Consider the following 140,477-nt stretch of genomic DNA (forward strand, 5'->3'; position numbering starts at 1 on the left):
AAACAGAATTATTAGAGGTCTTCTCATCCAGCAGCAGCAGTGGCAGCGACAGCTTTAGCAGCCATAGCAGCAGGGCTTGGTGGCAGACGCAGAGCAGGGAAGAAGCACTGCCATTTCTCACAAAGAGGGAGAAAGGGAGGGGGAGGGAGGGAGGGGGGTAGAGAGAGAGAGAGAGAGAGAGAGAGAGGGAGAGAGAATGTTGATCTCCTGCCAAATGTTTGGTGGCAGGCTGTTGCTAGGAAATCTGGGTTCTTTTGCAAATGATTGCACAAAGACCAATAACAAAGGCGCGAGGTGTGTGTGTGTGTGTGTGTGTGTGTGTGTGTGTGTGTGTGTGTGTGTGTGTGTGTGTGTGTGTGTGTGTGTGTGTGTGTGTGTGTGTGTGTGTGTGTGTGTGTGTGTGTGTGAACTGGAGAGGGTATATGGATGGCTTTTTGTATACGGGGGGTGGTGGTGGTGGGGGGGGGGGTTAACAGTGCTATAGTGTTGTTCACAATTATTGTTTTCCTATTTTGTATGACCATTATTATTAGTGTTTGTATAAATTATTATTATCATTCTTGTTTGGTTCTGTCTTTGCCAAAAAAGTGTGAACAACAAAGATTGAAGACGACATTTTAAAGGGCCACATACTCTAATTGGAGGAGGCGACTCACTGTGTGTGTGTGTGTGTGTGTGTGTGTGTGTGTGTGTGTGTGTGTGTGTGTGTGTGTGTGTGTGTGTGTGTGTGTGTGTGTGTGTGTGTGTGTGTGTGTGTGTGTGTGTGTGTGTGTGTGTGTGTGCTGGCCCACTTAGCCTCTCATCCCCCCCACCTTCTCTAGGCTCCTTTGGTCCACATGCCTCCCCCCCCACCCTCACTGCCTCGGTGGACATTTATTTTCCCTCTTTCCCTCTCCTGCTCTTGCGCTCTCTCTCTATTCTCCCCTCCCTCCTTCCCTCCCTCCTTCCTCTCTTGTCCTCCACTCTCTCTCCCTCTCTCTCGCGCTCTCTACCACAGGACTACACAAAAACTCACAAGTACACACACACACACACACACACACACACACACACACACACACAGTCACACACAGTCACAGTCAGTCCCACTAACAAACACACTACACACAAACACACACATATACACACACACGCACATTCTGCCGCATACCACTGGCTTGTTTTTCTTGCCACCGAGGGCTGGGCCTGTAATTTGATCTGTGCTGCCTGACGCGTTCTCTGCGATGCCACTACGAATTAACCCGTGGGGCTGCAGGCGCTCCTTAGCCCGGGCTAATAAAAACGGCCCCATCCTCTTAACTTACGCCGTTTACATGGCGGCGGGGGGGGCGGCCTTGTTCCTCCTCTCTCCCTCCTCATCCCTCATGGTTCGTACGTGAGGGGACCAATGCGGGCTAATAGAAAAGAGGGCGAAGGGGTTGAGACAAGACGGGACAATTGACTGTGAAAAGGGCTGTTAATGACTGGGCGCAGATGGTCAGGAGTAACCCCTGCGCTGAGCGAGGCGCTGCCCGCCCCCTCTGGCAGATCAGTGGGACGCGCGCACACAGAGCGCGCTCTCTCTCTCTCTCTCTCTCTCTCTCTCTCTCTCTCTCTCTCTCTCTCTCTCTCTCTCTCTCTCTCTCTCTCTCTCTCTCTCTCTCTCTGATAAGGGATTAGCAGCGCCACTGTTCCCGCCGCCAGATCACAACAGCCGTGTCGGCGGCAGCGCACTCTACATTTCTGCACGTATCCTTCGCCACGCCCCAGAGAAAACACACGAGGCCCACCATCTTTCTTTCTTTTTTTTTTGTCCTATTTTCTGGGCTTTTTTTTCCCCAACGGCACAGTGTCTTGAAGTAGCGATGCCACACGCTGTTAGCTCAGCCACATTGCAGATAGTGTTAATTGGCCGCTGTAGTCGCAGGCCTCACTGCAGGAAGAGAGCTCTGAGTTCAGCCTCAGTCACTGTAGCATAATGTGCAAGGAAGGAGAGGGCGAGACGGAGGGAGGGAGGGAGGGAGGGGGAGACAGGGGGGAGAGGGAGAGAGGGGGAGATGACGAGGGAGGGAGAGGGGGAGCAGGAGGGATGTAGAGGGGGGGACAGAGGGAGAGAGAGAGAGAGCAGGCACACACCAAAAAAAATCACAAAACTGGCACGGCAAGCAGCCCGTCAGCCTGCAACAGCCCAGACACACACACACACACACACACACACACACACACACACACACACACACACACACACACACACACACACACACACACACACACACACACACACACACAATTGCTCCACCCTGCCAGCCCCTGCAATTTGCAGCCAAAAAAGCAAAGGGAGAGGTTTTCCTCTCTCAGAACCAACTGACACCTCATCAGCCAACCAAAGGGCTGATTAGCAGAGAGGTGACTGCGGTTCTGTCTCTCTCTTTCTCTCCCTCTCCCTCTCCGTCCCTCTATCGTCCTCCCTCTCGCTCTCTCTCTGTATGTGTACCCCCTACTCCACCACCACCACCCTGGCTGAAAGCACCATGCTGTCCTCGTCCTGACCTTGAGTTCTTTTTTTTTTTTTTTTTTTTACCTTTCATCTCATTTTCTCTGCTCCTCTTCCTCTGGTCTCCTCTTAAGTAGCTACACTCTCCCGCACCCTTTTCCTCTTCCCTCTCTCTTCCTGTATCCTTTACTCTCCTTCCCCTCTGTTCTGTCCTTTCCCCTGCTCTCTCTCTCTCTCTCTCTCTCTCTCTCTCTCTCTCTCTCTCTCTCGTCCTCTGTACTGCGCCACTCTGCGCTGCCCTGTCCTTCCACACAGCCAGGAAGGGTTCACGAGGAAAATGCAGGCAGGGGAGGAAAGGAAGGGGGAGGCGGGGTTTTGGTGGGGCTGGGGGGGGGGGGGGGGGGGGGGGTTGTGGGGTTGAAGGGCGGGGTGTGGGTGCGGGGGTGGGGGGGAAGAGTGGTGGGGGAGAGAGGGTAATGGAACTGGCAGGCTCCCTCCTTTGTCTGCAGGCGATCAGTTACAGTCTTGGTTGCCGATGAAATTTAATCCCTGCCGCATTTACATGCCAAGTTTGACTTCTGGCGAGCCTTATTAAATAGATTTGTAAATCATTTCATCTTGATTAGAATCGGTCCTCCAGGGATGGCCGATGCCTTCCCCCCCCCCCCCCCCCCCCCCCCACGTGTGTGCGTGCTACGTGTACCGAATGCGGCTCCCCGTCGGAGCGACACAAGCCAGAAGGAGGTGGCGTTGCGTCACGTCCGCGTCCCGTGTGTGTGATCTCCGCGGACGCGATGGCGTGCTAACCCCCCAGCGCAGAGGACGGCGTCGCCTCCCTTTTCATCGGGCTAGCAACCCCCGCGTCACCGCGAAACAGCGCCCTAATCAGATACGTCTCGTGACTGCCAACACGCGCATCTCCATGAATACGAATTCCTGATTGTTCAATTACAAGCCGACTGCATCGCGTTTATCGGCTTGCCTTTTCTCTTTTTTCTTTTTTTATTATTTTATTTTATTTTTTTGTTTCCGACGTCCCCGGGCCAACGCGCCAATTACGAGATTTCAATCTCGGCGCAATCAAGTGGCGAGGGCGGGCGCGCGCCGTGTTTGCCGTCTCCGTGTAATTCTCTCCGATGTTAAACATGCATCTGGGAGGGCTCCTCGCGGCGGAGGGGCCGCTCGCCGCACTGCACCTGCCTAATTGAGTGGTAATGAGCTGTCAGGAGTGGGGTGGGGCTTGTGATTGGCTCTCTGCATGGGGTTGCCTGGTGCCAATGGGATGTATGGGAGCTGGGCCGCCCAGCTGGAGAACCATCCCCGCCAGCCTTGCCCCCCTCCCCACACACACACACACACACACACGCACATACAACCACCCCCCCCCCCCTGACAGAGGCCCGACTGGGGGGAGGGGAGGGGAGGGAGGGAGGGAGGGGAGGGTGTCTTGCAAATTAGGATAAAGACGCCAAATCTGATGAGCGGGTTTGATTCACTTTGTGTATTTTGGTGAGGTTGCATGGCGTCATGCCTTCCCCCCGCCTGCCCCGTTCCCACCCTGACAGTTTTTTAACGGCGTTCTGCTCCAGCCTACTTTTACATTTATTTGAATCGTTAACGATGATATAAACTTGCTACGCCATGTGCAAAGAAAAGGAGGGGTCTGACTTTCCTTTTGGGGTAGCGGAGGGTTTTATAGAGTGCACTGTTGGCTTGGCCTCCTTTGTTGTGGTGGAAGGCATTGTGTCGGCGCAGCCACCCCTTTTGATTTGAATGGAACTCATTTGAAGGTGATTTTGATTTGCATTGTTTATTTGAATTTTTTTTGGGGAGAATGCACTGCGATACTTAAACTTGGCAGGTCTTTAAGCTTTGTAATTTGAACTAGAAATAATTGCTTTAATCCATTTCATCTTGAGCAATTGCCTTTTTTTTTTAAAGCAGGTTTGTTGGACTCTGGCAGTGGTCCAGCCTCCAGGCCATTCTCCTCCACCAGCGTGCCTTGACTTTCTCCTTGTACACCCACGTTACCTTGTTCAAATGTGCTTTTCTTGTTCCTCTTTCATTCAGTAGGGAAAACGCCATGTCCTCTCCCCTGTATCACTGTGTGCACCTGATCTGCTGTAAACCATTTTTTTCATCTCAATTTTGTCACAAGAGCGGATGAAATAGTTTAGGGGTTTGTTATTTCTTCTTTCTTTTACCTTGCACCTCCCGTCTGCGATTAACGCAGTGGGGTGCTCGGGCGAACAGAAGATTTTACATTTTTTGCGAACGCCAAAGTTTGGATGCACAGCGGTTAAAAAATGAAAACGTGCACGTGTCGCGTCACTTAATTGAATAGTCGGGGGTAATTATTTGTCAGGTAATGTTGAACAGGAAAAAATAAATAGCCACTCTGGGGCCCGTGAAATGTGGCTAATGGCCATGTGTTGATACTCTCACCGGGGAGATGGAAGAACCTGCTCCGCCAGGTACATAACTGATTAAGATTCACATTCTGAAACCACAGGCGCTCCAGGCGAGCGTGTCTCCTAGGGGACGAGATATTGAGCAGAGTTAAGTGTCAGACTTTGTTATGTCATCACACTGGCGTGAAGCACGGAATATAAAAAAAAAAAAAAGAGAGAAAAGACGCCAACGGAATACTCTGCTTACCGCAAACCCCTCTACCCAACTCCCCGGTCAGCTTGACAGTCCTCGAAGCCGGTCGACAAACAGCTCACCGCAGATGTGTGCGCGCGCGTGTGTGTGTGTGTGTGTGTGCGTGCACGTGTGTCTCTGTTCGGCAGATGCCGGGAGTTCACTGGGAATTGTTTCCCCCTGCGTGGTTTCATATTTTCCCCTTTTATGTAGCTGTAATTTGTTTACAGACCGTAATAAGCCAATGCATATCTTCTTCCCTGGCAGTTTGGCAGTTGTCCATTTTCTCAACTTCTATTGTATTTTCCTGTTTCTTCCCCTTTTGTTTATTTTGGGGGGGGGGGTTTTACGCAAAAAAAGGAACCCTAATGAATCACGGGGATGATGCGATGTAATGGTTTGACAGTTTAATTGTACTGGAGAATGGTTTACAAACAAATGTTGGGAAAGTTTATAGTTGCCCTGGTTTTTAGTCATGCAGATGTTACACTCACGCACAACAAGGTACTCCATTTTCTCCGACATGGGTGCTTGCCACTCGGTTATATAGCCTACGAGCGCAGTGACCTTATCTATTGTTTCTCGAGTGAATATCGTATGCAGCTTCGGAGGATTAATAGAGACGTGCGGTGGTGCTTCTGCGGCTCTGGACCATTTGGATCCTCTGGCAAGTGTCAGGATTTCGGCAGCACATTAAACCTCTTAACCCGTTGTTTTTTTTTCTTTTCTCTTGTCTCTTTCTGTTTCCATACTCTTTCGTTGCCGCTGTTCCTCCTTGACTGCAACGTTAAAAGAAAACATGGGCACTTCTTCTCACGTGTGGTCATTTTCTGGGCAGCTCCGTAGCCAGTTGCCAGTAGTAGGGCTGGTGCCCGGAGCCCTGAGGGACGAGGTTGAAAGGCAGCCAGGGCAGCTGTACATCCAGTCCAACCCAGCAAAGGCCTCCGCTTTACACTGAAACGGGCCCTGGCAGAGGACACCGCCGCGGTGATGAGCATGTCCGTCTTTATTGGCCGGCTTAAATGTCATGCACCGTGAGCCCAGTCATCTCATGCTCTGGCCGGCCAATGGGGGCTCTCCTCGCAATTACCGATCGGGGGCCAGCGTGTTCCAAGGAACCGAGGAGCGCTCGCCAAATTGCCAAATGATTGTCGGCGGTAAATAAAAAGCAGACATCTCCTTTTTGATGTTCTGTATGTGCGTGCCTCACTTCCAAAACGCTGTGGCGCAATCACATTTGAAAGCAGTTTGCGCTCCCAACATAACAAGGGGGACCAATCAAAACAATAACTGTGGTTCCTTTTGACAAAGCCCTTGGCTCACAATTGTCAGAAGATGTAAGCTGACTCATCCACACAAGAAGGGCATGTATCCCTGGGAGCGAGGGGGCAAGGAGGCGATGATGACTCTTCCCCCTTCCATGTTTCCACGCCCCTCTCCGTCCCTGCTCCAACAGATGATTTACATGACTAGTCGCTAGTTAAGTCCCATTATTATTATAATGTAATAAAACAGAATTCTAATGAATAATTTTCACTCCCTGCACTCTGTCTGGATTTAATTCTGCTCAGGTCTTCTGCAGACTCGGCCCTGTGGAAATAAGAATGCATTGATTATTTTCCATCTAGTAAATATCCCACCGACTGAGGAATAACATGCCTTCCGCCCTAATTGGTTTGTTTATCTTGAGCAACAGACTCTGGGTTTGTTTGGACTCTGGCTGGCATCCACTCACAGGCACATCCATACACACACACACACACACACACACACACACACACACACACACACACACACACACACACACACACACACACACACACACACACACACACACACACACACACACACACACACACACACACACTCCCGTACGCACACACAAACGCACACAGAGGCACGCACACACACACCGCTGCATGATTACTTACCTTGGGAGGCTGCTCCTGGAGCAAGGTTGATGTTCTCTGCACAGACATCAGCCTGTCATTCTCCGCGCTTAGGTGACAGCCTTTGCCAAGACAGATTTGTTACAGGAAAAATAAATTCAGGCCTAAAAAGGGATTGATTTAAGGACGAGGCTGCTGGGTGGTTGGGGTGGGAGGGGGGGGGGGGTTGGTGTGGGGGGTTGCATTGATGGAAGAGGAGTGGAAGGAGGGGGGGGGGGGGCTCCTAGAAACATTTCGACACTCTGTAGGGCTGGGGTTGGATCCAAACAAGCTGCCAACAGTGGCTTTATGTATAATTGATAAAGTGTATGTTCTTGGTGTCAGCCCTAAAGAGAGAGCTAGGACTATATCAGGAAGCTATTTTTTCCTCCTCTGAGGCGAGCATCATTTATATTTTCTCCACCCCCGTTCCCTGCCTTATCTCTCCAGCCCAGGGAGCCCCGTGGAAAATTATCGCTTTTTCTCCTCTTTTTGAAGGCACCGTAGAGCAAGTGGATCTTAAAAAAAAAAATAAAGAGAAAGAAAGCACATCCTGTCCTTGTGCCTATTAGTGTTGCAGGTACGGGGGGCAGATAGCCATCTGTAAAGTTGACTGTACATCCTGAGCTATCGGGATTAGCCATCTCACTCTTGACACCTCTACGCATTAATATTAGCTATGGGGGAGACTGTATCCTGCTGAAAGCAGCATAAAAGGATTAATGCAACGCTTATCCTTTTGGAAATAATGCCCCTTCATCGAGCCGAACTGACACCGCGGCGGCTAATGATGACATTGAATGGAGCCGGGATAAGTAAGGAGGCGTCCTCCCTGTGTCATGCCGCTGGATCGGTGGCCATTTGCATTCCGCCGGCTCAAAGCGTATTGATTTTGCTGAGGGCGCCCGGTTTGTTTTTTTTCTCTCCCGTCTCACCGTCGCTCCTGAGCGAGAGAATAAGTGCTTCCCAATCATCAATGTCCTGTAGGTAATGACAATCCCTTGCCCCGCGCGCCCAATAACGTGCTCCATCATTCTTTGTCACACTGTATGCCTCCACTTCACCTCAGAGCACTTTGTGCCGACGCAATTACACTGCATATAACGCAATATTGGCAGCCCGGTCTGCAAACCCAGCCCGGCAACAAGGAGACTCGACGGCAGCAAATCTCTCCGCTCAATCAGATATGATATTATTATATAATGTTGTTCTTATATATGATGTTATATTTATATATATAACCGCTATAATGACAGCACAAGGTGTTCTGCACTCGTAAATGGATCTGAGAACAGCCCAGAGTCTGGCCGGTGCATGGCGTTTTATCTCGCTCTCTTGCTGAAGCCTAATTATAGTAAAGAGCATTTTTCTTTTTCTTTCTTACCAACTCTTGTACTTAAGCAGAAATCTGTTTCCGGGCTCTAAAGTGCTCAGAGGAGTGTTTGATTTATGTACCCCCCCCCCCCCCCCCCACACACACACACTCCCTCCCTCCCTCCTCCGTCTCCCTTCTTTCTCTCCCTAACGTTCCCCACCCACACACTTGACTCTTCATGACTTCGACTGGGGTGGGGGTTTGGGGAGGGGGGGGGGGGGGGGGGTTGTCTGGCAAGTAAACAGGATATGTCACCGCATGGGGTCCGTGGGACTGACCACGCACAGAGAATTTAAAGCAAGCACTTTAAATCCTCCCCCCCCTCCCCCCCCCCCCCGATAAAAAGAAAGCAAATAAATAAATAAATTAGAAGACAGATGATTTTGCTTCACCGAGGGGAGGGTCTCCTTGAACCCACCCGAGTGATTTGATTATGTAGGGGTTAAGGGGAGCTAAACAACTATAATAATAAATCTGTCACACTTTTAATAAGATGTGCCAGTCTGTATTGGAAATGATGGCCCTTTGGGAAGTGGCCCCCGGGCTTGCCTGACAACGCTGGCACTGTGCGCTCTGCTAAATTACAGTTCGGGCCCCCAGGTAGTTTTTATTTAGTCCGAGATGACAAAACACCATCAATGTCATCTGATTCTCTCTGTATGTTTGTGTCTGTGTCGCTCTCTCTCGCTCGCTCTCTGTGTCCCTGTCTCTCTTTCAAGGACTTGTGTCAATATGTTCCATGTCCCCTCTCTCTGGCTTTAATGAGTATTTAATGTGCTTCTATTCCTGTCTGTCTCCGTGTTTTTTTTAACCAGCCAGAACTCACCCCCATCCCTCCCCCCTGCCCCACAATAATTAGAAAGCAAATCTTAATTTCTGATTTGCATTACCGGCTGCAGTTGCACAACACTAGGCGGAAGTGCACAGGGTTTTAGGTGTTATGTCGGCCTTCAGTGTGTGTGTGTGTGTGTGTGTGTGTGTGTGTGTGTTTGTGTTTGTGTGTGTGTGACTGGACATGTACTGGGACACAGGAGATGGAGCGATTAGATTAGATGCTGCAAAGCCCGGCTGTTTGTGCGTAGAATGTGATTTAGTCGTAGGGGGTGGAGCCGACCCACTGGAGAGGGGGGGGGGCTGTGTGATGGGTGAGGGGACAGACTGGCAGTGACGTCGGGGGCGGTAATGGCTCCCAATGAGGAGGAATGACCCCTCTCTCAGGCAACACCTCCCCGAAGGCTAACACCGAGCCCTCCTTGTCCAAACCCCACTGCCCAACGGATCCTTCTTCTTCCCCGCGCCCCGGGTTTCCTCCACAGAGCTATTTATAGTCCCGGCGCCGCAAACAAAGCGTTATTCGGGGGTAAAACGTTCCGCTTCACTCCGATCACGCGGTTTCTATTTTCATTAGAATCAAACGCCGCCTCAGCCTATTAAGATGTCTGTGGGGGTGTCGGTGATCAGGAGGGGGGGGGGGGGGGGGGGGTTCGCTCGCTGTCGGGGCGTTCGGGGCAGGCAGGCGTTGATCCCGGCGCCGGCGGGGAGATGCAGGGGTGATCACCGGGATCTGACACGCGGGGTCACCGGGGGATCTGAGCCGCCTGTGCAAAAAAAAAAAGAAAAGAGAAAAAAGACCCTGTTTGTTTTGACACCGCCGAATATTTGCCTCTGTTGCCCCCTTGTCCTGCCCTCCCCTCCTCCAAAACCCCCCACCCCCCAGCGTCCCTGTTGTCACGCCGCGAAGCTTCGGGGCCGATGAACACTGCTGGCAGGCAGGCTCATGAAAAATGCAGTTACTCCCCTCAACACCCCCCCCCCCCCCCCCCCCCCCAACCCGCCCTTCTCCTCCTCCTTCTGTACAACAGTCAACGGCGTGCCTCTGATACCCATGTCCTATCATATCCATGTCATGTCAGCCCGTATATTAATTATGTAGCAAGCAGCGGCGGCGATGGGGGAGGAGGGGGAGGAGGAGGGGGAGGAGGGGGAGGAGGGGGGGGAGGAGGGGGAGGAGGGGGGGGCCGTCGTGCGACGACCACTTAAAGTCCCGCGGATCACCACAGTGGCACTGCATAAACAAGACTCAACTAGGGACGCCCAGTACGCTTTACCGCTCAGCCCCGTGAGTAAATAAACTCCCTGTAGCCCGCGCTTTACGGCAGGCACACAAACAGAGCCAGTGATTTCTCTCTCGCTCTCGCTCTCACTCTCGCTCTCTGCCTCGCTCTCTCTCTCGGCCTCGCTCTCTCTCTCGGCCTCGCTCTCTCTCTCTCCCCGAGGCCACGTCTTTATTCTTGGCTCCCGTGTCGAGGCTCACTCCATCCAACCGACGTGGTCACTTTTTCCGGTTCAGCTGAGGTGTTCGACCCCGGGGTCACCCGGGCGCGGGGTTTTTAGTTTCTCTTTCGGTTGGCTGCGTTCACACTCGCTCTCGCTCCTCGCCATTCCTGGTCCGAAAAAAAAAATTAAAAAAAAACGCCAGCCCAATAGGAACCCTCAGTGGGGAAGGTGTCCCAAATAAAACACACAAACATAAAACCACGGTGATGCATTTCCTCACGTGCTTTGCCAGCTTACGCCCATTGGTCATATCAGTAGCGGCACTCTGCCCACAATGGCATAGTCATTTCCAGGCCTTTTCTTCTCTGTTCTCCCACCGCGGTAATCAGGACTCGTACGTAATCTCGTCACTTCATGAATGTACGTGAGGAGGGATGGAATCTTTCGATGGATCCTCTTGAAGTACAGCTGTTTCCCCTCCTGTCCTCCTCTCCTTCCCCTCCACCAACAAATGGTCTCTCAGGATTAGACACCACTACAAACACTCCAGTGGCATTAATCTTCTTTTAAGGGCCGCATTCAAAGATGTTTTTTTTCGACACAATGCAACCAAGAAAAGAATAAAAGGGAAGAGGAAAACCCTTTCGGAGCGATGAGCTTATGCCAAAACGGATATGCCTCATCAGAATACTAATATGATGTGATGGTGCGCGTCATGCTGGCTGATGGCAACCCCTTTGCCTCAGCCAACCAATGAGTCAAGGAGCGGCGTGCTCGATGACGCTGGGAGGGCGGGCTCCTACCGGGGCTGTGATTGCCGCGGTTTGGCAGAGATCGCCGAAAAGTTTGAAAAAGTGATGATCCGTTGAGCGCAGCCCAGGGGACAATTTATTTTTTATTTTTAAGATGTATTATGAAGCCGTCAAGTCTTGTTTTGCACAGGCCTCCTTTTGTGAGGCAGCCTCGTGGCAGACAATGCCCTCCGCCACCGCGTCCACAATGCGCCGGATGCCATTGTTCGGGCTCATCCGACGAGACGCCCGTTGAGCGAGCGGCGGCGGAGCTCAGATAAATCGCGTGTTTACTGGTGCGTCGCTGTCGCCGACTCGGGGTTCCATTTGGGGGCGTCATTACGTTCACGTTTTGGTAAACGACATGGTGGTCGATTGGGATTGACGTCATCATGATGGTAACCGGGCATGGTTCTGCCATATTGTGGTGATGAGGTTGGGGGTTGCGGTATGCGAACGCCATGCTGTTTGACGTTGTCACAAGTGCGGTAGCAGATTTCTTTATCGCCATTCCCAAACCGCTATGTGTACAGCTACCCCATTGAGCTGACTTTTGATTGATACACCTTGCAGATAAAGGACCTCGAAGCATCCCGGGTGATTGTGTGTTTGAGTGAGTGTGTGTGTGTGTGTTTGAGCGTGTGTGTGTGTGTAGGAGAAGAAGAACATGGGTTGTCACATGCCGCCCAGACACATCTCACACATGTTGAGCTTGTCGGCGCACATCTTTGAAGATGCAAATGTGTCAACCACATGTAACCAACCGTCCATAGAGAGGCTGAGAGGCCCCCCCCGATCCTAAATGGCTGCCAGGCATCTTACACAGCCCAGAGAGTTCCTGTCTTTACATGGATGGATCGAGGTTGGATGTTGACGACCTTAGGTGCATTCATTCATCTCTGACTTAAGGGAAATCAATGCACAATACAACTAATACATCAACACCTAATTCGGTCAGTTAAGTATTATTGAAAGTAGTTAATGAATAGTGAATGAATACTAATTGAAATCAATATAATCTTGGCTTGCCACGTTGTAACCGCAGATAAAAAAGTTGTAAATAATCACGAATAATTTGATTACTTCCCCCCACCCTCATCTGTGATCGCAGTAGTACTCCACCCTTCCAGCCCGTTGAAATGTACTCCCCATCCCCTAGTCTGGCGGCACGTGGCCAGTCGTGTCTCCCCCAGCTTCTCATTTCAATATCTGAAGCGAAAGGTCAGAATCGTATATTCAGCGGGGCGGCGGAGAGAGTGACTTTACATGGTACCCGTTCAGCCTGGCACGGCCCTACATGTCCCGAGCCCCCAGACCATCAAAACTAAGAGCTAATGAATCATCTGGGGGCGGCCGCTGTGAAACATTTATGGGCGGCCCCCTTTGCATTGGGACCAATTTGAGCGACCCCCCCCCCCCCCCCGTTGGCCTCTTGCACACCGAGCCAGGGAAGCCCCTCCTTTGCATTGTCATATCAATATTCTGCTGTTGATGTCCAGCTGAGACTGAGTCCGGCTGCTCTTTCTCAACACGGGCTCATTTGCATTCACAGCGTGGCTCGGAGTTGAAGCCTTAGCATGCCTGCCTCTCCCCCCCCCCGTCCCCCCGTCCCCCCTGCTCCCCATCTCCCCCGTCTCCCCCTGTCCCCGTCCCCCCCACCCTTGTTCTAGACACTACTGTTGCTTCCACCTCCACCCCCGGCCTTCTCCCTCTCCCTCTCTCCAACCCTCTCTCCCCCTCTCTTTTTTTCCTACAGGGAAAGGTTTCTTTATTCGTGGCATGCCGGAGAAGAGCCCTCTGAGGATTACATTGGCTAAGCCCTTATCACTTCAGGAAATTCACTGCCTGCTTAAAAAAGTGGTAGGAGCAGAAAATCAAGGGGAAGTGCTATTCTTTTTTAAGTTTCTCCTTATTCCCATGGAAAGTTATTACGTGTTTGAAGAAAAGTCCTTATTTTTGGCACTCAAGTTTTTTTTTTTTTTTACTTTACCCGTAACCGTATTTCATATTTCAACCCCCAAGCATTTTTTTTTTTTCTATTTTGTGCAGTGGAAAATGTGAAGGCAGGTGCGCAAGAAGAAAAAAGAGGGAGCAAGGGGGTAGAGGGAGAGAGAAAGTGAGGGAGTGAGAAAGAGAGAGAGAGAGTGAGAGAGAGTGAGGAAGAGAGAGAGTGAGTGAGTGAGAGAGAGAGTGAGTGAGAGAGAGGGAAAGAGGAAGAGAGTGAGGAAGAGAGAGAGTGAGAAAGAGAGAGAGTGAGTGAGAGAGAGGAAGAGAGTGAGGAAGAGAGGAAGAGAGAGTGAGGAAGAGAGAGAAGGAGAGAGAGAGGGAGAGAGAATGAGGAAGAGAGAGAGGGAGAGAGAATGAGTGAGAGTGTTACTTGCAGCCCAGGCAGGGCTGTTCTTACTAGGAAGCGCTGTTAAACATCCAGGGGAAATGTTTGTTATTCTAATGGGAAACCACCATGGCAACCGCTAGTGAAGTCCCAAAGCTTTGTGCAGGGTATAGGCACGCAATCCCCCCCCCCCACCCCGACCCCCACCTTCCCATTTCTTCATTGGCAATGAGTGAATAGAATAAATTCTTTGCCTTTGCAACACCTGAGATTCTCCACAAGTTTGAAGGCGGGTATTGTCTTTGAAATGGGTGCGATTTGTGGCCGGGGTGTTTCATGGGGTTGGGTGTTTTTGAGGCGGTGTGTGATGGGGGTGTGTGTACTGTGGCTGCGAGCCGGAGTCGAGAGCAACAGCAGCAGCAGCAGTGGGGCGGTTGGCCGGGACTTCATGCTTTTTCGCTTCACGACACGGGAAAACAAAGAGGTGTATACACTGCTCAAGTGCCTTATAAAAGGAAAACAAGCTCCCTCTGCAGTTGGGCGACTTTTGCAATTATTCCTTCTTGTCTTCACGGCGGATGCCTGGCATTTCTCAGACGGGCCTTAATGAATTAAGTTATTTTCATTTCTGACACCTTTCGCAAGGATTATAACTCGGTGGAGTGCTTTTAAGAGAGTGTGCGGAGGGGAGTTTGGGCGGGCCGGCTGGGAGGGTAAACCTGTCGAGTTATTGGAACCTTTAAAAGGTTCCAATAACTCGTAAGCCCTTCTCAGTTCGTACACCTTCTTTCTCTCCCTCTGCAGATTTCCTTAAGTGGCTTATGTGAATTGCAATTTCCCAGTTGATGCCGGGGGAATTGACAGAATACACAGGTTGTGACTGTGTATGAACTCCTGCATCATGTGGCGCGGCGGACCACGGCGGCGGCGAGGGTTTCACACACACGTACACACACACACACACACACACACACACACACACACACACACACACACACACACACACACACACACACACACACACACACACACACACACAAGCACACACGAATGCACGCGGTGCGGAGAGATTGTGCACCCCCTGTGCTATGGGAGTATAGGCTGACCTGAAGCTAAGCCGTCAGCCGGAACAGCCCTCCATCAACTCCAGCTCACAACACTGCCCTCTTATCTGCTGGCATTTCTGGCCGATACACACACACACACAGCCAGGGAGTGATCCAGTTTTGCGACATGACATATCTGGTATTGTGGCGTGCTCGATCGGATCACCACCTCTTGTGAAATATAATGCTTTCAACTCCCGCCTTCCTTTTATTTTTTTCCCCTCCTCTTCTCCTTTTTTAAACAACTGGAGCAGGGAGACAGAGAGCAGTCTGTTTGCTCGTCTTGGCCAGAGGCCAGAGGCTCTTTCTGATATAATCCCCCACCATCGATCAGACTTTGTTTACCCTTACATGGTTTCACTCCCCTCCAGCAATTAGCAGACAACCTTCAACCTCCTGCCTCTCAGACCGGCTTTCTTGCGTTTATTTTTCCCTTAAGTGGTCATTTTTCATATTGAGCATAAGCCCTGAGTAAGTGTGGGCGTACATTAAGTAACAGTGTCTCCTCTCCTGGGCCGTGACACATTGTGTGCGCGTGGTTGAGCGTTCGCTCCAGTTCAGACCTTTCCTTTTCGTGTATTGATTTCATTAAGTCTTTGATGAGCTCTGCCACGGTCAGAAACCATCGGCACACACCCCCCACACACAGTAACCTCTCGTTCTGAGAGGATGCCTGCATTAGGGAGACCTCCATAACGTCAGCGCCCGGCCGTCATTAACCCTCCTGTTTCCTGGTGTTAAGGAACCATCCAACAGGGCAGATTAGCATGGCTCTTCCACTGAGGCGTTAGTAATGAATAACGGTAGCGGGACGAGACTGCTCTTGGCTCGAACACGGCACCGTTCAGTTGCACTAGTTATTGTTGTGTAATCACAAACGTAGAAACCAATCGCATACTGCAACCCTGAGAACCAGACAGATTTCCGTTCCTCTTTGCATCCATCCCGTGCAGATCTCTGAAGCTTAACCCTAACCCCGCCTCACCCTTAGGGGAGAACCTCCCAAAGCATAGCTCAGGGGAGAGAAACTGAATTGCGTACTGGTCCAGAGGCAATTCCTCAGTATCTTACAGTGACCTGTGTTTGACTTGTAGTTTTACCCTATCGAACCACTTACATGGCATTTCACTTGTATTTCAGATTAAACCTTTAATTCGTTTGATCCAGTGCTAGGTTTCGGTGGGCTGAGGTGGTGCTCTAGCCCATGCTGAATCAGTATTGAGTATTGGGGAAGGATTGCCGAAGCTCACTCAACAGCAAACTGCAATTTAAGTTTTAATAGATTCCAGTGCCTCCATTTTAGGAATAATAAACAAAACCAAAAACAGCTACCCGCCGGTGTTTTCCTGCTGTTGTTTTTGTGGCCCATGCTCTGCCTCTATGTTTACATCATCTCGTCAGTCTCAAAGCCCTCTCCTCCTCAGGCCTGAACAAAGGCAAACTGAATGGAGTTGACTTGAAGTGTCACCAGAGCTCCGAGTGGGAGAAAACACAGGGCGACGACCAAGCAGATGAACCGTAAAGTTTCCTAGCCTTGACAGCTACTGCTTTCCCCACCAGTCTCCATCTTCCCCGTCTCGCTTTATGCTTTGTCTTTTTTGGGTTCTCCATGGTTTTTGTAATGATTGCTTTTTCTTTGTAGATATATTATTTACTGTTTTACTATTAGGCCTTTTAGCAAATAATTTTTTGGTGCATTTCATTACACATTACTTTTTGTGTTTAAAAAGCAACATTTCCCTGCAAACAGTGACATCTTGTCATATTTTGAGGGGAATTCATTATACGTATAAGAGTACACTCCATTTCCCCCTTGGATCATTTTGTTAATATTCCTTGGACATAAAGTGGTGCACCAATTCCTTTAGTGGAACATAACTTGTTGTATACACTAAGAAAAGGCCATAAATGCAGGGAGATATTTTGTCAATACTAGAATAGAATCAGTTCGGAGCCGGAGCCAACAATATATCTGACAGCTTAGTCCCTTAAGTTTAATCATCACCAGTTATTTTCCTCAAAGCTCAAATTGCCCTCAATTGTCACTATACAAATTATGGATGCTGAAATCGAGCAAGCTCTTATTCAGCAAATCATGATACTGTGGGAAAAGCCGTGTAATATACTGTGCTCATTTTAAATTCTAATTTGGCGATTAGGCAGAGGGCTGTTGATAGCAGTTAGTGTTTTCATCCGAGGGCTGCCTTATTACAATTGCAATTAGATGATATTTTAAATAGCTATGAATAATTGAACTGTTCACTTTTTGCCACATGCTCTCCCCGCGTGTCTTGTTCACACACACACACACACTCCCACACACACCCACCGCAGTTAATATTTGCCCGAATTTAAGCAGCCCAAATGCCTTCAACGTGAAACAACAGGCAGCGAGCTCCTGCGTTGAACTTGACAGCTTTCAGCCAGCGCCGTTGAAAGGAGGCCCTCTTGCTTCTCATGCTGCTCAGACGTTAAATGGCAGACAGACAGGGTTTGGAGGTTAACGTTGGGGTTCTCACCCTCCTTTAACCCCCTACCCCATACCCCTCCAACTTCCAACTCTTGCCAGTACCTCTGACATGGCAAAGGGGGGAGAAATATGTATCAAATTAACTCTGAGCCACAGGGCCGACGGCCGCCCTGCCCTTGTCTTTTCCAGCAATCAGGGCTTTGTTATTTCAGCCTTCCAACCAAAACCGAACGTGATTCAACGGCTTCGGCAATTACCTGCAATTTTCCGACCCGGTGCGCTGGCCCTTGCCGAGAGTGTTGGCGCACAGTGAAATATTGTCTTGCCGAGCTTAAGTGCACTAATTCATTTACATCTGCGGAGTTGAGCATTACGGAAAAAGAACTTTCACTTCTGTGCGACGCCGTCGAGGAATGTCCGCCGAGATTTGCTTTTCTGTCTGCGCGCTAACCTCCGTGATTACCAAGCAGTTGAAGCTAGAACATCCTCCCCCGTATAGAGTGTGGACAGCACATTACAGAGCCCCCGCTTAATACATCTGACCCATATATTATTTCCTACTCAAGGCAGCCGAAGAGTGGAGAAAAAATAGGTCTGGAGCCTCGACATCTGTTTTCGTATTGGTCTGCAGACTCTATATTTCATTTTTCCATCAGCCCTTACCAGCTCCTCTTCCATTGTCCATTAACTCCATAGATGTGTTTGTGTGTGTGTGTGCGTGTTTGTGTGTGTGTGTGTGTGTGTGTGTGTGCGTCCGTGCGTGCGTGTATGTTCCTGTGCTTGCATTTGTGTGTGTGTGCGCGTTCGTGCGTGCGTGTGTGTGCACATGTGTGTGTTAGAGGGATGTTTCCCCTTCAGAGGTACTGAAGGAGACAGAACTGCTAGCGCCAAAATGCTAATTAAGTACAGTGAAGAAGACAAGGACACTTGAGAGCGTATGCATTAGCAAGTTTAACTCCCTGCAAACCAAACAGTTTGTTCTTTCCCTGGCTGCCCGAGACGGTGGAAAAACAACAGTTTCTAAGAAAAAACATAAATCAACAAGCTCCAAAGCCGGAATCTATGCGTACGTATGCGTGTGCATGTGTGTTTGTCCACACGGTGTTCTACATTTTTTTCCCGCACACTTTTTCCCGAAGAAACAAGCATTTCCACTTCATTGGAATGTTTATTCTCTCACTCTCTCTCCCCCGACGTAGTGGTGCTAACATATGGTATGTGTAAGGGGAGTCGCTTTGTGCCATGCCCTAAATCATTCTGTGGATTAGTATTGGCATTTAAATGCTCTCGGTGCTGAATCTAGTCTGTTTTAGATCTCAAGTTTATTCCTTGGCATTTGCGCTGCCTCTCGGCCTGGCCTCTTACCCCTGGCCAGCACATTGCTTGAAACTCTGTAGCTTAGCAGCAGAGCAAAGCCAGCCTTTTGAAGGGACCCCCGAAGCTCACCTCTCACATCGTCTCACATCAGCGTCTGCCATAGGAATCCATCAAACGTCTGTGAATGTTGTGGTGACAGAGCAACCCCGTGACCTCTCGTTAGGGCTGGAGCGTTTTCCGGTGGGTTATACGCGAGTCGTTTGTTTGCCATTAAATGGACGCACTTGTGGCGGCAGAGGTTAATGTAATTATGTTCTCCGATGCCCGTGCGGTCCGGTGCTCTGACACGCACTCCCCTGAAGTGCTTCCGAGGTTGGCTCCCGTGTTTTGGTTTTATATACACTCATTAGGGCGACCTTGGCCAGGTATTTTTACTGCCCTGACCCTTCGGTTGCTGTCTCCATATCTCATACGAAGCAGAAAAAGGGCATAATGGAAACGTGTGCCCGAATTATTGTTGCCAATTGGGTCATATTTAAACCAGATAGCATTTAAAGAAATAAATTCTGGAATGGTTAGTCAGTAGTGTCTCTAACCAGTTGTTAAATCCACTGTTTGTGGCACATTTATGTGGCTCGTGGGAGCTTAGCCAAGTTGATAATCCCCCTCTGCCCCTCTTCATCTACTACATGGCCTTTACAAGTTGGCCCCGGTCCAAACCCTTCACAACGAATGGTTGAATCCCTTACATATCTGATGTATTCGGAGAGAACATGATACATTCATTTTAGGGAAGACAGAGCAGATGTGGTCGGTGCGGTTGAATCTGCTTGCAGTCGGATCAAACAATCTAGTGCTGCTTGAGATGCTGAATCAGTTATCCTTCCAGGAAAAAACGGTTTAATTTTTTTTTACAGATGACCTAATTGGCATTTTTCCTAATTCGGAAACCGTCTAGCTCCTCCAATTAAAACAGAACCTGGGCTTTTAAAACACGCTCAGGCCTTCAACATCCAATTTTGTTGAAATTAGATGCTTAGTTGAACGCGAAAGCAATCTTATCAGCCTCGCATCGCTGTCAAATAAACACTCAGGAGCACCTGCAATCTTTTACCCTCATCCAAGGAGCTGGAGAGCTGGCAGCACTCGGCTCTGTGCCCCCCCACTGCGCGGTGAGATTCTGTTTTCATGTGTGTATTGTGGTAAAACAGCAGGCCCCTTTCCGCGGCATACGGGGGGGGGGGGGGGGGGGGGGGGGGGTAAGGCATATATCTGGGGAGCACAGAGGCAGGGCATGCCAGAGGTGTCTGGAGGGGGATAGAGGGGTACTCGACTGATGATGCTCCAAACATTGGCCATCGATCCGACCGGCACCAGGCGCTTGTTCTTCCAAAGATAGGTGAAGGTGAACAGTATGTAGCATCAGGGCACCGCCGCTGATCCGCGTGACGTCTCCGTCTGTGTAATGAACCCGCCTGCACTGGAGAGCAGTGGAGGGGGGGGAGGGATGGCTGGCTGGCAGGACGGAGGGACTGACGGAAGGACGGATGTCGGTGGGGGGGCCGTCTATGGTAATGACGAGGGGGGCCCATGTCAGGGGCAGCCTTTGAACAGCTTTGATAAGCAGCGCTGTTGGTGAGCTGCTGGGCTTCCCAGACGACAAGGAAATTAGCAGCGCAACATGGCGCTCCCTTAAAGGAGCCGCGATGGCCTGACTTTTGATGGAGAGGGGGGGGGGGCACAACCACCAAACGAGGCAGCTATATTTGAAGGTCGCTTTTAAGAGGTAATTGTGCGTATTCTTTACATGGCACGCTCTGAGTAATGGCGAGTGTCAAACAAGTACATCATCAAACAGTATTGTAAACACTCTCCCCCAGTAGGATTTAAAATTGACGGACGGAATTAAGAGAGGTTTTTTTTTTTCTCCCTTCTTCCGTTTTCTGTGGCCACCTCTGGTGCCACAAATGAAAACGTCCTTCCCAAAATAGATCATTTTTTACCCTTCAGATGTTCTTTTATTTTAAGCTCAGTGACACTGTGTCATCCATCACAGCCAGCTTTCAGAGGGTGAAGAGCCTCGAAGAGGGAGGGAGAGAGAGAGGGGGAGAGAGTGAGAGAGGGAGGGAGGTGGAGGGACTGAGAGAGAGAGGAAAAACCCACAGATACAATGCAGAGAAAGTGTGACAGCGTTCTGCTAGTGCTGCAAAGTAAGACCTCCCTGGTTAAATTACCACAAATCTCATCTTGTGCTTCCATTTAGGCATTTTTCTTTGTGTGAGCGGAGTGGAAGTCATTCCTCTTCTAGGGTAAACACTGAAAATGAAAGTGTTGCCTTCCAAGTCCTCCCACAAATTGCCGCTTCGGAGTGCCAAACTTCGCTTTGCGGCATTGTTTGCCAGGAAATTGCATTTCTCATCGCTTTAGTAAATGTTTTGGCTGGATGGAAAGTGTGCGAAAACTGATCAGCGCTTTGATCACCCTGACCTGGAAACGTGATCGTCTACCCACTTCACAAGGGTCCCTGACACCTGGGGAAACCGGAGCTGTCTTTCTCGATATACGATCCTCACTACAGTGCTAAAGACTTGACTTCTCCTGTTTCTCTGTCCACAACGAAAGAGCAGCCCTAATGATGGGAATCGGAATGGCTAAAACTTCTGGCTTATGCTGCTTTCTTCTTTATTTATTTTACCCAATCTCTTTAGAAGTTGTTTGGAGACAATGTTTTTGCTCTCTTCTGTGAAGGAAATGCCTTGAGCGGTTTCATTGTTTAAAGTGGAGAAAAAGCTTTTTGGATTGTTTGTTTGCCTTTAAAAGCGTATATGTTTACAGGACAACTCAGTCTTGATTAAATTCCTCTTTACGATTCCATTCATACATGACTTTATTTGATTCTAATGATAATATGTATTGCGTCAAGCACACATTTCGCTCTCAATCACATCAGCTAATGATCAAAGGGTGTTGTGTCACGTGACCAAAGTGCACAGTCAGAAGTAACTTTCGGCCCATGAAACTCCTCCCACTCCTTACATAAGAATGATGTAGTGGCATGTCACGTATCGAACGAGCGAAAGCTTGCCACTTTGGAAGATCAAATAGACTAGATCTCATTCCAGATAAAACATCTCGCTACCAGAATCAGCCACTTAAACCTAACCATTTTTAACCTTGGACCTAATCTTGTCCATCTCAAGCATAATGTCAACCATATCCCTCAACTATGCTATCTATTTTTGTTTTAGGTGGGAGGTGTTTGGACTTGTCTGCAAGTACAGACCCACCACCAGACACTTTTGAGGGGGCCGTGCAGAAAACTATTCCTTTCAATTATCCACAAAAATATTTATTTTCTTCAGTAACCAAAATAAAAGTGAGGGCTGCTTAAAATATTTCTTTAATAGCTCCCAAATATAATTATTATCAATGAGGGATGTTAACTGCCACATGATGCATCTGGTAGGTTGTTGGAAATCTTAAAACGTCTTAAATCTTAAAATCAGCAAAAACATGATCATTGTATCCTGTGAAAATCCACATTAAAAAAGATTAAAGTGATATATCTCCTTCAATAACAAGATTATTAATTGAAGTAATTATTCAGTAGAATATGAAAGAGTTCCAGGCAGCCTGGTGGGAAGACAAAGGCATCGGTGGTGTACTCGGAGGTGTATAACACAGCGAGTGACTCGAGAGGCTGTGGCGTGGCTTCTTAAAGTTCACAAACCCTCTGGATATTTGATCAAGCCACGGGCCTTTGATCATTGGTAACACTGAGGTAACCATGACCGCTTTCGACTCCGGGGGAAAAAAAAAGGGACCGTTTGTGTCCGAAAACAATCTCCCCACCTCTGACACATTGGCACCCTGAGAAAGAAAAATGTCAAGGTCAATAATGGGCCATTAGCTCAGGAGTGAGCTGCCTTTGTGTTCCCAGGCCCGCTCAGAACACCTCCTGTCGACAACACACGATACCGTGGCATGGCTGCCGCGGGTACCGACCCGTTCACTCTTCACTTTTTTAGAAGAAGAATAGGAAAAACAAAACACATGCCTACTTTGTTCGGAAAAAACGAGAACTACTACTAAGCTACTCAGAGATTGAAAGACCTCATGGATGTGTGACAAAGTATTCACCCAGCCTCTGTTTTGTTAAACCGTGTGGATTTGATTGACTATGTAGTTAGCCGCTATTCACCGGCATTGCACCTTGTTCATTTTACATGAGGGCCTGCCTCTCCGTTGCAACGCATGTCATAAGTGTTTGAATTAGTGAACTACACTCTGGGCCATATCATCAGCATTCTTTTTCTTGCCACCCCCACCGCCGTTTTCCCTCCATGCTATCTTAACACAGTAGTTTTATAAAGAAAAAAAAAAAAAAAAAGGTAGAAAAGGTAGAAAAGATCTGTATCAAAGCACAAGTGTTTTTCTTTTTTTGTGTGCTGGGCTGGTTTTTCGCTGGAGAGTCTCGCTTCGGGTTTCGGTACGAAACACAAAGGTGTTTTCTTACCTGATTTGTATTCATTCACACAATGAGTGGACCTGCATCTCTTGTTTCCAAGTAAGGAGAGTCCAGACCAGACTTTTGTTCCACCCATCATTGGATACGTGCATGTTGCTTCCTCCAGTACAGGCCTTGGACCACAGCCACCAGCTTTGTCCTGGATGGATATTTTTTTTCTCCCCCTCTCCTGTCCTTCTCCTCTGCCTTTGTTGCAATGTGTACAGGTTCCACCAAACATTCGTTTTATGGAGATAAACGTTTCAACTAAGTACCGCCATTCTCTCTGTCCCCCCCTCTTCATTCTGTGATGTAAGATAGTCTGTCGGTCTTAATTGACCTTGCCCGACACACAAAAAAGACACAAATTAGTGGTTTTAAATGTTCTATTGGTTCAGTGGTTGTACTGTCAGGGCCTTCACTATAGTGGGAGAACGCAGGATTATGCCTTCATTAATTTGGAGGCTGCCAACCAAAAAACATTAAATCAATTAGGTGTGATAATTATCTCGTTCTTGTTTGTTGTTTCAGGGTTTCTTCCTGACGGTGTCCCCGGAGTCGATCCTCAAGGTGGCCAAGCATGCGTCTGATAACAACAAGGTGTTCTGCATGAACCTCTCTGCGCCGTTCATCAGCCAGTTCTTCAAGGAGGACCTGATGAAGATCATGCCCTACGTCGACGTCCTGTTTGGCAACGAAACGGTGAGTGGCGGAGACGGCCTCCTTCATGTGTGTGTGCTGGACAAACAGGCAAGCGGTACAAATCTGTACCAATGCAAAACAGGAACCCTACATGGATTTGAAGATTGCTTTTCGGTTTGCATTTGTCTCCGTGAGTGCTTGTTTCAACGTTAGAAAGTGATCTGTATGTTTGGTTTGGAGAGTATGTGGGTTTTTAAAAGGGTACAAGTGCCCTGATACCATACATCAAAAACTGAACTTAAATGGCGATTTCCCGTCCCCCCTCCCCCCCGTTTCTGAACCCCTTTATGGTCGCTGGCTATTTAAAATTGCACTTAGCCACAGCCCAATAAAGAGAGGGAGAAGAATTAGCCTAGTAATCACTCATTTTAATCGTGTCACCATTTCATGGCAGTTAATGCATTGATTTCTTCCCCCTGGGCCATAAGGAAGGGAGTAGTACGATAGAGGTCAGGCAGTAGTCGTATACAGCGGCGGTGCTGGGAAGTCTCCTCCAACGGGCCAGCTGTGCCGGGGCTGGGGCGCATCGCCTACACAGACTGCACCTTCTGGGAGCGGGGGGGGGGGGGGGGGGTGGTGCTGGTGCTGGTGGGTAGGGAGGTAGGAGGTGCACAGGAAAGTTTTTTTTTTTTTTCTTTCACTTGCCTCGCCTCCCTGCTGCTAAAGCTACGAAACAGAGCCCTTTTTCTTTTCGTTAGAGATGGGGTCCGCAGAGCAGGACACGACTGGAAGGAACCGCTCAGCATTTGTGGATTTATTACTGCTGCTGACTTCAGCTTTTCCCTCTTCTCTCCCCCCCAATCCACCCACCCCCCCCCCACAAATCCCCCCCCTACCCTGCATCCCTCTACCTGCCCCCACAAGCTCCACAATACCTCCCTTTTGCATATGCACCCCTCTCTTCGTCTCCCTAATTGCCGTTAGGAACACTCGGGTCTCCCAGAGCACAGAGTATATTTTGCAAACGTTATGTATTTTCGGGTGGGTGGTACTGTTTGTGGTTCGCATAAGTTGTTTGCTCACACCTCCAGTCATTACAGTTTAATGACTTTGGATAATTACTTACGCATGTTATTTATTTTTTAAAAGAGATTATTGTTTTTTTTTTTATTGTCTTTTTTATTATCATGAGAAGAATGTCAATGGCGAGTCCGAGAACCGTATCAAGACCGCCCCGCACAGTCTGGCGCTAGGGGTTGATGCCCGCCTCCCGTCCGGGGTGTTCCGACTCCCTTCGGCTTACCGTCAAAGTGAACAGGAGTGTCTGCCTCAAAAACGGCGGGGCCCCGGGCCCCCCTGTTGTGCGCGAGGCAGACCGCGTTGGCAGTCACGCAGTGGCACATGGTGAGTGACAGGCAACAGGCCTACACCACCACCTCCACCACATGGCACACTACCCGGTTCCCTCCCACCCACCCGTATCCTCTCTCTCTCGCCCCAATGCCCTCAGCACCACTAGCCCACCGCCCCCCCCCACCCCACCCTAACCCCCCTCCACTCCCCTCCCTCACAGCCCCCTCCCCCGTTCCTGGATCACCCTGAGCCCCTCATGCCTTCATAACAAGTCAGTGACAGTGGGGATTACACAGACTGACTCCCCGCAGTCGCGGCACGACACGCTGCAAGGGAAGGCTAATGTGGCTGCCTTGTCCATGTCTCTCTCTCTGCTGCTTAACCACAGCCACACAACGCATGAAGTCACCGTTTTGTGTGGGTGTGTGTTTGTGTGTTTGTTCCCTAAGCCTGCGCTCGACACAGAAACGCACCAGGCGAGCGGAGGAATAACACAACGGCGGTTTTTTCGAGACCGTAAACAAACAAAAGAAGGGTTTGATCTGGCGGGGATCGAATGTGTTTTGGGTAGGGTTGTTTTTTTTGGGCCGAAGCGGATCTGGTTTCGATGAAATAATTTGCGCAAACTTATTTCATTAGCTGGAGACTTCAAAACAATGTTCCCCACACCTTTGACTGCTGCTCGGCGGCAGCAGACATGTATTTATTTTCATTGTCTCTCCTCCGAAAACTGAAAGGACCAACTGTGTGTTGCAGTCAGGCCGCCCTGGGTCATTTCGCTGTAACATGATCTCGCTGGTACGTGTTTGAAACCTGGCATCCGCCTGCCTGCCTGCCAGGCCCTGGCCTATCGGCGGGCTCCTAGCTTATATAACAGTCTATCGTCCGTCCCGTAATTACTGCCTTTTTGGGATGTCGTGTGGTGTCTGCTCTCCCCTGCGAGGGTGGGGGAGGGAGCCAGGAGGCTAGCTCCACAATGTTCGACGCTGCCACAGTCTCTGAGATCAGGGACTAACGTTGGGGGAAATGGTATCGGTTCTGTTTTTTCTCCCCCTTCCGACAGTGCTTGGGTTAATTGGCAAACATGTCGCAAGATAACCCGGGTACCGACCAGGCCTAATTGAGTCCTTCTGCTCTGTCCGGCTCCTGACTACCCGACTACCTGACACTAAACCCAGGGCATTACATTTCCCTCTATTAAATGACTACCGCTAATTAGGCCTGAATGAGGGAATCATTATCGCTGGGAAAACCGCATGCCAGTGGATCCACTGTTGAAATTAGCCACAATTTGCCTTTGCTGTTGGAGCGGCGAGCGATAAACCACAGACACACAATGGGAGGAAAGCATCGGACCATTACCGCGGGCCTCCTAATGGGGAATTTGAAGACGTATCATGGACAAATTGAACGATTAATTGGGACCAAATTAATCACTCTGACTGATGTTCCATAAGCCGGAATTCGTGGCGGTCTCCAATTTACATCAGGTTAAGTATCGAGTAATTTGATTTTATTTGGGCCGCAGTAATAAGAGTGAACTGCCCCCCCCAAAACGATGTATACCTTCTTAAATGAGCCGCTGCCACAGATGAAGAGCTTCAAATGTTTAGCCCTACAGGAAATAACCTCCTCTAAGCGCTCCATTCCATTGACAATGTTTACACCAGCCCCATACAGGAACATGGCAATAACTTAGATTTCTGCCCAATCCATCCGACGATTCGACCCTGAAAGCTACTACCTATGTGGCTGCAAAGGCCCTCTCTTCCCAAACAGCACTCAGCCATTATAATTGAATGCTCAATAGGTGAGCTGTCTAATAAATGGGAAGATAACATAGAGGCGTGTTTGATTATACCTTGCTACGCAAAGAGAGAAGGCCATCATCCGGTTTATTTTCCTGTGTTCAAGCTGTTTTTAAAGAGCGTCTAGCTCTCCGGCTCTCCAGGCAACGGGAGCCAAATAACATGGATTTCCTGCCCCTCGGTGCTGTGTGAATGCTCTGTACCTGATGTTTTGTGTGTGGTGATCTTGCTTATTTTCCCATCCATCCCCAAGCACAGTTCCATGATCTAAGAGCGCTCGGATACAAGCAGTCGTACAGAAGGTTATTGTCATGAAAAGCCCCACAGGCATTTTGGCTCCCGGCCCTGTTTTTCTCCATCTGCATGCAGTCTGTGAGGTGTTGGGGGGGAAATGGGGGGAGGGCGGCTTTAATGATTTTTCCAGGACAGGCTGAAACTGTGTGCGTCTGTGTCTGTGTCTGTGTGTATGTTAGTATGTGTGGGCATGTGCAAAAAAAAAAATCCATGTGTATGTCTGTGTGTGTGTCTGTGTAGGTTGAGATACATGGGCAGAGTGACATCACCCCTTTGAATCTCCGCCCGATTCGTCATCCCCCCGCTTTGTTTGCGTGATGGACCGCCAGCGAACGCTTATCTCGGTGCGGCGCCCGCGGCTGTTTATCGCCGCGGTGACGCGTCCCGAAGCCCGTGCGGGTGCGTGCTCCGAGCTGTCAGTATGTGTGGGTGATGGCAAGTTCACCAAAGCCCCCCCAAGGGGCCCTGGGGTATTTCTTGCCAAAGGAAAATGAAAGACTTTTGCTCTTGACGGTGGTTCCAGTCGTAGCAGCTCGGGGTGAATAATATCCCGTCCTACCCTCCTTAAAACAAAGATGTGAGAGGCAGATTAGCATCTTACTGGAAGAGCTATCTCCTCTCTCCCCGACCTCACCCCCATCACCCCCTCGCTCTCCCCCCTCTCCTCTCTTCCTGTCGGTGCTTTCTGTGGAGGACGGGAAGGCATATGAGACATTAACCCTCCTTGTGTTTATTCAAGGGGCCCGCACAGGCCGATCGGGGGTGTTGCAAGTGGCCGAACGTCGCCGGTCGTCGCGTGCAGAGCGCCTGACGGATCGCCCCGTGGTCTCTCTTAGCGCCGTACTCCTGATGTTTTGATCAAACCTCCGATGAGTCACACGCACGCCCGGTAGCGCCGGAGTAGGTTGACCTTCACGGCGTGACGTGCGGTCCCACGCTTCATCTGAGTCACAGTGCATTAACGGAGGTGAGGTGTTTCGAAGGCGAGCGCCTGCTTTACTTTTTTGATAACAGGAAGTGGCATGTGTCAAAATCCGGCCAGCTATAATAAAACCGTCAACGTCTTTGTTCGGGCATCTACAGTCGAGACGGGGAGGGGGGGGTGAGGACCAATTATGGTGTAGTAGAGGAAGTCTTATTCATCCAGCATTCTGCAGTGTGATTTTTTTTTTCTTTCTCTCCCCGTTCTTTTGTTTCGGGAGCCAAGGTACTCTGGAGAGCCAGCGTGGCTCCCCCATAGAGACCCTCTAACCACTGTAATCGGACCGAGCCAGAACCCGCCTTGCCCGGTCCCACGAGCAAACCGCCGAATACTTTATAAAACGCTGGGTCAATAAGGGGAGTGGGGTCCGCGGAAGGTAAGTGAGGGTTGTTGGGGGGGCTGGGAGCAGGGGGACGGGGGGGACTTCACATTTGCCGTGAAATGTGACCTCAACGCGAATCCTTTAACAAGGAGATGGACCGATATGGCCGGTAGGCGGGGGGGGGGGGGGGGGGGGGTGGCCTAGTCCTCTGAAGAGGGAGTAATTATGGGAGATGGCGGAGATATTGCACCGGGAGCAGATCGATACCGGCCTGACACCGAAGGACCGGTGTATCCCTGTCTCAGTGGGGAGCGAGCAAGAGATACAAAGGCTTGATGCCAGAGCGTCTGGCCAACGCTGGAGGCCAGCGGAGCTGCAACCAGTGGGGCTGCGATGGCTCCGTGGCAGCCAAAGGCGCTTTTTCCTCCTGATCCACCACACCTTGGATCTCCACTGTGTTCACACACACACATACACACACAGGCACAAAAACACACACACACACACACACACACACACACACACACACACACACACACACACACACACACACACACACACACACCGAATCCTCTTGTCAACCCCCAAGTAGATAAGAGGCGGTTATTGTCTTAGGATCGCCCGGCACAGAGTGTCTCGTAGACGCTCCTTTCATCGTCGCGCTCGGGGAAGACCAGCCACCAACACTCGGCAGGTGATCCCCGTGGTCTCCCCAAACGTGTCAACTCTCCCTCGCTCTCGGCGCTACCCTTACGAGCCCCTGGTACGCTCACATTCGTACGCTGCGTCTCCCCCCGAAACACAAAGACCCCTTGAGCTTACTCGGAGGAACCTCACTTAACTGCTGCCTGCCGAACGCGCCCATTTGCACCCAACAAATTGGATGTTTTTGTGGCGGGGCTAAATTACGGTGGGCTTTATTTGGATTGCATCATGCCAAATATTTCCTTTCGAGAAAGATCCTGCGGTTATTTTTCCCCTCTCTCTCCGCCGAGCACCTACCACATGCCAGTGGTATGCGGACACATGGAAAAACGCCGCTGCCGGCTCCGCGCCATGTTTGCTACTTTTCTCTTCTGGCTAGCGACTGTCTAGTGTCACATCAACAAATAACATGTTGGACATCCTCTTCATTTTTCTCTGCGCATGTATTTACTCCTTCAAAGCATTCCCCGAACTCCTCACGCACAAATGGTTTGAATTAACTCAAGCTATTTCATCTCTCTTTCTCGCTCTCTCTCTCGCTCTCGTTCTCTTTCCCTCTCTATCCCTCTCTCCATCTCGCTCTATCCCTCTCCCTCTCTCTCTCTCTCTCTCTCTCTCTCTCTCTCCTGTTCTCTCTCTCTAGCTCTCTCTCTCTCCTGCTCTCCCTCTCTCTATCCCTCTCTCTCACTCTTTTCTCTCCCTCTCTGGGCTTTTTTCATTGTCTGAGGCATGCAAATCCCAGCCTGGCAGATCTTTGTTTCTCATTAAGAGATACGCCGAGCAGCCCGAATGCTCAAATGGTTATTTTACACAGGGGGGGGGGGGAACACAGTCGCTGTTCCTGTCAATTCAGCACAGAAACATATTTGTTCTCCGCGTTGTTTGTTTACAGAGACTGTAATACACTACCTATCAGGCAATTTATATCGGCAATAAATAAAAAGACAGACCCATTGAAAATCTGCTTCATTGGCATCAGTCCTCCCTGACAAGTGCTTTACCGGGCAACCTTGTTTTCCATCAGCAAGAGAAATTACTATAACCAGATCATTTTAGGCCTCGAAAATGACTTAACGTGGGCATCGTCCTCTGGAGTAAAATGCTCAACACCTTTTTTTTTAGCGATGGAAAAAAAACGTGCCCACAAGCCATTGGGAAAACCAGAACAATGCAGCGTGCGTTATTACACTGTGTGCAAGACCAAAGCTTTTGTTTGCCTGTCAATAGTCCGCTAATTAGTGTTGTTTGGCGGCGGTGGAGGAATACATCCACTGTTTGTTTATCTCCCTCCCCCTCTCCCCCCAAGTCCCCCGTCATCCCTCCTGTCGGGAGGCAGGCGGTGTCTGGCACTCTGACGCGCCCTGACCCCCTGTGTGAAAGCCCCCTCGGCCAAGGTGCGTGATCGAAGCCCCCCTAGCGCTGATAAGACCACCAACACTGATAACCCACCCTCACCGGCCCAATGCAACCTCCGCGCACAGTGCTGCTGCTGCCTCTATGGCCTCAATTAAGTCCCACAAGAGAACACACACACACACACACACACACACAGACACACAGACACACAGACAGACAGACAGACAGACAGACAGACAGACACCCCCCCACACACACACACACACACACAGACAGACACCCCCCCCCCCACACACACACACACACACAGACAGACACCCCCCCCCCACTCACACACACACACAGACACACCCACACACACACACGCACACACACACACACACACACACACACACACACACACCGAACAGACACACTCCCACACACACTCTAAACACAGACAACCACCCACCTGTTTCCTGCCACCTATTCACCCCCCCCTCCCCCCTCTTTCGTCGTGTCCCGTCCCCCCCCCAGACCTCCCCTGGAGATGGCTATCAGCGGCCATATTTATGTGTCCCACATGTTTCCGATAGTTTAACCCCTGGACCCCAGCGAGGGGCTTTAGTGCGTGGCCCCGGGGGGCTCTGTAAAGAGACCTCTGTTCCGCGCTGGTACGCAGACAGGCCAGACGGATGGAGGCGGAGAGCCCTCGCCGGAGCCCTCGGAGGGTACGGGGTCGGACAGAGCAGCCCGTTGATTTAGCCTCGCTCTGAAGGAAGCTGAAGGTCATCCCTGTGATGGTTGGCTAACATTTAGGCGCATCACAATGTTTGTGTTGCGCTGTGATTGGACAAGGCTCGATTTGTTCTGCAATAAACAGAATCATTTGTTTGGCTTGGGTTTTTTGTTACCGTCTGCGGTAAATAAATGCACTTATTATCGTCAATTTGCAGATCGTTTTAATGGTGTGCGTGTGCTCTATTTTTCAACGTGGAGTATATTATGCATAGATTCTAAGTCGGTTATTGGCTTGAATTGCTTCTACTTTAGGAAATTGCGTTGTCACTTAGTTATTCCCTTAAGGAGCAATTGCCATAGATAAATGAAATTGCACTCTAACAATGGAGTGTATAATGAACATGGTTTCAGGATATAGTGAAATTGGTTAGCCTATGAATAGTGTCAAGAACACGCTTAAAGGTGTTTCCAATAATCCCATCGTAGTATGTATTTGCGTAAGAAACATCTCAATGGCAGGGTTTTTATCTTTGGAAATGCATAGCGTACGTTATCGATGGAAATAATGGATTTTCCGTCGATAACAAGCAAGAGCATTATTTTAGCTAATGCATCAGGGAGAGGAATCCCTAGTCGAAGAGTCAGGCCCAAGCCGGTTAACAATCGCGCATATCACTTATTTTCCTTCAAAGACTTGGAAAGCACATTCGATTTTAAATGGGCTGAGATAAGACACCTGGACTCAATGGCTCAGTACAAACACGACCAAGGCGGCGTCATCTGATTGTAGAGCGAAATTTCCCAAAAGTGGGAATTCTGCAGCACACAAGCCTCTCTGCTTCGCATGATTTTCCTGCATCTCATTTCTTGTGGGCAGAGTTTTCATAGAAACGTTGTCCCCTTAAACACGAGGGCGGAGATTCTGGCCGGTCGGACCCGCATAGTGTCTCGGTACAGTTGACTCACATCACCTTATCTGCCCTCTGTCATCATATTAATTGTCTCCTGCTGTACTTATCAACACACACACGTCTGATATGGCAACTTCCTGTTTCGACGGCAGCGTTCTCAGAGCGATGACATTTTGATGTCCCGGAAAAAAGGGCCATGATCTGTCCTCTTGGAAGGCAAGGAGAGACACTCAAAGGACAACAACAGCCTTTCCTCCCCCCCCCACCAGACATCACATGCCTTGATCACCCTCCCACCCTCCACCACCTACTCCAAAGCACAGCCACCCAGTAATGTATGCTGCAGCGATCTGGGTGGAGGTGATTGAGCTGAATGCCAGATGTTGTTTTTACTAGGCATTTATGAAGTCTGTCTGTCGCGCCTCAGTGATAACTAGCAGCGAGTGAGGGAAAACAGTGAATGTGTTATATGTTACAGGCTTTCATCTGTAAAAAATGAATCATTGGCAAGTGGCTGAGCTATCGGGACAGGGGTTAAAGACCACATTACATTCTCCTCGGTGGTAAGGGCCTTGAGTGATTTGTCGTGGTGTGTAGCTGTGATAATTACCCCGGACCGATTCTTTAAAGACACATTTTGTAACCTTCTGGTGTTGTTTCACAGTTACCACGCAACCATGGGGATCGCACTGGTTGGTGGAGTTTGAAAATGCCTTCAAAACAAATCGTTATCCGGGGGAAATAATGTACAGAATCCTTAAAATAGGATGGAAATATGGTCTTAACGTACATAATGTGTCACGGTCCCGTTCCCCTCTGCTCTGTCACTCACACACACACACACACACACACACACACACACACACACACACACACACACACACACACACACACACACACACACACACACACACACACACACACACACACACACACACACACACACACACACACACACACAATGTCAAAAACAATTGAATTTCTGCCTGAGCTTCAGCTTGGCCTAACCACGGTCAAGCAAACGCCTATTTTCTCTTCGGCCTCGGGGGGAGTTATGGTTTGGAGCTTATCAACTTTTATTAACCTTAGCACCGGGGCCTGCACTTTGATTTAGATTCCTCAGGAAACCCAGGGAAAGGGGATGTTTTTCTCCTCTCACTTTTTCGCCAGCTGACATGCGCTGCACAACTGCTTACAAAAAAGAGACATAAATCAGAATAAGTCATCTAAGAGACATCTAAAAGAAGAGTCAATACACACGGATAATATTAATACCATTAAAAGGAGAAAAGTACACACAGAAAGTATACACAACGTCTCGTCCGACCCAAAGTTTGTTGTCTCTCCCCAAATATTGATTTTACGGCGTGATGTTTTGGCAAAATGTGTCTTCCCGATCCCTAGTTTTATTTTTAACTTCCGAAGTAAACTGCCAGCAACCCCCCCCCCCCCCCCCACCCACGCTCCCCACTCCCCACACACACAACTGGCTTTTGGATTATTAGCTTAAGCCTTCTAAAAATATCCCTTTGACAGTATGAGCTCCTCAGCAGCAGTCACATCTCAGACGTCCTGATGGCTTCATATTAGCTCCCGGGCGGAGGAAGCAGGGGCTCACCGCGTCGGTAAAGCTTGTTCCCTGACACCACCTTGTTCGGCCACTAAGGAGAGCCGACTAGTCCAAAAATCCCCTAGCAACTCCATTCAGAGCCTTTTCTACACGGGTCATAGGGACGCCGCCGCCGCCGCCGCCGCCGCCGTCGCGTATATGTTGGCCAAGCAAGGCGGTGGATCGGGGTGCTTCTTCTATTTTTTTTCCCCCGGTTTGTTTACAGCAGGAGCGGATTTTTCCCATATGTAACTGGAAGCCCTTGTCATTGAACCGACAGCTGAAGAAGCACATGGGCTGTCCGTTAAGAGGCGCTTGCATCATGCCATCACAGCACATCCAATATATTCCATACCGCATAAAATCTGTAGTCTAGTGCCGCTCGCGCATTAAACACAGTCTATTTAACGACTGATTCTCCCCAGCCCCGGCGCATTAGCTTTTAACTAATCTTTAGAGCAAGCAAACATTTGTTATTATTATTATAGGCATTCATGAAAATCTCGTAGATGCTAATAAATTCCTGAAATGGATTACATAGTTCACAGGTGGCTCACAAAATGGCTTCAATTATCTTTCCTTACACCCACTCGCTCTTGAAAGTTATTTTTTTGTTGCACACAAATGCTCGCTAACTAGAGGGAGAGAGAGAGAAACTGAGAACGAGAGAGAGAGGAGGAGAGCGAGAGATGGACAGAGCTGTGTGCCATCCAATCGACCATGTTCCTCCCTCCTTCATTGATGTCGTTCCCAAGGATGTTCCATTTTTCATGAAGTTCCTCATGCTCCCTTTGTGACGCCCTTTATTGAGGGAAAGCCGGTGTAAATAAACCAACGCAAACCCATTCCAGACACTCAAGAAGATCTCAGAAGCAGCTCACCTTCATCCATACAAAGCTTGAATACTACACTTAATCGACTAGCCTCCCCTTTTGTGTTGGCGTGTGCTGTGTTTGTGTGCGTGTGGCCATGTGATCTTATGCGCGCGTGTGTGTGTGTGTGTCTGTGTGTGTGGGTGTCACGGGGGAAGATGAATTGACATATCGCCGGTGCTGTAATGTTGATCCAAGGCAGGGCGGCGCGGGGGGCGCGTCTCGCGGGACCAGTAACCTTATTGTTCCATGTCATCTCCTCCTCTCCTCCTGCTGGAGGACCCACGCCGTCAACCTCTCCCCAAGGTCTCAGCACCAGGCCAACACCAGGGCAGCCCCCCTCCTCTCCCCCCTCCCCTCCCCTCCCCTCCCCATATAATTGGATCATTTAGCATCGAGGCATCGACCGATTACGCCGATCCCGGGGTCAAAAGCAAATTTATTGCGTCGGAGTTGTCCGTCATGGCTTGTGTGTGCGTTTTGTGGGGATGGACACACACACACGCACAGGGGGCTGCCTCTGAGAGTGATTGAGATAGAGTGGGGTTAAATGATCCCCCTCGTCGTCGTGGTGTCCAGTGCTGGATTTCACTGTTGGGGGATTCCCTCCCCCCCTCCCCCCTCGTATGTACACACATTAGTATTGTGTTTTTGGGGGGGTTTCGGTGTCGGGTTCACGCCCGTGGGCGGGGGACGTGGTGTGTGTTATCTTCTGCCGCCGCCGTTGTAAAAGGAGACAGTGGGGCGGTGGAGGGAGCGGGCCGGCCCACGTCACCTACGACATCAGGGGGCGGGGCCTGGGGCACTCCGCATGAGCACCCGCCACGTGGGGGGGAAGATGGCGAAAATGACATGTCTTCTCCTTTTTGTGTGTGTGTGCGTGTGTTTTTGTTAGTGTGCGTGTGTGTGTGTTGTTGTTGTTGTTGTTGTTGTTAGTGTGTGTGTGTGTGTGTTTGTGTTCTGTAACAACCTACTCTATATGCGTCCCCTTAATGAACTGCTCATTTGTGATGTTGTTTTTTTTCTTCCCTTTATCGCAGGAAGCGGCCACCTTCGCAAAGGAGCAAGGCTTCAAGGTGAGTTGACCCCACGATCGCCCGCTAAACAGCGCCGGGAAAAAAAACTGCCCGTTTTATTTTTTCCCCCCTTTTTTTATTTTTTTTTCTGCTGATAATGAAGTTCTTTTTGGACAGTGATTGATGTGCTATTATACTCTCCAGGCCTTGCAGCAGTTGCTATGGAAACCTGGCAGTCGTCATGGTTTCTTTGTTCAGCCAGCACTCTGTTATGACGCACTCTGCTAGGTCTGCACCCAACATCGCCTACAGATGTTATTTATTGAATTTTGAAAAGCCTCTTGGGAAGCTGAGAAGTTGGGCATGGTTTCAAGCCTTCCCCTGCAGGCTCGGTGATCGTCAGGTTGCCTGGTTAAAAAAGCACGCTCATTAGCTCCATTGCTCTCGGAAGATGATGTGTGTTCTCTTTCATTGCTACAAGCACCGTGGCAAAGTGTACAACGCCGGCAGTCTTATGATAACCAAATTACGGCCACCTGTGGTGTGAGATCATGTCACTTGGAAATGACGGGGAGCTTGTTAGTCCATGGAAAATAACCCCCATTCCCTATTTGTTTTCACATTTAGCTTCCCTCTTCCGCGGTGAATAAAGTGCCTCATTTGGTTATTTTATTTCTGTATTATTTGATATTTTCCCCCTGAAATGAAGCCATTGCTGCTTTTTTAAATATGTAATCAAAACCACAAAGAGACCAAAAAAATGCCTTCTGTGCAATTCCTGTGGCGGAGGGCTTAGGTATTTTAAGTGTCGTCTCCGTTTCAAAGGCAGAGCTGCCTTGAATATGGCTGTGCTCGGTGTGAATAATTGTCATCCAGAATCACTAACGGTGTGATCAACGTGACTAGAATAGAAAAGCGATCCTGATGGCAGTGACGGGTTTAAGCGAGGAGAGGAGATGAAGGCAGGCAGAGGAGCGGGGGAGTAGACGGGAGGCAGGGGGGGGGGGCAGGGGGGGGGGGGGCAGGGGGAGGGGAGGCGGGGGGGAGGAGGAGCTCCCATCTCAAAAAATAAATAGAAAGGGCAAGGCACAGACTCTTCCAGTATTAACAATTCTCTGTCATTTTTCTATGTCAACTTGATTTGCCGGAACACTCACACACATGAAAAATGGCAGGGGATGAATATGATTTGTGTGGTGTATGTATGTTATTTCCGGACTCCCAGGGTTTAATTATTATGGCTGGTCCTGGGTGTTGGTCTTGACGACCGCGTTGCCGTGGCCAGGCACTAACGAGATTGAAATAATGCCAATATGTATATAAGCTGCTGTGCAAGTGTGAGAAGCGCTTCAAACAGGAGCCTAATCAGACCAATATGTTAGGCATAAAGTGTTCACACGGTGTCCTTCATGCTGTGTCTATACCATGCTTCTCGTTCACTCAATCTCTTTCCCCTTATAATATGCCTTGATGCATGGTAGTCTGTTTTGGCTCATTTGTTAATTGAGGTGAATAATGATGTTCACCTATAAAACAAATGGTACCATTTATAATTATTTGGTGTAATCGATTTACAAAGCCATTATTAATGCTTTTTAAACACCAACTTACATGAGAGTACTAATATCTAATATAATAAGCATAATTTCAATTGCATCATTTCAGTCAAGCGAGTATTTCAAATTGGAGTTGGATCGTAGCCAAATTACTTTTAGGACAAAGGAATTAACCCTTGTTTAATTGATTGCCAATAATTGCTTTATATGCATACCTAATGTAGTACTAACACAACACATTTCCCTTCAGTGATTAAGCATGCATGTAAGATATGATGGATAACATCTGAGATGCATGCATCTGCATATGTACAAACGCGCGTGGGCAATCAACAGGGAATAAGGACCATTCCAATATGTACATTAACATGCACCACGTGGTCATGTACCCGCCTCCACGTGTACGCAGCCACAAATAAAACCGCTCACAACCGAGCGTATGTTTGCATTCGAGCGGTGTTTAACCCACTTAAATCATAATCACCCATTCTATGTACTCGTCCGTAAGATGTGTTCTAAGGCAGCCATTAGCCATGCGAGGGAACAAGAGAGAACCACAATGAATGTGTAATGAAGTTGGTACTCTGTGAGTTGTAAACATACAGACAGACGGACATCAAACGGCACCAGGCCCGACACTTGGAAAGGGACCGGGTCACAGTGAGCCATGCAAAGTGCCTGCCTAGTTGAAATGTTCACCCCCCTCCCTGGTTGAAATCTGAGCCCAACAACGCCATGGTTGTGGTGTTTGGAACATAGCGCCTCGCTCGACGGGTCCTGTTTGAATGCCATCAGCGTTTTAAACCCCCCCCTTCCTAAAGGGAACACATAGAAACCTGCCATTGCTCTGGTATACATTTGTACTTTTCACCCCGAGCTGGTGGAAACACGCCTTAACCTGATTTGTGTTTGTTTTAGCACGTCAAGCATTAGCTTCAGATTAATGAGCAAACACAGCACCGGGCCAAAGTGATTGCCGTCAGCCTGTAATGATCGGCGTTCAGTATAATTGTAGTTGTGTCGTAGAATGGCACAGTTGTAAACCGAGGTACCCCCTGTGCGATTAACAGATTTAGAATTGTACATATTATTACACAATCAATTGCATATATTAATCTCTGTGTATAAACTGTGCTCTAATGTTATGGTTTCTCTCCTTGGTGAATGATGCTGATGACTGTGAGACACAGTATGCTATAGTGCTTGGACATCACAACGTCACATCACAATGACCTCTATTCTAATCATAGGTACATTGGAATTTTAGTTATTATGTTGGTAGGGATGTTATTTCTCAGTCATTGTTCGTAATTCATGGTGAAATTATTTGTCATTATGGGGTGACGTTACTCATGCGAGACATTGCAAAACAAAGTTACGACATCGTTAAACTAGGTTATGGTATAGTAACGTTGATTTAGGACTTTCTTGTGAGACAACTCTCTTGAGTCCTCTGAATATGGCAAAAGAGTATCACTGGCGAAATATCCCATGATGCATTCTGATGTACAAGCCCTTTATGCGACAGTACATGATAACTTAATCACAGCTACAACCAACCCAGCTCTCTATATGTTTTATAGCCACAAAAAAGAAATAATTGATGGACTCCTATTCTTTAGAACAATCAGTGGATCCACATGCACACTTAGTAGCACCGACCGGCCAAAGAAATATCTGCAGAGCAGCAGTAATTGAATCTTTCCTGGCAGTGCTTCACAGACAGGCTGCACCATAGACGATCAATTTCTCTTTGGTCTCCAAAGAGTAATAGAATTTAACACCCTTATGAATCCTTCAGAGTTGATGGTTTGCTGATGCATATCTGATCAACTGCAGCACAATCATGTCTTGCTTGTTGTCAGCAGTAAATCAAACCGGCTCACCGGCTCGCTTCATTTGTGAGGTTTGAACTTCCATTTTTTTTTCTGATATTGTTTAGGCTTAGGAAGCCATCAGGTACGTTTCCTGCTATACATACATTCCTATCGTGTGTGTGTGTGTGTGTGTGTGTGTGTGTGTGTGTGTGTGTGTGTGTGTGTGTGTGTGTGTGTGTGTGTGTGTGTGTGTGTGTGTGTGTGTGTGTGTGTGTGCTCGTGCGGCGTGACATACTTAACAGGGGCGATGCTTAACCCCACCTCACATCCCTCCCAACACAACCTTTTAGCTCCTAAACCTAAACACATTGGCCTTTTTCCTTTATGTCCCCCGACATAAAACCAACGGGTGCCAGCGCGCCCCGGGTGTCCCGTGTGGTTTCGCGTCCGGGCGACTGGCGGCGGCGGTGGCGGCGGCGGCGGCGGTGGCGGTGCTTGTGGTTACGTTCAGTCACAGTGACAAATTGCCTCTTTCTTTTCTTTTTTTTCTCTGTTCTTTCTTTCCCCGCCGCCATCGCCTGCTCGCAGCCTCTGTATTAACCTCGCCATTAGCACTTACTTAGAGTGTTACACCCTTTTCTCCCCCCCCATGCCCAAGGTCCCGTCGGACCTCTTAGGGCTGATTAAAGGACGTTTGGGAAGCATTTAGAGGTGTTAAACCTCATCGGCTTGAGTGAGACGGTGGGGGCCCGGGAGCTAGGGCGGCGCGTGAGCCTATCTCTCTGATTACTGCCACCGCCGCAGCATTCGCTCGGCCCCGAAGGTTCTCCGGTGTCAGCCCCCCCCCCCCCCCGCCCGCCCCCCCCCGGTGCCAGGAAGCGCCGTCGTGCCCCGGGGCTTCCGAGAGTCTGGCGGTGGCGCCGGGGTTGCGTCAGGAAATGTAAAGGTCCGGGGCGAAACAGGGGCGGATGGAAGACGCTCCACCTGCTCATAGTACATCGTGATGATGAGTTAATAATAAAGCAGCACTGACAGGTGTGGGAGGTGTTTTTTTTTTGTTTTTTTTCTTCACTCATCCCGCTTCATGATCAAAGGCACACACTACTGAGTGTTCTCTCCAGGCGAGGATCCATTCTGTGCAGATGCTGAGGGGAGATGGCCTGTTTCAGGCGGGGGCGGGAGGGAGGGATACACACACCATACACACACACACACACACACACACACACCGGAACACGTTAGCCGACCACGTTGTGGTATCTTCACAGATTTACATCACACTCGAGAAAAAAAAAAAAGGACATTCCTGAAGCTCTCTTTTAAATATCCGACAGATGAGGCCAACTATCCTTGATCACGACTATTGATCTCCTCGATGAATGAATAGTTTTAAGCGGTATCTATCTTTCGTCATAGATTACCCGTGTCAATACAGGAGGGACAAATTTGCTCATGATGTTTAATAGACTCCCCAGACTCACCCCGGTCTATGTGGGGTGTAACGTCTCTCCCAACGTGGGGGGTAACACTCTCACCGCGTCCTCATGTGCTTACAGACGGAGGACATCGCCCAGATCGCCAGGGACTGCCAGAACCTGCCCAAGCAGAATGAGAAGAGGCGGCGGGTGGTGGTCTTCACCCAGGGGAAGGACGACACCGTGGCCACTGTCGGTAAGCACTAAACCCTTCCCTCCTTCCTCGCCCCGGCATATACGGGCTCGGTGGGATAATACAGAACTTAAGGTCCTCACACATGCAAATCAACTCCAGCCACCACCACAACCCCCTCAACCGCCATCCCACGTCTAACATCTTTATCTATCTCATAAAACCCCCGTCGTACCATCACAGGCCGTTGTCAGAGACATGATAGATTGCTTACTGAAGGGAACTGAGTAGCATCTGTAATTTCTTTTGAAGTTAACCTCTCGCTATTGACGCCAGATGTTTTAACAAAGTGGAAAAAAAAAGAGACCCGTAGCGCCCGCACTACATTTGGTCATTTCAGAGCATAGAAGCGGTGCGGAGGATGTAAAGGGAGCAGGCATTGATTTGTGAAGTACGTCTAACATCGTCTTGGACGGCTTCCAGAACGGTCCTCAGCAAAAAAAAAAAAAAAAATGCAATGCACCAACTCGCACTTCCTGCCCTTTCTTCCTCCTCTCCGAACTGTCAGCGCCCGCGACCTTGGGAAGAAGGTCGCAAGCGCGGCCCCTCCAGCTAATCCAATCTGTGTGCAAAGGGCGTTTTAGTTAGTGGACATTAAGGAGGCACAGTGTCGCCGCGATGAAGCCAGGCGGGCAGGGGTGAGCTGCATGGCTGAGGAGAGACGCTGGTTTCTGATTACCGGCTGGGAGCGCTCGCTATTGTCGGGGAGGGTTTTTTTCTTGCTCATTGCCCTCGTTTAGTTGGGACCAGTGATTGTTTGTGTGTGTGTGGGTGGGGGGGGTGATCTTCATCTTCCAAACCTTCCTGATTTCCTTCTTCACCGGGGAAGGGGCGTACGTGCACTACTCTGACATGAGTTCAAGACAAGCGTTGACGTGTGTTCACTGACGTTGACGTTTCCATTGCCAACGACGGAGTCAATATTGTGTGACTACGAAAAGTAAATAATGTAGCAGTATTTGAACAGTCATCCTAGCATGCTCATAAAGCTGTGTCTCGTATAGAAAATAGAAGCCATTCAAGCCCCCCCCCCCCCCCCCCCTCCAAACCACCACAAAATCAAACTAGTTGAATTTTGTGATTAGGTCTCTTGGGGAAAATGTTGCATTTATCCTTAAGTGCCAGACTTATTTTTTTTGTATCAGGGTTTGGAAGAAATCTTTTAAGCGGAATTTGTGAAGTCTTCCACTTAAACGCCCCCTCCCCCCCCCCCCCTGCCTCCAAACTGAAGTCATCCATTGTGTCTGTTAGTGATGGATAATGGCTGGCTGCCTCCGCCATCGCTCCTGCATGGAGACAGAGCCGCACACCGCCCTGAACTTTATATAAAATACATGATGAATGCGGGCGGGATGAAAGATGATGGCTTTCTGATGTCAGCTACAAAGGCAAACATGATAAATGTCATTGAATGCGCGATCATTCGAGGGGACGGCGCCGTTACAGTGGTAGGTGCGGCGGAAAATCGGTGTCTGTGAACATTGTTATTCACGCCAGCCAAATAAATGTCAACACACAAAAAAGAGAATTAAAGATTTTCATTTCCCAGAGGCGGCGCTCTAATAAACTTGATCTCTCATTTTGTTTGCAATTTGTCCCCCTGTCAGGATTTGATCATTCGCCAGCCTCGGCATGTCGCGTTAAGCCATTTCATAGTGATTAAGGGCGGGAGAATGCCTTCCCCTGTGGTGTAATTCGCCTTAAAAAAGAGATGTCAATTTGTTATTGTTATCTCTTTCTTTTTTTTACCCGCCCTTGGTTTGCAGACTCAACTGCTTTTTCATCACTGCTTCAAATGGGGCTTCGTTTTTCTTCTCCTTTTTTTTTTTTTTAAAGGAGCACTGAGCAGAAAAGGGGGGAAGTGGCTCTTTATCGGGCTGCCACTGACGCTTCTGAACTACACCGGCTTTTTTGTGCTTATATCCCCATTAAAGTGCTAATTAAGATCATTGTGCCCTGAACCTTAACAGCAAGGAGATCTAATAAACGATCATTGGGCTGGGTTTGGCGGTGCTAAACGCTGATAAGGACTTGATGAAGCCAGGAGCCGGCCCCTACTGAGGCACTGAGGGGCCCCTGAGGAGACAAGAAAAGCGGGGTTTATTTTCCTCTGGGTGATTTAAATTCTGTTAAGAAGTGGAGCTTTACACAACAATGACCCGAGTTAATCACCTGTTGGAAGGAACAACAATGGAGAATATCAGATAAGGGCAGTATTTTCCTTTCCAGGCGGAGGTTATCGTGTTTAATATTTACGTGGGTTACACTCAATTACCGATATCGTTCTGCGAGTTGAAATATGGTGTTTATCGTAATCTTGTCACTTTAAGATATATACGTGGGGTAGGGGAGAGATCTTCTGAAGGGAGAATAGACTTGTTTCTGTTGCGAGTTCCTTAAAAGAAAAAGAATGGAATCAATTAACAGATAAGTCTGAGAGTGACCTCTCGCTTGTGCTTGGCACCTCACGGAAATGTTTTCTCTCAACCCTCGATAAAGGATGCTGGTTTGCGATGATCCTTTGCCTGTGGTTACAGTAATTGCAGGCATACGTTGATATTCTTTTTTTTTCTAACTCAATTGTGAAGAGCGCTGCTGCTTATGATAAGGAAGCAGATTGAATGTCGACGGGCGCGTTTGCCAAGAAAGCAGTAATGCTGCTTTTTCCTGTTTTCCTGTTTGAATCTGGCCCAAGCACAGGAGGAGGTGTTCCAAGAAGAAGTAAGCCTGGGCGAGTTGTTTTCCCCTCCGTCGGCGAGGTCGTCTGCAACCTCTTCCGCGTTCTCTTCAGACACGCCGACAGGGCGGAGCGGTCTCGTGCGATTCCCGCTGAGGCACGCAGGCCGGGATTTATGACTTGTTTAATTGCTGAATTTATCAGCGTCATAAAATGGTATGTCGCTGTGGTTGATTTTTATATTTTACAACCTGCCAACCATTCCCCCCCTACCTTCTATCTGTCAAAACCACGTTGGCCCTAATCAGATAAGTACAACGTGAGCCGTGTAATGATTTTACAGTCAAAACAAGACATTAAGCGGTCACTTTTCGAACGCGGTTTCCCCGATTTGCATCACATTTCTTATGGGAGAGATTTCTATGCTATTAAGGGGCCGTGTCTGTATCATTAAAGAACAATGTTTAATAATGAAGGGCTTCGCTTGCTACTGATATTCAAATAGTCGCATGTTGCTGCAAAGTCTCCTGTTTAATTACTGCCATTCAAGGGTTTATAATGAGGGAGTTCTGAAGAGGGGAATTAACCAAAGCACACAATTGCATCTTAATCATTGGAAATATTGGCATGAGTCTAGTTGTTTTTGAGTCTATTACAGGTTACTTACAACGCTTTCAGGTCTGTACTGTATACTTCCAACGTTCACTCTAGGGCCTAACGGCCTTTTTTATGAATCAATGGCCTTTTGTTGTGGTTCTCACTGCATTTTATTACTCGGCAAAGAGAACCAACCAGAAGCCTTTACCGACTACAAGTAACGACATTGCCCCTGATGTTTTCAGGCCGGTTACAAGCCAATAACAACAGGGACACAGTGTTTTCTCTCGTACATTCAACTTTTGCCAAAGAGCTCTTTGTTCCACCCGGCGAAGGGGAACTGGCTGAGGGGGAACCTATGATAACATGGCACTTCAGTTCCAGTCAAGTCCTCAAAAAAACACCCAAAAAAATAAAAACGTGAACTAACGTGAACTTTCTCGACGGGCGGTGATGACTCAGTGGGGAAAAAAGCATCACGGGTAATTGTTCCAGGCTCCGAGAGATGGACTCGGTGTAATCGAACCATTCACCGGGTCGACGTTAAGCTAGCCTCCGCGGCGACCTTGTAAAGTCCCACACAGAACAGGGCGCCCACTGCCTTATTCTTCGCCTCCGCGCTCAGTCCCTTTGAATGTCCACATTGTGTCACGGTCGCGGCGTTACATCCCCGCGAACCCGGCGCAGTGTGTATACCACCCACCCTGAACAAACCACTCATTGTGTTCAGCCCAGTCAATATACACTTTAATCACACACAATCATTCACCAGAAGTGCTCAGTGTATAATGAACATCAGATGCCTAGCTGCCTTACCAGCTGATTCCCTGTGATAATCAGCGTCCCACCCTGGCTTCTTTATTTCCACGGCAACGAGGCCAACAACTCTTCAAATAGTGCTAGAGCCTTGAGTCTCTTAAGGGCACGATCATTGTCAAACTTTGGTTTATCGAAGGCACCGTTTACATGTGATGATGATGTAGTCGGAGTATTAGCATGCCATTATCTTCAGCATTAATTAAGCCAAGTTCGAGATACCAGCAATTAACTGATTCTAAACAGAGCTCAGACTATTGAAATGTGAATCTTTACAATCTTAGACAATCAGCCGCTTCCCTGAAAGGAGGAACGAGTCCTTTAATGAAACGTTGTTGTCCTTGGTTCAACACTACCACTTTTGGAGCGCGGGAGAACCACATTTAGACGTCGTCATTAGTGGCTTTGAATAAAGTCACCTTCTTCAATTAAACGTGCACGCAGCGACATGGTTATACCTTTGCGGTGCTCCGTTCCTCCACTGTTTGGGTCTTTATCGTTCCTCAGGTGTCGGGCGATATTGCCCTGGCTCCACCGTGCGCCAATTAGCCGCATGGAGCCGGCTCACCAAAAAGTTATCAAATTGATAAGGCGGGGAAAGAAACCCCTACGGTGCACAAAACGTAGCCGGGAATCACGGCGGGGTCGGCGGGAAGTCTCATTAAACGACTTTGTTTGTGGTCGTTTTTTAAGATCTATTTTGCGTGCGCTTGTCTGCTTTAAGCTGGCGCCCCAGGTTCTCCGCTGCCAGAGGTCTGTCAGTCCCCTCCTGCCCCTTTCATCCACCACTCCGCTTTCTGTCTCCCGCACCTTCCCTCAAGGTTCACGACAGCACCAGAAGCCCCCGGCGCGTTTGAAGATTGTGTGTGTGTGTGAGCGTGTGGTTTACATTGCTCTGACATAAGTTGCTGATTTAATGTCATTCTACACCTCGAGACTTTGTCATCTGGTAGATTTGTTTATTTTCTGCCTTTTTCTTTCTTTTTATCCCTCTCTCTCTCTCTCTCTCTCTCTCTCTCTCTCTCTCTCTCTCTCTCTCTCTCTCTCTCTCTCTCTCTCTCACTCTCTCTCTCTCTCTCTCTCTCTCTCTCTCTCCCTCGTTCTCTCGAATTGCCTTTTGAAGTGCACGTGCTACTGATCACTCAGGCAATTTAATCCATTGAAGATGAGGATCAATCACTTAAAATCGGATGCACTTTGAAATCTAACAATGTCACTTTTCTGGCATTGTTGCCTGAATCCTCCTCGTCCTCCTGCTCATACTGTATCACTTAAGGTCGACAGATGTGTAGGCTGTGTAATTAATACACTGCCTACACATCTTTACATTTACGTCTACTTTTGTACGTACACTTTTCTGTTGATTGCAACAAACACCGTGAGGTGCTTCAACAGGGCAACGCTTACAGGCTCCTCCGTTTGTTTGTTTGAGTGTTTGTTTGTTTGTGTTTTCTGGGCTATTTTTTGTCACCTAGGTGTTTCATTAACACATTTGTTTCATGTCGGATTGGAAAGCGTATTGAATTAAATATGGTTTTAACTACTGCGGGTTCCCCGCGTCGCCCGTGCACTTGGAGAGCTCAATCTTGTCGAAAGGCAACTTTCCAATAGCACATCCAACCGGACACTCAGTTTCATCGTGTGAAAATGCTTGTTTAGAATAAATGGACGAATGCTAGTTAGGTTCCAAAAAATGTATTGCCTTCCCGTTAATACACACAATGAAGTGTTTGTGTTAGACAGGAAAATTTAGTGTTTGCAGTAGTTTACTTCCTGGTAGCAGCAACAAACCTTGTCTGTGTCTCCTGATTTAATGGAGAAACACATGACCTTTAACGAACGGAAAGTTTCCCTACAAATTACAATGTAACCACGCAGACAGGGGAGCGTGAATAATTTAACGTGCTGAGGCAAAGATAGCAATGAGTTTAATAAACGCTGTCCTCTGTTCCCTACCACAGGTGACAAGGTGACCACGTTTCCTGTTGTGGACATTGACCAGAGCGCCATCGTGGACACAAATGGCGCAGGCGATGCCTTTGTGGGAGGTGAAGTTTGGCCAAAAACGCACACAAATGATTCCCTCTGCAATACATCCCCCAATTAACCTCTGATGAAGAGCGTCTATGCGTGACTGTGTCCGTCTCTCCTTCACATTAACATGACTTTTATTCTTTTTGTTTACCCCGCCCCCACTCTCTACCCACCAATTACTGTAACACACACACAATCCCATGCCTATTAGCCTCATGCTAAACTTGTGAGTTAGCCGACCACTAATCTTGAAACCAGCAGTCTGAACTTTTTGGGCGGGGGGGAGGGGAGAGAGCCTGAGCCAAAAAACAAAAAAGGCAAGGGGACGGAGTTTTGCCTTGTTTCCTGTTTTGTTACAGAAATATTAGGCTGAAGAAAGACAGAATTTTGATAATTAGGTTTCTACAGCAGCCAGTCTACAAGGTGTTGATTGAAACCTTTAGACATCTTTGTTAACAGTTAACTACTGCTGGCCAAGTTTGTGTTGTCAATTACTCGCTCTTACAGAACCCCGCTTATCCAGCAACACAATTGGTTGAAAAACAAATACGAAGCGAAAGATCGCAGAATGCCCCATTCACCCAGATTAGATATTCGAGCACGTCTGCAAATTTCATCAGTCCTACAATTTCCGATTTGTGCGGCTAACCGATAACCGATCCAAAGAACGGTAGCGTTGACCGTGCTCCTCCCTCCTCCCCAGGCTTCCTGTCCCAGCTGGTGGTGGAAAGCCCGCTGGAGGAGTGCATCCGGGCGGGGCACTACGCAGCCAACGTCATCATCCAGAGAGTCGGCTGCACCTTCCCGGAGAAACCGGACTTCCATTGATGTCCATGAGCACTGTTTTTGGCGTTTCGGCTGATGAACAGTTTATGTTCAGGGTTGTTTTTGTTTTGTTCATGGGACTAACCGTCGTCGTCGAGGCCTTGAATGCGCAGAGCGTTCCTTCTGTTCGCAGCTTAAGAGAGGCAATGGATGACCGTTTATTAACTTGTTGCCATATGTTTGCCTCTTCCCACTGTTCCTTGGCTCTCGTGCCCGCGGTGTCTTCGGCACTAAAGTGGGCCGAGCCGCGATCTGTTACAACCATCCAACTGCAGCTAAAGAATTCTGACCATATTTTGGTTTTATAATGCAAATAACATCATTTATAACCATATATAATAGTTATACCAATCATTGTAAGTCTTAATCCCACCATGATTAAAGTAACTTATTTAAAAGTTTCTCTAGTATTTTACTTTTGAAAAGTTTTGCATTAAATAAATATTTCTTTGCAAATATCTGAGTGCCAGAAACTGAATCAATTTTGCCAATACACAGGGCGTATGGTTCTTCCTTATCCCCGGTTTTCAAATATTAACCAATTCATCCATACTAATGAGCTTCAGTTCCGTCAAAAATAATGGGACAGCTTAACCTGGCTGTTGCCAGAACATGGTGCCTCCTCTCTCCCTCTCTCCCTCTCTCTCTCTCTCACACTCAATTCAAAAAAGCTTTATTGGCATGGGAAACAAACGTTTACATTGCCAAAGCAGGTGAAATGCAAGCCAAAAAAAAATATATGAACTCTTCCCCCCCCCCCCCCCCATACTCACTGGACCCTCAGCCGGACATTGGCCAGCGTCTGGGTCTCTGTTACAAGGGTATAGAAAGTGGGTGGGGGAGGGTATTCTTCTCAGGGGATTAGGTGGTGGTCGCGAGTGGTGGGGGCTGGGGTTCTTCATGGCAATCATCAGGAGGGGGGGGGGGAAATTAGGGTGATCCTTCGTACCCAGCAGGGCTGTCGCTGGGGGTGGGAGGGGTGGAAGAAAGATCAGAGAGGGGGGAGAGAAAGGGGCCCGTCCCACCGAGTGTGGGCCAACACAAGTGCCGTGGCTCCAGAAGAAAGTTTAGCGCCCTTGTCTACCCCCACACACATGGTGTGTATGTGCAAAGCACTAGAAGATAACTATAGATATATTTCCCATAGGCTTTTTATTATTAACGGTATGGTTAACATTTTGGGATAGATCATTTCCTGATCCTTCCCCCCCCCCCAGTATGAGAATTACCTTTCTCTTTGTAATGGGGCCATTCATTATGCATATATGATAAACAGGGGCATCTGGGTGAAAACATTCTCCAGCCAAAATGTTATTAACAACTTTGAGAAACTTTTGTTCAGCACCATTTTTAAGGTTTCACACAGATGCGCTTTGAAAAGGACCACATTTCTGATTGGGTGAGATCACACTCCGTGGCAGCTGGTTCATTTGATTCTCAAGATGACAGATGGCAAAACACAAACACAAAAAGAGGCAGCCATGATTAAGTAATGAGAATGCCTGCCACAATAAGGAAAACGCAAAGCATATTTCTCACTTTTTTTTTTAAAGTAAACTTTGTTTTTTTTCTAAATGATATGTGAGAAAAAAATAAAACAAACCTTGTTTTGAATTAAATTTACAGCTGTTCAAACCTTAACCCTTTTTTTGACGTCATAAAGCACATTTCTTGATCAAGATGGCATGATATTGTCCATTTTAAGAAAGCAGGGGCCATTTACAGCCCACAACACTGCATTTGAATAGCCTACGACTCCTCTCATATTCGCCTTTCAATCGACTTCTCAAGCAAACATGCTGCGTTTTCTTTATTCCTTCAAAGGCCGGCAACGAAACAAAAAAAAAAGGGAGAAGTGACTGTGGGGACCTGGCCGGTGTTCTGCCCCGCAGATGGGCATCAGTGTTTGGGAACACCAGTGTGTCAGTTGGCAGGGAGCTGGGAGGGGGATGGGCAGATTGCGATGGCACATGCTCCAGTTCAAGTCAGCCCTGGACCCATGCAGCACTGAAGGACCTGCTGGGGCCCAGGGTGGCAATAGACCGTATTCAGAGACACAGGCCGATTTGTTCAGCGACTAAATAACCAAATGGATTCTCACAAATCAGATTTTTTCTTTTTTTTTCCTTCTAAATTTGCATTTCCTGTCACTTAGCGTGTCCATTAATGCCACACATGGGGTACAACCACAGCCTGAAATACAAGTCACGGTGTGTGTGTGTGGGAGAGAGACATGGGTAGAGAGTGTGGTTTTCCAAGCAGGGGGAAACCTTTTTCATGTTAAAATTTAGCAAATTGAAGACACAAGGTCATTAAGATAATGTGTGTGTGTGTGGGGGGGGGGAATTACTTAAAGCTGGAATTTGAGCATGTTGTAAACATGCATGCAACAATACATTTTGTTTGTGTGTAGTCATCCAACTGAAATATACTTGAAAACAAACACTTTTGTTTTGAAAGATCAGATGTTTGGGCTCCATGAGTCATTTGGAGTTAACTAATGTGTTATAATCTTATGGAAACAGCTGTCCCAGATTACTGGTGTGTTACTGCATATTAAGTGAACATACTATCACTCGCAAATGCGCCGTGACATCGTAAACAAAAGGAGAAATAAAACATATTTAGTGAACACTGTTTACAAGCTATTTTGGCTGTGGTCCATTAATTAGTTCATGATGGAACTAAACCTATAGTTTATATTTACTAGTGCACATGGAGCAATTGCAATAGCCATTCAATCGTTTTTAAATACATTCTTAGAAAGAGAAAAAATAACAAACTACTCTCCCTTGACACCTCACACAACTTAACTGTACATAAGTTATTTCCCACGCATAACATGCCATTTTACAGCACAGTAGCTATGTGGGAGAAGAAAAAAAAAATCATTAAACTGCTACATGGAAAGACCACGACAAGATCACAAGAGTCAACTGTAAGTATTTTTTTTTTGCGCCGTGCCATTCCCCCAAGCTCATCACTAGAGATGTTGATATAAAAAAAAAGTGAAATTGACAGTATCATTGTAGCAGCGCACTAAAGGGGCGACGGTCCGCTCCACTACACTGAAGTAGGGATGTCTACAGTGAAGAAGAAGGGGGGAGGGTACCACTTTGTCACAGGCTGCTATGTAGATTAACCTTTCAATTAGTTGTTATCAGGTCCCTCTCTGTCTCGGCGCGGGCTTTTAGCGTTCGATTACAAATCAAGTGCAACAGAATCAAATGGATATGTGGCGGTGTGTTTATCCATCGACGTTTCAATCATCATACTAATGAAGAGGAGTAGCAGAGGGAAAACTTAAAGAGGTAACTACAAGCAAATATTTACGGGCAGCCTCTTGCCTTTTTTCCACACTAGTTATATGATCATCCTTGCATAAAACTTGCGTAATTTGTTGTTGCCTCTTCGCCCGCAGCGGGTGTATATCTAGTGGACTATCTAGCGAAACCCAAGTCGGCTCGGTTGTATATTTTGTAATGTGTGGAAAAATGAAAACGGAGCGATAGAGAAATGGGAGCAAGAAACTAGCGAGACATAATTGAGGTGCAGCGATGAAGGATCTTACTCTTGAAATACTTGAGGAACTTGCAGCGCATATTTTCTCCGATCGCTCGTTATTTTTCGGGCCATCAGTGATGTTTGATAGTTGTGAAGGTTGTGTGGCTTTATTCTGCCTGTTCTACTCGCGATGTGAAAATGTTTTTTTCCCCTCCTCTCTCCAGCCGTTGAGCGCACAGGGACACCATTTTCAGGACAGAGAATCTGTGGTTTTATCGAGCGTTTATTGTGATGGGCGAATGTGTAGTTTCAATGTCAAATATTGACCGAATAGCGTTGTAGGCGAACATATTCAACGGGGAGGATGTCTGAGCTGTCGGAGGACGACAGGCGATCGCTTTGCGCACATTTTCGCCTGCAGCCATCTAAATACCACGACTAAGCATCGAGAAGGCATGCCTCTTTAAATCAATGCTTAAGCCCTTTGCAGGTTTTATGCAAACAAATGCTGGATTTAACAAACAGCCAATTAAAGTCTAAAATGATCCAAATCACTTTCAAGTGTAGCCAACTGTTTCAAGGAAGAATCTAAGTAAAGGTGGTCTGGTCTTATGCGCTCTGCAATGACATTCATTTTACGTGACATTGTAATTATTATATTTCCCACTTCGGTCTAATCCGACTCATAAACCCACTCTACAAAAGCCTGTTTTATGTCAGACATGTGATAATCAAATAGCATAAGTGATCGCGGTGTATTATATCACTTTATTACACCAGGCACCTTAAGAGGCGGGTCAAGCGAGTAAAGTGACAGATCACTCAGCCAGTGCCGTGCCATTTAGCGTGAGCTCATACATAAAGATTGACATGTGCTTTATCAAACCAGAAATCGGATCTCGTCCTCACAGCCAATATTGAAGTTGCTAGGGAGGGCACATTAGTGTAGGTAAGGTTTAATGACACTCCATTGGATTGTAATCAGCGTCATGTCGGATTCATGTAAACTACAACATTGTAACAAAATGGCGACTGTTTAGGTGACATCAGTAACACGGGCCACATTATCATGATCCGCTCCGCTCAGCGGCCACCGCTCAGGGTTCGTTGCGTGTATATTTGTGTCGTTGTTCGCGTCGCGCCGGAGTCCGGATAATGGTTCGCAGACGCACCATAAACATCAGTCGGCAGCTGTCAAAAGCCAACGTTGATGGTACGCAGCTGTCATTAAGACCCGAGGCTGGTCCACTGGTCCTTACCTTGATGTGAAGCTGTCAAAGTGGCGTGCTTTCTAGAAACAACTCAACTTTGTCACTGGTTGAGTCTCGCTGGTTTGTTTTTGTATTTCTCGCGGTTATGGTGTAGTTGCGTGTGGCGAATGGATGGCAGTGATTATGAAGTGGAAGCCAAGTCTGATACTTTTAGTGCAGGTATTGCGTGTCTTGTCGTCGCTGTTTTATACACCAAGTGTCGCCCACAGTATTATCCATAGAATTGATTTAAAATGGAGGTCAGATTTTTTTGTGTGTGTATTATGGTTTTAAACTATGGATAAAACCACTGTTATTTCTTGCGTTTGTTTTGACTCATGTTTTACTCCACACCAGAAGTATTGAATCCCACTGGACTAGTCTTCTTTATATCAAGTTTACAAATGCCCATAGTCCTTATGTGGAGTGCAAATTATAACAAAATAACCATTAAAAAAAAAAGGTTAAACTGTTAACAGTTGAACTGTAGCATTGTTGACATCATGTGTCATATCATATATCATGTGTTACAAAAAGGCTGTCTAACGTAATTGTATGTTTTATCGTTCTAGATCTACGTCTGGAATAACAATCAAGCCCCAGGTGATGTATGGTAACCATTGTGGAATTTACACGAGCCGCCTCTTTGTCAAGTTCAACGTGAGATACCTGGAATGTCACGGTGGTGGAACCTAAGCAGCTGATCCCGGGTTTCGAACATGTGGATGTATCAAATGTTTTGCAGCAGAAAAGGGGGATCTTTATGGCTCGCCTCTTGGCGATTCTAATCACTCAACCATGGTGAAACTCGCGAACCCTCTGTACACGGAGTGGATTCTGGAGGCGATACAGAAGATAAAGAGGCAGAAGCAGAGGCCCTCGGAGGAGAGGATCTGCCATGCGTTGGCCACGTCGCACGGCCTGGACAAGCGCACCGTGCTCGAGCAGTTGGAATTAAGCGTGCAGGATGGCTCCGTCCTCAAAGTCACCAACAAGGGGAGCGCGTCGTACAAGGACCCCGGCCCCCCCGGGCCCCCCTGCCCCACGGGGCGTACCGCGCCCCAGCCGCCCGAAGACCCTCCGACCCCTTCACCTCCGCCGCCGCCGCCGCCGCCGCCGCCCCCGCCCCCGCCACAGCCCAAAGGATCTATATGGAATTCTAGTGACCTGCGGCACATCGATTGGAATAAAGTGATTAGGAGGGCGCTCGAGGGCTTGGATGATACCCACGGCTCCTCGCTGAAGAGCATCGAGAGGTACCTGAGGAACCAGGGCGACCTGGCGCCGGTCGCCGACAACCCTGCCTTCCAGCAGCGGTTGCGGCTGGCGGCCAAGAAGTCGGTCAACAACGGGCGTTTGCTGAAGAACGGCCCACGCTACAAGCTCACCCTCGGGACCGCCGAGGCCCGGGGCCTGAGGTTCGCGGGCGGCTCTCCGTTGGCGGTGTCGCCGTCGGTGACGCTGCTGCCGCACGAGAGAGACAAGGTGAGGCCAGCCTTGGCCCAACGCCACCGCCTCCTCCTCTGCCACCGCCGCCGCAGCCACGCCATTATACACATCATCTTCACTCTGTTCTCTGCCGCTTTTTAATCTCAATCATAGTAAAGCTTTGGCAGTGGGACTGAATAATCATTTAAGTCTGGGTGATATAACAATGAGTCTATCCTGGGAGCCCAGGGCCATTTGAATATGATTCATAGAGCGGTAGAAGGAAACGAGGCCTGATGAATCTGGCGATTTTTCACAGGCAAGACAGTAAAGTGTAGGAGACTTGACTTGTGGTGTAGAAGAGTAAGAAACTAGGCTATCGGTGTTGAGAAGTAGGAAACTAGGCTGATTAATGAGGAGTAGGAAACAAGGCTGATATTGATCAGTAGAAAACTAGGCCGATACTGATAGTATTGAAGTGTATTAAACTAGGCTGATAGATTTGAAAAGTAGGAAACAAGTCAGAATTTTGAAGTCTAGGAAACTGCTTATAGTATAGAAGAGTAGTAAACCAGGGAAAGTATTAAAGATTAGGAAACTAGGCTTAGTATTGAGTAAGAAAGGCTTTATTATCGGAGAGTCTGAAACTAGGCTAAGGTTGAAGAGTAGGAAACTAAGCACTATATTGAAAAGTAGAAAACTACTCAATATTGAAAATAAATTAACAAGGCAGTTATGAAGAGTAGGAAACTAGGCTTATAGTATAAAGAGTAGGTTACAGCTTATTATTGAAGTCGGAAATTAGCCAGTATCGAAGAGTATGAAACTCTTAATAGTATTGAAAAGTAGGGAACTAGACTTGTAATATTGAAGCCTAGGTAACTAGGCAGTATTAAAGATAACGTAACTGAATTGAAGAGCAAGAACCTTGGCTTACAAGGTTATGATGATATGGGTAACTATGCTGGTGGAATCGAAGAGTTGGAAACTAGGCTAATAGTAGTGTAGGAATCTAAACAGTATTTTTGTGCAGGAAACTAGCATTGTAGAGGAGTAAACTAGGTTTCTTCAGACTATATCCTTTTAAGACTGGGGAAAAAATCTAGGCAGTACTGAATTGTGGGGAACTAGGCTGGTAGTAGTGAAGGGTAGGAAACTAAGCTTATCGAAGTATAGGAAATGGGCCTGATCGTGTTGGGAACTGAAGAGCAAGAAATCAGGTTTATAGTATGGAAGCTAAGTTTATGGCTTCTTTCATGGGCACTTTTGGCCGTACCATACCGTGCTGATTTGCATTTCCATCACCAGTTTAAACACACAGAGTCACGCCCGAGATGGACGGTCTGAGGTTTGGCCAAAGTGAGCCTGACCCACCCCCAAGTGGGCTGCACCCCAGGGTGCTGTTCGGAGCGAGAAACGGACCCTTAAATAGTAGGAATATAGACCTATTAAAAATACAATAAACGCATATCCACTCACGCAGTGTATGGCAAGAAGTTCTCTACAGCTTGATGCTTTATTATTCATTCTTTCCTATAACTATATAAGCATAATTAAAGACGGTAATGAAGGTTTAAGAGAAGCGTGCCCTGCTGATGTTAGTTTGACGATATTCTCTTGCAAAACAAAATGGCTTGTTTAAATATGATGGATTTCTTTCAGATTAGTCTTGGTCTAAAGATATTAACAATATTTCACCCTATTTGATCGCTGATATGGATGTGTAAACAGGACTTCTCTGCAGCTCTCATTGAGCTATTGCGATCAGGGAGCAACAGAGGGGGAATATTGAACGTCAAACTGAATTTGCCATTCAGATTCAGTCATTATGTGTGTCGCCGTCCGTCTGAAACAACGCAAATATATAAAATGGGCAACACAAGTGTGTTTGTTGTGGTGTCATCGATACAAAACAGGCGCGTCATCAGCTAGAAACATACCTTCAAGCGGGAAGCCTTGTTGCAATGGAAATGCAAATCCTGACCGCGCTTGGCTGCCGTACAGTCGAACCGTGTATAGTTCAGTGGGAAAACGCCATTATAATATTGAAGAGTAGGAAACCCTGCTTTTAGTATTGAAGAGTAGGGAACTTGGCTGATATCATTGAAGATTAGGAAGCTAGGCTTAAGTATTGAAGAGTAGGAAACAATGTTTGGTATTGAACAGTCGTAAACTGATGAAATTATTGAATGCTATGGAACTGGGCTGATATTATTGAAGAGCAGGAAGGTAAGGTTATATCATTGAATGCTATGGAACTGGGCTGATATTATTGAAGAGCAGGAAGGTAAGGTTATATCATTGAATGCTATGGAACTGGGCTGATATTATTGAAGAGCAGGAAGGTAAGGTTATATTATTGAATGCTATGGACCTGGGCTGATATTATTGAAGAGCAGGAAGCTAAGGTTATAGTATTGAAGGGTATAAAACTAAGCATAAGTATTGAAGGGTTGGAAACTAAGGTTATAGTATTGAAGAGTAGGAAACTAGGCTTATAGTATTGAAGAGTAGGAAACTAGGCTAATGGTATTGAAGGATAGGAAACTAGGCTTATAGTATTGAAGAGTAGGAAACTAGGCTAATGGTATTGAAGGATAGGAAACTAGGCTTATGGTATTGAAGGGTAGGAAACTAGGCTTATAGTATTGAAGAGTGGGAAATTAGGGTTATAGTATTGAAGAGTAGGAATCTAGGCTTATAGTATTGAAGAGTAGGAAACTAGGCTTATAGTATTGAAGAGTAGGAAACTAGGCTTATAGTATTGAAGAGTAGGAAACTAGGCTTATAGTATTGAAGGATAGGAAACTAGGCTTATAGTATTAAAGAGTGGGAAACTAAGCTTATGGTATTGAAGGGTAGGAAACTAGGCTTATTGAATTGAAGAGTGGAAACTAGGCTGATAGTATTGAAAAGTGGGAAACTAGGCTTATAGTATTAAAGAGTGGCAACTAGGCTTATTGTATTGAAGAGTGGAAACTAGGCTGATAGTATTGAAGGGTAACCAAAAACTAAAATGACACCTCAGGGGAGCAACCTCTCTCCAGGTAGCAGTTGACCTACTGACCCTAACATTAACCTGGTCCAATCAGGCACTGCTGCATAACCAGTGTTTACCAGTGTTTTGGTGTCGTTCCCTGTGGTGGCCAACCCTTTTTTTATTTATTTCCTTTTTATTGGCGACACGGTGACCTTTGTGATCATGGAGCCGGTCGAGAGCAGAACTTTTGGAGACTGCTTTGTTTCCTGCTGACGTTGCCATCCGAGGAGGTTTTGCGTTTCAGTTGGCACAGTCGCGGTAACGCACACTGGGAGACGAACACGTTCCCACTAGTGACGGCAGATTCTTTTAACGGGGCTTGACATTTTAAAGATGTCATTGAGTAAAGGAATGTTTTTTTTTCGCCCGAATCGGTTCGGTCCATGCCATGGGAAAGGGGCTCGGAGATTTACTTGTGAATCCAAATCCCATGCAGATCCCATCTAGAGCCCTATTGAATTCAAGTGTGGTTTGATAGATTAGGCTCGGCGTATCAAATGGTGTATAATGTCAGTCACCGGAGAGATTGCTGTCCTGCCCACCACTTTCACAGTGAATAATCAGGAAATGACAGCTTGATACTCAAGCCACAACTGTGACTTTGTGGTCTGGGCAAGACTTTGAGACTGTACGCCCTAAAGAGAAACCGTCCTTCTGAAGAGTCCTTGCAGAGCAAAATAAGAGGGCCCACTTTCTCTATTTGGTGCGTTTTGACTGACATACCCATCCAGTTGTACTTGCATTCTCCCAAATTGTGAGCCGTGTGTGTGTGTGTCTGTGTGTGTGAGGTACTTTAGGGGAAAAGAACAGTCTTGCTTAGGAGAATATTTTGATTCTGAAGAGACTGGCAGGAACAAAGGCAAGGAATGGGATTTTTTTTCTTCCTGCCTGTGTTATGCAACCACTTGATCTCTCTCTCTCTCTCTCTCTCTCTCTCTCTCTCTCTCTCTCTCTCTCTCTCTCTCTCTCTCTCTCTCTCTCTCTCTCTCTCTCTCTCTCTCTCTCTCTCTCTCTCTCTCTCTCTCTCTCTCTCTCTCTCTCTCTCTCTCTCTCTCTCTCTCTCTCTCTCTCTGTCTCTCTGTCTCTCTGTCTCTCTCTCTCTCTCTCTCTCTCTCTCTGTGTGTCTCTGTGTGTGTGTGTGAGCACTGTTCTAATAGGACTCCACCCCCAGCCCTTACTCGCGACAGCTAGCTCTTGAAGCAGTGTAATTTCCTGTAATGTACTCAATTTGAAAACCCAAAGTTAATCAGTGACAACTCTTCAAGCTGTTTGTTTTGTGTTTCTCTCCGTTTCTGAGGACATTCCCGTTTGTTTGACTCCCCATACTGAAAGATATTCATTCCATTAGGGTACTCCTTTGGGTTCTGGGTTAGACTTGTTGTTGTTGTTGTTGTTGTTGTTTTCATTATAGGCTCAGCTACAGTTTCCCATCAATCTTTGTTTCATCAAAGTAAACGTACGCATAGTAGCTGTTGGTGCAGCTTGTAAATGCTGCATGTGGGCAGTGCTTCTGCCTCCTTAATATTACTATTGATATTATCCTTCTATTCCAGATTCTGTACACACTGTAGCAGCCAGAAACAAATCAATTTGTTTTGAGGGGAAGCGGATGGACTTGTTTTGCTGTTTTTCCAAAGATGTTCTCGTACAAGTGCACCGTTGGCTCAGTTAAAGGCTTTTCCTTGTTGTGTTGTCCAACTTGTTTCTGAGAAGAAAACCTCGGCCAATATATATACATCTAAATACATGAATAACATCCATGTACCCACTGTATATGATACACAGTTCATGAACTATAATGTGTATCTCTAGTGCCAACGATTTCTTCCCGAGTCACGCACTTACTTGGGTCAACAAAGGAGCTTATCTAGAGCCCCTTTGCCCAAGATCTGGCGGCCATCTCCCCTCTCCCATCCCTTGTTCTTCCTGGCCGGCTGGCCCTATTTGTCATACTGTTTGCACAACAGTAAGGCCTTGTATCCAAACGCAGAATCGGCTGCGAGTGTTAAGGAAATTTGAATGCTGGTCTTTCTTTGAGTTTGCATTCGGTTTCAGATCTGTTTTGCGTGTCATACTGACCAAGTGGCCTGACTTGAGATCAAATAACAAACCCTGTTGTTCGCCTGTAGCTCCCAACTCAGATAGAAACTAGAAAGAGTCACACGTCTTCTTGAGGGGGCTGCTTTAGTTTCGGTTGCGTTTTTTTATTTTAGTTTCTTTTCATTGACCCCTTTCTGCTTGACAAAGCACAAATATTTTTTTATAACTTTTTCCATCCCTCCTGATGTTTCGGTCGTTCTCCATACAGTCGCGGGCCACCCATCGCTGCGAGGCCCAGCCTTGCAGTTTTATCACTGGCCATGTTTATATTCACGTCTTGTGTGAGCATTAATGAGCTACTAATGCAGGCGCGCGTTCTCCCAGTATTTATACAGCGGCTCCACCGATAGCCTAATCACCGACAATGCTGTAAACGGCTTCCGCTTCCCCGTATCAATCATAACGGTGCTATGACCATGAGGGGGGGGGGGGGGGGGGCGCGGGGGGGGGACAACGCGCTCCATTTGGATCTCTACTGGGTTGGGGGGGATGGTGGTGATAGTGGTGGTGGTGGTGGTGGATCTTCCCCTGTGGGTTCTACTGGGATACTGTCAGCAGCGGTAGAATGGATGACCTTGTCCCGTGCCTGGCGGGGGGGACGGAGAAGCGCAGCGGCAGAGCACCTGCAGGTTAGGTGGAGGTCAGAGACACAGGTTGGGGTTTTGTGTTGGGGGGGGGGGGGGGGGATATGGGGTCGGTTCGAATCGTGCTCTAATGATGGGATTCCCCAGAGGGGTGGGGGTTTGGGGGGAGGGGGGGGGGGGGGTCCCCATAAACCCCCTGTCAATTGATGAGGTCTGGGATGATGATGGGGGGCCTTGTTTATGACCCCAGCTCTTGAGTGTTTTTTTATGAACCTCTTGCTGCCGGAGCAGGCGGCTGTGCATGCTGTTCTGCTGTCCCTCCAGTAGGCCAGTGTTTGCAGTGCCGCTCTGCTTCAAGTGTTGTGTTGGCAACACCGTGTGGCGGTGCAGAGCGCTTTGAATACGGCCTCGTAAAGATCTGTGTGATGGAGTGTGGCGCTTTTGTTTTTTAATCATGACAGAGTCGGACTAGGGTGCAATCAAAGCAGATATCCCTCAAACTATCGGGTTCATATTTTGGCAGAGTTCACCCTGGCTCTCTGAATGACTTTGATTCTGTGATCTGAGACGTTTTCACTTTCGCAGTACTGAGGGTCTGTGCAGAAACATGCAAGTGCATGTTTTATTATTAATGTCAATATTTCCCTGTTTCTTTTTGACGCATTAACATATCGACAGTAGTGGTTAGTCCTGGTCGTGCAAGCTTTACTCTACATTTTGAAGTGGAATTTCTTTAAAGCCCTTAAACTGTGGCATCGCGGCGTTCCGTTGTAGTAGAGATGAAACAAGGTGGAGTCTGTTGTACACCGCTACCTCTGTTTGGACGAGACTGGTTAATGATTCAGCTCCAGGCTGAGAGAACACGAATCAGGGAGAGTTCACTTCACTCTCGTTAATATATTCTCCGAGCCCGTTCACAGGGCCAGCCTGCCGCTAGGGTCTGTTCCATTCAAATCCTAGAAACAACTCTGTCTTAACGCCTCTCAAGCCTGGACTACCAGCATGCCCAAGCAGACGACCAGCATGCCCCCATGGTTCACTGACGAGATGACAAAAAAAAGAAAGCGGCCCCCAAAACAAACACACACTCCTAGCCTTGACACCTGCCAGCAGCCCCGGAATCTGATTTCCCTATGTTAAACAATTCTTTTTGTTTGTGTTCCCCCCCACCCAGCTCCGAGTGGACCCCATACCCATATGCAGCTTCTGTCTGGGGACACGGGAGTCAAACCGGGACAAGCTGCCCGAGGAGCTGCTGTCCTGCGCCGACTGTGGCAGCAGTGGTAAGTTTCGGGCCTCCAGCTTTGGCCGTAGTCAACGAGGCGACGCAGAGAAGCCCTCCGTCGTCCCTAGAGCGCGGCTCCGGCGTCCAGTAGCGAGGCAGCTCCTCTCCAAAATATGGGTTTTTAACGGATTATGAGACCGGACAAACGCCGGAGTACTTGTGGATGGGAGTCCGCTTCACCGAGAGCGTCTTGTTAGGAGGAGCACCGTGGAAACGGGAGTGAGTGTGCGCCAGGCGGATCTGAACCGAGTGCGAGCCGTAATGGGCAAAAGAAGGGCAAATGCCCTGTAAGTGGCCATTAGGGTTTGAAATAAGCAAAGTCATCTCGGCTCTACTCAGATCGCACCGGCTCGGCATGACGCACGCCAGCGAGAGTGGATCAAAGATCAGCCGTTTGCCGCCGTTTCTTCCCCCCTCGCCGCTCCTTTTGGGGCAGACAAAATTGCGAGGCCCTCCTCCATAAAACTACCTCGCCGAAGGAGTCACTTTGTGTTTGAACAATTATTTTAAATGCCGTAAGGAATTGTTCTCCCGGTGACATTTTTAGAGCTCAAATTTGACTAAGTACACGGAGGTGGTTTTCATTAACCGCTTATAGTGTACACAAATTGTGCGCTCACTGTAAAACAGCTGTTTTACAACCAGCCGCGGCAGCCCGGAGAGGGCCAAGGCATGCTTTTACATGACTTTCATGGATTGCTTCCATTAGAACGAGTGGCGCTAGGGTTTCTGCCTCATTAAGATCAAATTATCTGTAATTAGCCGCTCAGATGTTTGATACTGTTTTTAGACGCCACGTGTGTGGTTAAAAAAAAAAAAAAAAGAAGAAAAGAATATGGAGGCAAGAAAAGGGAGACGGAAAACGAAAGGATTGGGCGCAATAAAGCGTAATGGCTGTGGATGAACCGTGGCGTTCCCAGCCGAAGCCCTCCCATGTGAACGTAGCGAGGGGGGGGCCGGGGAAGTCTCGTCGGCTCCTCCGACACCGCTGCTCGAGAGACCCACAAAAAGCCAACGCTCACATGTCTTTCTAATTACCTCTACAGGGCACCCGTCATGTCTGAAGTTCTCCCCCGAGTTAACCGTGCATGTGAAGAGATTACGATGGCAGTGTATCGAATGCAAAGCCTGCAGCACTTGTCAAGACCAGGGGAAGAACGCTGTAAGTACTACATCCACAACCCCTGCTTGTCTGAGGTAGATCGCCCCCCCCCCCCCCCCCCCCCCCCCCCCTTCTGTCTGTGTATCCCTCAGGATTTGTCGGTACTCCCTCGGATTTGTAAAGGCTCTCCGGTGGCACAATTGGTTTATTTCCTTCCCTCCCCAACGCCCCGGCTGACAGGGTGTTGTGTGTGTCTGCCACGGGGACATCCCCATAACACACGCCTCCTTGCTCCCCTTACAGGATGAGATGCTGTTCTGCGATTCGTGTGATCGGGGCTTTCATATGGAATGCTGCAACCCGCCGCTTTCAACAATGCCAAAAGGTAAAGTGTTTGCACAGCCACAGCCTGGTGCCTGGCGGTTTCCCCACCTCTTTGTCTGTCTCCGTCTCTCTCTCTCTCTCTTCTCTGTCTCCCTGTGTCTGTCTCTCTCTCTCTCTCTCTCTGTCTCTTGCTCTCTCCTGTCAATTCAAAGCATCCCTTCTTAATAGAAGTCCCCTTCTGGTCTGTCATATAGCACACAGCTAGGTAGCAGTGCCTTATTAGAAGCTTTGCATGCATGTCAAATTATTCCTGCATCCCAGGGGATGTTGCTATCTCCGTATTACAGTGCAGGCCCTCCAGCTAGCCTTGTAATGATTGTGCACCTAGTAGGACATTTGGCAGGCGATTCGTACAATTCACATCGCTGCGCTGGAAACAAGCTGAGACAGTGTATCCGGGCGGACTATGAATCGACCCAGTGTTTTTCTTATGGGTTTTCCCCTTTGTGCTGAGTAATTGATTGTCCTGCTGGTGTTTGGGCTTTATTCCCGCCAACTGATGGTATAAAAGCAAGTGTTTCAGATGAATGTATGTCCTCTGAATTGATGAACCCCACCCTAAGAGATGCTCTCTCTTTCTCTCTCTCTCTCTCTCTCTCTCTGTCTGTGTTTGGATGCCCTCCAGGAACCTGGATCTGCCAACTCTGCCGGCCTAAGGAAAACGGGAAGCACTTGCTGCAGAGGAAAGCTGATGAAATCAAACGACGATATGCAAGGCCAATCGGAAGGCCTAGAAATAAGCTCAAACAGAGAATGTAAGCATGAGCGCACTTGTGTTCTCGTACATTGCAAGATCAACGGCAGTATATTCAGCATATTTCCGTTGAATGACATATGTTACCCAGGTGAGTGATTGGTGTCTGTGCTCTGCCTCCTCTCCAGGTGTGTCCCCAGTGGCGACGGCTCCATGATAGCACTCGGAGGAAGGGGGACGCCTGGTAGGGGTCAAAAGATTAGCCTCTGTTCCACACCCTCATCTGGTCATGCTGCATCTGCCACGGACGGCAGAGGCACACTCGCCGTCGCAGATCCCCGTTGGGCGGGCGACGCCCCCCAATTCACCACCTCCACCCCCACCCCTCCTCCTCTCCCCACCACCACCACCACCACCACCACCACCACCACCTCTCCCCCCCTCACGCCCACCTCCACCAACCCGGCCGTGCTCGCCGTAAACAAGAAAACCAAAGGGCTTATCGACGGGCTGTCGAGATTCTTTACCCCCTCCCCCGTCGGCCGCCGGTCCCGCCCCCTGGCGACGGGCTCGCCCCCCCGGCCGCAGAGTCCCGAGGACGAGGGCCCGCCCAGCCCCCCGAGCCCCCCCGAACCGCAGCAGTCGATCGCCTTCGACGGCGACGCGGACGACGCCGCCGGTCACATGCTCCCCCCGTCCCCCGGCGCACTTTCTCCCCCGCCCCCGACCCTGCCCGGACTTAGCCCCCCCTCCCAGGTGTCCAGCAACTCCACCCTGGCCAGCTCCCCGCAGAGCTCGTCCAGCCAGTCTAGCGTCCCGTCCCTGAGCAGCCTCTGCCATAGCCACCAGCTTAAGGGACTCTTCGACGGACTCTCGCACATATTCACCACTCAGGGACAGTCGCGGAAAAAGGGACTGGCGTGCTACGCGCCGCCCAAACGCAATCACCGTAAGCCGGAGTTGTCCGCGCGCGGCCCCAAAACGTGTCCCCAGCGCCTGGGGATGAAGGAGTTTGGCAAGGGTAGACTACTGTCTCACTCCTCGTCCCCGGGGCCCGGGCGGCCCCGGGGACGGCCCTTTAAGCTGGTCAGTCATTTCAAACGCAACCCCTTCCTTAAGAAGCACAGGACACTAGGCAGGCTGAGGTATAGGGTGAGTCCCCCGAAGGCAGCGCCCTCACCAGGGAAGGGAGACTTGACAGACGGAAGAGTTAAGCCAGAGCACGACCATGGTAAGCAAGGCTCCAGCCTCGGACCCAGCCCCCCCCCTCCGCCTACACTATTACAATATTTTGATCTGATTTATTTTCTATGTAATTTTTGTAGCCTCTTCTTTTTTTTTTCTTCTTTTTTTTTTGTTGCTCAGACTTTCAGAGCTGTTCCTCTGCTTTTGGGAGCGAAGCTCTATTTGGCAGTTCTTTTTTTTTTTTTTACTAATCCTACGCCACCTACAACTACCACTTCTACCACTACTGCTGCTGCTGCTACTGAACTCATTGAGGTCTTAACCCAGTCTGGTTGCGTTTGACTGGGCTGTGGGGAACCTATTTCTGTGACGCGGCTTCCATCTTCCTGGCCGTCGGCCTGCGTCATCGTGCATGGTCCACTAACTCTCCCTCATGCTGCTCCCTGCTCTGTCCTTGACCCCCCCCCCCCCTACACACACGCGCACACACGCGCACGCACACTCTACGCAGTAGCTCTGGCGCTGACCACTGCCTCGTGGTAGTAGTCACTGTGTAGCCGCAATCGCTTTGACTCCTCACCCTCCCCCCGCCATTCCATCCCTCACACATACTGTCTCCACCACCATCACCCCCACCACCGACACCACCACCATCAGTCCCCCCCCCCCCCTCCTCCCAGGCAGTCATTAGAGGCTCACGATCCGGTGAGTCAACCACCCGGCCGGACTCGGCTGACATGATGATTACAGCCACAGAGCCAATGAACCTTTCACTGGACTCGTCTTCAGGGGTGGAGATTCACCCGCATACACAAACACACACGCACACACACAGACCCACGTAGGCACGCACCAAACAAAGAAATAAAAGCGCTGGCGGTTTATTGGTCGGCCCGGCTATCTGAAACAATAAGGGCGCCCGAAGGACCTCTCGGCCGTGTAACCAAAGCAGGCACATTTCCATGAAGACATTAACGACGCCATCTCTCCTCCTCTTCCTCCTCCTCCTCCTCCTCCTCCTCCTCCTCTTCCTCTTCCTCTTCCTCCTCCTCCTCCTCCTCCTCCTCCTCCTCCCACCACTTCATAATAATGATTCTCTTTTTTGTGTTGCTTATTTCCTGCTGTTTGGTGCATTTCGTTAAAAAAAGAAACTATCACCACTTGCTTTGCTCTTGCCCCCCCCCCCCCCCCGACATTGGTTGCTTCCTCGCGTCGACACCGGCTCCCCCCCCCCCCTCCCCATCGCATCTGCTTCTTAATTCAGGGGAAACTGTCTTGGTGGATGACTAAGCACACGAAAAGCGGTTACGCAATTAAAGTGATTTAGTCTCACTTCATTACATTACGGATCTGCACATAAACATGCGAGGACGATACATTATCAAGGCTCCTCGGAGACAGGGCCCCTCAGTACTGGGGGGCCCAGGTGATAAGACTCACAGCGTAAGCACATTAGCACAGAATGCATTTAACGCATTATTCAGCCGCGGCTACATCAAAGCAGTCGCGGCTGATGCGGTGTCTGAAGAGTGTGCGTGCGTGTGTCTGTCTGTGTGTGTGTGTGTGTTTGTGTGCTTAACGGGCCTTGCTGTCTCTCTGGGCAGGCTTCGAGGACCAGCGGGAGGTGAAGGCAGAGGCGCAGCCCAGCGTGGTGGCCATGTCGCGGGAGCACGTCACGGACGAAGACGTGGAGGTGTTCACGCGCGTGCTGGACCTGTCGACGCAGGTGAGCTGAACGTGGATGTTTTGAGGTTTGACACGGCGCTTCCAAACCTGTGGGTCGCGACCCCCGGTTGGGGTCGGCCGGTCGGATAATGGGTTCGTTGGAGATGCTGACTAATAAGTTACAGATGTTTAATTTGCCATAAGCCAACTTCTGTATGGCAGTGGTGCGACGTTCACTGGAACGTGAGTGACGTTCATGGGCTGATGATGCTTGGGTTAAACGATGTGGGTGGAAGAAAGGAAAGGGGAACGGATAGGGAAGATTTTGTTCAGACCTAAAATTTGGGGTTACAGGCCCAGAAATGATGGGAACCCCTAGACTCACATATTTGTGTATTTATTCTTCTCATTCTCAGAGGACGGGGTCGATGGTGAGCTCCGACTTGCCGCGCTACCCTTCCGTCATCGAGTTTGGGAAGTACGAGATTCAAACCTGGTACTCTTCACCGTACCCTCCTGAGTATTCCAGGTATTCCTTGCTGCTCCTCAAACCACACCATCCGTTTATGACTCTTAATGCTGTGAAACGTTTCTGTTCTTCAGTGTTAATGAATAAAGTTGCAGGCCGTACAGTAATTCCCCTGATCACATAGCAGAACTGAGTGTTCTTTCTTGTGCCCCTCCCTCCCCCTCCCACCACACAGACTGCAAAAGCTTTATCTGTGCGAGTTCTGTCTGAAGTACATGAGAAGCAAGAACATTCTCCTGAGACACGCGAAGAAGTGTGGCTGGTTCCACCCGCCAGCCAACGAGATCTACAGGAAAGATGACCTCTCGGTGTTCGAGGTCAGCCCCCCCCCCCCACCCTAGCTCATCCCACCAACACCTTCCTGCCAGTGAACTGTATGCTGTGTGCGAAATCCCAACCAAGTGGATTCTGGGAGTGGGGGGCGGGAGGGGGCGGAGATACAACGGTTTGAACAATGTCAGCTCGCTTAGCTTTTCACTGCTGTCCGTCTGATCCCCTCATTCCGTTTAGGTGGATGGAAATGTCAGCAAACTCTTCTGCCAAAACCTCTGCCTGCTGGCCAAGCTTTTCCTGGACCACAAGACTCTGTACTATGATGTGGAGCCCTTCCTCTTCTACATCCTCACCCAGAACGACAACAAAGGCTGTCACCTGGTGGGCTACTTCTCCAAGGTAAGACCTTGTGGAATTGCGGGTGTATTGCGTGTGTCTATCCGTGTGTGTGTGTGTGTGTGTGTGTGTGTGTGTGTGTGTGTGTGTGTGTGTGTGTGTGTGTGTGTGTGTGTGTGTGTGTGTGTGTGTGTGTGTGTGTGTGTGTGTGTGTGTGTGTGTGTGTGTGTGTGTGTGCATTTATTTTTTGATCACGAAACATATCGAGTATCCCCTGCCGAGCACGAAATCAATATCACAAACTCTGCAGTGTTAATTTAATGGTTTTCTCCCAGTTTTTTTTTTTTTATACGAAAGCTTATCACTACGTGTGTGTGTGTCTACGTGTCGTTTTGTGTGTGTGTGTGTGTGTGTGTGTGTGTGTGTGTGTGTGTGTGAACGAGCGCGCGGCGTGCGCGTGTCTCAAACAAGGACAATGGCAGGTGCAGTAAATTGCCAGCTTCAGCAGAGCTCTGACATACTTGATCTGCTTCCCCTTCCCTCAGGAAAAGCTTTGCCAGCAGAAGTACAACGTCTCCTGCATAATGATTATGCCTCAGTACCAAAGGCAAGGATTTGGACGGTTCCTTATCGATTTCAGTAAGTTCTTTAATGCATATAACACGGCGCACACACACCACCACACACAGCGCCTTTATCTCCCCACCCACACACACACCACCCACCACCACCACACCCCCTGCTTGATCTTTACCATGGAGATATTTCCTCGGGCAAGGTGCTTTTTATTTGGATTGGCCAATCAAGAGACTGCCTGTGTAGCACTTATGCATTCAGGTGTTACTAACAAGAACCTTTTTAGTGTGTGTGTGTGTGTGTGTGTGTGTGTGTGTGTGTGTGTGTGTGTGTGTGTGTGTGTGTGTGTGTGTGTGTGTGTGTGTGTGTGTGTGTGTGTGTGTGTGTGTGTGTGTGTGTGTGTCTTAAAGTATGATGAGCATCAGCCATCTTAAGTATGGCCCTCAAGTCCCGGCTCACATTCCCCTGAATTCTGATGAGGCGTTGAGATGCTTCCGTCTTTCCCGCTAAATGTAATACAAGGAGCGTCAACATCATGATGACCTGCCGATGCGAAAACAAGTGTGCGTCTGCGTGTGGGTGTGTTTTGTGTGTGTGTGTGTGAGCGCAAACGCGTTTTTTTCAGCCAGTGGATTTCACCAGTTTTGTCAACAGAGGACTTTTATTGGTTCAAGGGTTTTCCTCTTTGCCGAGTGTGTGTGTGTGTGTGTGTGATGAAGAGAGTGAAGAGTGGGCGCGAGCGAGGGGCGGGCGAGTGGTAATGGAGCATTTGATTTCCTGTTCACTTTGCGGGAGAGAGAGAGCCAGAGAGAGACTGTGATATTGAGAGTGTGCTGATAACAAAGACGGGGATTAAGGGAGATTGAACACAGCTGAGTTTCTGAGCTCTTAGAGGGCTTTATTGGAAAATGTAACACCGGAGCTGGAAGTTGTTTAGATTAAGATTTGTCTGTTAGACTGGTTTTCTCAGGGAGACACACACACACACGCTCAGCTGCCTCAGGTAGCCCAGAGAGACGGCGAAGAGATATTGGTTACACACGCTGAAGAAAAAGGGTCTCTGCCTCTCTTTTTAATGCGTTAACCCCCAGGATTACCAGCAGCCCTTTTTGTTGTGTTTATTAATTGTAATTTATTCGTGAAATGACAAAAGGAGAATGCCTTTTTTTTGTTGCCATTTGGTTCATTCGAGTTCATTCATTCCTTTTTTATGCCTGTTATCGTTGGCTCCTTCCTCCTCCTCCTCCTCCTCTGCCAGCCTAATGAATATTGTCACGATTACTGAAATATCATGTGTTCTGCGTCGGGTCACGTGCTTCCTGGTAGTGGGCGCACATTAAAACGCCTTAATTAATTTCCTGCTGCTAATAATGTATGACCCTTGACAGGACTGCTATAAAACTAATTACACACAATACCTTGTAGTACTTTTCGCTCGCCCCTGTTCATTACGCCGCTTAAGTGCAGCCTCTTGTGCGCGTTGACATCCAGCTGCTTTTTCGCCCGTTTTTCCTCTCTTTATGTTCCCTCGTCTGCTTCTCCTTATTGCCTCCCTCCCCTCTCTCCCTTCGCCGTCTTTTAATCGCCTTTCGTCTTCCTCGCCAATGATGAGCGTACCCACGCGATAAAGGGGTTGGAAGGAGCTCGAAATGCGTTCCCTTAGCTTCTGTTCAGACCCGAAGCTGTCCCGCCTACCTTGGCGGCAGTAGCTCAGGAGGTAGAGCGGGTTGGCTGGTAACCGCGAGGTTGCTGGTTCGATCCCTGGGTGTCGAGGTGTCCCTGAGCAAGACGCCTCACCCTAACTGCTCCCGACGAGCTGGCTGTCGCCTTGCATGGTTGACTCCGCCGTCGGTGTGTGAATGTGTGCATGAATGGGTGAATATTAGACAATATTGTAAAGCGCTTCGGATAAAAAGTGCTATATAAATGCAGTCTATTTACCATTACCCTCAAAACTGCAATCCTAGCCCCCATTTCACGTCACTCAACGCGGCCTCAATATGGACATCATGCGAGGGGAGCTTCATCTGAACCCGGGTCCGTGCCTCCAAGCCATCGACTCAAAGCCCTCTCCCCCCCCCCCCCCCCCCCCCCCTGATTCCAGGTTACCTCCTCACCCGGCAGGAGGGGCAGGCGGGCTCCCCGGAGAAGCCGCTGTCCGATCTGGGTCGGCTGTCCTACCTGGCGTACTGGAGGAGCGTGGTGCTGGAGTACCTCCACGCGCAGCCCTGCCGCCGCGTGAGCGTGCGGGCCATGAGCCGCGCCACGGGGATGTGTCCCCACGACGTCGCCGCCACCCTCCAGCAGCTCCGCATGGTCGACCGACAGGACGGCAGGTCAGTGCCTCCCCCCCCTGCGTCCTCTCCTCACCCTCCTCCTCCTCCTCCTCCTCTTCCTCGTCCCTCCTCTTCCTCGTCCCTTCTGGGCCGCGGCCGCGCTGCCATTTCCCAGCTCCGTGTGACTTATCCAGGCCAGTGGGTATTTTTACCCGGCACATCCATTCATTGCGCCGAATATTGACAGAAGTAAGTCAAGCTGTGCAACCCCCCCCCCCCCCCCCCCCCCCCCCAACCCCCCAGTGAGGGCAAGGCACACCTTCTGTCCCCGGGAAGTGTGTGTAAAAAAAATAATAATTAATCGTTGGTTAAAAACCAAACGATGTGTGAATATGAGGATGTAGTCGGGCGAAGAGACGTCGGCTGGAGTGGTTCAGATCCACCATGCACGGCGCATCTGTGGGGGACTGAGCCAGCTCGAACAGGACGTCCTGACCCCACTACCTTCTCTCTCATTGGACTAGTTCACCCAGCGGCCATCTTGGTGCCATCCCGGCGCTTAAAGGTGACATATTGTACCACCAGGTGTGAGTGGGATTAGCCATTACAAGCAGTTTTGAAAATCTGCTTCTTCTGACATCACAAGTCCACCTAGGTGTATGACGGATAGATGAGCATCGTTTTCTACAGTCCACTGGGTAGGCTGGTAGACCTATCCAGCACACATCTTGGTGGACACGGCAATTTGTGATGTCAGAAGAGGCAGATCTTCCAAACGGCTTGTAATGGCTAATCACACTCACACGGTGGTATAATATTTAATCTTTCACGTCCCAGCTAGCGTTTAGGACCAGAACGGCCGCTGGGTGACTAAGGCCCATGACTTGGATCTGAGGAGGATCACTTTGGATGACAGCGTCTCCGGGGTGACTGAAGAGCATCGTGAACGGTCGTGCGGCTCGTGTATGTGATGATCATGTCGACTGTTGCCACCCCCCCCCGCGCCCCAACAGGATCGTGCTGGTCAGGAGGGAGCGTCTGATCCAGAGGCACGTGGACAGGATGAGGTCCCACCCCCGGCTCAACCAGGTGGACCCCGAGGCCCTGCGGTGGACGCCGGTCTCCGCCCACAACGCCGCGCTGTCGGAGGAGGAGAGGGAAGCCGAGATGGATGTGAGTCGCGTGGCGAAACCGACGGCAAATCCACCCCCCCCGCCCCCCCTTGATACTCAACAGAATAATGGATTGTTGCCTTTAGTGTGTGTGTGTGTGTGTGTGGTGCCACGGCCACGTGTCCCTTTTGATTAGCATGTGGGGGGTGGGTTCAAGGAGCAGGGCGGGCAGCGCCTGCTAACCGTCAGCTGGTATTTAATGTTCTGTAAAATTGGCCTAAATCAGTTCACTGCATAATTGATGGCACTAAATATCCCATGAAATGCGATCCTACCGCGGTCGCTTATCAGGGGGTGGAAAATAACCACCCCTCGTGCAAGCATCCAATCGGGGGAGCCACGTCTTATTAGCAGGAGGGCAACCTGTGACGATCCGTTTTTTTCCGGGACGTCAATGCCGACCTCGACCTCCCGTTAGCCCCCACCTGCTCCGACATTGTAGCAGCTTGTATGCGAGTCGGCGTGTGCGCGTGTATGTGTGTGTGTGTTAGTCTCTCCCACCGCCCTCATGCCCCTTGCCCCCCCCCCCCCCCCTCTTCCCAGGCGGAGCGACTCGGGGAGCAGTCCAGCTGCTGGGAGAAGGAGGAGCGGGAGAGTCGGGCGCTGTCCCACGGCGCCCGCCCGGCCCCGCCCACCAAGGTCCACTGCAAGGTGCCCGTCCGGACCTACGAGCGCCGGCCCCCCGCGCCCTGGAGCCGGCCCCGCCTCCGCCGCCACGGGCCCGAGTACGGCAGTGAGGACGAGGAGGAGGAGGACGACGACGAAGACGAGAACGATCGCGACGAGGACGAAGACGAGGACGATGAGTCCTCGGATGGCTCGCCGCCCGTCCTGACGAAGGCTCACGCCATGCTGGCGGCCAAGAGAAAGGTGACTTCATCTGTCGGTTCCTGTGATGCGTCACGCTGCCTGATGCGGCGCAGGCTGTGTTTACCCACCTTAGCGGGGGGGGGGGGGGGGGGGGCAGGAGGAAGGATGAGTCAATGTGGTTTGTCAGCTGTCTCCGGTGCGGGGCTGTCGCCGTGGTTCTCCCAGAGTGATGGGGAGAGGCGCCACGTTGGCCTTCTATCATCACACATCCCCCCCCCCCCATCACGAGTGAGCGTGCTGCGGCGACAGGTTCCGGGACGGAAGGCGCTGGATGAATATTCAGGGGGAAGGGTTGGTTACCCCACTCCCACCAGCTGTAGGTAACAGACAGTGTTTTGGGCTGAACCGTCTTATAGCGTTGTCATTGGGCACGGTTGGGCTACTGCCCTCTGCTGTGGCGCTGGTGACTGCAGCTCCCGTGCGTGTCTCCAGAACACTGCCCCCTGTTGCCGGAACGGCGTCGGCAATCGACCGCACGTCTTGGCCAATCAGAGGGTGGAGGTCACTGATGAATTGCACCAGCTGTTAAATAATGGATGTTAATGCAGTGCCTCCAGTGGTGCTTTTACAGGTTTACTTTGTGTTTGTGGTTCGTTCCTGGGGGAATAATGGTGGAGCATTCACGGCTGACTCACTGCCCTTAGGAAGCTAGGAGAATGGGAAGGGGGGGGGTCATATTATGGCTTGTGGTTGTAGGTTATTTTGCCTTGTCTCATTTGTGGTTTTTCCAGCCCAGCGGTCCACAGTCTGTGGGAAAGCTGGAGAAGCATCTAGCTTCAAAATCTTTTTGCACATTCAAGCCGTTGGTTGTGGCTTCAATTAATGCTGTTGACTTGTTTCTCCCGTCGATCGTGCGATTAAAGCACAAGGGATGATTCTGTTTCGTACCCCGCATCTCATCTCCTGGCTTGCTTCTGTGTGTTGTGCGTTACAGAGGAGCATGGAGGTGAGGAAGAGGGGGCGGAAGAGGAGACGGATAAACAGCAGCGTCACCACGGAAACCATCTCGGAGACCACCGAGGTGCTGAAGGAGCCCTTCGACTACTCTGAGGACGAGCGGCCCATGCCCCTCCTGGAGCGCACGGGCAGGGGGGGCGAGGAGGAAGAGGAAGAGGAGGATGACGAAGAGGAAGAGGAGGAGGAGGAGGAACCGAGACCCGTAATGCCGGTGAAACGCCACAGAGGCCGGCCGAGACTTGAGAAAAATCTGCACAAAGAAAAGCGAGAGTGCTGGAATGAAGGTATTTTCATTGTGGCGCCCGGCCCCATTTCTACCAGCCATGTTATTGTTTTGGCGCCCCCTATTTTGTGTGTGTGTGTGTGTGTGTGTGTGTGTGTGTTTGGCGTCTGGGTTAACGCGGCGTTGTTCTGTCTCCCGCCCGCTAGGCCCCGACTCGCTTTCGGCGCGCGCCAACCGGCTGCGACCGGTGAAGCGCAAGAAGGGCTGGCCCAAGGGCGTCAAGAGGGGACCCCCCAAGTGGCGGCTGAAGAACGAGCGCAAGATGGGCTTCAAGCTCAACCTCTACACCCCGCCCGAGACGCCGCTGGAGGGCGAGGCGCACCCCCCGCCGGCCGAGGAGCCCAAGGCGGAGCAGCACCACCTCCTGCTCCTCCCCTTCGCCGAGGAGCGCTGCAGGCCCAGCAGGAGCGCCGGCAGCCCCGGCCCGGCCCCCAGGAGCCGGAGGAGGCGGCGGCGGAGGAGGTTCTCGTCCGAGCCCCAGAGTCCGGCGGACAGCGTGGCGGACAGCGTGGCGGACAGCGTGGCGGACAGCCTCCCCGGCAGTCCCGCCGCCACCGCCGACGTCGACGACGACGAGGGAGACGAAGACGACTGCGGCGCTTCGCACAGGACCCTCTCCTCGCGGGAGGTGTCCCCCGTGGCCTCCCCCGCAACCTCCCCCACGCCCTCCCCAGCCTGCTCTCCCGCCCGGTCGCCGGAGGCCCCGTCTATGGGCGGCGCCGCCACCGCCGCCCCGTCCCCCCTCCCCGTGCCGGCTGAGGACCGCCTGCAGGACAGCGAGCGAGAGCCGGACTCCCCCGCCCCCAGAGACCTGGACCCCAGCTCCCCTGCGGAGCGGACCAGCCTCAGTAGACATGACAACCAGGAGGAGGAGGAGGAAGAGGAGGAAGAGGAGGAGGAGGAAGAGGAGGAGGAGGAGGAGCAAGAAGAAGAAGAGGAAGTGGAGGAGGAGCACAGGACAAGCGTAGAGGATGTGGACGCAGACGACGAGGACGACTGTCACATTTTGAGCTCGGAGATCGTGAAGAAGTCGGGGAGCCCCGAGCCGTTGGCACAGGAAGTACCCGACTGCACGCCGCTTTCTGTGTCTTCGGAACCGAAAGGGGACTCGGAGGAGACGGAGACGGTCTCCCCGGCGCGGCACAACGAAGAGCTGCCGCCCGTGGCCGCTGAGGAGAGCACGCAGGACGCGACGACGAGAGAGCCGCCCGTTTCATCAGAGGCCGACGCTGCAGAGTCTGCGGCCGCAGCGTCGCTCGCGGACGCGGCGGTGGCGTGCGCCGAAGCCGCAGCGGCGGTGGAGTCGGACCGCGGCGAGGAGTCCGAGTCCGAGGGCGAGAGCAGCCCCGGGCCCAGCCCGGCGTGTCCCGACCCCCTGCCCGCCCCTGCGCCGCCGGAGACGCCCCGGCCGGGACCGGACCCGCCCGCCTGCCCCGAGTTGGACTCTGAGACGGCGCAGGCGGTCCAGTCGCTGACCCGGGAGTCGGAGCGGGAGGGCGTGTTCCAGGACTGCGTCGAGACCCGGGAGGCGTGCCGCAGCATCCAGGCCTACGGCCGCGTGGCCCCCAGCCCCCAGCTGACGTCCCTGGACGAGTGCCCCCAGTCGGACCACAGCAGCCCCCTGTCCGCGGCGCCCTCGCACCCCAGCCAGTCGGTGCGCTCCGTCAGCAGCCCCGCCGTGTCCCTGCTGGAGAGCGGCTACACCCAGATCAGCCCCGACCACGGCGCCGTCTCGGTGCCCTCGCTGCACAACATGGAGACCAGCCCCATGATGGACGTGCCGTCGGTGTCGGACCACTCCCAGCAGGTGGTGGACAGCGGCTTCAGCGACCTGGGCAGCATCGAGAGCACCACGGAGAACTACGACAACCCCAGCAGCTACGACTCCGCCATGGGGGGCAGCATCTGCGGGGCGGGCCCCTCCCAGAACAGCTGCTCCTACGGGGGCATGCCGGCCAGCGGGCTGTCGCAGAGCAGCTGCGCCGTCAGCCAGCAAATGGCGGCGGCGGCGGCCGGCCAGATGATCCAGGCCAACGCCCTGAGCTCGCCGCAGCACTGCAACGTCAAGTCCCCGCAGGGCTGCGTGGTGGCGGTGGAGCGGCCGCCCAGCAACAGCCAGCACAGCCAGCACAGCCAGCGCGCCCAACAACAGCAGCAGCAGCAGCAGCAGCACGCGCAGCTGGCCCAGCAGCTAGCGCAGCAGCACGCGCACGCCCGGCACGCCGCCGCCGCCGCCGCGCACAATCAGCTCAGCCAACACAATCAGCACGGCCCGCACAATCAGCTGGGCCAGCATCCGCAACACAATCCCCTGCACCACCAGCAGCAGCAGCAGCAGCAGCAGCACGCGCTCCAACAACAACAACAACAACAACACCACCACCACCACCACCTCCACCAGCAGCAGCTCGCGCACCCCCACCACCACCACCACCACCACCACAACCACCCCCTCCTGCAGCAGCACGGGGAGCACGCCCAGCACAATCAGCACGGCCTGCACGGGCAGCAGCCGCCGCCGCCGCAGCAGGGCGCGGCGCAGTGCGGCGGCGTGCCCGCCAACTTCGCCGCCCCCATGCAGCTGACGGACGTCCCCGAGTCGGGGGCGCCCAACCTGGCCCTCTACGAGCGCATGAACCAGCAGGGGGAGTACGCCGGCGGGCACTACGCCCAGCCGTCGGGCAACGCCAGCCTGGCGCGGCTGCAGCAGCTCACCAACACGCTGATGGAGCACCCGCTGCCCTTCGGCCACGCGCCCTCCCACGCCATCGGCTCCTACGGCAACGGCCCCTCGCTCGGCTCCCAGCACGCGGGCCTGGTGTCGCTGGCGCCGCCCTCGCAGCATCGCGTGCCCGGCAGCCCCCAGGTGCAGGCCACCATGACCCCGCCCCCCAGCCTGGGCTCGCCGGCGTCGGCGTCGGCATCGGCCATGCTGCTGCAGCAGCAGCAGCAGCAACAGCAGCAGCAGCAGCAGCAGCAGCAGCGCAGCATGGGCGGTGCCTCCTCCATCGCGCCCTCGCAGCGCATCCACACGCAGATGGCCTCCAAGGGCCACCTGGCCATGCGCGCCAAGTCGGCGCCGCTGTCCCACCCCCACCACCAGCTCCACCAACACCCCCACCACCCCCACACCCAGCAGCCGCAGCAGCAGCAGCAGCAGCCGCAGCCGCAGACGCAGCAGATGTACGCGCGGACGCCGCAGTCGGTCACCATGCAGGCGCCGTCGCGGGCGCTGGGCTCCTTGCCGCGCGTCAACATGAGCGTCAACATCATGCCGGCGCCCGCCTACAACGTCAACGCCATCAACATGCCGTCGCTGAACGCCATGAACAGCTACGGCATCAGCCAGCCCATGATCAACGGCGGCTACCACGGCAACCACGCCTACATGAACCACCAGTCGTCCCAGTACTCCATGCAGATGGGCATGATGGGGACACAGACGTACCACGCGCAGCAGCCCATGCAGGCGCCGCCGCACGGCAACATGGTGTTCACGCACGCCGGTCACCACGGCTACATGAACGCCGGCATGGCCAAGCAGACGCTCAAAGGGCCGTTCGGACGGCGGTAACACGCACTGACCCCCGGGGCGGGCGATGGCGTCGGGACGGCGGTTTGGGGACGTTCAGACACACAGACCGGGGCCTTTTTTTATTTTTACTACTTTTCTGCGGGGTCGGGGGGAAGGGAAAGGGTTCGATGTCGTCGTCGTTTTAATTTTTCCAGTTATTTTCTTTGCTATCACTTAAAAACCAGCAGCACTTGGAAAGAATGCAAAAAGTCTCATCGAAGAGTAATCTCTTAGCGATACGTATACTTTTGTTTTTTCGTTTTGTTTCTTTTCTTTGTTCCTCCAGATGGGAAGCCTTACATTAAGATAAACATCTATTTAATTAGCGTCGGTGTCTCGGATGTCTCTCTAAGAGCAGGTTGGGTGGAGAGGCGGAGCTCCGTCTCCCAGGTGGTGTTTGCAGTTGTGTAGCAGCCTCCAGTGAAGCCATTTAATGTGCCTGCTACGAGTGGAGTCGGTGTGTCTGCCTGAACCTAGTCCGTGTACCTGTATAACAGTGCTGACAATTAGTTTGTACTATACTCATGCCTTTGTATATTTAAATTATTGTACTTATTTTGTAAAGTGACAGCTAGCATGCTTCGGTCTCTGTTAGTGACAGTGCATTGAGTAGTACTGTACAGTACAAGTGTTGTGCTAAATAGCAAACCATTTAAATATATCTGGCCTTTTATTAGGTCTCCCTTCGCGGGAGGGAGTGGGGGGGGGGGCGGGAAGATGAAACTATATTTTGTTAATGCTAATGTAAAAAAAAATCAAAACAAAAAAAACGATGTAAACTTAGTCCTGTTTTCCGTTTGGTTTGAGAGGTTTTATTGCTATGTATGTATAATTCTGAAGTCTTTTTGTAACAGATCTCCTTAAGGCAGCTTTCTGTTTTCTAAAGCAGACGGATTTCTGTCGAAATAACAAAGCATATCTCAGTGTTTGTACCCTGATGATTCTAAAACATTTCAACTTGTCAAGGGAAGTGTGGCGGGATTAAACAAAAAAACATCTAAATGATTATACCGATGAATAACAATAAAGAAGAATATAAATTTAGTCCAAATATTTTACATAATGCCTTTAAAGTTACATTTTCATTCCATCTGTAGATTTGTTTTCTATCTTTATAAAATGTTGGATTTATATTTTACCGAAGTCTAGAAGATTAGAGCTTGTGAATAGAGCAAACTAAGCTAACAGATTGCATGTAAAACGCAACTTGTACTTGTGTTTTTGTTTCTATTGCTCTTTTGTAGCCTTTGTACCTGTACAGAGTTGCTGGTTGGTTAACGGGGAAATACCTGGCTATGTGCACAGTAAATGGACAGAATGACATTCTTGTATTTATGACTTTTTCTCCTTTGTCAGTCACTCAAATGCTGTACATTTTAGCATAAGAATAAATTATAATTGACCATGAATATGATGCCACTGCAGTTGATTGAACACCCCAAAGTGGTTGAAGGAATGTTGAGTTCTGTACTTGGGCAAGGCATTTTGAATATTATTTTTTTTTAATTTCCTTTTTGGCAATAGATAAAATATTTTGGAGTAATAAAGGCAAGCTTCATGTCAATGGCTAATCTACACTGTGATCTTCTACTTGTGATGTGCGTGCGTGCGTGTGTGTATGTGTGTGTGCACTCATGTTAAATGAAAACACTTCTCATCAATCATGTGTTGCACTAGACCTAACTATAGTCATTTCCCTCTCTGTCTGAAGAGCTTTTCCGCTTCTCCTGGAGACTTTCGTCCAGTTGTCTTAGCTGCTTCAGAAAGCCCCAGTTAGGGATGATGCGTCGGCGCTGTTTCACATGGTCGACGGCGTCCACCACGGTCATGTTGTGGTAGATCATGAGGTAGGCCAGGAAGAGCGTGGAGGAGCGGCTCCGACCCATCACACAGTGAACCAGCAGCGTGTCTGTGGGGGAGAACATCATCTGACTCATTCTCTTGAGTCGTGGAAGAATAAACTCTAAGAATAGTAGCAAATACTCTGTGGCCGAGACGTCTTGTAGGCGTCCGGTTCCAGTTCACACCATGAAAAGCCCTTTTGGTTTTACATTTGGTTGCGTATACTCAGGGGCGGATCTAGCCATTTTGGGGCCCTAGGCAAAATAAAGACATGGGGCCCTCATTTTTGAAACACGTACACAAAACAAATAACCATCCCAATACTCTTAGAATCGCAATAAACCCATAGTGCACTGCCACTCAACTCTCCACAGTAAAATCAGTTTCAGATATATATATATATTTTTTCATTTTTTTTTGGTTGGGGCCCTAGGCACTTGCCTAGGTTTGCCTAATGGAAGATCCGCCACTGCGTATACTGTATATGAAACCTAAATAGTTAACACCGTGAAAACCACTTAAGGCTCGTGTCTATTTGCATCCTTTGACGAGCATGCCTATAACGTGACTATTAAGTAGGCCTACCTGAACATGCATTGCCTTTATTAAAGACGCTCAGTAGTCCTGTATCTTCGTCTTTCCGTGTCCATGCTACATTAATCAAAAACTTTTCTGTTAAGAAATAGCCTATATATATATATATATATACATATATATATATACATATATATATATATATATATATATATATATATATATATATATATATATATATATATATATATATATATTTATACACATACATGTATATAAAAATAAATCGGCAATATGCCGTCACATCACTGAGTGACGTCACATTACAGCCTTTCGACCGTACTCTCTTACTCTGAGGATCACGCAGTGCTTCGTGGATGAACTTGGCGGCGGAGTAGAAATACTGGCTGAGGTCGAACCCCACCACGTCCACCGCCACCAAGCCGAAGTACACCACGGCCATGTCGTCATAGTAGTCCGCCCCCGTGTCCACGCTGTTCCACGTGCCCTCCGCCGCGTTCAGCACGTGAGTAACTCCCATTTTCCTCAGGTTGGCCTTGTTTTTCGCCGTCTGCCTGTGGAGGGAGGGGATTATTTACGAGAGCAATTAGGAGTTATTTTCTTGTTTACCCGAAGCTAATGGTGCTTTATTTTTTTTCATTTATTATTGTCTTATTGCAGCAGTGGCTCACTCGTCTCCGATGTAGACGTTGGGCCAGACCTCATTGACACGAGTGTACACTGCACTCCCACGGTTGAGAATCTTCTCCAGTTCATAGCCCCCGGGTGTGAAATATTCCTCCTTCTGAGCAGATGCCTCCGCTCCCTGCCACGCTGTTGTGCTCCTGCCAGACTTTGACTTGTTAGAAGCCATTTCTCTCAGAATAGCCTTCTTTCACACTTGATGCATTACCTTTGGGAAGGGAAATAACAATTTGCCTTGCCACAGCGCCCCGTTCGCTTCTCTTGATGGCAAACAGTGTTTCTTCCTACATGCTTTCATTAAGTAGCCTATAAATAAATATATGACTTTCCCCTCCCCTGTCACTAATGTTACGACCCAGACGGTACCGCTCGACCGGAGATCCGACGTCCCGAGCAGGAAGAGCGTTTAGTTCACTGGTTCTGACAACATGTCTGGCTGTGCCGTTGCTAGCCAAAGTGAAGGCAGGTTAGGTTAGGGTGGCTGAGTTCTGGCAGCGTTTGTGTAGCTGATGGGTGACAGGCATCGAATGGACGGGATATTTTTAGGGGCTTTAAAGTGTGTGTGTGTGTGTGTGTGGGGGGGGGGGTTACACCCCATGAATGGTGTGGGGACAGGGTGGACCCCCCCCCCCCCCACACCATATCTACTTCCACACACACACACACACACACACACACACACACACACACACACACACACACACACACACACACACACACACACACAATACACACTTCTAATCTCCCCGGCTGGCTTGGAGCCTTGCTTATCCAAACTTCCCAGTTTGCCAAAGGACGTACGCATATCCACTGGAGTGAACAGGGCGACCGGAGCGTCTGTTCATCCTTATGAGCTGCCCCTCTCTCCCTCTATCCGCGTGTCTCTCGCCCTCTCTCAGACGCTATTACTAAATCTCTGATACGTCGCTGTTGCAGTCATCAAAGTCCCCGTCCCCCCCCGTCCCCCCCCCTCACCCTGGATCCCATGGGGGCCCCCTTCTTCTTGCGGGTAACACTATTAAAAAATAAAATAAAGATGAAGCGAAGCGAGGAGTCTAAATGTGTCAGACTGTTACAGATGAGCTTCTCTCCGCGCGATGACACACGTCTGTGGTTCTCTGTTATGTGATCTGTGCACTCCACGGTGCACGGATCCATTCACTGATCTAAATTAAAGGCCGTCCCCGCCGAAGAGAGGGTAGTGTATGATGAGCAGCGATGGACGTGTTAGTAGCAGGAGGCTGCGGATAACTGCTAACATGTCATGCCCGGTTTTCACACCGTCAACCTCCTTTTATTTCCCGCCCTCTCATATCTTCATACTCTGCAATCATTCATTCTGACAGTGAAATCATTAGACCTGTGATATCCAATTCCTTTTATTTTGACAGCATCTCTCTCTATCTCCCGCTCTCAGCCCTGGCTCTGTCTGTGTGTGTGTGTGTGTGTGTGTGTGTGTGTGTGTGTGTGTGTGTGTGTGTGTGTGTGTGTGTGTGTGTGTGTGTGTGTGTGTGTGTGTGTGTGTGTGTGTGTGTGTGTGTGTGTGTGTGTGTGTGTGTTTGCGTGCGCGCGCGCTGTAGAGCATTTCTTATTAAGATGGCTCTGCTATTTCATCTCTGTTCAAAGTCTGACCTGAATCTGTATACACGCTCTGAACGGTGTTGGCATATTTCTGTCAGCTCCTATCAAACCTCTTAAGGCAGCGCGGTCTTAGCGGTTGGAGTGCAAGATTTCAGCAGTTTAGACACTATGTTTTTGAGCCGAGTGAATAAATAAATGGGGCATTGTTTATTTATAGGTGTCTAGATAGACGCCACGCCGCGCTTCGCAGCAGAACACGTGCAGTCTATCGCTCTCTCTCTCTCGCTCCGCGCGGCCTATCTCTCTGACAAACCCCGCTGAACTCTTCAACATGTGATCCCTGCGATTGTACACACTCTGGCTACAGACTGTGGATCCATGTTTCTTGGAATGGTGCCATTGAAATGTGCATCTAGTGCTCGGTGAATACGTGACTCTCTGGCTCTGCGTTTTGATCTCCTGCTCCTCTTCCTCCCCCCCCCCGTCTACGTCCTGCTTCTCTCGGCAGCCAGGGAAGTGTCCAGGTGATGGAGCTGCCGCAGGAAGCCGGCGTTGGGCAGGATGTTCCTGTGGCTGCACACGGCCTTGATGGCGTCGACCAGGGACAGGCGCTCTCGGATCATGAGGAAGGCGAGGACCAGGGCGGCCGAGCGGCTGACGCCCCGGGCGCAGTGCACCAGCACCGTACCTGAGGGGGGGAACGCACAGGTCGGGGTCAGGGTCAACATATGTATGACCCTGAATTGTGTGTTAGGGGGAAACGCACAGGTCAGGGTCAACGTGTGACCCTGACCTCTGTTTCCCCTTACCTGAGGGAGGGAATACAAAGGTCAGGGTTGTCTTATTTAGACGTGGGCGTCACGCCTGTTCTCATTGGCTGTTTAATGTCACTCATCATAACGAGCAGCACGTTATTTAATCACGTCAACATGTCAAGCCGTTGAAAGAGCTCTCTTAAACAAAGACATAAAACAACTACAGATCTGCGACATATCTAAGGCATGAAAGCGCCTTGGAACTGTGGACCTTCACAAGACTTTCTACCGTTTTTTCCCAGCGTCTGTGCTTCACTACGTTTGCGTTATAAATATGGCTGCCTCGTGCCCACGGGCCTACCTTTTTGGGCCAGGGCGTCCTGGATGAATTCCGCGGCTGGGTGGAAGAAGGGGCTGAGGTCAAAGGTTTTGTGGTCCGCCGCTTCCACCCCATAATAGACGATGTCGGTGTCGTCGTAATAAACCGCCCCGGTGTCAATGTGCTGGGGCCCGTCTGCGGCGTTCAGCACATGTGTCACCCCCAGGGTCCCCAAGAGCCCCTTATCCTTGGCGGTAGCGCTGAAAACAGCCAACACCACAAAATGAGAGGTTTAAAATAACAAAATATAAGTTGCGTAATGTGACTGAGTTGTATTTATTTGCTGAGGGTTTATTCATCGGGTTGGGTTCAACAACACAGGGTCGCTTTAGTTAATCGCCATATTGCCGCTGACATGGATATGTCCGATCAGATGTCCCACTCACACATCTCCGATGTAGAGGCCGGGCCAGACCTGGTTGGCGGGGCTGGGGGGGCGTCTGTTCTTCAGCAGAAGGCCCAGCAGATCGTGGGTTTGAGGTGTCTCGTGTCCTGGCTCCTCCTCTTGGCTCATGACAGGCTCCCTTCAAAATGAATGGATATGGAGACTGTTCTGGACCTGGAGTCGTGTTGTATTTCAACGATTGGAAAAGATACCCAACCATTGGATAACTTACCTGAAGAAAAGTACCGGTACTTTATTTTTTCCAAGCAAATGAGTTTCCACAGTTGAGAGAAAAATTGAAAAAAATAGTTTCCTGTAAATTGGTATCCTTCTGTGAAAATCAAAAAACACTTCAGTGTTCGCTATGTTTTCATCAATTCCTCCTACAAAAAAAACCCCTTCTTTAAGTTTAACAATGAAACTTAGTTCCACTTGGCGATTTGTTTTTACAAGGGAGCGAGCAGATATGAAGGTTGCTCAAAGGCAGAGCGCTGGCCTGTCTGAAGGGGACAGCTGCACCTCCATATGCAGGGGTGAGCGGGGCTGGGGGGGGTGGGGGTGGCTGGGGGGGAGCAAGTTATTTTTTCCACACTTGACTCTGACACAAGCCAGAGTGCATGTGTTGTGACAACTCACGACTCGGTACCGGTGTTTCCAGATGTCTGACTATATATAGTCACGCGCTTTCACTGTCCAGTATCAAGCACTTTAATTACCTGGCACATTGTGCTTGGATATAAAAGCACGTAAACGTTCGTCATTTGCCGACAGGGTTCAAATGCATATTTTTTAATTGCATCACATTCAAACTGGCCTTTGAGACACTGCCTTTAATAATTTATTAACTTATGATAATATTGTTTCAACAAGCGTTTTTCATCATGAGCATTAACATTTATGTCCACATCGCAGGTATTAAACTATCAAATACATTTATAGACAATTATTCTGAATAACAAACTGTACATCATACTTTCAATTTTATGCATATACTTATTTATATTCATATATGCATATCATAATCATACTTTTATAAAATACTATCATACTATAATCATGATGGGGAGGCATAAAATGCCTCCTACTGGAGATCCTGAGCATGAATATAATATGAATATATGTATATATATATAGTATGTTTATGTGTATATATATTCATATTATATATACTGTATATATATATATATATATATATATATATATATATATATATATATATATATATATATACACACACACATATATGTATTCATATTATACTCGTACTCTATAAGTACTCTAGTTCTTGAGAATTTAAATAATATGAAAATATATATATATGTATTCATGTTATATTTGTACTCTAGATCTTGAGTGCGAATATAACATTAGTGTTCCTCAGCTCCGAGCTCTGCGGGCGTGGAGCTCTCGGTCCAGCGCTCGGAGCTGCTCCAGGAAGCCGGCGTTGGGGCTGATGTTGCGGCCGGCACTGACGGCTCTGATGGCGTCGGCCAGTGTCAGGTTCTCGTGGATCATCAGGTAGGCCAGCACCAGGGTGGAGGAGCGGCTCTGTCCCATCACGCAGTGCACCAGCACCTTAGCTGACGGCCAATCAAAACACACATGGTGTTCACTTTCACTTTCACTATGGTTGTTGTTTATTAATTTAAACTTTTTAATGAAATGCAGAGTTGATTCCCATAAAATTTTTCATCTACAGGATCCATCCAGTTTGTATCCAGTTTATATAGAAAATCATGTTTTTATAGAAAATGGGGCCCCTGAGAAAATCGCAACCTTGAGAATATCCCCATATGCATATGGTCGGTGAAACTAAAAACAGCATGCTTTGTTGTTTTCATCTGTTTTTCCTTTCAAAACCTAAACTCCAGACCAATATTGCTTCCACCCCTCGTTTCTTCCCAGTAGGTTACACAAACAACCCACATGTCTCTTGTATAACATCGCTGTTTTTATCCTTCTATTCCAACATCTCTTCACTCCTATTTGCAGAGCCCTGAAAGAAACTCCACATCGCAGACGAGCGACAAAACCGCTCAAAGTCAAAGTTTTCACCGGCGTCCCTGCAAATGTTTCTACACATGCTAATCCTCAATTCCTTTATCACGCCCCGAGGATTACAGCCCAAAGGACCGCGTAATTGAACTGTCTTGGTGGTTGTGTATTTCCGCCAGGGGATTACAGTACAGGCCGCCACACACCGCGGCGCCCGGCCAGCCGGCATGGGGGGGGGGGGGGGGAGGGGGAGTGTGGGTGTGTGTGGGGCGGGCGGGCTGGATGTGTGGGAGTGGGGGATGTAGCTCACTTTATTACCCCCATGTCAGATACTGCCTTCGCTTTGCATAACGGGAGCAGCAGAAGGCCACAATCGTAATTGTGTAATTTCCATGTCCAATGGAAGTGTTGCTTACAAATTACCAGGGCAATCCATTTAAAACCAATTTCTCTGTCCCACGGTCTTAGCTTATGAGGAGATTACCCTGGGAGGGTTGGCAGGGCGGGCAGGCAGATATTAGCTTGATACATTGTTCCCTGTGCTGGATTTGCATTTTAATGACTAATAACAACACAGGGCTGGAGTAATGGGAGCTGACTGACACGTGTTTCGCCGGATCTCCTAACAGGCAGATTTGTCTTTGCTGCATTAATGTTTCCGACAAGCGGAGGCATGGGGGACTGCTGAGGGCACGACGACTATGACCAGGGGGTGTCCCTTACCTGTGGGCGTGCTCAGGGCGTTTCTGATGAAGTTGGCCGCCGGGGCGAAGAAGGGGCTCATGTCGAAGGTCGGCATGTCGAACGCCACCACCCCGTGGTAAGTGATCTTGGTGTCCCGGTAGAACCTGGCCCCCGTGTTCACGTTGAACTTCCCGTCGGCGGCATTGAGCACGTGGGTGATACGGTGGGCGAGGAGGGATCTCTTGTCCTTCGCTGCGTACCTAGCAGGAAAGGAGATCCGGGTCAGCTGCTGATTTCTGAGGGACACGAGTGTTCCACTCCCAGCTGAAAAGGTCCAGGGTTTTTGATTTCCCAATGGCTGCCGGAGGCTACTTGTAGGCACACTTGAGCGAGATGGCCTAGCCTCTACCTGCTCATTCATTAAATATATATTCACTGTAAGTGGCTTGGGGTAAAAGAGACTTAAGTGTGTGTTGTGAGGCACGTGGTCCCTCATCTCCTTGTTGAGATATAAAAGGAATTCTCATGTTGGGAATACCTAACGTTTAGCAATACAGCTCCACAGAAAACGATGCCATTTTCCACAGCCGCGCCTCAAAACGACAAACACTCAAAGAGTCGACTGCCGCAGTGCACGGGACTCACATGTCTCCCACGTAGATCCTGGGTTGGACTTGGTCCAGGTGGCCACTGGCCCCGTTCTTGGTCCACATCAGCCTCTGCAGCTCAGAAGCCTGGGGGGTCTCGTACCTCCCGTTGGTCCCCAAGCCCCCGGGGCAGGCCCCACCAGCACTGAGGCCCCTGGGCATCTCTGTGGTCGCTCACCGCCGTCCCTGGTTCCACGGCACGCCGAACCCAAAGCGCTGCATGTGGATACTCACCGGTGGGTGTTCCAGTTCAGATCCCTAGGAGGTAGTGACAGCACAGTGCTTTAAAAAGCAACAACACCCGGCGCATCTCCAGGGGTAAGTCGCCATCGTCGGAGGGGCCGGGAATGTGCCCCCCACATATCTGACACATCTCGACCCACGTGCATGAGATCGCACATTGGGTTACACTCAGCATGAGGTGATTGGATATTGTTGAAGATGACCTCATCTGACTATAAGTGTTTAGTGCTTTAGTGTCTGACTAGTTAGTGGTTAGAAGGACTGTGTGGTAAGGTCTTTAAACAGTGTTTTTTTATTTGATTTGTCTTTTGACAATGCTCTGACATGTTTCCGCCCTAGTGATTCACGGAAATGAACCAATGGTGCTTGTTTCAAAACGAAATATCGAGATGCATCCCGTTTGCTGTTTCTATGCTGTTTATAATATTATATAATATATATAATATTTTGACCACATACATACACAGGCACTAACTCTCTCACACACACACACACACCCACACACACTATAATGTATATGTATACAGTTACAGCATGGGCCCTATATGCGGTATATCTTGCTAAGTGCATCTCTTTCTAGGGAATAGGAAGCGGAAGATCATTTTTTTTATCGTCTCATAAAGCTCCATTCTTTATTTCCTGCCGGCAAGACCAACCTGAGCATCTCCGCTATACACGGAGTGTTGAAGGCTTCCATTATGCATACTGTATACATTTGCATTCGCTCAAGGAAGTGGAGTTATCCTGAGGCCGGGAGCGTTTACATCGCCGGTGTGTGCATTGCATTGTCACTGTAAAGAAAGCGTTGGCAGCTCCCCCCCCCTCTCTCTCTCTCTCTCTCTCTTGGTCCATGCGGCTCGCCAGTGTAGAAAGACACAAGGTGGTGTACAGGAGCAAGGGGGTTTCAGAGACTTATTGTCACATCCTCCATAGGGATGAATCACTGAGACCGAATCTGTTTCACTGACCTTTGCTAAAGCCGTCTTGGCATATGGAGCTACTCTCGCACCATCCCGATGGCTTCCAGGCTGTTCCGGAAAGCCTTTTGAACACAAAGACTTGTGTATGTGTGCACGTATGTGTGTGCGCGCGTGTGTGTACCCTCCTTTGCTTCCTCCCGCGTACACAAGAGAGAGAGAAAAACCTATACATCTTCACACACTTCCCCAAGTTTTGCTTGCAAGTTGTGTAGCCGCTTTGATGAGTTGAAGAGGCTAGGTGGAGCGCATCGGAGGAGCAACACGTGGAGCGGCGTGGTGCACCGCGGGCTGCTCTCCTCGCTCCTCATTGATCAATAAGCACCCGCCTTCCCCCTTCCCTCCCCCAGTTAGGAGGCCGGAGAACTGATTTCCCTGGGTGCACATGTTGCTCTGCAGCTTTCATAGCCTCCTCGTAGCCCGAGGCTAGCCTGTCCTTTCTGCTCCACTTCTGTGTAATTAAAGATGCTTCGTATCGGGAAGGTGCCCACGGTTACCACAGAAAGGCTCAACAGAAAAAATGCTTCTTCTTTTTTTCTTGCTCCACCACTAGTAGGCTTTATCAACTGCTCTGATGCTGATGATATTATGCCACCATGGCGTGGGTGTGTTAAGCCATTACAAGCCGTTTGAAAATTGCCTTTTCCTGTGTTATAGTGACAATCTCACGTGGGAGTGTCCCCTGGGTAGGCTGATAGACTGATCTACCAGTCTAATGGCTAATCACATTCACACCTGGTGGCATAAGACCAGCCCTTTAATGGCACTAAAAAGTATCTCTGGGTATTCCACACTGCATTCATAAAAAAGGGAATCCTCTGCAAAGAACTGTCTTTGTGGACATTTTTGCCTTTGCAAGGACCAAAACATGTTGTGCATGTGTTTTGGGCGAGTTTAAATGGAAAGCAATACACTATGAATATAAATACTGTGCATCATACATTGCACATCAACATAAAAACACATAATGAATAAATAGCACACATGTAATTGTAATATTATATAACATATGTATATATAACACATGTAATTGTAACATATGTATGACAGAGTGCATCATGGTTCAGACGTCTGCCTTCTGCCAGTCTCTCTACATTCACTTTATTTTTCTTCTTTTTAGGTTAACATCTTAAACTCGTCTCAAAGTGATTCCGTCTTCACCGTCTGTTTCCCTGAAAGATTAACCAAGAGCGGGACACTTGCACACAAATGAAGAATAATAAAGTTAATTGAATTGTGTGAATGACTACATAGTGTGGCAAAGGCAGATGTTCGCCATGCTTCCAATACCATAAACGATCCCAGTAAAAAGTTTGAACAGTTAACTTGAATAATAAAAGAGGTATTTTTTGAGTTAGGTCTAAAAAGGAAGCAGTCTTTTCTCTTCTGAGCTGCATCGATTTTATGATTTATCAAAAACATCTGAGCACAGCGAACATTAAATACCAACAACAAGTGAATAGTCAAGTGTCCTGTTAATAGTTTTGGTCCATTTTGTTAACACTGTGATCAACGCTATAGATCATTGTACAAAATGAAAAACGGCAGTCCATGGCCCCAATATTCCCCCCAAAGTGTTGCCTCATGCGTTCTTATCATCCGCTGCTGTTGCTCTGTGTACTCACAGCAGATAACATAGTACCCAGTGGTGCTCAGACTCCTGGTTACTAAGAGAGAGGCTGTGGGTTTCTCGTGTGCACTGACCACTGAATGAAGAGTTCCATACAAAGCATGTCTCGGCAGATTACAGGATGTCGCACGTTCTTTCCTTTCTCTTCAGCTGCAGGTCGAGGTCCAGCAGCAGAGCCAGGAAGTTGCGGTTGGGGTAGATGGCTCTCTTCTCCACCAGGTTCTTCAGGGCCCGACGGAGGGGGAGGTGACGGTGGATCATGAGGTAGGCCAGCACTAAGGTTGAGGACCGGCTCAGGCCCATGATGCAATGCACTAGAACCTTGCCTAAAGAGAGAGGGGGAGAGATAGAGAGCGATGAGGGGGAGAGGCAAATGGATTTACCAGAGGTCTCTTGTTTGACATGGTTGCTCATCTCAAACTGGAGTCCTTCGTTATCTACTCCCTCAACCATCCCACTGCCAGCCGAAAAGAGTGTCCACGATTAATTTCCTTTCCATTACATTTTTTAAGTTTCTCTGTCTCTCTCTCTGTCTCCCTCTCTCTCTGTGTCTCTCTCTCCCTCTCTCTGTGTCTCTCTCTGTCTCTGTCTGTGAGAGGACGTCCTTGACTTGATCGCTATGCTTTAAGACACCGTGGTGGTGACCTCATGATAGACTTGAGTTCTGCAAGGTGGGACCCCTGACTGCTTCCATCTCCAGACCCCAGTACTGCCAGCAGCGTAATGACATGAAATTAACTGACAGCATGGGACACCGAGGGTTGGGGTGAATGGGTTTTTATTAAAGAATTATTAAATGACATGGGGAGAAAAAAAGAACTGCACTTGAAAGAAAAATGAGGAGGCATATCTTCGCACTAATGACCTGAAGTCAGACGCCCGTCTAATGCTGTTTTAAACAGAGCACGCATTGCATCCATCAGCGGTTGTGCTGTAATTGAAATAACTCATTCATCCATTGTTGCGAATCAGGCGCCTTGAGGAGCCTTACCATCTGGAGATTTCAGTGCCTTGTGAATGAAATCGGCAGCAGGTTTGAAGTAAACGTCGATGTCAAAGTAGGTGGAGTCATCAGCGGGAATGCCACAATACACGAAGTCGTTGCCGTAAAATCTTTGGTCCCCAATGCTGCCTCGTTTGGAATGGGCAGCGTTCAACACATGAGTAATACCTAGTTTCTGCAAAGCACTCCTGTTCTGGGCTACGTGTCTGCAGAGCACAGAAAGGGAGTGAGCACATGGACATACATACACACATTAGATATGGAATACTTTATACACAACACATTTTTACATGAGTGTAAGATGTTTCATTGTGGACGTAAAACAGACCTGTAGAGTAGCAGCTACTTACACATTCCCGATGTAGATGTTGGGCCAAACCTCATCCACTTGATGTAGCTGTAGATTGCACGAGTCCAAAACTTTCTGCAAATCCTTCACTGTCATGTACTGTTTACTCTCGTCTTTCACGGAGGACATTTTAATTGAAATCGCCCCCTGACTAGACGGTCCGCCTTATTCCAAAGGAGTTGTTGTTATTATTATTATTAAAAGCCCGCCCGCCTGCCCGCCCCCCCGCGCAGGGTGATCCGCCGGAGCAGGTGTGTTTTGAGTGTCCCAGGACGGCTTCCTAATTTAGTCCTGAACCCTGACCCGGCGTGTAGTTACCAGTGGGGGCTGCAGGGAGGGGGCGGACTACAAACCGCTTCAATGATTTGATTCCCTCACTTATACTTCCTTATTATACTTTCCTTCCTCTATACCCCTGTAGCTAGTAGGCTAATATGCGAATTAAGCTATAGAGAAACATTAAATGTTAAATGTCGTTGTTGTTGTAAAGGCGGGTTCACTGTCCTGCGATAACGAGATGGCTCGCAAGAGATGACGCTCCCGCGTGTTCGCGACAGCGACCGTTCATGTGCACTGCGTTGGGAATCTAAAAGTTATTTCGCAGCAGGGGGGTTTTATCCGATAAAGCCTTTTTTTCCTTGATGCCTATCACCTACTATCCTTTTGCTTTTATTTATTAGAAGCACATCCAGTATTGCCACTATATAGAAGGCAAAACTTGCCCTTAACTAGAGCTGGTTTACCAGTACACAACGTTTAAAACTGAGCAAAGTCATGCCAACAGACGTTACAACGTCAATCAATAGTAAAGTATGTGATAAGATGGTTGATTCTTTTATATTGAGTAAAAGGTTCATGTTACGCCATGTTCATGCGCGTCACTAGTAAACCATACGTCACCAACTGGGCAACTCTAACGTTATCAAACTATGGCCCCAATTGCCGAACAGAAGTAGAATCATAAGAGCGTCATGAGGTGTCGTTCACGAGGACTGTGACATCATCATACATGAAGAATCCATCCAATCATTCAACGCTTCTCTAGTGCTTGAAAAAAAAGATGCAGATGACGAGCGGGGGGCCCATGGGAATGAAAAAAGAAAATATCTATGTATTTATTTTGAATTTTCTAGGGGGAATTCGGGAGGGGGCCCATCAGTACCTCTCGTATGCAGGGCCCAGAATTTGGTGCTACGGCCCTGGTCAAGCTTGTTCATTCTTTGCTCTGTTTTTTAACGTTATGTCCAAAGCACGTAGCTGTTTGAGGAATCCTCTGTTTGGGAAAATCCAGCGTTGTTCTTTGACCTTATGGATGGCGTCCAGCAGCGGGTAATGGTGGCAGATCATCAGGTAGGCCAGGACCAGCGAGGCAGACCTGCTCACCCCCACAGCACAGTGCACAATAACCCTAGCTGGTAAAGACCAACATGACCAAGTTAAACTAAAGCTATACTTTGCACCCATGGACATAAATAGTATATTCTATACAGTCCAGTTCTGAGAAAAATAACAACACAAAGGGGTGTGTATGCATGCTATTATTTACCACCAGGCGTGTCAAGTGCCTTCTGAATGTAGTCCGAGCAGGGGGAGAAATAGCGGGAAAGGTTAAAAGAGGGAGCGTCATCCGCGGGCACGCCGAGGTAGTCCACGGTGGATCCATAGAACCGAGCGCTGCCCTGGCAGTGCGCCTTCCCGTGCGCAGCGTTAAGGACGTGCGTGATGCCCAGTTTCCACAGACTATAGCGATCATTGGCGACTGACCTGTGTGGTAAAGTGAACGGTTTAGGTATTGTATAGGCTGCTAGCATGAATGTATTTCGGAAACTATTGGGATACATTATTGTTGATATTATATTATTATTAAATTTAAAAAAAAAGATAAAATGTAAGGGGAATCATGAGCCTATTGAACTATTATGCACTTTAATTTGTTATCAGGCTTACATATTTCCAATGAACAAGTTGGGCCAAACCTCGTCCGTGTCATTGCCAAATCGTTTTCCTCCATACAAAACTTTCTCCAACTCCTTCACGGTGGGAGTTCCGCACGGATTTCCCGCGGAGACGTCGCTTTCTTCCCGTTGACTGATCATGACTGACAGAGAGGAGCTATAGCTAACCCACCCACTGTCCTGAGTCAGTGTTCACTACTGAGTGTTCATTGAAGCGGTCCAATGACAACAACAGGTGTTCTCAGGCTGAAAATAAAACAGTAACCCAATTTCTGACTGCACATTTCTTTAGTCACGAAATTTCCCATTTTTTGACTGGACTGTATTTAATACAAACATAGAACCAAGGCTATGTATAATATATTTCACAAATGGACTACCTTTATTGAACTTCAATAAAACGACAATTTATTTTTCTATTCAGTGTTTGTGTTAATGATTGGCTTGGGTTTCTATATGCAACAACACAGTGAAAGGCATCAATCATAACCACAATTGCTAATGTGTAATTAAATCTCAACAGGTATGGCTATCATAAACTGCAATATATTATTTTGTCAATAGGGGTCGCAATTGCCAACTAACTCCACGGCCAAAATAAAATAAAATAATTTTGCGCAGCTATTTAAGGCGTTACGGTGTGTTGTCAACAGTTATGCTAACCACAGAAGCCAGGGCGAAATGATATTCAACAAATATATACTCATCACAGTGCATGTTGATACACAAGATTCTTTCACAAGATTCTTGAGAGATGACATATAGCTAGCTGTCCAAACACGCTGTCGCGGTGTCTTGTACTGCACCAGATTACAGTGAGTAACCAATCCGCCTTAAACATGCTTACGTCTGCTAGGTAGTTCAAGCTAGTGAGCATTAGCCACTTAGCTGTCTGGATGGCCAACGCAATAGAAGAGATGTGGTCAGAAACACTAAGGATTATCACTTCATGACCCTTTTAAGTGAGTTATTTCAAGCTTGACGTTTATTAGCCGTAGCTTTTGGATATCTTTTTCCGTAATGTCACTAAAAGCTTTTCCAATTAGCAATTAGACATATTTGTCAATATTTGTGCAGCTCTTTATCACAGAATAACAAGATAATCTATTTCCATTCAGAATTATCCGTCTGCATATTAGGGGGACGTATTGTGCAAATGACATACAATTAAGTGTTATAATAGCTTATCATTTGATTATGCAGAGGTCATATATTTATTGTCATGCAGTTAGTAAGGCCCAATTACAGGAGAATGTAGCTTGGGCATGGAGAAGTAGGTTCTTAGGATCCCTCCCTGCCCGTTTACTTAATTTAGGAATATGAATAGTGGGCGTGGTTCCCATTGTGCAAACTCCTATGATTGTGCAAACGTCTTACTCAAGCAAAAGCACATATTTGCCTTACCTGACTCAGAAGTGTTCCTATGCTCTATAAATAACTGCTACTCCGACTTCTCCAGCCGATTTGTCTCTATAGGTATAAACATATCTATGCACGGCGGAGGTACCTTTTTTTTGGATTTTTTTTAATCATCATCAATGTGTTGAACATCTGCTCCCTCCGGTAGCTCTCGGTGTGGAGGAAATGACCCAGCTTAGCGTTCGCCGCTGGACCACCAAGCACGTCGCCCGGTGGCTGAAAGAGGAGGGCTTCTGTGACTACGTGGACCTGCTGTGCAACCGGCACCGGCTGGACGGCACCAGCCTGCTCAGCCTCAGCGAGTATGACCTCCGCTCGCCACCCCTGGAGCTCAAGGTGCTCGGGGACATCAAGCGGCTGATGCTGTCCATACGCAAGCTCCAGAAGCAGAACATGGACCTGCTGGAGGAGCTGGGCCTGCCCTTCGACGGCCACTCCCCCACGGGCCCCGGAGGCGGCCTGGACTGGCTGTGCAACGGGGACGGCGGCCGGGAGTGCGACAGCGCGGAGACGGCGCCGGTCGGCGAGGAGTACCATCAGTACACCAACGGGAAGTACAAGCAGCAGTCTCGCCGCCTGGACCCCGAGTACTGGAAGACGGCGCTCAGCTCCGTGTACGTGGTGTTCGTGTTCGGGTTCACCTCCTTCGTCATGGTCATCGTTCACGAGCGCGTGCCGGACATGCGCACCTACCCTCCTCTGCCGGACATCTTTTTAGACAGGTGGGTGTCATCACTGTCCTGTCTGATCTCTAGTGTGAATGTTTAGTCAGGTTGAAGGAAAGCAGAGCAACATACATGATTTGCTTTGTGTTTACTAATCCTTGTATCGGGTGAGATATGGCTGTGCAACGGGTGTTTGTGTTTTATATAGGGCTGAGAAATAATTCAGAATTATTGCTCATCTTCCTTGTGTGGTATGAGAAAGTCCCGATTAAACAAAGCGAGTGACTCATTGCAGTCACTTAGCTCGCTCTGTGGTCTTAAAGGATTATGATTACGAAGATGTGCTCTGCAATGCTAGAAATGCCACTTGTTTTTTCTAATCCTATTCTGTGAAAAACCGTATCAGTGGAATGACTCTCATTGTGCCTGTTTAAGAAAGTTAATAGGATTTTTAATCATAAGTATATCCTATTCTATATCGGAATGTTGTAAAAGTCCTCATACTTTTTGTTATATTAAATATCATCTGTGATATCAGGTCAGAGAGTGGACATTATGAATGCCCTGCTTTCTAAAAGCCAGTGTCCTTGCGTAATGAATGGACTAACTTTGACCCACTTATAAGCGGAACCAGTGGGTCAATGGTTATTTACATTGAGATGCATGAGGTGAGTGTCTTAGCTCGCGGTGCGAGCTGATTGCTTGGAAAGGGGTAGAATACTTTTTGGCGAAATGACAGAATTAGACATTATTGAAAAAACTGTTATTACCGACCTCCCAGCGGTTTAGCTAGAATTGGATCGATTTGGTTAGATTGATTACAATTATGGTTGACTAATAATGTGGAATCTAATAGCCTTCAGGCGATTCTTGAGGCTATTTTGAGAGCTAGGTACTCGGCTGTGTAATCTCAAACTTGAAACTTTCTTCTTTTCTTTTTTTAACCAGTGTTCCCAGAATACCCTGGGCCTTTGCCATGGCTGAGGCTTGTGGCGTGATCCTCTGCAATATCTGGCTGCTGGTTCTACTGCTCCACAAGCACAGGTGGAGTACCCATTTCCTTCTGTTTTAGATGCACGTACACACATTACACATCTCAACTTGTCTGTTACCTGAGCATCAACAAAATAAGGGAGCACACGTCAAATGAGGCTACGTGCTCAAGCCCTGCTCTGCCTATAAGAACAGGTCTATCCTGCTACGCCGCCTCTGCAGCCTCATGGGCACGGTGTTCATGCTGCGCTGCATCACCATGTTCGTCACCTCCCTGTCCGTCCCGGGACAGCACCTGCAGTGCTCGGGAAAGGTAAGCGGCCCGCTCGTCTGTGTCCACCAGCTGGCAGCCCAGGCACAAAGCGTGCTAGTTTGGGCTCTTAGATTTTTGTTTTTGCATTGTTTGTCACCGTTGGTTGCCTCTGCTCTCCCCCCCCCCCCCATTCCAGATTTATGGGGACATGTGGTCCAAACTTCATCGAGCAGTGGCCATCTGGAGCGGCTTCGGGATGAGCCTCACCGGAGTGCATACATGCGGGGACTACATGTTCAGCGGCCACACGGTGGTGATCACCATGCTCAACTTTTTTGTCACAGAGTGTGAGTTTTCCAACACTGTGTTATTAGGCTTTATATAACTTCCCTGAGGGAGGTTGAACTAGGGGGCAAAGCATTTTTAGGAAAAGGAAAACGTCTGATTAGGTTGTTGCTGCTGCTCTCTGGTGGTGGTAAGCGGTACCACAGTCACAGACAGAACCGCTTCACTACCACTGTTTGAAACGATAATAAACCAGCTTATTGATTTCAAAGATCTCAGTTTTGATCTCTTTGGCTGCACCTATGGCGGGAAAAACAGAGTAAGAAGAGCAAATATGTTACAGCAGCTCTGTCATACCCTGTCTGGCAGAATAACCCCTACTGGGGTATTGGGAAACCCGTTACTAACTGTGCGCCACTTGTGATTTCAATGCATAGCGGGGATTTCGGAAATTGGCACCCAGTTCGTAACATGTATAAACCGTGAATATCTTACCTAATGGGGTGATAGATCTAATATAAAATAAAATCTTTGCAGATCTTTGAGGGGACCACTTTGAACACAACTTATGTACAGCTTGGCTGAACAGCATCAATTTACACACGGTTTTCCCCATTCCTGCGCCAGACACCCCCCGGACGTGGAACTTCATCCACACCCTGTCGTGGGTCCTCAACCTGTTTGGCATCTTCTTCATCCTGGCCGCCCACGAGCACTACTCCATCGACGTCTTCATCGCCTTCTACATCACCACCAGACTCTTCCTGTACTACCACACGCTGGCCAACACGCGGGCCTACCAGCAGAGCCGCCGCGCCCGCATCTGGTTCCCCATGTTCTCCTTCTTCGAGAGCAACGTCAACGGCCCCGTGCCCAACGAGTACTGCTGGCCCTTCGCCAGGCCCGTCTCGCTGCGGCGCTTTTTTGGCTGAGGGCGTCCAGACTCAAAGCGTGCCAGTGGTATATATTTTTTATTTTATTTTTTTGTCCTCCATCTAACTGTTGCCAACTGTTTGAGAGCCTTCCCCCATGGCTCAGGTCACCCTGACGATGCCTGGGACCGGCAGGGTGCAAACGTCATGATGAAACGTCATGTTCTGGACTTCTGTCAGTATTTCCAGGAGTGGATCATGTAGGATCCAATGTACCGCCCAGAGCTTGTTAAAACACGATACAATTCACTTTTCATTCACATTTAACACGCGTCAGTACAAAAAGGGCACGGCACTTCAATCGTATTTTAATTAAGTGGCTTGCACAGTATTTTTTTTATGTTGTTAAATTAGAACTATTTCAAGAATAGAAATAAATGTATTTATAGACAAACATAATTCTCAATCAACATGCAATTTATTGTGAAATTAACATCACTTTTTATGTCAAGTTCTATGATAAGGATTAAGTGAACATTTGCTGGTAAACTTTGTATGTTTCATTTACCTTGAGCTCTATAGACATTAGTAAAAGCAATCAGGGCTATCGGGACACGGTTGAATCTTGCACTACAGCCCTTACTCGCGATGTATAACGGGTGGCAGTGCTTCAAACAACTAATTGATCTACATTCCGAATTCCTTTGTTCTCAACAGCTTTAGTAGTCACTAACTTCCACCGCCACTAATGTAATTCTTGTTGTGAAATTAAGCAGATCTTGAAAATGTTTGTTAGTGTGGCTTTAATGTTAGTTTTTCAAATGCCCCTGCCTTTCTCTTGATTATGTAAACTAAAGAATAATGTGAATAGAGCCAAAATGGATGTTGTGTAAGAGGTTCTAAAAATCCTTTTCATTTGCCAATCACCATGGATGTTGCAAAAGGCTTGTCTGTAGAAGAAATAGCTGATGTCTTTAATGTTAAATGGCTTTCAAGGTAAATGGCCATGTGTCTGTGGATAGATAGTTGTATGTATCCTTTTTGTATTAATATGTAATATACATGACTAGAAAAGTACAATTTATGCCTAAATTAATACCAAGGGAGTGGTGTCTTTTGAGTAGCATTTGCTTACATTTGTACGTATGTGTTCATTTTGTATTAATTTATTTTGTAAATGTCAAGTATTTTTTATATTTTATATATAAGGTTATTGCAACATTGCACATTCAGAGGCTATGTTTACAGTTGCTCATAACTATGTATTTGTTTAAAAAGACTGCATTTTTTTGTATTGCCACTATACAATAAAGTTGTAATGTCATTTGTATTCATCTTTAAATTGAATAAAATACACAAATCCTCTGCCAGACACAAGTTAAAGACGTCTTCATATGCTCGTGTCCTTTCCATTATACATTACCATGGTAAACGAAACAACTTAAGTGCTACTGCTACTATGTGTTTGCTTTTTTATATATATATAAATCGTAACCCTATAAATGTCCGCTTATACTAGGGTTGATATCACAGCTACTGACGCTGCATTGGCATCAATGTATCTTGAGATTTCCCTCCTGGGGATCCGTACTGTTGTAGTGTCCCCACAACTGATGACTGCGTTGATAAAGGCATGGATGTGGTCACTCAAACGCATTATGCGTCTGGTTTACTCGAAACTACAGGGAGCAAAGCTGACCTGCAGGGCTGCGGCGTTTTCAGGTTACAAGTCATACTACCGGCAAGCCGCACTAGCGTAATGGTAACCATGGTGATACAGGGGCCTGCTTTTTGCCGGTCGCAAATCGGGCAAAGTATTTGCTCAGAACATGTTAACGGTGGATGTATTGATATATTATCCAAATATTTGAAATCAAAGTTTGGATTGGTTATTTTATTAACTGAAAAGCAAGTATATATCCGGTCGACGTCTTCATTAAAGATAGGCGTATACGCGAACTGCTATATTCTGGGGTCCTGTAACCCTTAGGTAAACCGGTGTTGCGCACCGGTGTCTCCTTCACGTCGCCCTACAGCTGTAGAAGTCTTTCGGTTTTCATTTCACGATCATTTGTCAGGGCTGTAAAAGTACTCCTGCAAATTGGTAAGTTCTTGAACTGTGTTGTGATTGAGAAGTGTTAACCTCTATCGTACAAACGCAAATGTATGATCAATCTGCTTGTATGGTTAGCAAGATGGTATTGAATCAGCTTTACTAAATGGGAGAACGTCAGCACGACTCAACATTGTTGACAGGGCTGATTTGAGTGGGGATGATAATGTTTGTATGTATTGGTGGACAAGATGCAGTGCACATTTATGCACTAGTACCACCCAGCCTTCGTTGCTTATGCATGTGATATACATGCGTAAGCATACGTCCCCCCCCCCCCTAATTATAAACTGCAGACTAACCATATTAATAATGGTTGTGGTTTAATCCAAATCCTTGAAATCTTTTTGGTTGTTGGTTTCAGCAATAATGTCAGTCCCTCCAACATATGGCGACCTTGGAAAATCTGCCAAAGATATCTTCAACAAAGGCTATGGTAACAAACATGGAAAAAGCATGCAAATGTTTTTCTTCAGCTCTGGCTGTTATTTGAATAGTAAGTCTTTCTTTCTTTTCAATTGTGGATGTCTTTGCAGGTTTTGGACTTGTTAAACTTGATGTGAAGACAAAGTCTGACAGTGGAGTGGTAAGTTTATTTGGGCAATACTGTCCAAATTTTACTTTTATTCCTATTATTCACCAATTTTTTAAAGATTCTTTATTTCAACTTACAATTTGTCTGTAATGTTTAACTGAATGTGGAATAACGTTTAGGAATTCAAAACCTCCGGTCTGTCAAACACTGACACAAGCAAGGTCAATGGGAGCCTGGAAACTAAGTACAGATGGGCCGAATATGGGCTGACTTTCACGGAAAAGTGGACGACAGACAACACACTTGGAACAGAAATTTGCGTTGAAGATCAGGTATCCTATGATTGATAGCATTGTATATATGGTCACCTTTCGAACTGTACCACGGAATGTACAGCTATAAGTATAACTAATATATTGATGATTTTTATTCACTTTTAGATCACCAAGGGTCTGAAACTTACATTTGACACTACGTTTTCACCAAACACTGGGTAAGCTTAGTTTATTGAGTTATTTAAACCAAAATTATGATGAGACATGCCTTGTAAGTAACCCCTTCCCCCCCACACAAGAATTTAGAATAGTCAGCATGTATTGATTTCATTAAATTAAGTCTCATGTGTTCTTGTGTTTCCTGTTGGCAGCAAGAAGAGCGGAAAAGTGAAGACTGCGTATAAGCGTGACTACATCAACCTCGGCGTTGACGTGGACTTGGACTTTGCCGGCCCAATGATCCATGGGGCGGGTGTCACAGGCTATGACGGCTGGCTGGCCGGCTACCAGATGGCTTTCGACACGGCAAAATCAAAGCTGACCATGAGCAACTTTGCCATTGGATACAAGACCAATGACTTCCAATTGCACACCAATGTGTAAGTTGGTTAAAGGCATACACACACAACCAAGAACCATTTTATGAGTTCATTGGTTTTTTACACCCTATTGACTGGAATGCTGGAATACTTTAATGTGACTAAGTGTCATTATGCCCACCCTACACAATAAATCCAATACCAGTCCCATTTTCCAAATTATAGTTGGATAGTCAAAATCAAAGTTTTATTCATTGATTTATTCATCTATTCAATTTGACGCTGCAGTGTACAGTCTCCTGTTGCTCTTCTTTTCTGTGTTTCAACCACCCTTGGTCTTTTCAGTAACGACGGTTCCGAGTTTGCTGGGACCATCTATCAGAAGGTCAACGACCAGCTGGAGACCGCTGTGAACCTGGCCTGGACAGCCGGCAGCAATGGCACCCGCTTTGGAATCGGAGCCAAATACCAACTGGACTCCAACACCTCCCTTTCGGTTGGTGTCTTCCTTCATTTTTCTGGGCATCCACTTGCAACAGTTATCAGCTTTGTGTCAGTTATACGTAAGTTTATGTTGAGTAGTTGAGTAAAATGTTTTTGGAATATTGTACTTTTATAGGCTAAGGTGAACAACGCAAGCTTGGTAGGAATCGGCTACACCCAAACTTTGCGGCCTGGTAAGTGTGTGTGTGTCTGTCTGTGTGGGCGCAATCCTGTTGGGCCTCGTTGGCTCCAAACTCTTGTTGACTATCTTTGTTACGTTCTTGTCCAGGTATGAAGCTAACTCTGTCTGCGCTGGTGGACGGGAAGAGCATCCATGCCGGTGGTCACAAGCTAGGCCTGGGGCTGGAGTTGGAGGCATGAGACCCCTTGGCCATGTGTGTGTGTTAGTGTTTGTTTCCTACCCTTTCAACAAATGCTCTCTCCAAGGTATGGGATTCCCAGTGCGTTGAATCCCTGTTGTAGAGCACTGTTGGTCAAATTTGCACCTCCCTTTGTTTGTTAGGTTCTTCGTTCAGTGTCCTGTGTCGCATTTAGCAAATCTTGTATGAAGTGCAACATGCAGTTTGGCACCCCCGTTTAAAGGTTGGTAAACCCCCATTGTAGCAGGGGAGCTCCCAAATGACACAAATGTACACCATCTGAAAACAGTGATTTTGGGGTTTTACTTGCTCAGTAACTTGCTCGCAAATCTGGTTTAAAATCATGTTAATTATTTAAGAGTTGTAATGCTAAGCACTAGAGCTGGATGGTAGATAGAATCACATGTCGAGCCTTGAGAATGAGGAGCTGGAGAACCATAATGGGCCATGGCCTTAATAATGTTTAATATAATATTCTACATCCAAGAAACCGAAAACTATAGAGGACCAAATGTGCCACGGAAAGGATTAATTGAAATTGAATCTATGCTTTACTATTAAATTAAGCTCTCGTTGCATTGCAAAAACAAGTCCAGCTGTAGAAACAGATTTAATGCATACTTTCCCCTCATTAAATGGCGACCCTGCTATTGCCAACCTGCAAGTTGCTCCTTAACTTAAGTTCCACTTTGTGTTGTAATGCAGTGTATAATTATCATTCATGAATGGAAGTCGCCATTACCTTAGTTTTGACGTTCCATAACATTTTTAAATATTTTTGTGACATTGTAGGAATTTTAACTTTGTTATTTTGCACATTTTTCCACCTTTTTTGTGTGAAGCCCCCATTCCCTTTATCATATGCACCCTGTGAATGATGTCCTGCCTCTTAAGAGTTTGTTGGGTTTGAAGCTGGAACATGATTGGCTGAACTTTTAAAGAGTGTAAACTCTACTGCTATGGTTAGTTTTACTATTCAGTCCTATTTTTGTCTTCCATTCTGGCTTCCATTTGACCAAAAACAATGCACCCTGCAGGATATTGCCAAACATACAGAGTCAATGAATATCAGGTCAAAGCTACTAGATGTGCAGATGTATACTGAACACCAGTGAGGAGGAAAGTCATTGTGTTTATGCTGAATTAAAATTATGGATCTGTCCTTTTTGTCTTTGTAATGTTTCAGGTGAAATATATAGGATATGGTAAAAAAGAATCTTTCGGAAAATCATCAGAATGGCAGGAGACTAATTATTTCATTCTTGATCGATGGATATTTTCAATCACATTTTTCTGGTAAAGCCTAAGACAATGCAACTTTATCATGGGTTTTTCCAAATGATCGTGGTACGATAGCAAGGTGTGCATAATGTGTGGATTGTTGGCACCTGACAGCATTGCCCAAATATCTCATTTGGAAGGCTAACTGCGTTTCACCAAGCCTTCACTAGAGGGAGCGCTGACAGGGCAACAATGATTATGTATCTCCTGCAGAAAATGCTGTGAGTAGGCGACTGTGTGATGTGTAATGTGCAATGTGAGGTTGAGAATATGTTTAAATTAAGCCAAATAGTTTAAGACGAAATGTTGATTGGCTCAAATCAATTGAAAAGATTTGAACAGTTAAGTCAAAATGTTAAACAAATAAAACAAAAATAAATTGAACATACCAGTCATATTAAACACAATGTAATACATTGTGTATTATGTTCACAACCTCCATCATCACCCTGTACACCCATCGTAAGTGCTACATTAAGAAACAAGAGATAGAGATATTTCTTTCTTGGGCGAAGAAGAAGACTGAACAGATGAGTTTTCAGTCTGCGGCAGATGATTGGTGGGGTTTCTGTTCTCTGATGTCAGTGGGGGGCTTGTTCGGACCTATAAAGAAAGGTAGAACAAAATGAAAAATGGTGAAACAAAGGGCTTGTTCCATCATTGTGGAGTCATGACAATACAATCAAGATTATTTTGAGCGGCAGCTGGTTCCCCCCCCCGTAGAGAGGGAGTATCAAAACTTTTGGCAGTGATAGAGCGCAGTGAACTCGTTGGGGTTGATGGTTTGACCCACGTCCTGGATGTAGGATGGGTCAGAGCCCTTTGTAGCACGGTAGGCAAGTAAAAGTGATTTGAAAATTGACGAGCAGCGACAGGTAGCCATTACAGGGTGCGGAGCAGTGGTGTTGGAAGAATGGTGCATTTAGGCAGACCCAGCCAGAAACCAAGTGGCCTTCCGGCAGAGGAATGGACATTTCCTTCTGATCCTCCTTTAGGGACATTTGACCAAACAGACTACTAAACGAACCGAACATAAGGTGTTCAAGTTCATTATCAGGGTATCAGGGGAAATGTTGTCTACAGCAAGCGTCAACATAAAATATACCCAACACAAAAACAAATAAACACTTAAACACAACAATAACACAGTGTCTGGCCACAGACACTGGGTTTAAATGGTAACAGCAAAAAGGCCTACCATGAGGTTAATTAATGTAACCCAACAGGTGTATTGCACTTATGTATGATGGAGACTTTTTATATATTATACTTGGCCTGCACCTCCTGGGCTATCGCAACTATTGTTCAACCACCCCTTAGCGTCCATTATTTGCCACTGCAGTGGTGGTTGAGGACGATTTACTGACAAATGCATAATAGGCCTACCCATATCAGTTTGGCATATCAATTTACTAACAATGCCAGCAGCATGCATGTATAATTATGCCCACTTTGAGAGATAAGGCGTAGAATTATTTATTTGTTTTACAAGCGGAATAGGAGCCGGATATGCAATAGTTTATGCATCCACTAGAGGGTACTATTGGCTTTAAACCGTGACAGGATTGTTCAACACTATGGAAATGTTATCTGAACCGAATCATTCGAAGTACACCGAGGTTAGTCTCACAAAACAGACATTAGATGATTATGACTACTGGATCCGAGAATACACCGAAAAAGCTAAGCCAACGCAACGAAATGATCTAGATTAAACGTCCATGATATTTATATTTTAGCCCCCCCTCACCATTTCTTCAGTCGCGTTACAATTAAAGCGAGCAAATAATCGCGTGTTATCTTTGAAGAGAACAAGTCCTGACGCGGTAGGTGGTGACCCAGTGTGGTTTTCTTTATAGCAAACGATATTATCATTCATCACTCATGCCATCCTCATTTGATTAATTGATAAGCGCTTGCTAACTACAGGAAACTAACCTGCATTTGGTTGTTACCAGCCATTTCTGTCCGGTAGGGGATGCTAGAGTATCTCTTGAGGAGACTGGAAGACCTGCCTCTGAGCCGGGGAAGTGTGAAGCAAGGTCTTTGTGTACGATCATCACCACCTTGTGTGAGTAAACGCCAACACATGGCCGTATCTCTTCACATTGTCTATCTATCAGATGGTCCGTTCAAGTGTTTCAGAATGTTACCAGCTGTAGATTGCTTCACAGAAACTCACTGTATAGTACTATGAACTGTGGTGCTGTGGTTTTCCTCTACTTAAATAGGTTACAGCTCTTTCTGACTCTGAATCTATTACATTTGTGCATTTGTACTCATTTAATAAAAGACAAATAATATTAACATGTATTTTGTAAAGATAAACGATGTGTGCTTCAGCAGAATTCAGATATTCTTCTTGCAGTCCACAACAAGAACAAATAGGCGTACAACAGGAAGCACCTTGACAAATCTGTGAACAAAAGTTTCAAAGGTGTCATTGAGATATGCCGGCCTTCCCACACAGCCCGTTGACGCCTCAGCTTGTCATGTAACTCTCATGCTTTTTTTCATACTCTTGAATTTGACTTTGGCGGCAGTCTTTCTTTTTGAGTGACAGATGAGCAAGCGATATGACTCCATCAAAGAGTGCAGCCTGACATTTGATTAGACAGCCCTCTTCAAACTAAATATACTCTGTGTTCCCGAACGCTATATCATCTTGACAAGAAGAAAGGGGCTGAAAAAAATGGATGTAGATGTCCATTACACATCTGACTTGGGGAAAAGGGAACCGCGGCACATTGCAACGGAGGCTATAGGAACACTGCGCCATCACACAGCTCTGCAACGACTCGTTGACATCCTGGGCTCACCAAATGATGCCTGAGGTGTCCCCCTCGTGTTCATTGTATTTAGGCTCTTCGTTTTGCAGCCACTTTCTGTCAGGGGGAAGCATGTGACGTGCGTTGATGACGGTAGGGGTCTGATGTTGTTTAATATAACATGAAACTTGCACTGGTAATATTCATCATATAGGGTCTCCAACTATCACAAGGTTGAATTATTTAAACTTCCGATCTAAAGAAAATATGCAACTTTAAAATTTGTATTTTCTAATATTGTTTGCTCGTCAATTAATTTAGGTGTTTTTTTTTGCCATTATCCAGGGAGTTATACAAAGCTGTGAGTTGAGATCTAATTCGTCTGTTAAAAATGTACATTCTTTACAACAGTGATCCGCCCACAATACACAATGCCGTGGAACTCAACATAATGCATGGGCCTTAATGAATCACTCCGGCCATTAACATAATTCATAATTAAATCACGACCCGACGAATTGGAATTTATTAATTGTGAAATGCATGTGCTGCCACGCCGATAAACAAATGAGGTTCTTCGGCTATCAGTGACACATGGATCGCTCAGCCGTAGTCGCCGGTTAAAGAGGCCAGGAATGATGCCATGCGCTCACAAATCATTGGTGCATTTAAGTGGGGAAGTCTCACGGCGATGGCCACAATATGCATTTGCCTTAAGAAGTAAATGGGGATTCTGTTTTATTGGAGTTGTCACATGCTCCGGCTAATCATTTGAAACACTGTTAAGATTAAGGCTAATGCATTTCTATCCTCCAACCCAAGTCACAGGCCGCAGGGTCTTTTTTCTTTTCCTCCCTTTCTTTGTAAATGAAGAGAACATGTTTAACATCCCGGCGTCCGTGAGAGCATATGCCACAATATGCCCCCCAGAAGGAACGCCGTGTTTCAGAGAGCCTGGCTTGAATTGTCTTACCATCGCTTACCTAATAGATTTACTTGTACTGTGAACAAAATAACAACCCCTCCGAACCAAACTGCCGTTCATGGCAACACGACAAGGATTCCCCCGTAAAGAAGGAATCTAACGCAAGGGTTTTTAACCCCACCAAGCCGTAAACACGCGTGCCTCGTGGCTCACGACGTCCAGCCAATGGGCGCCCGCGTACACTGTGTTTCAATGTAGTTACAAGGCTCGCTGTGTCATTAGTTTACACAGTTAATCCCAACTCAAGCACCCACTTACTCTCCCAACCGCCCGGACAAACAAAGGGGTTCCACTTCTCTTAATGGCCCCTGTGGGTTCGCCACTAACTATTGATTCGCTGTCACCCAATTTCTCGGTGACTTATGCCCTGCTTAATTCCAATTACTGTGCACATAGGGGCCTTATCGGGGAGAACAATAGGTCTGTTGTCACTGAGGGCTAAAATATGACTCTGGTTGGGTTTGAGCACAAACTCATGACTTCAAATCCAGTAGTACCCTTGGTGACCTCTCGAACCCACACACACACTCGCGCTCAGACCACACACACTCAAACACACATAGACACAAAAACACACACCCATAGATTCACACATGCACACACACACACCCATAGATACACATACAGACATACGCATACACACACACAAGCATACACATTCACACACACACACACACACACACACACACACACACACACACACACACACACACACACACACACACACACACACACACACACACACACCCAGACTCTCCCTCCCTCTCACTCTCACACACACACATAGGAATATATAAACAAATATAATATAACAAAATGGAACTAAACGCTCTCAATCCGGCTTTTCCTACAGTGGAATCAGATAACTGGATCTTATTCGTTTTTTATTCATTCAGGAAGGAGCTCCAAAGAAGCCCCACAAGGGCTCTGCTCCCTGGCTATAAAACTGTCACTGTGATGCGTCTGGCTGTAGCGATGATGATGATGCCCGCGCCCTTTACCTGCTAGCCCCTCGCGCCTGAGAGCAGCTATCTCTTCCTTTCAATTACATGTTTCTCTGCAGTTTTTAGACCAAGAGTAATAAAGCTATAAATTGTCTGTCGCGCCGGTCTGGGGCCGCGGACGTTCTGTTTTCTGAGACCCCGTAAACCTCCCGTGTAGTCAAAGATAAGGATTTACAGTTATTTAACATCCTGTGTGTCCTCCTAAATCACAGTGATAAGAGAATTAGGTGAAGGCTGCAGGTTCTTTGTCCTCTAGGTATTGATTTTCTTCTCTTCACCTAGAGGTGGCAATGTTTTTATTGACTATCCTATTCCCAACAAGCTGGGGATGGGGGGCAGGGGGGCTTTGGGTTGCGTAATCCGGCCATATGTTCCGTGCTTCAAAATCGATCGGTTAAATAAGCCTTTGATTGTTATATTTCCATTCCTGACACAGTTGGGGGCTGATCATATGATCCTATCTGCTGGGTCAGCCATTTTGCTTGTTTGCTCATAATCCACTACAGCCTTTTTTTTCTTTTCTTTATGAAAACATTGCTTTGTTATTGTTTGGGTACGTGTATCAGCGCAACAGATTGACTATTCGGAGAGTCATCGATTAAGGATGCTCTATGTAAACTGGTTTATGTAGACATTCTACATTTGGGCTATCACATAGCGCAAGTGCAAGGGCCTGCCCTGCCGCTTTTTAAAACAGGATCATCGTTCACCGCGTGTCCGTCTAAAGCAAACAAATAGGATCCTCTTAGAATGTTGGTATTTAATTCAGATACAGCCAATAATCTGTTTGTTATAACAGCCGTCGTGGTTCCCACCCCCAAGAGCATCTCCCTCCCAGCGTGTCCTAGTTTAAACAGAGAAATGTGTGTTTAGCTCAGTGGAAGTTAGTCATTCATTCCAGCATGAAGACGCTGGTCGTGCCTCCGAGCGGCGCTAAAGCTGCCGACGCTCACATTTAATGATTCTATGGCTGTTTGGCTGGAGTTCGCGACCCCGGCAGCCATGATAAATGTCAAGCGCGACGGTGTCCCTCTAACTAGCGAAGTCAGCGTCAGCCAATCATCTCGTTATTGACTGGGGGCAAACCGCACGGCCGGGTAATGTGACTCTAAAATGTTACACGGAAAGGAGGATGTGTATGCAGGGGCCCACTTATCGCTTGGCCCCGGAGCCCGGCTGTCCGACACCACGCGACAAATGTCACAGACACATCTCCCGCCATGCGGTTAGTGATCAGAGGCAGCGGGCGGCGGCGACACAATAGATAACACGGCGCAATTAAGGCAATATCGCCTTCCCTCCGTCTTTGTTCACTCAGTGCCAACAACAAGACTCTTTCCTGAGTGATGTTTGCACTCAGGAAGGTTGGCAACCTCGGATCGTAGGAGTGGCATTAAGAAGACGATACTGTACATAAAGCTCCGTGGCCTCTGGCATCAAACGGCCATTCACACGTACTGTATATTAATAAAGCCCTGACACAATGGATTCCATTAAGCAATTCATGTAAGGAGCCATTAGCAAGGGCATATTTACGTATCATAAGTCAATCCCTTTCAAAACGTTTATTTGCACTAGTTCTTTAACACACAGACACACACACACACACACACACACACACACACACACAAAGAGATTCATACACACTTAAGATCATGAGTGCTATAACTAAGCAGCCTGCTGTGAAAATGGGGCAATTTAAAAGAAACACATGCGAACAAGCCTGCCAGTACAGGCGTGTGGGGGGAGACATCTCCACCAGAGACCTCTCTGTGTCAGGGGGCTGCCATATATCAATCGCGTAGAGAGGTAAAGGGCAATGCTTCACCTCTATGTATAGCGCAACTGTTTAGTTAGAGCCAGTCGCATACAGACCCCCCATATTGAAGTCTCACTATAGGCCCTGATGCAGGGAGGTAAGCAGGTGCCACAATGTTAACAGTTTTGACAGTGCGTAATCCTGATTGATTCTAATGCTGCTTTCTTGTTAAAATCAAGCAATGTTTAACCAAAGTCACAGGCGGATAAAAGGAATAATATTGAAATAAGAAAGTAGGCCTATATTTATGCTGGCCTATGTTGAAACCAAGACTGCTAATGCGCTTAATTTCTTGTAAGATCCTTGTAAACGTATCGCATCCGAGTGAGTAATACGTTCTAATCTTGATTTTCAACCTCAGACATTTTCTGGATGGGGAGCTAATCTCTAAAACACGCAGTGCTCCATAAACTGTGCAACACACATCCATCAGTGATCCTCCAGAGCTATGACTGGGGAAAGGCTTGATTTGCTTGAATGTTATCCCCATAACTCATGTTCTCTCTGTATTTTTAAGTATATGCAAACACACATTTGAACTCCGTTATCTTGAATCCTTTTGAGAAACTGTCTGAGGGATACTCTCACAGTTACAATGTTTGGCGTCCGCTGCAAAAAAACCATCAAATGACCGTGCCGGGCCGGCCAGCTTCATTGGATTCTTTCATTGGTTAAGCAGCAGCCCAGAACATGCCGAAATACAGCCCAACTGTGGAGTCCTGGTGGGATGTAAAAGTGCCCAACAGATGAGACCCGAACAGCCCCCTGGGTACATTCTAAACTTTGGCTTCGCCATAAATCAAGGATATTGCCATGCAGGTCGGCGCATTACTTGCGCAATCCTCTTCTTTAATCATTTCTCCGGGAGGCTAAGAAGTGTATTTATGGCCAGGGCCATGGGCAGGTCTTAAAAAAGCACTGGCGATCATGAAAATCAAGTCGTCTCGCGGGTGCCATCTCGCTGTGCTCAGCTTTGTTGAATTACAAATGGGGAGATGGAGGGTGGATAGGGGGGGAGTAAATAATGAAATCGGTTGACAGTTGCAGTTGGCGATGAGTGACAATGCGAAACACGAAAGCATTGCCTCTAACGTCCTCCCGAAGAGCCGGTCATCAGAGTCAATGTTTTTGTCCCTGCCCTGTGTGTACGGTTGGCTAGGCTGTTACTTTTTCTTTCTTTTTTTAAGCTCTCCTTTGAGCTTTCTATTTCTCTCACTCTGCATGGATTTACTGTAACACACTGCTCCGTAAATATAGCAGCTATATCCAGCGGCCAAGAGTTACGGCTGCAAAATATCTCGCCCCTGTGCTTAGTTGATGCCGGATTGATTTCCTTTACAAACACATGAATCACAGCGGTCGTTACTAGGCCGGACTCTTTCATTAAAATGAGCTATATCTCTTACTTCAATAGTGCCTTTTGGGAGCCCTCCACTAAGAATATACATCCAGGCCAAGGAGGGGGCGGGGGAACCTCCCCTGAAAACATGCCTGGGTAAAGTATTACTTAATTTATCCCACTAATGGAGAACATCGATCCTCTGTGGAGAAAATAGGCAACAACACACCCTTGGAGCCCGCGTTGTCAAGCTTTTAATAATTTAGATGTAGTTGGCGGGATAATAAATGTACTGGTGAAGGGAAAGTGGATTCGGGTTGATGAATGGGAGACGCAAAGCCCTGCACTTATCTTAAAGAGTAATAATATCGGCGATGAAAAATTCATTAATACAAATTTTAATGGTGCACTCGGCTCAAATAAACGCCAGTCTTCTACCTTGATGTTGTGACAAGGCGTGCTTTTCAAAACACTGTGGATCCAACAGGGGGGAGGGCAGATAACCGATAACGCTGGGGGCTGGCTGTTGGAATGAAACGGGATGTTTCCCTGCTCATGCCCAGTGGCACTATTGGTTTTTCAAATAATGTAGTGGAGATAACGACCGTTTTGAATCCTCATTAGTCATTGGTAATCTGGGGACACAGGCGATATATATTAAGAGTGCTGTTCCCAGTGAGTCATTAAAGGGGAAATTAAAGACAAAATAAATCCAATCTGGAAGGAACGCCAGTGATTCATCTTGTTGGCTACCAGTGTCTGGCTACTTAACAGTTTTATGTAGTCATTTATGCCCCGGCCTGATAATCTATTCATTCTGAATAATGCCTCCCTTCAGGTTTCGAGGTGCTGAGCCTAGAAGATACCAGAGGAACGAGCAGGTCCTTTTTTTAACCATATACCCGCCAGGCACACACACTTTCGAGGTATTAGGACGTAGGGGAATCCAATATTTGCTCCATTTCATACGACAGCGCTTATTGAAGGATCGGCCAAGTTCTTTTTTTCTCCTTTAGTTATAAGAAGGATCTTGGAAAAAATAAGAATGTGCATTCGATAGTTACTTCAGGCTTGTCTAAATTTAAAAAAACATTAAGCTCCAGCGCCATTAGAAAAACGCCAGGCAATGGAGCATCGTCAGCCAAGAAGGTGTCAGACGTCTTTGGACCGTGGCAGACTTGTGATCCGTGACTGGCGTGCGAGTCGATGACTCTGCCGAGTGACAAGCGGCGATTAAGTCGCTCTCGTACACAAATCGACCGGACGGGAGTATGGCGTGCAGGCCTCATGCCGAAGAATAGGAAGAAAAATACCATGCAAAAACCAGATCCTTTTTTTATACCGTGCCTTTGACAGCCCGGCGTCCAGGGAACTTCCTTCCAGAGAGTTGGCTGGTGTCCTGAGAACTGCAGGAGAAGGCCAGGGGCCCCCCCGAATCAGCCTCGGACCCCCATCTCCAGCCATGGCCCTAGACACTCGACCCCTATAACAAGCATTTGGCAGGGTGCTTTTCTCCCTGGTGGTGGGAGAAATTCCTTTTGAACAACACAGACATACTACTGGGGCTCTGCAATTTATCCCATTTTTATCGAGGTTTCGATTTTTGGGTCAAACGATCTCCAAACTAATATAATATAGTTGAAACGTTTTTTGCAGCTGGATACACATTTATACATTATTTTCTGTGTGAACATTTTCTATTTTAGCTTTTTTGGAGAGAAATGATGAAAAAATGCACCATGTTTTCAAACTCCAAAAAAATCGCATGAATAATCGTGACCTCAATATTGACCAAAATAATTGTGATTTATGATTTAGTTCCATAATCGACATACTCCCCTGTCTCTGTATCAACTCCCGTTACCTGGGGGAACTGTGACGACGGACCCCGGAAACGTACGGCGGAGATACCGCTCAGCTGTAGAGACGTCTCGCGCCCCCCCCCCCCCCCCCCCCCCCCCCCCCGGACGCGGCTGCCGGGGTCCGTTTCCGTGTCACATTAGCGCCCGCGCTTGTCAGTATATTTAGTAATGAGCGTTCTCGCCAGCGTCTCGGGGGCCGGTTTGAGAAGGTCGCGACCAGGAACCGTGAGCCCGATCGGGTGTCCCGCTGGGCGCACGTTGTGGCACCTGACGACATGGCTCAGCTGGGGGGGGGGGGGGGGGGGGGGAGGTTCACGGTAAATCAGCAGCAGGCAGGATACGGTGTAATCATGGAGGAGGGGGGAGAGTGGGGGGGGGGATCTTGTTTCACACACACACACACACAAACACCCCACCCCTCAACGAAGGGGCTGCTTCGTCAAAAGGCTACTGTAAGGTACACACTGTGTTGTGTATATCTGTATGGCTGTTGCCACATGGTTTGATGGTTGAGTGGAGGGGAACAAGGCCATGGGAGATGATGTGCAGAGAGCGGTGGATGGCTGACGTTATACGCATACTTTTTCTTGTGTAAGCAATCATTGGCTGAGTTGGGGGGGGGGGGGGGTTGTTTTGTGGTTAATCTTTGCTTCCAGGAAATATATATTTTTTACATATATGTTGTATTGATATGATTTCTAAATTAAACCAACTCCCTCAAATGCTAACCAAAGTTAGCGAATAGGCTTTTTTTTGAAACACGGGTCAAACTTCAAAAAATGTAATTCATTCCTTTCCCATCGGCCGTAGACCACTATGCCTTAGTGTGTCATGTTTGACGTCACAAACGCGCCAGAAAAAAAGGGTTATCAAACAGTAGGAAACAGCATGGAGGCCAGTGAAAACGTTACGCTTCAAAGTCCGGAACGTCAACGCACGTCATAGCATCGCGCCGGAGGAGGGCCGTTTCCACGCGGGGGTCATGTTTCCACCACCGTCAACCGGAGCTGGAGACGATAATACCCAGACTAACTGCAGAGTAATTTGCACCGGGAACGAATGCCGATTGTAACCTCTCCCACTAAGGACAAAAGCCAGATGTGAGTGGGTGTTAGTGGGTGTATTTCTTTGAACCAATGGGGAAAGGGCCTTAACAGTTCTCCTTCTTTCCATAACGATGACTAAGATACACTTATTAGTACAAATTACCCCAGAGCCCGGTGCTGAAGTAGTGCACTCAATCCCTGCAGAAACTCATTTTAATCGGTTAAGTGCTGTCAAGTTGTGTTGCAAACAGTCTCTCCGGCGTTGGCAGCGCATTGTCTCGTCCTGATAGGCGGCTGTGTGACGGACGATAACTCAGAGGCCGTCTCTCTTTGTTGTGCGGCGCGATGACAGAGCGCACGTGAGACGTGAGGAGCAGGCACGCTGTGAATGGGAGATGTCATCCACGTCCTCCCCTGACAACGGGGCCCTCGGCACCAGCCTTTGATCACCACCACCAGGGACTGCAGGACACACACACACACACACACACACAGGAACACACACACACACAAGCAGGAACAGGATCACACACACATGGACGAATGCACACACACACACACACACACACACAGGCAGGAACACGCACACACAACCAGGAACACAAACACACACACAAACACACACATGGACGAATGCACACACACACAAAGGCATAAACGCGCAAACACACACACACACACACACACACACACACACACACACACACACACACACACACAGGCAGGAACACGCACACAGAAGCAGTAACACACACACACAGGCACACACACGGTATTAACGCACACATGCATGCACACACAAACACACACACAAACATCTGCCTGAACACAGACATATACACATGGATGCACACACATACGCACACACGCATGCACACACACACACACACACACAAACGCAAGTATGCGTGCACAGACAAAGGCCCATCCGCATGCACACACCACACGCACACAAACACAAACACATGCAACATCTCCTAGGCGACGCTTCTTCTTTCCCTACGAAAAATTCCTAAGAAAAGAGATAGTCTCATGTTCTCTCCCCTTTGGTATAGTACGTATGGGATGAAATAGGAAGGTCCTATGATCTCTACAACTCACAGGGTGACGCAAGAGGTCTTTGGTTCGGGCGACGGAGCATGCTTTGAGTTATGCCCGTATGTAAAACATGATTTGTTGCGGGGAGATTGTGTTGTTGGCCTCTGATCTGGTCCAGTAAATATTGAAAGCTCTGAAGAACCCGGCCCCGGTCCTCCAGCGTATAGGCGCTGGGCTCCCCACTGACACGCTTCCACATCTGTTGAACCGTTTACCAGTTAATATATTAGCTGTGAGAACAGTGCCGGCTGCAGCTGGAGCCAAAGGAGAAACCGAAATCAGGAACAGATTTCGTTCCAGTTGTTGCAATTGAATTAAAATGCGTCAACACCAGCCTTTACTCATAAAACAAAAGGCAAATAGTCAACGCTGGAGGGGCGAGTGGCAGCTTTTCGCAGAGCCTATGTTGTTTAGTCTGATGGATGGTTCATGGTAAGTTCTTGGGAGCCCTGGTGGGTTAGTTGGTTAGTAGAGTGGCCCGCTACCTCATATACCCGCATTGACATTCTATAACAATTGGCAAACTAAATTCTAGCAAAACTTCAGTAAGTGGTACACTTACTGAAGTGGTACACTTACTGAAGTGTACACTTACTTACTATTCATATCCTGGTACCGCACTAGCACCCTAAAGAACTTTAGGAAACGTTGGCCTTCTTGATTTAGCTTTTTTCTTTTTAGTTGGAACAGAGTACAATCATATTTTGGACAAGGGACTATTATTATAGCAAACCGAAAATAGACACTTGGCACCTGTGTGGGTGTAACAAACACTACAAATGCCGTTTCAGTTTTTGACAGTTTAAAATGAGTAATGTATTATAGCCCGGGGCTAAGCCTTAGTTGAGCTCTGAGTTTGAAGCGTATCGTATACCCAGGGTACCTCATATTGCCATATTGACCCGTCATATCGCTCAACAATGTATATGCTGAGATCATTTTTTTTCTTCCTTTCTTCCTTCGTGTCTCTTTCTTCCATGCAAGCTTGACTTCATGCTACACGCAGCAATCTCAAGCCATCTGGTTTTCATTTCCTGTGAGGTTGGAGATGGTAGGAGAGTTAAGGAAAGGAGCCTCGTTTGAACTGGTGGGGGGGGCTAATGCAGTCAGGATGGAATCTGTCACTCAGTCTATTGGATGCTGATGACTAAGGGCAGTTTCAGCTGTAAGAGGTGAATGATTTATGGACGCCAAGTGAACTCTTGTAAGCAAAACCTGGCTAAGAGTGCTGCTGCGCAGCAACTGGGGCCTTTTTTTGGCCACAGCTTGCCTGCATTTTCTTTTGCTATTCATGCCAAAGTATTTCGCACGGCAATTAGCTCTGTCCTCATTTAGGCCTTGAGTCCCAGAGGGTTAGGAAAACCATTCATCATCCTCAGGGCTTGGGAACTATGCAGACCAGGCTCAGGTACTCTGGGGGGGTTTTGCTTTTTTTTTCTGTGTTATTGTTTTTCCTTTTACAAACAGTTGCTAGCATAGCTGAGAGCTAGCTTAAGCCGCTTCCCTAGATTGTGTATAGTATACGCTTATATATATAGATGCTATATATTTTTCTCTTTAGGTTGGACCATCTGTCAAAGGCCTTTGTTTTTGTCCCACAGGTGCGAAGGCAGAACGGAAATGTAATTCTGCACGGTCCATCTGTCATGGTGCCACTGAGTGAACTTAGTGTCGACAACGCGGCCAATTGCCGCCATCACGGGTCAACTGTACGACAGTCCGATAATTAACATTGAAATTATTTATACTTTTCTAACAGAGAATTTATGGTGCCTTCTTTAATAGGAAACATGACATTTAGCACATGTTTACACAGACACAGAAGTAAGACTCATAACTTCATCAGAGGCGCATTAAAAGAACCCTATATGTTTATCGTAGATCTAGGACTTTGAGTTATAGCCTTACATTAGCGTTGGCTCCACTGTATTTATGTTGCCTCTAAGCGCCTGAGGGCCGTCGTTAATACAGATGGGGGCCTTTTTTTTGCAGGGCAGAAGGCTAATAAACATATGGGGGGAAATATGTTCATGTTCCTAACCAGTACATTCACTTGGACAGGCCGGAATATGATCGAACTACAGTGTGTACATTCTTCAATTCTCCTGATCCACAGAGACGCATTATTTAAAAACAGAAAGTGTATGTGCGTATGGGGGCTTTCCAACTCGTTCTCTGTCCTTCATTTGTTCAACCAATTCATGGGGTTGTCAGTGCCTAATATGTCTGTATCGGTCAGAATTAAGGAATTAAGGAGTGAGCGGCCTGGATTCCCCCCGCCCCCCCCACACACTCTTCATGGTGCTTAAGTGGAGTCACACTGCAACGCCCGACCCACGGGGTTACTGGGAGTATCAGCCGGGGACTAATAAGGTTGTGTCTCGGCAGATGATTGATGCGAGCGGGCCGGGCTAGTTTTGTTTTTTTTATTCGCCTGTCAGGTGGCTGGAATGTTTAATGTTCTCATTATTGGTTGCTCTGTTGTGTATATTTCTCTGTCAGTGTGCGGCTGCAGCCAACTGAACTGCCAGAGCACTTCAAAGACCCCTGCAGGTCATCCGTCTTCTTCCAACCCCCCCCCCCCCCCCCCCAGCCTCCCAGCCCCCTAACCCCTACCCCCTACCCCAGCCCCCCCCCCACCCGACGTCCTGTATGTTCAGACTCAGCTGAGTGCTGCTGATTTGTTATGACTTTGGAGTCGGCTGACAGACAGGTCTCCTTCGAAAGAGAAAAGACAAAACAAAACATGGAGCCATTTCGCTTTTGTCATGCGGTGAAAGCTTGGCCGCTTCTGTAATGGAGGGGTGTGCAGGGGCACTCTTATCACCCGGCTGACATGTGACAATTGTTGAGTCAGTAATTTGAAGACCGGATGACTATCTAGTCATTTCTTTCGTCTGTGTGTCTTTTTCCTTTGTGTGTCAGTCGTGTAGGTTGCTGTTATGGTGTCACTAACAGAAGACCAGGGATTAGTATCTGTGTTTGGAGCGCCATGTGAGGGGAAACGGGGATAGCCTATAGCCGCTTCTATGCTATAGATGCTAGGAGTGCTATTAGTACTGTCAGTGCTTTACATTCTGGTGTTCTTCGTTAGGTCTGTTTTTCTCTTATTTTCATCGTAATTATTTTTTTGTCCTATTTTTGCAAACCAAAGGTCAAAGGTTAGGTTACATTTTGTCTGAATATCCCAGTGATATCCCAGGGATTAAATAAAATATACATTAAGGTGTGTGACATGCACCAGTCTGACGGCGTTTTAATTCATTTGAGGAAACGGTAAACTGTCGTCCGAATGGCCCAACATGGGATCTCCAAATTATCCGCTTTAGCTTTGTATTCGGATATTGGAACATTATTCCAATACCTCGGTAGCACTCAACACTTCCCCATGTCCAGTGTGAGAATCCGCCAGTCCAACTGGCACGGTAAACTAACTGGTTGTTAGAATTATAATATTGATGAAATCTTCTCGGTTCTCCCCAGGATTTATTATTCCATGGTGGAGCTCCCGCTGGCCACTGGCATCCATAGAGCAATCCTACGTGATATTGTAGATTTGCTTTTTGCGTTATAAATATAACTTTTCCAAATTCGCCGCCAGCCCGCCGTTCAGTTTGCCACGTGACGGCGCCATGCAGGGGGCGAGGGTTCACAGTAAAAACAAGAAATCCCAATTCTTTTCCAAGGCCGTGACTGGATTGATTGGTTTCTGCCGATCTAATTTTGTATCATGGGGAAAAAAAATAGGAAAAAGTTAATTCGTCCTGAAGAAAAATGATGTGCCACATTGGTGCAGATGGATATTTTTTTTTAAGCTGGGAAGAGATTAAAGAGAAATTCTGCTCCTGAGACCTAATCACGAGCTGTAGATTACTTTGTCGATTTAACCAGATGGCAGTCTCCATCCTGCATGCCCTTCTGTATATTAATGAAGTCTGTTATATATGACTTGAAAAGTGAGATGTCCATCACCTGTAATGGTCTGCCAGCTGGTATTATCCATATTTCATTATCTCAGCGCCAAATGGTGGTGGTTTTTCTGCATTTTTAGGGGACTGCTGAATTTTTTGTCATAGACCTGGTGACTATTCTTCTTCAGGACTAAGAAATAGCTCCTAGTTGTGCCTTCAGCTAATTTTCCCCCATAGGTCAAGCCCATAAAATCTGGCAGTAAAACTGTTTGGCTGGGTGAAGCACGCTAGCTCGATAGTTACTTGATTAAGGTGTCCTGTCGACATGACCGCAAACACGGCAATATGTTAACAAATATAATTATAGAATGAGAAGTTGTGTATATATTTGGTGAATGTTGTTCAAATTAAATGAAATGTTTTGTAAAAAGAAACTGGCTTATAAGGTTAGCTTAAGTGGCCTCCCATGCTAGCTCGATTTAGCCCATCATATAGCATTTTACCCCGACTTCTCCTTCCCTGTTCGCTAAAAGAAAAACAGAAAAACTTGAGCCTGTTTCAACTCCATCAGCACCTTGTAGATTTATTTAGCAAAGCTAGCTTGTGTGAAGTCGTCGAGACCTGAGAAACGAACCGTGTTTGTCTCGCATAACTCAGCGTGAAGGCTGCTGAAAACTCAAAGAGGCAAAGAACACATGTCAGCCAGCCCCGGTGCCCAGAAACTCCCTCCATGAATATGCCGAGCCTAATTTTAACCCGTCAGCGGGGGGAAACTTTGGCCGTGCTCCCCGACCAGAGAGCACGAACAGCGGCGAGCGCACAATGCCAGCATGTCATACATTTAAATACTGTTAAATTAAAGGCTGTTTACTGTTCCAGGAGACCATTCATCTTACTCAACGCTGGGTCCTGCTTCTCGCAAATTTGTCAGTAAGAGCTTCCACATGCCAAGGTCTGTGCGAAGGGCTTGGTTTGGGGGGGGGGGGGGGTTATCAGAGGGGTTCTCATAGCGTGTCTTCAGTCAGTCTGCAGTTAATTAGCCACCTCCACACAATAAGGCCATAACTCATTAATCACCCAGCCCCCACCAGTAGTCAACCCCCCCCCCCCCCCCCTTCCCGTCTAAGCAAGACATTTGGAGACAAAAAAGTTTTCTCCTTTTGACGGACTTCAAAATGGCCGCTGTCACTGCTGTGTAAATTATAGGGGCATGCTGAGTGATGACAGACAAGGGCCCACTGTTTCATTTACTATTGCTCTTTTCCGTGGCTTTTTTCTGCGTTGACAGTCTCTTAAAGGGGAAAAAATCACAACCCCTTGCGCTCTCTCTATCTTAGAGGTTCTCGTTTCTAGAAAACATCCATACATTTTGAAAATAAAAGGACATACACACGCGCACATACGATAAAAGTAAAATAATTTGGACCTATTGAACCCTGTTATGGCCCACAATGAGTGGTGTGGGTCTCTCTGGAAAAACAGCTTTAACTTTTGTGTTTCTGTGGGGTTTACTTTGCTTGTCAAGGCCAGGAAGTGATGGAGTGATGATGAATTCAGTGCTTGTTTGGAGAAGCACAGCGCCATTCTCCAACGAAAATAAACCAGCGGCTTTCTCCAGATGATGGAAGACACACTTCTCGCTGGATTGAGCGCACATAAAGGTCATCTATTTTTCTTTGAATCTGTAAACAGTGATCAGGCGGCCGCTTCCAGAGTACATAAGCACCGAGGAAGGTTTACTCAACACGTCGAACGTTTATGTAACCACCGGGAATCCCTTGATTGGTTCGTTAATACAGCTGACAAAACTGCGTTAAATACATTTCGCAAACTACCATCCATAACGACTGTGGAGAGTTTTCGAAAGCTTTTTGATGTATTTTGCCATGAATGCATAAACCCATTAACAACGCCGGCTGCTCTGCTAAATCACTTTATATACATCTCGGCGGGACATTCAAAACGTCCTGAATGTTTGGAGCATAACGTCAGGTTTGACCTCGGTTTCGGTGCGGATGGTGTGCACTGTCTCAAACAATAACGGCTGGTGGACAGCGGAACACACGGCGCGCAGCTGTCGGTAAGCGATGGGCATGCCGTGACGCGTACACGCACCGATTTTTTAACGTCTGGAGATCTGTTCCGTCCCACAGTGCCTATCCGCCTCTCCCCAAGAGGAAGAAGGCCCGAAATCTTCCCACCGTCTGGAAGTTCAAAGCGGACCAGGTGGTAGGTCCCGTCGATTTGTGAACAGAGCAGCGCAAGCCGTCGTCATCTCTCACGTCCCGTCCATATTTCACTTTTGAACATGTGGGGAAGAGATCCTCTGCCACTGCTGGGAGATTGATGGGCTGTAAACCCCCCTCAACCCCCTCAACCCCCTCAACCCCGCCCACCTCCAACTAGAATGTTAGCTAGTATGCGGGGTCAGCCGGCCCAATGACAGAGTTCATGCAATAAGCAGATTCGTCTTGCCTTCGCTCAAATCAACGTTGCACCACCTAGCATGCTAGCTCCTTAAGGCTGAAGCTATAGAACTGGAACATACGAGCTACAAACGGAGCTATTATTTTTAACTATTTTTGACTACCTCCAAGGAGACTTCCCCGTAATGACCTGTATGGAGTGTATGTTGTCATGGAGCCATCTCTGTCCAAGACTTCGGATCCTGTGGTATCTAAAATTGACGTTTCAAAGTTTAATTGTACTCCTTATATACTCATCGTTAAGCTTGTAATTTTAATGGGCGAATATATCACAGGGTGTACCATTATTCTGTACTTTTCTTCCCTCCACGGAGAAAAAAAGGAGGAATAAAAAGGTTAAATGCCAGGCTTCCTCTTATTATTATTTTTTATCTTATATTATTTTATTCCATCACGGCGAGAGAGGCATCACGTAGCCCATTCCAGTCTTCACGGCTGACTGGCTGCTGTGGTGATGTGTAGGACGGGCTCCTTTTATTACCATATTTCATTGAGCAACTAGGCTCTCCTTTACACCCAGGAGAATAGGGGCTTGATGAATATGACATCTGACCGTTAATGATGGGGATTTTATTGCTGGGGAATCGCATGATCTACTGTGAATGGATAATGACGCTGTTAGCTTGATTTAGCTGATTTGTTTTAAAGGGGAGGGGGGGGGGGGGGCTGATTAAACAGCTAGGCAGCCTGGCTTTATTTCATGCTCCGTCCGCGCTTCACGTGCTTCATTACGGCAATCACAATAGCTGTGGAAAGGTCCCAGATCACCATGTCATCATAAATCATTGTTGAGTGCGCCCGCCATCTTCATCGCCTGGACGTTCGTCTTCATTAATGATTGTAATCGATTGATTTTTCATTTTGGAGGGGAGGGAAATCGAAATTAAACATCCTCTAGGCCTATATTTTTAAGGGGAACTTTAGGCAGGGCTCATAAAGTTGTCTTTGTTTTAATTACACACACACACACACACACACACACACACACACACACACACACACACACACACACACACACAAAGTTCTCTCAAACACAGTTTGTCTGTCTCCCATAGGCCATAATGTGAAACATTATAAACACTCTCACACACTCAAACCAACAAACACACACGACTAAAACGATGTGTGTGTTGAAAAACAATGTTGTTGAGCAACATGTGAGCATTGTTTTCCTTAATGAATTAAGAATAAATTAAGAACAAATTAAATTAGCAAGGTTGGGATCATGTGATGAATATATATATAAATTATGTTTACAAAGGGGTTACAAGGTGTTTAAAAATAATATGGGTCAAAGGTTCTTAGTCCTGCTTTTGTGTGCAATATAATGTGCAATATTGCTAAAATCGGCACATTTCTATTTTTTAGATGCTAACTGTCAATTTAAAAATAAAACGCATTTGACGATGGATATGTATTTAATTATAAGTATATTTTTAGGCCATCTTTTTAAAATTGCTTGGTAAAATACCCCTCCTCCCCAACACACACACACACACGCGCACACACACACACACACACACACACACACACACACACACACACACACACACACACACACACACACACACACACACACACACACACACACACACACACACACACACACACACACACACACACAATGTCATTTTATGTTAACGTTAATATAGCCCTATTCAATCTGAACTTTGAACTTGAATCTGAACAGCATCCCCTGCAATTAAAGTAGTTATTCAAGTAGTATTTATAGTAATTTGTCAAAATAGGCTACGGGACCTTTTAAAAGAGTTACGCTTGATTTTCTGGAGGCATATAAACTGCGGTTGTCTGGAGCAATTGCGTGACCTACAGCTAAATATTATTGCATTTATAAGTCTAATAAAATAGACAGAAATATATAGTTAAGTGGTTAAGTGGGCCAACCAGTTATTGAAGTAAATAGGCCTCCAATAACAAAAAATACATGGAGGTAAAAATACAAAACAAACAAATACAAATTGCAGATCGAGTCTTTCGAAAGTTATATTATAATTATTTTATTTTTTAGTCACGCTTGGAGCTATCGCAAATAAATACATTAAGCCCACATGGATCCCGCCCTGCATGATGTACAATATAAAACTCATCAGGCCCTAAATCTCCTCTTATAAATGTACGGTGATCTGTCTCTACTGGTATCCCAACGCCGATGCTGTGGTGAGTCTCTGCCCGTACAGGGCATAGGGGGAATAGTACGCTCCTGTGGCGGCGGGTACCGGCACGGGCCCTCCTGTGGGCAGCGGGCTTTTGGAGTAGGGGTGATAGCGACTGCTCAGTCCGAGGTGGTGATGCGGACTTCTGAGACCCAACGGGCTCCCGGGGCCCCCGTTGGGGGGCATGTGCATGTGACACGCCATGGCGGCGGCGGCGGCGGCAGCGTTGGCCAGAGAAGAGGAGCCCGGGTATCCTGATATCAACTTGTCCGCGCCGGCAAAGGCCGTGTGAGTCCGCAAGTGGCCCAGGAGCTCCTCGGAGGAAGAAAAGCGCTTGTCACACGGTCCATTCGCCGAGACCCAGTTACAAACGTGGGGTAAGGGGTCATTCGGCAGCATAAAGCCATAGGGGTACAGAGGGTGTCCTGTAAAGGTCGGGGTCGAGGGGTGTACGCCGTGGAGCTGGTGCGTGGGGTACATGAGCGGGTATCCAGACTTCAAAGCGTTGGCCGCGGCCGAGTCGTGCGAGCAGTTGGCGCCGGACGTGGCGGTCAAGTGGCTCGCGCAGTGGTAGCTGAGGCAGTAGGGGTCTCTACAGAGGCTGGCCGACATGAGGCCCGGGGGTGAGGCTCCGGCCAGGGGGCTGCCTCCAGCTTTACTGCATCCCAGTGAGTTAGCGAACTGGGCACTTAAAAGCTGGCTGCTGGACTTGCCGTGATCTAAACTCATTCCGTGGGGGAGGAAGGGTTGGTGGTAGCTCGCGTATGCACCTGCTAAACTTCCGGGGTAAGACATACCCGCGTGGGGTAAGGGGAAAACCGAGTGGCCGGGCTTGTAGGGGGACACGGGCGCGACAAGGCCAGATCCGAGGACGGAGGATGAGGAGGACGTCACGCATATCGAGTCTGACGTGACGGTCTTGGACCCGGACGTGTGTTCCTGGTGCTGCTGGTGTGCATCGGAGTTAATCCTGTGGCTGCCGCTGTTGTCCGTCGTGTTGTTTTTATTGCTATCGGAGTCCTTCTTGTCCTCCTTCTCACCCGGCTTGCTGTCTGACGGCAGCGGGGAGACGGAGGTGCAGGAGCTGGGGCTGCCTGTCCTTGGGGTGAACGGCTGGCAGGTGGCGCTAGGCACCCGGAAACTGGTTTTATCTCCACCAAGACCGCCGGACGAGTCCTTCTTGTCGGATGTTTTGGCGTAGGGCTTGAAGCTAGACTTGTCGTCGGCTCCAATGTCGCTCATTTTCAGAGGTCCGGACTTCGTGTCCTTGTCACTAGATCCATTTGTCACAGAGGACAGCTTGGAGGAAGACGGTGGGTCGGGTTTGCCGATCTGGGAGCAGGTCTGAGCCAAGAGAGCCAGCGGACTTTTCTTGGCATCCAACTGTAAAATACAAAACACGTATGTTAAATTATGTGGACCGATTCTGAGAAAGACATGTCCCATCCTATTTAGATGAGATGTTTCCATATAGCTACATATGCGCACATACGAATGTTTGAGTGTTTGCAGTGGTTTTGTGCGTATTACGCACGGGTTTAACGCATTGCGCATAAACTTCTCCGCGTGTAATCCGAACTAACTACTCTACTTTTTAAGTTTTTGAGGCCTGTGTAACGATAACACATGTTTTAAAAGTACACGCAAGTAATTAATATGAATTCACATGCATGGTAAAGGACAACGTACCTCAATGGGACTGATCGGTGTGGACGGCAGAGGTTGAAGGTATTCCGGGTGTAAAATGTGTCCGGCCCGTGCCGCGAGCATTTTCAAAACCTTTATGGGGAGACGATTCGCCTGTCGCGAGGGATCGGTGGGAGAAACCGAATGCACAAAAACCTTGTTGTTCTTCTCCGCTTCTTTCTTCCCAGACGAGCTGCTCTCCCAAGCTGGATTGGTGCTGTTTCTCAGGAAAGAGACCGTGGGCGATGTGATCATGACCCAATTCTCACTGGAAATAGTAAACAAATCATCTGATGGGCTCGAGAAAGGATTCGTGTCAGACTGTAGAATATATCACGACAGAGAAGACCGTTCAATACGAGAAGAATTAAGACTTTCAAGCGTTTGTAAAATCCTCTTTTTATAAGTGGCGACGAGGGTCTGAGCAAAATCCGCACATATCGCAGCTGGGTCCGTGTGGCTGCATCCTTCCTCGACGACGCACTGAGAGTAGCAGCAGGTTCGCGCGCTCCCTCGTATACGTAGACTGTGGCGGTGGGAGGAAAAAACACACACTCCCTCCTTCAGCAGCAGCGTCTGAATTAGTCCCGAGATGAAAGCCTTTGCCGCCTTCCAATCAAACGAGAGCCCGAGGTGATTGGAGGGTCACTGGATCGTGACGTGACTCCCTCGGAAGGGCGTACGGTACCATTCAAAACAGGCTATAGTTTTGTGTGTTATTATGTGACTGCGTTAGTGTTTAGACGTGTTTCAACGCCCGGGTCTCGCTGGTGTAGTTGTACCGCTGTAGTAGCCCGCACGGCCACATCACCGCGCTGCTCAGATAACATTGTAAATGTTGGTGTGTGAAGGCTATTGCGCTATAACTCCCAGTTTAATTTAACGTGAGTGATAAAGTTATTCTAAATTAACTATTAATTAGGCCTACTATCACGCGGGCCGAATACCAACTTGAGAGCTGATATACTGAGGGTTTCATTCATACACTGATACGTGTCGGCAGATGGTCCAGTGGAATGTGCATGTTCCACATTTTCAGTAACTTATTCCCCTCTCAATCACAAGGTCTGTCATCTGTCAGTTCGGTCCTGCACGCTCGTTATCTGTCAGCTGTCTACATTTTCCGCAGTGAAATTCAGGTCAACTCTTGTGCGACAAAGTGAAATGAGTGGAGTTTTTTTTTTTTTTTTTATTGTATTGCTTTATTATTGTGGAGCAGACGTATTGTAGCGTATTAAAATCCTTAAAAATTAAAAACACGTATCCACCGCATACTACAAAACAATTCATTCGCTGCATGTCAAAGTCAATAAAAGATCAAGTATCGATCTCTTTTCTAAATAAGATCTTGCGCTGAGATGTCCGTGTTTAATTGAAGGGTCCACATTCTTCCAAACGTAATGTAACCTCTCATCGTATTACTCAATAGCCCATACATGTTTTGCTGATCAGGCAAGAGTTATACATATGCAAGTGTTTTTTGATTGATAACAGGGGTGCTGTTTTCGGCAAAGGCTGTTGAGCACTGACACATCGTTTGAGTTATTAGGTCAGAGAAGGGCGACCATAAATTTCTAACGTCGGGCAGAACTCCTTTATTGTCTACGTGATGGATGGTCTATTGCCCCAGACACCAAATAGTCGGCGTTATCCTTAAACGGGAGCGCGCGCGCGCGTTTTTTTTTATCGGTTGCAGTAATTGATTAGATTTAAATAGAAAACATTTGTTCTTACACCTTTTTGTCCCACACACACTGACATGTTTATAAATCATACTCGTATATTTGATTCAAAACATAAAATTCTTCTTAATGCAGGCTAGCTTAATATCTTTAGCCAATCATATATCCAGCTCAAGTTTTAACACATTGTTTTTTGTGAAAATATTGAATGAGGTTTGTGTCATATAGAAAATTTAAACTTATTTTGTAATACCATTGTCTATGATACGCATACATGTGTTATGGTAAGCAATAGTAGTTGGTGAATATAACCTACTGTGCAACTTAAGGTATTATGCAAATACTCCACCTTATTTCCTCTTAGCATAGTGGAATTTTATTCTAGATAGATTTTTTAACTTAAAAATACTGTTTATCTAAGCATGCTGTTCATTGTTTGAAGAGTGCAATTGATTTATGTGCGGAAGCAGCACATGTAACACAAATGTATGAATAAATGAAGGCGTCATTTGTCTTTTGGAGACAGCTTTACCAATAATCCATGTGAATGACTTAATAAAAAAATAAAGAAAGTCATGATCAAATCAAGAACGGGCAAAGCTGCTATGACTGAATTCATGCATGTTAATGAACATTACTCGACTGACAAAGACACATGTACACATCTTTTCATAAAGATTCTGATGAAATATACTTGGTTCTGCTCTTGGATGCGTTCTTTGCATAATTGCGATCAACCAAATGCGCAAATAAACAGTAAGTACAAACACATTGCACCGTCCCCCGCTACAATGTTTCCTCAGTGCTTATTCTGCAGCAACTGATTCCCAATGTGTTTATTTTGAGTTCTATTTGATACAAAATGAATAGATTCTTTCAATAGCTTCGATGCTACATGATAGCCATCGGTGAATCAGGAACACACTCATAGGGTTAGCATGGACTCTAAGCCTGGCTCATTTTTTAAACACAAGAATTGCATTGCAACTGCATTGAGCACATTCAAATCTACATACGCCATGGAAATCATAGAAAAAAAAAAGAAACCTGACAACATTCATAGAGCGATTGCGCGGAAAAGGCTCAGGATCGATAAACGTCTCATTGTAATTTTAAACAAATGGCCCTGGAAAATTCCGGTGACATGACAGGAAAATTCACCTTGTGGCAGGCAGCGCAGGGCACGCCACTTCACGGTGGAGACAGGCAGACCTGATCTGACAGGTAAAAAGGGGAGATGATGGCTAGAAGGTGCTATTGTTTCATAGCTCTTTCTTGACCTGTCAGCTCCCGGCACAGAGGCCTGAATGGAGGGCCTCCTTGTCACCTGAAAACAGTCTTAAAAGGCAGTTACCGCGACCCGGGTGATTGCTCTTGTTTAATTGATTGCCTTGCAACGAGGCCTGTCACATTAATAATGGTTAAGTACGTCTCTGCTGTGTCCCCCCCAGAGTGCTGCTCCGATCAGGAAATTAACAGTGTTAACTAACCGATGTCTGTTGAGCAATAATTGCATGATTATCTGAAGTAATGTGCTCTGGTATTGATGTTTTGTGTGCTATTTATTTTTTAGGTTAATTGTGTTTCGCGGGGTGTTACTGAGAGGGGAAAAATAATGTGTATCGACTGGTTTTCAAAGATGTAACTAGTGTCATTGGCATCATGGTGTGATTGTTCGCGTATGAAGTACTATGTTGCCCGTTTCCTCGGCTATATGGGCTTCTTTGTTATTAGCATCTCGATGGGAATTATCACTTCTCCAGAGCGCAACAGAAAGCAACTGTGACAAGTAAATGGTCCTGAATGATTGTTCTCCCCATTAGCTGCTGAAAGGCTATGCAGATACGAGTTCTCAATGATATTCCTTCGACTGAGTGACAGTTAGAAATTGTACCAATAGTACTGATAGCCTTGTAATGTACCTCGCATGTGGACTGCCACTAAGTGTATGAAATTAGACACTGACATTAGAGTTGCCTTTCAGTGAGAAATGACAAGAATCTCAACTGCTTTTCCTTTTGCGCCTGGGATGGTGGGGGGTGTGGGGGGGGGGGGAATCACATAAAGCTGTCACAGAAGAACAGGCTGGAACAATCTGTCAGGAAGTATTACAGATATTATGCATTTAAGAAGGGACATTCCAGATACTTAGAAGTCATACCCATTTCTCTTGACTTACATCCAGTATATATATTTATATATATTTTTTAATATAGATATTTTTTCTTCGTCATTCTGTCAAATACCGTAGCAATGGGATACTTTATGCAGCCTCCACTTGAAGGACCATGAAATACTCCCCCCCCCCCCCCCCCCCCCCCAAAAGCCCACCTTGCCGGAAGTCAGACATGGGAGAGTGCAGCATGACGGAGAGAGCTTGAAAAGTTGAAGTGCAGCCAAGATGGCATTGGTGAAGGGTCTTTCTCACTTTGTCTCCTCAATTAGTCAAAGCTGACGGGGGAGTGTGTGTGTGTGGGGTTGAAACCTCGTGGAGATTATGCTGTCGTCCACTTGCCACCAGCTAGGTGAGGATCCTGGCTCGCTGTAGTCATGCTTAAAGGTAGCGTTAGCTTCATGTACACCACGCTACGCTAACGTTCGGGGAAAAAACGGACGGCAAATCAGCACGACAGCTGCCACATTAGGCCTTGCCAGTTTCCTCAAGGAAACTTCTCGGGAAGCCTCTTAAAGACCGATCTACTTGTCTAGTAGCATTGGAAAGTAAGTCAATGAGATAGCTTTCACATTTGGTAAAACCCATGCATAGCATATAGTTGAGGTTTCCATCGCTATATGGCAGTCCCTTGGCATACTACTGAAGCCATGTTTAATTTAAGAGTAATTTATGTGTATGCCACCTCCTATCTGTATGTGTTAGGGTATAAAATGAAGAAAACATTTGACATAAATAATATATTCATTGAATCACATACAATGTTAACATCCTCGTCTGAAGTGTATATTTACGGTGGCCAACATCGCTCCTGCCATTATTTCCCCTCTTCGCTAGATTTAATTCGTGGAGCTTAAGCCAGGGTGAAAACGTGCGCAGGTAGCGTGTCGTGACACCGGCAGGACTGCGCGGGCTGGGATGAACGTCTACGATGGGGCAGATTATGCCCGTTTTTTTAAGAAGTCCTAAAGAATGATCTTGTCACATTTCACAGCGAGGATTAGCCAAAGAGCAGGCGGAGCGCTCCAGTCAGGAATTAGTGTCATGTCTCGGGCGGAGGACAAGCATGCAAGGTATTCACCGAGACAGGCTTGGACACACGGTGCTCTGTTTGTCTATTCTGTGATCAAATGCTGATGCTGATGGTTCTGCCTGCGTAGCATCGTGGGTTTACAAAGCCGATATGCATTCGCCTGCATTTCTCCCTGGGAAAAAAAGTGTTCAAAGTGAACACGGCCGAATGCATTGCAAGCAGACAACCTGATGCCTTTCGCAAGGCGGTGTCAATCTGATGGATTCTATCTACACCTGGGCGCGGTATAGTGTATACTTGTTACATGTTATAGAAGTCATTCATCTTGTCGATTGGATAGTGATCAGTGGCTTCTTACGCCTTCCCCAATAAACAAGTGTAGACCATGTGAGTGTCTCCAACCCACATTACCCATTAACCATACATTTTAAATAGAACCAAACAATTTCCCAAAGCTGTGGAAAGATTAAAAAGACCAAGTTCAAGATGTTCAAGATGGCTGACTGCGGCGGCGAATGAAATCCCACTTCATAAGACCTGCCAATGTTGTCAGTTGTTATCCATATCTTAAAGCGCATTACGATAGGTCCATGAAGTGTGTAGCCTTCTCATCTGTCGCCTTGAATTTGTCAAAGTCTCGACTGTTTCTTTTAAGTCACAAGTGTCGGAGCGAGGCGGACTCTTTAATTGACAACTGAGACTGCCTTTATTTTGGTGCCAGGACGTGTTGTGTTATTTTGACAAGCTATTATTGGCAGAAGCCCGCAGGAAGTAGCATCAGGCTGGAAATGGGAAGTGACAACGGACAGAGAGCGGGAGCTCGTCATTGTCTCCGGGCGGGAGTTTCAGTCAGCGGCGAGTCCCAACTCCTGGAAGACCTGGTTGAATTGTTATCGATACGAGAGACTTTATCTTGTCGGAGGGAGGCGGGGGGTAAGGGGGAAGGGGGGGGGGGGGGGGGGACAGAGGGGTAGGTATGGCTGACGTGATGAATGAACAACTCAAATCTAATTCCATCCTTTCTGAAAAAAATAATCTGGCGTAGACTCAAAGAATTTATTATTATTTTGGGTAACGTAGATTTATTAAACAGTGGGTGCTTTCACAGGCTTCAAGGTTCTTAATGTTTTTTTTTTTCAAGGTTTTCAGCTGGTAATTTGCAACAATAAATCTCTGTGTGCTGTTCATCAAGTTTCACTCAAATACTCGTTCTGTTTCCGGGTGTTGTGTAGTTGCGTTAGGTTTAATTTTAACAAGTCGCCAGCCCTTGGCAAACTCATTTTGCTCATAATTACTTGTATTTACTTAGTTGTTAGGTTATGTACATTTCCTTTAATGTATTAACACTGTGACTCTATCATGGCCCTTTTTCAATCCAAACAATGTTCTCTTGTTATGTTCATGGAGCTCTGTACAATTAAGTAGCCCCGATACAATGTAGCTTAAAACACATAGCTCAAAACCACAAGAACCATGAGTCAGCAATCCCAGCTTTTTTACTTGTAATTTCACTCATCCAAGGCACTTTCCAACCCTTATGAAACAACATTAGGAATGTTTGGTGTGGTGTTGCTGAGTTTATGAGGCCATTACCGGCTTTTTAACAGTGTATCCATGGACTAATGGACTTCTAAGGCTCCTGTGATTTAGCACTGGGCTCCTTCGTAACGTAGCATTCATTAGAAAAGAGTTTGTCATGAGGTAGGCCTACATTGTTCAATAAAGATAATAGTTCAAAATAAGGAAGTCACCTTGCATTAGCAAAAACCATACACTATGGTTTTACCCCCACTGTTTTAATATATGTTTGATATGCACAATTATTTTCACAGCAAGATTTTTGTCTATCATTTCATCGGCTATACTTTCATCAAGTAATCCATTAGTATGGGGTTAACGGTGTCACTTTGCCAGTTTATGCCAGACTTATGTTGGCAAAATTGTTTCTTTGGATCCGATTTTACTGGCTGTTTTATGATGCTGTACACTTTGGCCCAAGTATATAAACATATGATTGATTATAACCTACCAAGAGCTTTAGCTTGCAGTCTTAACTGTATTCATAGCTGGGTTGTTAAATCGTAGATGTAGCATTTTAAGTTGGACTAAATTGTTATTACAAAATTTCCAGTCCAATTTTCCATTTGTTTCTCTTATATATTTTTTAATATATTTTCATGATACAATCTTTTCCTTTACCCACATTTTTACCAGTTCCAAAAAGTTTCAATAGTGTATATTCTCGTCCACCTACGGTGTGCAATACCTAGTTCAGACATTCTGTATAATTGAGCAAGTAACTGTGACAAGTACAAGAGATAATCTCTTAGCTACGTTGCGCTATGTAACAATTGCCTGTCAGAACGGGCACATGCCTGGGAACAGCCCACAAATGTTTCATTTTAAAGGGATTGCCAATGGATCAGGACGCGAGAACGATATCTCATTCGTTCATCTCTTGTTGACTCTTCCACGACCTGTTGTGCTGATATTGTCAAAAAACCTATAAAAAGTTATAAAAAGCATACAGCCATAGCCTAATGCATGCTCTGTTAGCAGGGACAACGTTTTGGCCTGTAGATAATCTGTATGGAGTCTGCCATAATCCGCTGTTTATTAGTTCATACACCAGCAGGATCATCCCCAAGGAATGAGAGTGAACGCGGGCACTCCTCGACACTCGACAGATTCAGAAGCTATCCCTGAGAATGAGGTCTGGACATGCACGGAGTACGAAGTGTCTGAAATTGTGAGCGGGAGAAATAATCATTGAGAAAGTCTTTATGATAATTATTGGTATACATATGCTGGTTGGTATTCTATATGAAGATCATTTCTCTCTCCATCGTTGTTGCTCTCTCTCTAACTGTCTCTCTGTCTCTCTGTCTCTTCTCTCTCTCTCTCTCTCTCTCTCTCACTCTCTCTCTCTCTCTCTCTCTCTCTCTCTCTCTCTCTCTCTCTCTCTCTCTCTCTCTCTCTCTCTCTCTGCCTCTCTCTGCCTCTCTGCCTCTCTGCCTCTCTGCCTCTCTGCCTCTCTGTCTCTCTCTCTCTCTCTCTCTCTCTCTCTCTCTCTCTCTCTCTCTCTCTCTCTCTCTCTCTCTGCCTGCCGACCTCTTTCTGAGGGTCCGAATTAATTGTCGGGGGCGTCTATCAATGCCACAGGCGGAGGTTAGGCAGGGGATCCCCAAAGGAGGAGGAGCCTGTCCTGCTCACACAAAATCGATCCTGGCCTTTGGTGTTGGCAAGCCAAGCGGGCAGGGCGATGGGGGGGGGACGACGACAGGGGGGGGGGCTCATCTGACACCTCCTGGCTTTTTTCCTGAGGAACCCTTTGATGTCTCCCAAACCCCCCTCTGAGGATTTCTTTAGGGGGTCATGAATATCAAGGCGGTACCATCTTCGAGTATATCAACTGCGCGAATGAGAAGCGTCTCTTGCCTGGGGTGGGGAAAGAAATCAAACAAGGACTTAAAATTAAGAAATATAAGTAAATGTATACCATATAAAGTGGTGACTAATTCATATCACCTTTGCACCACCATTACAACCAGCTCCCCTCAAAGGACACCATGCACCAGATCAAGTTTCCATAGTTATGTAAGTCATTTCAACAGTTTTAACTATTAATGCTGGACACACCTTATAGTGCCTATGTGCTGACCCTTGTACATTTGAGACCTCTCCAAACATGCCATTGTTAGTTGCCTTGTACTTGTATGTGGTCTTAAATGTCTTAACCGACCACACATACAAAGTTCCTAACGGTAAAATAAGGTGCAAATGTTTTTCAGACCTTGAGCGATGTTAAATAAATAAAGAGAAATATTAAAATAAGTCACATGGTTTTATGTAAACAATCAAGTATAACATTGTGTATGATCTGTTTTTCACCGTTCCTCTGAAGCAGCACTTGTTCTTGGGTGGGTTTGTGCTGTCTTGGTTCACGAGGTATTGGGAGCAGAGGGAAGAGAAGCTTGACCTCAAAGCATCTTTTGTTTAGGAGTCAGTGGAGGGAAGTGGTTAGGAGTCATGTGATGGGAAGGGGAGGTGGGCTAGGTAGCGAGGGCGGGTGGTGCTGACGTTGACGAGCCTAAAACCCTCTGCCGTCACGGTGGTCTTCCCTTTCAACTTCTCTTTGAAATGCCCCCCTCCCCGACTGCTTCTCCTCAAATCACTCAATCATAAAAATAATCACTCCGCAAACTGATCGCATTCAAGAAATAACAATCATTGTTATCGCATTTTAGAAGCGACAGGGGGTTGTGAAAGGGACTTTGTTTTTTGTTATTACAATTTCGATCATTACTTGACAACTTTTTATTTTTTAACAAAATAAATAACTATGAAATGGTTCCGGACATGTGGTCACTGTTTGCGGCTCCCCTTCTCAACATGTGCCTGCGATATAGTTTCAGGGTAATGCAGGATGTGTCCTGGGTCTGGTGGGGCTGCTTTATAACCGCTGTATAAATAGATTCCTATGACAGAGCCATTCATCTCCGGCCATGAACACGTCAAGTTTAAAAGACAGCTCCCTGAGACGCCAGCGCTTGTTAGGGCCAGATCAGCGGTCCAGATGCCTGAGATGTATGCTCATGAAGGAAAGATTAATTTCTCTGTCATCCCTGCCTTTGACAGTAGTTATAAATCTGATTTAGCTGTTGAGCAGGGGCCACGGAAAAGGGCAGTTGGACATTAAGATTTCAAAGGAGCGTTATCAGGGGGACTAACTCATGACTCTCAGCCTGCCAGAATTAGGTCAAAAGTGCTGAGGACGTATGTGTGGCGTTGTGTTTTGAAAGTGTGGTGGATGGAGGAGAAGAGAAAAAGGCCATTCTACTTGTCTATTCTCAACTCTCTCTCTCTCTCTCTCTCTCTCTCTCTCTCTCTCTCTCTCTCTCTCTCTCTCTCTCTCTCTCTCTCTCTCTCTCTCTCTCTCTCTCTCTCTCTCTCTCTCTCTCTCTCTCTCCCTTTCTTGTGTTGCTTTCAAGATGGCGGCAGTCATGTGAGAAGCCCTGGACTGAGGGCAAGCGTAGCATGTCAAAGGAGCTATTTACTGGTAGATTGATGGGAACAGGCAATGTGAGGTGGTCACATCCTGTGACCATCTGCACACGAGTCATGCTCGTTATTTAGATCCGACACAGATGCCAGGGCACAACACAAGGCTGTATGCAGATATTTGGATTTTTGACAAAAGGTTTATTGCTTTATTTTACGGGAGGTCAACTGACTCTATATTTGCGTCTGATATCCGTTTCCTGTGTATACTGGGGCCTACGAAGGAGCATTTAAAGGGTTTGGTTGTGTTTTTTTTAGCTTCCATTTCGTAAATGCAATAATCACTTAAACCTCATCACTGTATTTCACATAACTTGCTTAAGATTAAAAATATAAACAAGCATTACTTTATATACTGTTACCGGCGTTAGATCACTATGTAAGTGTTATTTCCCAGTTCTAACATTTTACCGCTATCGGTCACAATGCCCATAAAAGCTCTCTGTATGCCTCGATACCAGCTGTGCCCATCTCCACTGATTCCCATTTCACGCTTTCGTTGGGGGAGATTAACGTTTCTTCATTCGTGACTAAACCGATCTAAAGAACCTTTAAAACATTTGATGACACTCAGAATTTGATGCGTGCAGAACGCTCGTCTCCTTAAGGTGCTTAGGGTTAAGGGGATAACACGTCCAAACGCGTTAAACAGTTAAATGACCTGATCAAAGTCACGCGCTGGTTGATTGAGCGATTAGCGGGTGGGACACACACACACACACACACACACACACACACACACACACACACACACACACACACACACACACACACACACACACACACACACACACACACACACACACACACACACACACACACACACACACACTCCCTGCGATTAATCCCTTTTCCTTTGAAGCCATTTCCTATTCAACACATGTCTATGTTGCTTTCCCTCGGATGAAGAAACACTGAAAGCTAACACAGGCTAGCTAACACAGGCTAGCTTATTTGTTTATTTATTTTCGAACAACCGCATGTGTCTAGTAACATGTTGTTATTGTTGCACACACACACACACACACACACACACACACACACACACACACACACACACACACACACACACACACACACACACACACACACACACACACACACACACACACAGTGTACACACATGCTGCATTACCTCTGAGTGCTCTATTGCTGACAGTGCTAGCCTCATCCTCTTCTATTCACTTACCGGCTGCTAATTCCTCAGTTTTCACCGGGGCTGCTCTCACTCTCTCTTTCCCCTTTTTCGACTAAATTCCCACACGTTGGGCTACAAAAGTGTGCCATGACATACTGCCGACTTAGTGAACCTAATTACATTAATGATGGCATCAATTTCTCCAAGCCGGTGAGGTTTGGCCCGCCGCGCTCCATTTTCCCCGGCACCGTGGCAACGGGGACGGTGAGAATTCTGAAGTGTCAGAGTGTCCCGGGACTGAAACAGAATTAATGGTCGGTCGCCCGCATCCAAGGTCCTTCGGTGGTAATTGCGCGGCGAGACTGACTCTCTGATCTCAGCAGTGGTGTACGGCGTGCCAGAACAGGCCGCGGTCTGACGGATTGCCTTCCTGCGGTAATAACTCGCGCGCTGCTCGCCATACTTCAAATGAGGCTATGCATCCCACCTCAACACTACAAAGTGGAGGCAATGATTTCTTTCCATGCTGCCCCTGCGAAATGCATCTCAGTCCATACGTTTTCATACCTGCGACAGGCCTCGGTTCGTGTTATTTTCGTTGCAGATCAACTTTCTTTATGTGGCTGGATTGCCAGCGCTGATGAATAGGTGTAGGTGAATGAACTTTGGCTCTCTCAAACTATTTATTCCAGTTCGTTTTTTGTGTTAAACGACAACGCAGACTGTAGGGAGTGCTGGTCAGGCAATACAGTAATAATCGTTTTAATGCTTGTGTCTTATGTCTTCTTTAAACATTTATGAATTATTCAAACTCCGCTTTAAAGCATCGCAGGAGGTGTCATGCTTCAAAACAGCAACAACGTAAGCCGTAAAGCATGGTCCTTCAAACACAACACAAAAGGTCGCGGCCACTGTTTTTATCTGCTCCATTTGGTTGGCTCCGCCTTCCAACAGGAGGCCAGGATTCCACCGTTCCTCTCTCTCTGGCTCTGTCTCGGTCTCGGTCTCGGTCCCGGTCTCTCTCTCTCTCGCTCTATTCTCTCTATTCTCTCAGGTGATAGAATGCATGCCGTGCAGCCTGAGGACACAGGCGCTCCTGTGTGCCATCTGTGGTGGTCTGTGTTCTCCGGAGCAGTCAAAAGCTTGTTGGCTACACCCCGTCTCTGTCCAAACACAGTTGACTCTAGACGACCACATCAAACAGGGTCTCTCTCGCTCTCGCTCTTTCTCTCTCTCTCTGTCTCTCTCTCTCTCTCTCTCTCTCTCTCTCTCTCTCTCTCTCTGTCTCTCTCTCTCTCTCTCTCTCGCTCTCTCGCTCTCACTCTATCTGTCTCTCTGTCTCTCTCTCCCTCTGTTTCTCTCTCTCAGAGCATATCAAACCTTCCGGATGCTGAAACTATTTAGCCATTTTTTCCACCTCTAATGTCTCCCACTCAAGTCATCTGTTTTCTTTCTACCATTTTTCTTTTACAGACGCTCGCTCATTAGTGTTTATAATTTATGGAGCGAGGCAGCGTTTTGAGTGCCTCTTCCTGACATTTACACAAGGTTCTGCTCGGCTCCCACTGGATCCAGTCGTAGGCGAGCGAGACTCCGGCAGCGGCGGGGAAAAACGAGAGGAGACAGGCTCATGAAAGCTCCTTTCAGTCCACTCCTCAGCTCGCCGTGGACATGTCCCAGTAAAATCGAGTTTCCCAGAAATGTGTGTTTTAGAGCGCGTGCAACGCTGTCAAAAAAGTGATTCATCACTTTGCCGTGAAACGCTCTGACAGACTCTGTTTGAGGGTGGATGCTATCTTAGAAAGTGTAAATAAACTTCGGAGGGGCGTCAGGTCAGTGTGGGGATGAAATGCATAGTTTGGCCGTTGACTCTGCGGGTCATCATTCATCCTGCCTGTTGTGAACGGGGGCCTTGATCAGAGGAGCCTCCCCTGGCCCCTGGATGACCTGCCTTCCATCTGACCAGCTGCAGTTCAGATGCCTCGGGCCCAGATGTTAGCATTACTGAAATAGGTCCTTTCACCTTCTCTACCACTTCAAAGACCTTTCTAGAACTAAAACAACAAGAAGTCTTCCACCCCTGTTTCTTTTTCCTGCGCCGCTTATCGATCGAGGGACTCCGGTCGAGACCCTCGGGGTGAACGATCGGAAGCCATCAGACGTTTCGCTGTGTTTTTATAACTTCGGGAACTGTACCCGATGCTACCTGATATGTGTGCGACTGTGTAGCGCTCCGGCAAACGAAAGGGCGTAATAAAAGCGAAGCTTGCCCTTAAGCAAGTGACATTTATATCAAATTGCTTCAGTATAGAAAGCAATAACAGAATTGCGTGGCTCCAGCCCTTTCTATTTTTGCGGGGTGCGAAGAACATAACAAACTAGTGTTCGGGAATTCATAAAGGTAGCTTTTCATTTCTGCTAGCTCAGCTTACCATAATAGACACATTTGCCTGACAGTGGTAATCGCTGAAACACAATCAATATTGCATGCATAAAAAAACACATCAATGGAGTTGAACACGGTTTGCCTTGTCTCCTCCCTCTAACAGGTGAATACTCCAGCTGTTAATTTCTGGTGGGTCACCTACTTTAATTGCTGCTAATCTGGAGCAAGTGGCTTTGATCTCTTTGACAGTTTGACTGCATTAGCACAAGTGTGTTGGCTAATCCTGTGCGTAGCTTGTTCTCTTGGCACAGCCAGAGGCCTGTCCAACGATAATATGTCAGCTGAGGGATAAGCCCTCATCAAACAACTAGGTCTAAGCTTCCAGAAAACAGGGGGGTTGAAGGGCCACCGACATGCTGTGCCTTCAAACAAAGATGGAGTTGTTAACCGACGCTGGCTTGTATATGTGCTCGATCAACACATAGGCCACACTCTTCATACAGCCCACCTCTCGTAACGCCTGCGTAGTACTCTGGTAATTTGAGTGTTTGCAAGGAGCGATATCAATGTCCCTTTGACCCACATGTGGGATCTTCACTTTTCCATGGTCTGATGAACACAGGTGAGGCACGGTCCTGACGCACAATTTGAACCACTTTAGAAAAACAGTATATACTGTAGTTGATCAAAAAGGGGTTTTAAGCAGTATTTCAATTGTATATATTTACACTGTTACAGGAATTGTATTCATTACACTTCCTTAGAAAGTTTCTTTCAATGGTGTGTGTGTGTGTGTGTGTGTGTGTGTGTGTGTGTGTGTGTGTGTGTGTGTGTGTGTGTGTGTGTGTGTGTGTGTGTGTGTGTGTGTGTGTGTGTGTGTGTGTGTGTGTGTGTGTGTTACGCAAACAGCTGTCCTGAACTCGAGTTGAACTCCCATGAATTATGATAAGCATCTCACAGGGAACAATATCTGCTTACAGGAAAGAATAAGTGAGACCTTATCTGGAATGAAAAAGTGCCACCACTGTGGGATTTCAGATTGTGGTAAACTCCTTCCTTACAAGTGATATAGGCCACACAGATATTTCTTTATATGTATAATTAGGAAGGATTGCAAATCATTCTTTCAAAGAATACATACAGAAGCTACAGTGCATCAATTGCAACTAATAAAGCAGGGGTTTAAGGAAAATAATAATAAACTTTTAGGCTACGAGATTTAAATGACCTTCTGGACTGCGGCTCGTAAATTAAAACAGACCCAAGATAATTTGCAGGCGCAAATCGCTTCGAACCCGTGGTTTTGGTCATGGGTCCATTATCCGGCAAAGCTAACCAAGCAGTGGCAGAGTCTTATAGGTAGTTTAATATATTGAACTTTGTACTTTTGTACAGTGTTAAGGTTTTTACATATCTAACTTTGAAGCTAGCTAAACAGCAGGGGCTACAGAAGGATGTGGTGCATTGCTCCTTTTCCCTATAAACTAAAATCTACTGCGAGATAACTTTAAATCCCTCCATCCCAACAGTGTTTTTGTTTACACTGCATTTATTCTAGTCTGGGAACATTTATACTTCCGAAATGTATATCGCTGGGCCTAAAATAACGTAGCGGCTGAAAGCAAGGTTTATCCATAAAATATAGAGAGGGTAGAATATATAGAGGGCCATAACAGGGTGTGCTGAATTAAATTGTAGCCATGAAATTCCAGCCTAATAGTTTATTTTGGCCACTCAACAATCGGCCTTTGCTTTGAATGCCACGGGGCCGCCGAGACCACCTGTAAATAGTCATATGGTTTCATTTGTTTTCAGGGCCATTTGGCTGCTATGACATTCGTCAGGAAATGGAAAAATACGCAGGAGGACTCTGGAGACGCTACTGGAAGGTGACTCGCCAGTCATGGGCACATGGTGTAGATTAATCAAATGTTATGTGTGCGCTATCAACCAGCTGGCAGCACCAGCCTCTAAGCCTTTGAGTGAGGCGGTCCACTGGGGCCCTGTGGCACAGCTGAGTTTGTCTTGTAAAAGTGCAGCTGTCCAAAACATGACAGCTACAGCATTAGCAGGGCCATTAAGAGGTGTAGAACATTTCCAGGGAAGCCATTTGAAAAATGACAACCTCCGGCACTGGTGAGATATTAATTATGGTTAGCATCCAGCGAGGAAAAAGGGAAAATAAGCAAATACGTTTGGGAGG

At 47.7% G+C, this 140,477-nt stretch overlaps 9 protein-coding genes and 1 long non-coding RNA gene across 16 annotated transcripts in view; 5 read left to right on the plus strand and 5 right to left on the minus strand.

Annotated features, from left to right (window-relative positions):
• Positions 1 to 48,248, plus strand: part of adkb (adenosine kinase b) — a 92,688-nt gene extending 44,440 nt beyond the window's left edge. Inside the window, exons 7-11 of one of the 2 annotated variants that reach the window (XM_056576478.1) lie at positions 23,751 to 23,921; positions 35,834 to 35,869; positions 40,739 to 40,853; positions 46,902 to 46,988; positions 47,678 to 48,247. In XM_056576478.1, coding sequence (XP_056432453.1) covers positions 23,751 to 23,921; positions 35,834 to 35,869; positions 40,739 to 40,853; positions 46,902 to 46,988; positions 47,678 to 47,802 — 534 coding nt within the window. In that variant the 3' untranslated portion in view covers positions 47,803 to 48,247. Of the gene's footprint in view, positions 1 to 23,750; positions 23,922 to 35,833; positions 35,870 to 40,738; positions 40,854 to 46,901; positions 46,989 to 47,677 lie in introns of both variants that reach the window. The other variant, XM_056576477.1, reaches the window with a different exon arrangement.
• Positions 48,249 to 50,856: 2,608 nt separating this feature from the next.
• On the plus strand, positions 50,857 to 76,942 carry kat6b (K(lysine) acetyltransferase 6B). 4 transcript variants are annotated; one of them, XM_056576794.1, is made up of 17 exons: positions 50,857 to 51,110; positions 53,126 to 54,038; positions 60,880 to 60,988; positions 62,037 to 62,152; positions 62,396 to 62,477; positions 63,102 to 63,231; positions 63,359 to 64,401; positions 65,960 to 66,081; positions 66,437 to 66,549; positions 66,725 to 66,866; positions 67,060 to 67,221; positions 67,704 to 67,797; positions 69,839 to 70,070; positions 71,024 to 71,183; positions 71,726 to 72,052; positions 72,987 to 73,293; positions 73,439 to 76,942. In XM_056576794.1, exons 2-17 carry the CDS (start codon positions 53,352 to 53,354, stop codon positions 76,864 to 76,866), a joined length of 7,254 nt encoding a protein of 2,417 aa, XP_056432769.1. In that variant the 5' UTR covers positions 50,857 to 51,110; positions 53,126 to 53,351; the 3' UTR covers positions 76,867 to 76,942. The 4 variants fall into 4 exon arrangements, with proteins under 4 accessions (XP_056432769.1, XP_056432773.1, XP_056432771.1 ...); XM_056576798.1 differs by having other exon boundaries at positions 63,359 to 63,414; XM_056576796.1 differs by lacking the exon at positions 50,857 to 51,110 and adding an exon at positions 51,461 to 52,516.
• Positions 76,943 to 77,600: 658 nt separating this feature from the next.
• Positions 77,601 to 83,573, minus strand: LOC130371805 (dual specificity phosphatase 29-like). The gene is made up of 7 exons (XM_056577672.1): positions 83,280 to 83,573; positions 83,049 to 83,186; positions 82,645 to 82,862; positions 82,017 to 82,216; positions 79,935 to 80,131; positions 79,594 to 79,817; positions 77,601 to 78,775 (listed from the first exon to the last, which is right to left on the minus strand). Exons 2-7 carry the CDS (start codon positions 83,174 to 83,176, stop codon positions 78,546 to 78,548), a joined length of 1,197 nt encoding a protein of 398 aa, XP_056433647.1. The 5' UTR covers positions 83,177 to 83,186; positions 83,280 to 83,573; the 3' UTR covers positions 77,601 to 78,545.
• Positions 83,574 to 83,714: 141 nt separating this feature from the next.
• On the minus strand, positions 83,715 to 86,647 carry LOC130371338 (dual specificity protein phosphatase 13-like). The gene is made up of 3 exons (XM_056577081.1): positions 86,372 to 86,647; positions 85,766 to 85,986; positions 83,715 to 84,627 (listed from the first exon to the last, which is right to left on the minus strand). The coding sequence occupies exons 1-3, from the start codon at positions 86,533 to 86,535 to the stop codon at positions 84,425 to 84,427; spliced, it is 588 nt and encodes a 195-aa protein (XP_056433056.1). The 5' UTR covers positions 86,536 to 86,647; the 3' UTR covers positions 83,715 to 84,424.
• Positions 86,558 to 90,724, minus strand: LOC130371340 (dual specificity protein phosphatase 13-like). 2 transcript variants are annotated; one of them, XM_056577084.1, is made up of 4 exons: positions 90,577 to 90,724; positions 90,215 to 90,432; positions 89,298 to 89,549; positions 86,558 to 86,631 (listed from the first exon to the last, which is right to left on the minus strand). In XM_056577084.1, exons 1-3 carry the CDS (start codon positions 90,702 to 90,704, stop codon positions 89,338 to 89,340), a joined length of 558 nt encoding a protein of 185 aa, XP_056433059.1. In that variant the 5' UTR covers positions 90,705 to 90,724; the 3' UTR covers positions 86,558 to 86,631; positions 89,298 to 89,337. The 2 variants fall into 2 exon arrangements, with proteins under 2 accessions (XP_056433059.1, XP_056433058.1); XM_056577083.1 differs by lacking the exon at positions 86,558 to 86,631 and having other exon boundaries at positions 87,963 to 89,549.
• A 1,040-nt stretch (positions 90,725 to 91,764) lies between these two features.
• LOC130371339 (dual specificity protein phosphatase 13-like) lies at positions 91,765 to 92,763 on the minus strand. The gene is made up of 3 exons (XM_056577082.1): positions 92,523 to 92,763; positions 92,122 to 92,339; positions 91,765 to 91,987 (listed from the first exon to the last, which is right to left on the minus strand). Exons 1-3 carry the CDS (start codon positions 92,669 to 92,671, stop codon positions 91,779 to 91,781), a joined length of 576 nt encoding a protein of 191 aa, XP_056433057.1. The 5' UTR covers positions 92,672 to 92,763; the 3' UTR covers positions 91,765 to 91,778.
• A 285-nt stretch (positions 92,764 to 93,048) lies between these two features.
• samd8 (sterile alpha motif domain containing 8) lies at positions 93,049 to 98,443 on the plus strand. 2 transcript variants are annotated; one of them, XM_056577078.1, is made up of 6 exons: positions 93,049 to 93,492; positions 94,098 to 94,671; positions 95,563 to 95,658; positions 95,803 to 95,920; positions 96,057 to 96,207; positions 96,773 to 98,443. In XM_056577078.1, exons 1-6 carry the CDS (start codon positions 93,480 to 93,482, stop codon positions 97,075 to 97,077), a joined length of 1,257 nt encoding a protein of 418 aa, XP_056433053.1. In that variant the 5' UTR covers positions 93,049 to 93,479; the 3' UTR covers positions 97,078 to 98,443. The 2 variants fall into 2 exon arrangements, with proteins under 2 accessions (XP_056433053.1, XP_056433054.1); XM_056577079.1 differs by having other exon boundaries at positions 93,051 to 93,345.
• A 528-nt stretch (positions 98,444 to 98,971) lies between these two features.
• Positions 98,972 to 102,084, plus strand: LOC130371558 (voltage-dependent anion-selective channel protein 2-like). The gene is made up of 9 exons (XM_056577386.1): positions 98,972 to 99,121; positions 99,495 to 99,566; positions 99,667 to 99,716; positions 99,845 to 99,997; positions 100,106 to 100,158; positions 100,312 to 100,539; positions 100,825 to 100,975; positions 101,099 to 101,156; positions 101,252 to 102,084. The coding sequence occupies exons 2-9, from the start codon at positions 99,500 to 99,502 to the stop codon at positions 101,341 to 101,343; spliced, it is 852 nt and encodes a 283-aa protein (XP_056433361.1). The 5' UTR covers positions 98,972 to 99,121; positions 99,495 to 99,499; the 3' UTR covers positions 101,344 to 102,084.
• A 2,036-nt stretch (positions 102,085 to 104,120) lies between these two features.
• On the plus strand, positions 104,121 to 110,653 carry LOC130371559 (uncharacterized). Its single transcript, XR_008893204.1, has 3 exons — positions 104,121 to 104,449; positions 104,582 to 104,694; positions 110,614 to 110,653. It is a non-coding gene; the product is annotated as an uncharacterized LOC130371559 (long non-coding RNA).
• Positions 110,654 to 122,598: 11,945 nt separating this feature from the next.
• LOC130371893 (zinc finger protein 503-like) lies at positions 122,599 to 125,424 on the minus strand. Its single transcript, XM_056577759.1, has 2 exons — positions 124,805 to 125,424; positions 122,599 to 124,498 (listed from the first exon to the last, which is right to left on the minus strand). The coding sequence occupies exons 1-2, from the start codon at positions 125,054 to 125,056 to the stop codon at positions 123,092 to 123,094; spliced, it is 1,659 nt and encodes a 552-aa protein (XP_056433734.1). The 5' UTR covers positions 125,057 to 125,424; the 3' UTR covers positions 122,599 to 123,091.
• Between the last annotated feature and the right edge of the window lie 15,053 nt (positions 125,425 to 140,477).

The sequence above is a fragment of the Gadus chalcogrammus genome, chromosome 18, assembly GCF_026213295.1.
Source record: "Gadus chalcogrammus isolate NIFS_2021 chromosome 18, NIFS_Gcha_1.0, whole genome shotgun sequence".
In the NCBI taxonomy this organism is placed as follows: domain Eukaryota; kingdom Metazoa; phylum Chordata; class Actinopteri; order Gadiformes; family Gadidae; genus Gadus; species Gadus chalcogrammus.

What these genes read in the sequence shown, in the direction of transcription:
- kat6b (XM_056576794.1), top strand. Translation starts at nt 53,352, where the DNA reads ATGGTGAAACTCGCGAACCCTCTGTACACGGAGTGGATTCTGGAGGCG. An exon ending in TAAGCCAGAGCACGACCATG is followed by an intron (nt 64,402 to 65,959) that starts GTAAGCAAGGCT and finishes CTCTCTGGGCAG; the next exon opens with GCTTCGAGGACCAGCGGGAG. An exon ending in TGGTGGGCTACTTCTCCAAG is followed by an intron (nt 67,222 to 67,703) that starts GTAAGACCTTGT and finishes CCCTTCCCTCAG; the next exon opens with GAAAAGCTTTGCCAGCAGAA.
- LOC130371805 (XM_056577672.1), bottom strand. Translation starts at nt 83,176, where the DNA reads ATGAGCCAAGAGGAGGAGCCAGGACACGAGACACCTCAAACCCACGAT. An exon ending in GGCCTCTACATCGGAGATGT is followed by an intron (nt 82,863 to 83,048) that starts GTGAGTGGGACA and finishes GGCTGTTTTCAG; the next exon opens with CGCTACCGCCAAGGATAAGG. An exon ending in AGCACTGCGTGATCCTCAGA is followed by an intron (nt 78,776 to 79,593) that starts GTAAGAGAGTAC and finishes TCTCCCCCACAG; the next exon opens with ACACGCTGCTGGTTCACTGT.
- LOC130371338 (XM_056577081.1), bottom strand. Translation starts at nt 86,535, where the DNA reads ATGCCCAGGGGCCTCAGTGCTGGTGGGGCCTGCCCCGGGGGCTTGGGG. An exon ending in AGGATCTACGTGGGAGACAT is followed by an intron (nt 85,987 to 86,371) that starts GTGAGTCCCGTG and finishes CTTTCCTGCTAG; the next exon opens with GTACGCAGCGAAGGACAAGA. An exon ending in CGCCCTGAGCACGCCCACAG is followed by an intron (nt 84,628 to 85,765) that starts GTAAGGGACACC and finishes ATTGGCCGTCAG; the next exon opens with CTAAGGTGCTGGTGCACTGC.
- LOC130371340 (XM_056577084.1), bottom strand. Translation starts at nt 90,704, where the DNA reads ATGTCCTCCGTGAAAGACGAGAGTAAACAGTACATGACAGTGAAGGAT. An exon ending in AACATCTACATCGGGAATGT is followed by an intron (nt 90,433 to 90,576) that starts GTAAGTAGCTGC and finishes TGTGCTCTGCAG; the next exon opens with ACACGTAGCCCAGAACAGGA. An exon ending in GGCACTGAAATCTCCAGATG is followed by an intron (nt 89,550 to 90,214) that starts GTAAGGCTCCTC and finishes CTCTCTCTTTAG; the next exon opens with GCAAGGTTCTAGTGCATTGC.
- LOC130371339 (XM_056577082.1), bottom strand. Translation starts at nt 92,671, where the DNA reads ATGATCAGTCAACGGGAAGAAAGCGACGTCTCCGCGGGAAATCCGTGC. An exon ending in AACTTGTTCATTGGAAATAT is followed by an intron (nt 92,340 to 92,522) that starts GTAAGCCTGATA and finishes TTTACCACACAG; the next exon opens with GTCAGTCGCCAATGATCGCT. An exon ending in GGCACTTGACACGCCTGGTG is followed by an intron (nt 91,988 to 92,121) that starts GTAAATAATAGC and finishes GGTCTTTACCAG; the next exon opens with CTAGGGTTATTGTGCACTGT.
- samd8 (XM_056577078.1), top strand. An exon ending in CCGGACATCTTTTTAGACAG is followed by an intron (nt 94,672 to 95,562) that starts GTGGGTGTCATC and finishes TTTTTTAACCAG; the next exon opens with TGTTCCCAGAATACCCTGGG. An exon ending in CAACTTTTTTGTCACAGAGT is followed by an intron (nt 96,208 to 96,772) that starts GTGAGTTTTCCA and finishes TTCCTGCGCCAG; the next exon opens with ACACCCCCCGGACGTGGAAC.
- LOC130371558 (XM_056577386.1), top strand. Translation starts at nt 99,500, where the DNA reads ATGTCAGTCCCTCCAACATATGGCGACCTTGGAAAATCTGCCAAAGAT. An exon ending in TATCTTCAACAAAGGCTATG is followed by an intron (nt 99,567 to 99,666) that starts GTAACAAACATG and finishes ATGTCTTTGCAG; the next exon opens with GTTTTGGACTTGTTAAACTT. An exon ending in CACCCAAACTTTGCGGCCTG is followed by an intron (nt 101,157 to 101,251) that starts GTAAGTGTGTGT and finishes GTTCTTGTCCAG; the next exon opens with GTATGAAGCTAACTCTGTCT.
- LOC130371893 (XM_056577759.1), bottom strand. Translation starts at nt 125,056, where the DNA reads ATGATCACATCGCCCACGGTCTCTTTCCTGAGAAACAGCACCAATCCA. An exon ending in CACCGATCAGTCCCATTGAG is followed by an intron (nt 124,499 to 124,804) that starts GTACGTTGTCCT and finishes TGTATTTTACAG; the next exon opens with TTGGATGCCAAGAAAAGTCC.